At 39.0% G+C, this 144,179-nt stretch overlaps 2 protein-coding genes, 1 long non-coding RNA gene and 1 other non-coding gene across 6 annotated transcripts; 3 read left to right on the top strand and 1 right to left on the bottom strand.

Annotated features, from left to right (window-relative positions):
* The first annotated feature begins 8,004 nt into the window (after positions 1-8,004).
* On the top strand, positions 8,005-8,736 carry LOC131229447 (uncharacterized). The gene has a single exon (XM_058225408.1). The coding sequence runs from the start codon at positions 8,065-8,067 to the stop codon at positions 8,668-8,670; it is 606 nt and encodes a 201-aa protein (XP_058081391.1). The 5' UTR covers positions 8,005-8,064; the 3' UTR covers positions 8,671-8,736.
* Positions 8,737-44,665: 35,929 nt separating this feature from the next.
* On the top strand, positions 44,666-44,772 carry LOC131230075 (small nucleolar RNA R71). The gene has a single exon (XR_009163801.1). It is a non-coding gene; the product is annotated as a small nucleolar RNA R71 (small nucleolar RNA).
* Positions 44,773-73,050: 28,278 nt separating this feature from the next.
* Positions 73,051-117,819, bottom strand: LOC131228693 (transcriptional regulator STERILE APETALA). The gene is made up of 2 exons (XM_058224535.1): positions 117,533-117,819; positions 73,051-74,375 (listed from the first exon to the last, which is right to left on the bottom strand). The coding sequence occupies exons 1-2, from the start codon at positions 117,782-117,784 to the stop codon at positions 73,266-73,268; spliced, it is 1,362 nt and encodes a 453-aa protein (XP_058080518.1). The 5' UTR covers positions 117,785-117,819; the 3' UTR covers positions 73,051-73,265.
* On the top strand, positions 74,374-108,516 carry LOC131228694 (uncharacterized). 3 transcript variants are annotated; one of them, XR_009163069.1, is made up of 5 exons: positions 74,374-75,051; positions 79,439-79,543; positions 89,659-89,717; positions 105,949-106,048; positions 108,372-108,516. It is a non-coding gene; the product is annotated as an uncharacterized LOC131228694 (long non-coding RNA). The 3 variants fall into 3 exon arrangements; XR_009163068.1 differs by lacking the exon at positions 105,949-106,048 and having other exon boundaries at positions 108,372-108,502; XR_009163067.1 differs by lacking the exons at positions 105,949-106,048; positions 108,372-108,516 and adding an exon at positions 103,934-104,508.
* Positions 117,820-144,179: the final 26,360 nt, after the last annotated feature.

Raw genomic sequence — 144,179 nt, forward strand, 5'->3', positions numbered from 1 at the left:
ATGATGATGTTACTTTTGTGATTTGGGTAAACTTGTCGTTATGCTTCTTACGAGATAAATGTACGTTGCAAAATCCTCCTTGTAGGATCACAGGATCGGAACCTGGCATATGGGCACTGGGAGTCGAGAATAGGGTACTACGGAGGTTGTCGGCACCGGATTCGGTGATTGAGATTCCTGTGAATCCAATTGTGGAGTTTGGGGCGTGACACTAGACTTGAGATTTAAGTGGTCAGGTGGATTAGTTGCCTTCGTACGGTTGGTTAATCGAATTTGTGCAATCCTTTACTGGTATCACTTACGTATAGGCTCACATCGGGCATCAAGGGCTAGTAAGTGACGACGTGAGCTATATATATATATATATATATATATATATATATATATATATAGATATATATATATATATATATATATATATATATATATATTTGACACTGCTTCAGAGGTAGGATGGGCAGTTGGTCAGATCTAGTATGGATCGTACATGGACGATAGTTGGAGTCGGCGGCTCTCCTAGGGTTCCCTCATCTGGGATCCCTGGGGAAGAGGATCAAGTTGGCCCTTGCGAACAGCTTGATGCACTATCCCCCTTCAACCCTTTGAGCGAAATGTGGCAAAAGGAAGGATATATATATATATATATATATATATATTATGGACTCTTTTTTTTTTTTTACAATCCAGAATAGCAAAAATTCAGGATATTACAATGGCCATTACTAAACTACACTCAAATCAATACTTATCAAACTTTAACTGCATGCGTATAATGATTATTTGTAAAAAGTTTGGTCCACTATAACTTCTATGCAAAACATTCTTTACTCTCCAAAGTTTTGGTAGAAATATATTTGTTGTTGGATACTTGCTTCTTAAAAAAAAATTTAATATTGTGTCGTAAAAAAATAAAAGAAACTTGTGAACTACTTCAACTCGTCCAATCATTATCAGAAGGCAACCACTGATATGTACTATCACGCTCCACATAATGAGAGAATGCATCTCTGAAACCTATTACTGAATTTAACATTTCATAAATTGAATTCCAATATGTCATGACATCTAGCTTAATCATTCTTTGAGATAACAAATTTAACCATTTCACAATCTCATTTCGTGTATTTAATCGTGAAGGTGATCCCTGTGTGTACTCCACACTCTCTGTCTTATGTTATCAATCGTTAGCTCAATTGTTTTAAGCTCATCTTGTACAATCAAGTTTAGAATATGGGCACAATACCTAACATGAAATATTTTTCTATCGAAATACAAGTCATCGGTGGCCCTAAACTGGTTCCGCAAAATCGTTCATATATTATTGTTTGCAACGACATTGTCTAAAGTTATCGGGAAATTTCTTCTCAATGCCCCACTCCACAAGGCATTTGTAGATGCAGTCTGATATCATTAAACTAGTGTGAGGAAGCAGAAGATAGTGAAAGTTTATAACTCTTTTACGGAGCCTCCATTCGCCATCAACATAGTGGGCAGTTAGTGACATATACCCCCTTTGTTGATTAGATATCATTCACAAATCTGATGTAAGATTGATTCGAAAAACTGATGCCAATTGTTATTTCAACTCGACCTTCTTACTTGCATACATGTTCATACACACTCTCTTTTTTGTTGTATGGGATACATTTTCGTATATGGGGTTAAGGCATATGGTTAATTCGACAAAAGACAAACTCCCTGCCATTTGGATCAAGTCGAGTGGGTACCAAACGCGAGCCGAGCCAAGTCGAGTTAGTGGGTGATTTGACCTCGACTTGGTTTGAGTTCGGATTGAATGGTCAACTTGGTTTGGATCGACGCACCCACTTAGTTCGAGTCGAGTCAGTATGAATGAATTGAACAAGTCGAGTCTGCCGAGTCAACTCATGGGACCAGCTCTACCACTAAGGTATAAGGTTGTACATCGAGCCAAGTCGAGTTGAGGTGGGCCAAGATTGGCTTGACTCGTTCGTGCTCTCCTTGAGTTTGAGCTCTAGCTCAGCCTCGAGCTTACCATTAGAGCTTGACTTGTTTGTCAAACCTTCAAGTCGAGCTTAAGGCAAGCTAGTAGATCGAGTCGAGGCGAGCTTACCTCGAATCGAGTCGAGCTTGCTCTTAACCCGACCCAACTTGCACCCGATCAACCGAGCAACCCGACCCAACCCACACCCAATTCAACCCAGCCACTCGACCCAACCTAGCCACCCGACCTAACTCCCAAATCAAATATTCAATTAATAATATATATAATATTAGATAAAGCCATAGAGGTACCTTATTGTTGGTGCGCGCGCGCGCGCACACACACACGCACACACAGAGGAGCTCGAGCACGATGAGTTGGGTAAAGAAGGGATATGATAAAAAAAAAAAAAGGGACAGATGGGTAGGATAGAGTTTAAGTTTTTACACACACACACACACACACACATATATATATATATATATATATATATATATATATAGATATATATATATATATATATATATATATATTCGAGTTAAGCCAAGCTCGAGCTCAAGCTTTGAGCCGAGAGCTAAGTCAAGATCCACAGTGATCAAACTCAGCTCGTTTTCAAAGCAAGCTAATTTATATGAAGCTTGGCTTGCCTCGAGTTGTCGTTCAAGCCGAGTCAAGTCGAGGCGGATCAAGCCGAGTGAAGTGAGCACTTGACCTAGCTTAGCTCGTGTACATCCCTACTAAGGTAACACAATCCCCTTCCTGGATTTTGTCTTTTAGATAGTCTGCCGTACATATGTCACTTGTGTATAGTGATCCTAACAAAGTATGTGTTTTGAGGCGTAAAGTGTGCTACCGGTCTCACCACTTGTATGCCTACTATGGCCAGCCATGGGGCTGTCAACTATACATCAGATCCACGCCGTCCATTGTGTTCTCTCCCTCACGATCACCGTAGAGACAAAATCAGGCTAATGAAAAAGCTTAAGTTGGACTCAACGCAGCAAACAATTTAAAATTATGCCTCAGACCTTTTAAATTCAGATTGTGTGGACCACCTGGTTTGGGAATGGTCTTATATTTGGAGGTTCCCTTCATCCTAGGAGGGCCCATCAGATGAACGGATTAGATGGAATATATACAACAGGATAGGCCACACAGATAGCGGAGAAGGCTCCCAACTGTTCCTTGTTGTGTGGCCCACCTGAGTTTCCGTTGAGGGTGATTTTTGGCCCATGGGTTAACATCAAAGGGCTAAACATATTTGTGCCTCTGTATTGTGTACTACACACATGGCATATGTTCATATGATCTCAACCACACAACCTGAGGACCATTAACAAAAATTTTCTTTGATTAGATTATCTTAACCATTTAATAAATGGGCCTTTTTGTTGAAAATTAGTGGTTTTTGAAAAAAAAATTGAAATTTTCAAAAATTCAGGATTTTGCCGCCAAAACGCTTTTCCAAAAATTTCAAATCCAAAAAGTGCGGTATGTGCTTTGTCCCACATCGGAAATGGTTGAAATCCTTTTATGATTTATATGTGGACTTGTGAAGAGTATTCTTACTTGGAGTTTTTGGAGGAGGTGATACTCAGGTTGCGTGTTCTAGTGCGTAGCACTGGAACACAAGCACGCACGTGCACTCGCGCTCAGGCTCAGGCATGGGCAGTGAGGCAGTGTGACTGTAGTGGCGCTAGATGGCGCACTTCGCACGTGCACATCGTGTTGCAGAGTAGTCGCTCCCTCGTAACCTTATGCGAACCGGCGTGAGACGGTGCGACCTTGGTGTGATAGGTTTGGTCAGAACCTTAAGGCGGTGGATCTGAAAATCTGAAATGAGTCTGGATTTTATAGGTGACTGAGAATGGTCGGACTTTAAATCCGAAACGTCCAGCCGTTTCTAAAAACGGATAGCCACCTTGAAAGTCACAACGGTCCAAAAACGAACGGGGGAGGATGATCCAACGGTCGAATCTTCTGATCTGACGACCAGAAATGTCTGAGATTAATTGACAATGGCCAAAAACGTTTTCAAACATTCTAGACCATTGAATATCACACAGCAATGGTGCTATACCTGATGCCTATATAAACTAGACCATTCCAATCTGATTTCATCATCTCAACACACCATCTCTCCCATCAAATCAGATATGATCCAAATCTCCATTATACAATACTTTGAACATCTCTACTATCTGAGTCTGTCAGAAGAATTCTACTGTGTTAAAAATGTTCCATAGTAGACCTATCGTGATTGCTGCACGCTGGATCCAGATAAGGCTTGTCTTATCCTGGAAGCAATTCACCTGTAACCCATCAACAGTTGATAAGGGGGCGAATCATGCTTTAAGGACAGCATATTTTATACATGATTTAGATTGGTGAAATAATTTTTTCATATATTTATTTATTATATTTCCGGTGTATCCAAACATCAATTTCTAACACTTTTATCACTTAATTTTGTGTTTTAATATTCATTTGTATGCCACCAAGGACTAAAGGACTAGATCTCATTAGATACTGATTATTGGACCATAGCCTAAATACTAATCCAAGTATGAAGTGAACGGTTTCAATTTAATCTTTGCATATTCAGAATGATATGGACGCACCGCATCTGCTATTGAAAATTGTAGCATGGAAATGCAGACTCCACTTTCAATGTCTGTCCAAAGTGCGTCCTTACTCTTGGTCGGGTGGTAGACTCTTAGGAGTTTCAGCTCCCGGTCAAGGGTTCGAGTACCCATAGGTGGTGAAATTTCACTAGCGTGGGTGTGTGTGCGTGTGTAAAAAAATAAAATTTGTCTATCCAAAGTGTGGCTTGGAAATGTGGTTGGACTATAATTCCATACGTATCCGTAAACATCTATACGGGTAGGAATGCCCCTTTAGGATAAGATACATCGGGTCCATTTGGTTTCATTTGAAAAACAAAGTAAAGATAATTTAAATTCTCGGCCCATTTCTAGGATGGGTTTGCATAAAGCGAATGTATGACTTTTTCAGATTCTTATCCATTTAAAAAATCTAGATGTCATCGTCCTCCAATATTTGAACCACAATGCATTAAAACAGAGCCACAGCTAGAAACCAATTTATTTTCTTTTCCTTTTTTTCTTTTTTTTTTTTTTTAAATTTTAATTTTTTAATTTACTAGCCATCCATTTGTTTTGAACATTATGGTCCACCCGAGGAGCCAATCACCAGGGTTTAGGTTTAGGTCAGATGATCTAAACAGCATCGCTCATCTGATGGAAGGCACATACATTGTACGTGTTGCCGGATTGGCACCTGTGTTTGGGTATGGATGGGAAAGGCTCTAAATGCATATGGAGTAAGAAACTCGGCTGGTCATAGCTTCTAGCCTTCCATAGCATTGCCTGTGACTTGGTTGGACTCGTTCGATACCATGGGTTAGGCCCGCCTTATTATGTGGAGCGGGTCGTGGACACTTTCATGTCCAAGATGGACCAAAGAAGGCCTGATTGGAGGCGGAAGTGATCAGAACCATCGGAACCCTAAAACAGGCATATCTTGCAAATCGGAATGCGTTATTGGACATAATAGTATGATTTTAGGGCAGGAGAAGCTACTTTAGCCACCCAACCCGTTACGTTGGGTTGCCCATGCCGAATTTGCGAGATTCCATCATAACGATGGTTGAAAATCCTTTTAAATTTTGTTTTTACTATTTATAATAAGTTTTAGTTCGATTATAACTCTTCATCCTTTTACACCCAGATCTATAGCTCAAGTGGCAGACCGAGTGAAAGATACTTCGTTTAAACACTGCGGTCTTGGTATCGTTTCCTGGTGGGGGTGGCAAACAGTGAAGTGTGAATTGAGAGTGGGGTGTACTAACAAGCTAACAAAAAAATAACAAAAACAAAAACCTCTTCATCCTTTTGAGCCTTACGAGTTTTGTCTCGGGCTTAGAAAATTCAGGAGAATAACGTGGTTAGGCCAAAGAGGACATTTATTATTTTTGGCCAAAAACCAAGTTTAATATTTGTAGTAAGTCACGAATTTTAGGAAATTTGATTATGAAACTTCTTTTTAGATTTGGTATCACTACTCAAAGGATTGTAAATTCGTTTTTCCCATTTACCAATTAATTTTTGAATTTCTTAGAATTTATTTCTATTTTCTTATTATTTTTCTCTGGGATTGGAGGAATCTCTGTGAGGACTCCAGAGAAGTAGAGCCAGAGTAATAATCCCCTTGAGGAAGACGGTGATTGACCTCATCACGTTCATCCCTGCTCTGTCACCTTACCTCACTCTTGACTTGGGTGAGTTGCAACTCGATTCAAGACTAGGCGAGTCATTTCGAGTTGCCGAGCGGGTTGGGCCTGCCTTGTATGAAATAACATGCCAGCTTACTTTCTTCCTGAGGCCCAAGCATAAGCCCATTTATTAGCCTGCTTGTAGTTTTCATGGGCCTCCCAGGCCCGCTAATTAATTGGGCCGTGATGCATGGCCCATCAATTACTAAACCTAAAGGAAACGGTCATTGGCTATCTTCATGATTATTTTAAACATGGCATCATTGTCAATGCTAGGCCAAGAGAACGTTTAAACATGTCCCACCTGGTGTACGGAATCTCATTGGCTAAAGTTGGGACCCACACAAGAAATGGGTGGAATCCATCAATCCAAACGCACGGAATGTCTTCATGTGGTGGCTACTATTGGCTGAAGTTGTGATAAACATCATGTATGGGTGGGACCATGGTTTCTAAGTTATGATAATCCAAATGCTGTGATCTTTTGGCCTATGCTTCATTCAAGAGAGGTTCTGAGTAGGTTGTGATGGGCCTGATCATGATAAGCCCAAACCCAACTTGATTATTAATGGGGCCCACAAATAGGCTGGCATCCATCCCATCTGCTAATTGGGCCATTGATTTCAAACTCAAGCCTAACCCATCCACATCATTAATAGCCCAGCTCTTGGGCTTGGGTTGGGCCCTGGGTCCAATGCTCATTGAGACTACTGCACCCTTAGTGGTCTATCCAATAGATGGTCCGGATTTCAATATAGATTCAAGCTTGGAGGGATACTAACCATCCAAGTGCATGCTGTGCACAATGACTATCATATCATCCGTCCATATGCCCATTGATCCGGACCGTTCAGTGTAAGTTCTAAACCCTGGATATGCAACATTCCATAAATGCCATCCATACAACTCTTCCAATTGCTAAACCGATAGTTCTTTATAGACCGTTGATCATGGCTTGACGGTTAGGATCTTCTGCTGGGTAGGGTTTTGAGTTCTATCCTATCCGCGAGTTGTTCTATCACATGCACCAGATTCTCTTGAACGGCAAATACATTATACAGATGCCTCTGGTTCTTAATCCAGACCGTTGAACTGTTGCAACCAACCAAAAGTGGATTCTTCTCCAACTAATCTCCCAGATTGGAGGACCACTGTGGCCAATTTTGGAAGATTAGTGTAACCATGGTTGTATTTCTCTTCTTAACCATCCATTTGTAGACCATAAATTGAAAGGTTGGGATTATCCTAAGTGGAGAATTTTTGGGGATACTCCATCTACAGTGTGATGCAATAGACCAATGGTCTGGATTATCGAACCACAGACCCCACTTGTCAGAATTTAAAACCCACATACACCGTACAATTTTGTGCGGGATAATTTTAGTGCTGGGCCCATCCATGATGGAGCCTATTAGATTGAGGGTCCATCCACATTGTTATGGGCCAATGGACGGATGGATTTGATTACTGAAAACAGGCACCACTTGTACACTTGTACCCCTATCGGTTGCACCCCTCTCACTTGTACAGTTGTACCCCTCAACCGAAAACCAATATGAGATTTGATACTCTGTCCGAGTGTGATTGTTGATAATGATAAGCAGGCAGCAGCCCATAGCTTGGACAGTTTGGTTTGAATTAATTACATGCCACGCATGCAATTTCTAAGTGCCTGTGTATCATCCACCACATACTACCAGAGTACCAAAGTTTCCTCTTTAAAGATAAGGCAACAACCGAAACATACCACCCCTCCTAAAACCTCCCTCCCTCCCTCCCTCCCTCCCAGAAATTTAGACCTCAAAAAATGAAATTCTCCACCATGAAGTCTCATTTCAGGTGTCCATCCCAACCCAATCTCAGCATTCTACCTTCAAAACCTCCTCACCTCCTTCCAATCACCAACCCCTCATTCACAAAATACCCTCCAAAACCACCACCAAAACCTCAAGCAAAATTGAAAATCCACCCCAGAAAATTTGCAAACCACCCCACAAATCCAAGCCACCCAACTAAGCCCATAGCCCACTCAATTGACAAAACACCCCCAAATCAAAACTTTCTAGAAGACCCCTCAGATGGGTTTTCCAGGATGGTGGTCTTGGGTGCAACTTCTCTTGGGCTTGCACTTCTTCTTCTTGGAATTGATGGTGGCCCTGAGGCCTTGGCTCTTGGCCCAGGTGGGCCCATGATGGAAGATTTCTGGGACAACATCAGGAGATATGGTCTGTACATTCTCACAGTCAGCACAGGTGTGATCTACACCATATTCCAGCCTATATTGGAGTTGTTGAAGAATCCTATCTCAGCAATCCTTATAATTGCAATCTTTGGGGGCAGTATTTACATTATGACCCAAGTCCTTAGTCTCATGTTTGGCATTTCTGAGTTTGCTTATGATTACGGATATTAGATGGATTAAGTTCCTTATTTTTGTAATTTTCTATTGTTACAATGGCTATAAGATAAATGTTTTATATGGTGGTGACTCTTCAACCGTACACATGGCCTAGTCTTAGGACGATCCAGACCGTCCAAATCGTTGTCCCAACCATGGATGGAGCATATCTGACGAATTGCAATGAGAAGGTAAAATCTGACCACCTGATTTTTCTTTTGGAATTTGGACCACTCGCTAATTTTGTATTCACCATCTATTTGTAATTGGATGGTCAGGTTGTGTAATTTTAGGGGTCGTTTGGTAGCATAGGTTTTAGGCAATTTGGAATTGGAATTTAGAATTCTCCATACGAATCATGTTTGGAATCTTATAAATTCTTGGCTTTCAAATCCAATCAAGATTGAATATCCTCAAAAGGAGGAAAAGTTGTAGTGCCAAATCTTTGTTTTTTAAAATCCTCTCTAGCTGTTATAACTGCTCTCTCCTCATCTCTATAAAGTGGCCTCTTAAAGATCCTAGTTGCTAAACAAAGTTTCTGAATTCCATGAGATTGAAAACCCAAGTTGCCAAACATAACTGATAGAATGAAAATCTCAGGATTGAAAATTTTGGATTTGAATTCTTAGGCCATGCCTGGATATGAGGAATTCAAGAGAAAAATATGGAAAACCAACGATTAATTCCATTGACATTACAAAAAATGAAAAATGGATTTCATTTTTTAGTGTCCTGTTTGGATAGTAAGTGAAATCCTCAAATTTATTAGACAATGGCTACCTAGTTTCTTGTACCAGAGAATCCTAACGTTGAATCGGTGCAGTGATTACATTGTGGATTTACATTGTGAATCCATGTATCCAAACTACCTGCCTTTTAAGTGAAATTTTGTTTTCATTTTCACATGGATTCCACATTTCCAAACACTCCCTCAAGTTAAAATCACCAAACAACCCTTAGAGATATGCTTTATCAACAATACAATTTGCATGGGTGCGACATGTGAGGAGGATGAGTTGCCACCATTTTCAAGAGGGTGTTAAACTAATTCAAAAGAGTCAAACCCCATCTTAGTTTATGTAGAATTTCTTTTTTTTAAGTGGTTACCAGATGAAAGACCCTGTCTAAGTGCTCCTCGAAGTTGCCATAGTCATCTAATTAAGGGCCCATTTGGATACCACTAAATAAGTTTCTTTTTTCTACTTACAATAGTAGATGAGTAATAACATATTTGATATAACTGAGATTAGTTTATGATCAATTATAAGTAGGTTTTTATTTATTTATTTATTATTATTTAAAGTTAATTATTTCAGTTTAATAAGTAGAAATCAAGATAAGCTAGTTCAAGCATAATTAGTGTTGTGGGGAAAACTGAATTGGTCCCTCACACGAGAAGAGCGACAATTATCTACAAGTGATAAGCCTCCGAGTTGAGGAAGCCTCCCCCTCCCCCGAGTTGGGGTGATCGAAGTCCAAATAAGAAGGGCAATTGACACAGGATGAGTAGTTCCCTCAACTCAAAGATGAGCTAAGTTGACCAAGGGCAGAGCCCGATGGGAGGGGACTTGCCTTACTAGGAAGATCTACGACGCTGTTAAAGGACCTGTGGGGGAGAAGCTCGAGCGTCGAGCTCCCCAGCACCCGAGCTAACCAGACCAACAACTGCCACAGGCGGTATGAGAAACCTGGATGGGATCTTGCCCCAGACCCAGAAGAGGAGGACCCGGCCTGATCTCAGTCAAAGATTACTTCGACAGATGTGGGCTCGACGACATCTTCATAGACAACTTCCCGTCAGAACAAGGACTCTCTAGCAAGCACATTAATTCACGATGGTTTTAGAACAACCTCCAGAACCCTATATATATTACCATCCTAAGCGAGAAGGGGAGAGGAGGAAAATGTGAGATCCAAACCCTAATCCATAACTTGGAGATCATCTACAAGCTTGACTTAGGCATCGGAGGGTCCAAAATCGGCCACCGGCACTGCCTCATTGTCCATTCTTTCCTTGTCCTTTGCAAGTCCATAGGAGGGCATGGTTCTACTTTGATCTGCATCTGTTGGCCAGAATCCGACAACAACTAGTAGCTTAAGTAACTTATGATCCAAATGCCCCCTAAGTGAGAGAGAAAGCAAAATAGAAAGTCATGTCATGTGTTAGGCAGCCCATGTCCCAAAGGATTCTTTCCTTATTTTAGATTCAAGCAAATTCCAACATTCGGATGAGTTGGATAGGAGGGCTTCGGATGGTAAGGGTCCAAAGTGGATGTAACATGGTCCAAAATTCCAAAAGTTTGATGATTAAAGCCAGCCAACCAAGGGCATGCAAATTTGAACAATTCAATTAAAAATGATTCAATGATTCCAATCCCCTTTGCAGTCACTTCATCGGATAGTTGTGATAGGTTAAACCTAGGACATTGATGATTGGTGGATGGATCACTCATATTAATGGTCCACTATGATGGTAGGTGTGTCCACAAGCGAAAAATACACATCAATGAAAAATTTTCTTGGATTCAATTGCCCCCATCTAATATTTCATGATCTGTGCTACAAATGATGATGGTTTTAGGTAGTGGCTTGAGGTTTAGGACATTGATTTTGTTGGTGGTTTTGGTATGAGATGTAGTTTTTATGTGGGTTTTGGGTGACATTTTCAGATGGTTGTTGCCAAGGTCAATGGGGTGAAAGATGGTGGTTTTAGGCATGGTTTGAAAACCCGAAAACTCAACTCGACTCCATATCAAACCAGGTCTGGTTGACTGGAAGACTCAGTTTAACTCGACTCGATATTTAATAATAAACTTTAAAGACAGGGCTATCAACTGGTTGGGTCCTAGAGTATCCATACCCGCCTAATCGGATTCGATTCTTGCCAAGTCCGGGTTTGGTTCTTAAAGACCCAGGCCCGGGTCTAATTGCGTTCAGGTATCCATTGGATTTTTGTATCTTGGTTTCAAGTTGGGTTTGAGACAAATAAGACCATTTATGTCGTTGGGCCCACCCAATGAGATCAAACATACATGTGCAATTTGACACATGCATGGTGTGTAAACGGGCTATTTTATATGCGCGTGGCTTAGGAAACCTCATTTTGTTGCTAGAATCATCAACATATAATGAATACATGCAGATATGGTGTATGTTTGCACCGATTCGGCTGGAGTAGGAACCCTTTGCCCCTTATTTCCTTTTCAAATAATGAGTTGGGTCTGTTTGGTCGAGCCCAACCTGATTAAAATTAAACGGACCAGATCAGTTGGGCTTGAGCTTGATGAATTTTAGGTGGGTCTAGGTCACAATTGTGGTGGCAATGGCCCAGGCCATCCTAGGCATGAGCCAGCCCAATTAAAATTTTGGTTGGGCCCAGGCACGACCCGGCCCACCCTGAAGATTGATGAAAAAAATCCTTATTTCCCACTCGAACATTCCTAATCTATCCATCCTAATCTATCCATTGATCAAGTGCACCATACATGCTTAAAGAAATGGACACCTAGAGGAAGGAAATCAACGGTCTACATTCAAGATGTGTTGGTTCCCTAGTCAACCACTATCACATATTGCAGGATGTAAGATATACTTATAAAGTCAGGTTAGGCCATGCTTGGCTAAAATGAGTTGAACCCAAGCCCAGCCTTAAAATTTATTGGGTCATGAATGCAAGGCCGAAGCCGACTCATTGGGTAAACTAATGGTCCAAGCTTTGTCCAAAGCAGGCTCGTGCTCGTTGGGCTGGGCTTCAGCTGGCCTATTACAATCCTTAGCCACGGCATAATGGGTCAAGGGTCAAGGTCTTAGCCCATTTAGTAAATGGGTTGGGATTAGGTTGACCCAATTGGACCTGAACCTGACCCTATCCATGTGAGTGTGCATGAGACAAGTGAAATTTTGTTAAAAGAAATGAATGTCTACAAGAAGGGCTTAAGATTTCAGGGGTGGGCCACAGACCAAATGTCCACCAATCAAAAGGTTTTTGGACAGTCCTCTGATCAATCTGAACTGTTCATTAAACCTAGAAGAAATCTCATGGGCTACCGTGCCAAAAAATAGCACTGATGGAATGATCCAATCCATCCTTTGTTTTGGCCTTGTTTTCTATAGCTATCTGATTTTGCAAGCCATGGATATCATAAGCCACCGATCATGGTCCCCAACAAATAGATGGATTAAACTGTCCTATCAATAGTTTTTGTTTTTGACGGTCTTGATTGCGTCAATATTAAGGTTTTTTGATTAAACGGTTAATGTTTGCCGGATCATCGTAGTGTTTGCAAGGTAGCCTATGAAATATGAGCTGGACTTGATTAATGATTCCCAAGGGAACTACAAAAACCATTTAACTTATGGGCTCTCATTTCAATCCAAACAACTGACACAAAGCACCAAGAAAAGACAGCAAATAGCCAAAAGTAAACATGGCATGAAAGCTGAGGAGAGTAGAAAGATTCGCTAAGAATGCGTTTGGTTGCACCCGATACGATGCGGATTGCTTGCACACCCGATACAGCGCCACTGAAAATGTCCCATACGTAGGACTTACAATGAAAAGTAAAATATCTTTTATGGAATGATAATTTTTTCCGATTTTATTGTGTCCCATGCTTCCGCGCACACATATGATGTTTTTCATTGACGTTGGGTTGCGGGTGCTTGTCGGACGTAATCTGAAAGAGTAGAGGCAAAAAGAAACGAAAAATAAGATATGCTTAAAGCAGATTAACATGTCACTATTGTTAAGCAATACTTATTGTTGATGTCTTAAATATGTTAATAATAGGGTCTATTAATGCCATCGATGAACCACTCAATACCATCAAATAGATATCGATGCCATCAAAAAAATCTTAAAAATTCATATTAGTTACTGGAACGTTTTGGTGTTGCTTTTCGATGGTTTCGAAGGAATTTGATGCCATTGACAGATCCTCGATAGGGTGTCGATGCCATCAAAGGTCCCATCGAAGATGTGCATAGAATTGCGAAAGTGCGTAATTTTTTTATCCTATTCCGATTGTGATAGTATATATTGTTGGGATTTGTGCTGTGGAATCACATAGATTTGGATCTAGGATAGAAATTCAATGGTACTAAGCACATGCAAAAGAACACGCAGATTTAACGTGAAAAAGCCTTGCGGGAAAAAACCACGGCACAAAGTGATAAATCTTCATTATGAAAATAGAAATTACAAAGAGAGAGGACTTACCCGATTCAAACTACCTTAAATCTCATCATTGCTATACCCTTCGATAACCCTTGAACTCTTTTAAAAACCTTTGGAATACCTTTAGGAAGCCTTAGCATGCTTTAGAAATGCCCTAGAGACTCCTATTTATAGATGGGGAAACCCCACTTACGCACCTCTCTAAAAACCACCTCAAATTTACGTAGTCCGCGCATAAACCACGCATCGTTTATGTAGGCTTCGACTAGTCAAAGGAGGGGCTTTAACCAGTCAAAGGGACCTTCGACTAGTCGAGCCAGTCCCTCGACTGGTCGAGCAGTGCGGACAGACAGATTTAAGACATCCGTTTTTACAACAATCTCCACCATGTCATCAATCTTCAACCGTGTAGCTTTTTGATTTCTTCTCTTATCTCTGCATCACATCATATCTTCAATCAACGCTTCGCGTGCACACTCCATCATTCTTTTATGCTATCGCCAAGCCTACAGAAGTTGCACAGAACTTGAACTTCTCTACAAGAACGACTTTTGAGATCATGTCTTCCGGATTCACACTGGTGTGAATCTTCTCCAGTGTTATGCCCCCTTCCTCAAGCACTTGTCGAATAACATGGACATCTAACTAATTACTCCACCCGCTAGTACAAACGAGTAACCTGAAGCCATTTTCTTGTAATGCACACTGCGTGCATAATCTGAATCCACATACCCTTCCAACTTTGCCCCTGTCTTCTCATAAGTAAAGACGTAGTCTTCTTACCATCTCACCGCCATCCAATGTTATTTGCCGGGGTATTTACTCACAACACTGATACCCTATGAAATAACCAGTCTAATACAGATCATAGCATGCACTGCCAACCGCATTCGAATAAGGCCCATGAGACATATCATGCTTTTCTTCATCTATTTTGGGACATGTCCTGAGGAAAACTTGAGGAGAGACGCGTAGGGAACGCTCTTCGGCTTTGCCTGGTCCATCACATACTTGATCAATACCTACCCAAGGTATTCTGCTTGAGATGACCAAAACTTACTCCTCTTTCAGTCTCAATGCCGAGAACCATCTTTACAGCCCCCCGATCCTTCATCCTAAATGTCCCACTTAACCGAGTCTTCAGTACATTGATTTCAGACATGTCATAATTGGAGATCTACATGTCATCAGCATACAATTCCTGACTCACCATGAAGGAATCAAACCATTGCCTAGGCAACAGGTCGTACCACGACCTCCTGCAAACTCTTTTTCTCAGCCCCTTTAACTTCGAACCGCTCTGGTTGCTTCATGTAGATCTGATCTTCCAATTTCGCATACAAAAGTGTAGACTCCACATCCATCCTTCCAGCTCGAGATCACATTGGCCAACTAGCGCCAATCATAAATTTAATAGACACTTGTTATACCGTCGGTGCGAATATCTCTGAGAAGCTGATCCCTTCTCTATAAGTATAATCATTCGCTACTAACCTTGCTCTGTATCTATGTTGTGTCCTCCCGAAGATCCACCTGCATCCAATTGCTTCCCAACCCACTGGAAGCTCAACCAGTTCCCATGTGTCGATCTGATACAACAAGTCCATCACATTGCCCATAGTCACATTCCACTTCTCAGCACCAGGCTCACCTAGAGCCATCTGAATAGCGGATGGATCCCCTGCGATATTGGAGTCATCCATGTACCTTGCCGATATCCTGCGATTATGCCGTATGATTCTTCTCACAGGTGGCTCCTCCACCTGCTCTGTATCCATGTCCGTGCATCTCAGCCTTCCTGCCCTGCCGGCTCATGTGGCTATGCCCAGCATGCCACACACGTGTAAAAACATTATCGAGTCATTGCACTTTCATGATTACCCGTGCCCCCTTAGATACTTTAAGAGCATCATTGATACATGTGAACTTACAGCCCATTGCCTCAAGTACACCAAGAGAAATCAGATTCTTCTTCAAATCAGAAACATGCCTCACATCAATCAGGGTACGCTCTGTCTTATCAAACATGTTGATGCACACCGTATCAATAGCCATAACATTACAGGCAATGTCATTGCCCATAAACACTTGTCCACCATCGCACTCCTTGTAGCTGACGAACCAACTCCGATGAGGAGTCATGTGAAAAGATGCCCCTGTGTCTGTAATCCACTCGTCCTTACGATCATCGTAAAAGTGTCTGATTGTAAACATAGACAAACATCACCATCACATCCACTCGATCCATCTGACGTGGCAACATTGGCCTCTCTGTATGAAGCTTCAGATTCTTCTCTCTTAGATTTAGGATTTGTATAATCCTTCTTCATATGTCCTTCCATCCCACAATTCCAGCACTTTATCTTGCTTTTGCCCTTACCCCTGGATTTGGATGTAGAACTTGAAGACTATGTACCTCGTTTAGAATTTCTACTCATTGTAACACTGCATCAGAAGATATCCCCACGTCACCGTTAAGATTCCTCATAACCTTCCCTTGAAGGGCTGAGATAACGGTGTCGACACTCAGGGTTTTATTTGTGATGCACATTGTGTCCTTGAATGACACATATGACGCCGGAAGAGAATTCAGCAACATACATGCTTGTTCTTCATCTTTCATCACTTCCTCCATATCCAACAATTTGCAAACCAATTTATTAAAATTACTAACGTGAGCTTTTAGATCTCCACCCTCTACCATCTTGAAGTTATACCACTGTCGCTTCAAGTGTAGGCGATTTTCAGAGAATTTTTTTCGCATAGACATCCTTTAACTTTGCCCACAACTTGCAACAGTTTTCTCCTTCATGACATTGTAGAGAACCTCATTCGTGAGACAAACGGATTAATGATAAGACCTTCTTATCAAGAGTATTCCAATCATCATCAGTCATAATAGACTTTTACTCCTCAAGAGCACCATCTTCACATTGCTTGATTAAGGAACTGATCATCTTAATCTTCCATAACTCAAAGTTATTTTTCCCTGAGTACTTCTCAATCTCATACCTAGTGCTTACCATTATTGCTTATCCCTCAAATTCAGATCTATACCTCAATAATTGCTCTAATACCACTTGTTGGGATTTGTGCTGCGGAATCACACAAATTTAGATCTAGGATAACAATTCAATGGCACCAAGCACACGCAAGAGAACACACAGATTTAACGTGGAAAATCCTTGCTAGAAAAAACCACAACACAAAGCAACAGATCTTTACTATGAAAAGAGAAATTACAAAAAGAGAGGACTTACCCGATTCGAACAACCTCGAATCTCACCCTTGCTACACCCTTTGATGTAACGTCTTAGAAAAATCCGTATAAAGACCCGAGTACCACCTCAGGCAGAAATCTCACAGGACCAAATCCTTTAGAAATTAGGCGGGAATTAACTAGTGCTAAACTAGTTTATCTATGAAATTAGCACTAATCACTTTAAATATGATCTGTAAGACCCGAAACGTGCAGAGTCATTGACGCTAATTACCCTGAAACCTAGAATCCATCCCTAAACCCTATTGTTCTTGGGAGCGCTTTGAAACTCTGTATCGGACCTAGACCGCACGTCGAAAGTCCGATAGCCGCAAAACTATACAGCTATGACTGCATTACTGAACTTGACAACCCCTTCGGAAACCAAGTCTTAATTATGTCTAGAAATGCACAACTTAAGCCCGGGACAAGGTGTGTGAGAAACGTGAATGTCTTTAGAAATAAAATTCGAATTTAAGTAAACTGAGTCGTGTCGTTTGCAGGCCAAATATAAGGGTTCAGACCATCAGAATCTAACCTAAATACACTCTTGGATCAGGGGACATTTTTCATACATGGCAATGTACTTGTGGCCCTGATCGAGTGACGATGACCGTTGAACTGAAACTGATCCGCCACGGTCGATCTGTAAACCCGATCGGAGTGAAAACTCAGCCTGACCTAGATCCATGGTCAGGGAGCTTAAGTCCGACCGCACGTAGAAAAGGGACAACCAGAAGTGCTCTTTTGGGCTGAAACAGGCCCCCTTTGGATATAACCTAAGTATACCTTGGCCCTGGGGTCATTTCCATCAGGCCTGGGCCTATATAAAGGCCTAAACCCACTTCTCTCTCACCACATACGAATTTTCAAAGCCTAAGAAGAAAAGAGAGAGAAAGTGAGAGAGTGAGTTGGTGATTCTTCCTAGGATTCGATCCCGCTATTCCACGCATTCAACCACCATTCCTGTATCGCTATACAAGCGATTCCGATTCCGTTCTTAGGTAAGAAAACCTAACCCTAATCTGTTTTAGGGTTTCAAATAGTATAAAGCGTGAAATAGCTAACCTATTTCATGCTGTAGGTTGTCGTTGTGCCGTAGACAAAGACTCGGTATACAAACTGAGTTCGATACTTGTTTACTAGCGTAAGGTGCGGACTATAAACGTTTAGGTTATGGTTTTCAAGGCTTTCAATGTTGGTTAATGATTTATATCTGACGTGGGTGCCATTTCACATGCCAAATGCAACGTTTGTTTTGCTTTTCAGATATATATGAACTATGTTGAGTTTAGTGTATTCCATGTGTTTGATGAAGTGATTGGATTCGTATGGAATCTGGATTTGTGCTTGCCGTGATTAATTGTCGTGGATATATGATTGTTGTATATGTGACAGTTCATTGGCAAAAGGATTTGCCCTAATACATATTACGGCCAACATACGTCGTGTATGTTAGAACGTGTAGCCTAAATGATTGTGAAAATGTTCGAATGAATATGAAACTATAATTTATGCTTGCCATGATTGTTGGTTGCTAATGCATGATCATTATATGTGTGGCAACTCCTTCATGATAAGATTCGCTACTATGTGTGTTTTTAATTAAGTTATTACAGGTATGTAATATGTGTAGTCTAAGTGTTTGATAAAATGCCCGAATGTGAAAATGCTTATTTAGATGCATGTAATGAGGGTGTTGGGATAGGAATCTCAATTTCTTTAGCTATGGTTATAGTAATCTTTATATAACCTATCTTTCTACTATGCGCGGTATGGATGAAATGTCTATGTATGATACTATGTGTAGTATGTGTTTGATAAATTGCTTAAGTACGATTTATATCTGATTTCTGTTGTCACATACTGTTTTGGATTACTATATGTGAATGCTATTTTTGGAATGTGATTTGGGCTACGATGTAGTCCAGGCAATCGGTAATTGTCTACGAACGGTGGTTGAACTACTTAACCATGACAAACACACCCGATAAATCTGAGTTGTACACTGCTTATTGGCAATGGTTAGGCCACGTGGAGTGCTTGCACGCTCCATGTCGATCAGCTCAACGTACGCTCGTGCTAGTCGAGCTTGTCAAGTAATTCGATTGACCCGATATATGTTCACCATGTATGGACGCTACTGCTTGAATCTAAGGTACCAAACTCACCAGTGAAAATCCATTCAACCTTGGTACCTCGATCCGCTAAGACTCATAAGCCGGGCATGGTGGTATGAGACACCGTGGTCGAGCTGTCGGCCTATATTGGGGTGACGAGCCTCCCCGTAGTGTCCAGTGAGTAACACAAACTCGTGAGCTGAATACGGTGGTATGGAACACTGTATTCGAGCTGTCAGCCTACACTGATAAGGTGATGAGCCATTTGCAGTGACTTCGAGCATACTCTAAGACCGCGTAGAGGCGACGAGCCTTTACATAGTAACCAGAGTATATACTAAGCCTGCACTGATAAAGTGATGAGCCCTTTGCAGTGACCTAGAACCGCAACATCTTATGAGATTTACTAAGATTGACGACCCTAGAATGGATCATCGTTTGGGAATTGATATAAGGGAGGTACCTTAGCTTTCCAATCCTACTTTATGAAACGGGTCTAATAAGAAACTCGGTAATCATGTTCATGCACCGCATTACGTGTGCGTTTGGCGTAGCAGGTCAAACACTGAGGAAGGGTTGTATGCCGCGATCGTGAGATGAAGTCGCTGAGGGAGCGCAGGCGATCGCATGCATCATTATTTCATATCATTCTTGCATTAATCACAGTATTTAGGGATGTTTGCTTGTATTGCGTTATCATTACTGCTTGACTGAATTGATAACATGTTAACCTTTGCTTTATTGTTCCACTGAGTTGATTACTCACTCCCACGTTACGGGACGGTATTGTACACATCAACCAGACCCTGTTATAGGTTTAGATGATGGCGTAGTCTATGAGGCGGAGCCAGACCTTGAGGATGACGAGGAGACATTCTCATATATGCAGTATTCAGGCAGGTTTACATAGGCCGTTCTGAATCGACGGGGCTTCAGGGTTTATGCTTGTAGAGGACTACCACTCTTTTGACATTTTGTATTTTGAATCAGTACTTGTAACTATTTAACCTGGCAATGAGTTCATACTTTGGGGACTTACAATGGTATATGTATATGGTCTCCCCTTTTCACAGTCTTCCGCTTGCGAGAATTCAACTGTCCCTGGAGTATGATTCGCTGATTTAGCTTAATCTCATTCATGTTTTATCCACTAACATGGACAACATCAAATCATCATTATATTTGTTACATAAGTGATGCGTTGGAACTCGGGAGTTGGGTACCTGCTCGACCCTCGATTTTCAGGGCGTTACATTTGATAACCCTATAACCCTTTTAGAAACCTTTAGAATGCATATAGGAAGCCTTAATATGCTTTAGAAAGGCCCTAGGGACTCCAATTTATAGATGGGGAAACCCCACTTACGCACCTCCCTAGAAACTGCATCAAATTTATGCAGTCCGCGCATAAACCACGCACCGTCTGCGTAACCCTCGACTAGTCGAAGGAGGGCTTCGACCAGTCAAAGGGATCTTCGACTAGTCGAGTCAGTCCCTCAACTAGTCGAGCACCTCGCAACTCCAAATACATCGCTGCTGGACTTCGAGTCGAACGGGCATCGACCAGTTAAAGGGACCTTCGACTAGTCGAGCCAGTCCCTCAACTGGTCGAGCAGCGCGGACAAACAGATTTAAGACATTTGTTTTTACAACATATATATCAAGTGTAATCAAGATTAGGGCATGAAGGTGATGTTATAGGGCTTTTTAAATCATTCTTAAGGGTTCAAGGGCATAGTTAGGACTTGTGAAAAGATATTAGAGGCTTGTTCGAATTGGTAAGCTACTATCTCTTGCAATTTCTTCTTTCATAGTTTTATACCATGGTTTTTTCCCGCAAGGGTTTTTCCACGTAAAATTCAGATTGTTCTTGTTTGGGCTTGGTTGTGCGATTGTGTAAACTTTGCATGATTCGTCTTTGTATGCTTCCGCAGTTCCCTAACAAGTGGTATCAAAGCTAATGTTGGGAAGTAGCTCGAATCTGAAAGCAGGGTATCAATGCCATCTAACATGAAGTTCGATGTAGAAAAATATTCTGGTAAAACAATTTTAAACTCTGGAAAGTTAAGATGAACAATATCCTAGTTCAGCAAGAATTGGATGAAGCTCTCCTTGGAAATCGACTGGAATCTGTGACAGAAGAATAATGAAACAATTTAAATAAGAAAGCTATTATATCTATCTAGTTGTGTCTAATGGATGAGGTCCTCCATAATGTTATTAGAGAGAAAATTGCAATGGATACATGGGAAAAGTTAGAGAACATTTATGCGAAGAAGTCTCTTGAAAATCGTTTGTATCTGAAGATAAAATTATTTAATCTGAATATGACAAAGGGGATTGATGTCGAGGCCCACATCAGTAACTTCAATAGGCTTATTTGCAAGTTATTGGATATGGAGGAAATGATGAAAGATGAAGATCAAACATGTATACTTTTGAACTCTCTTTTAGTATTGTATGAGTCGTTCAAAGACTCTTTATGCACTGGTAGAATGATTATTAGCACTGAGATTGTTATCTCAACCCTTCAGTTGAAGGCGATGAGAAAGAAAAATGGTGACGTGGGTGCTTCTATGGATGCACTAGTTATGAGGAGGAGAAATTCTGAGCAGGATAGTGGATCTTCACGATCGAGGTCCAAATCCAAGGGTAAGGGCAGAGGAAAGTTGAAGTGCTGAAATTGTGACATTATCGGACACATGAAGAAGGATTGTCAGAATCTTAACTCAAGAAAGAAGAATTCAGAGAGTTCTTTCAGGGAGGCCAACACTACAAATCCAGTGAGGAGGTGAGTGGTAGTGACGTGCTAACTGCATCAAAATTCGAGTATTTCGACGATGAATGGATTTAAATATGGGGGTTTCGTATCACATGACCCCTCTTGGGAGTTGGTTCACCAGTTATAAAGAGTATGATGGTGGCCAAGTGTTTATGGGCAATGATATTTCCTATAATGTGGTTGGTGTTGGATTGATGTGCATTAAGATGTTTAATGGCATAGTGCATATCTTGACCAAAGATAGACACGTTTTGAAGTTGAGGAAGAGTTTGATATTTCTGGGTGCACTCAAGGCATTAAGGTGTAAATTCATCGGGTTTGATCGCCTCCTTAAAGTTTTAAAGGGGGCACTCATAATTATGAAGGCACAGAGGAATGAAAACCTTTACAGGTTGATCGGGAGTACTTCATTTGGTGGATCTGTAGTGTCTATTGCGAATTTCATGTCTGCACGTATGTGGCATGCACGCTTGTGCCACATTAACGAGTGGGGCATAAAGGTACTTTCTTGTAGTGGTTTAATTCTAGCTTTTAAAAGCATTGATTTTAGTATATGCAAGCACTGTATATATGATAAATAGTCAATGTTGTCTTTTAAGTTAAAAAACATATTTATATAGGAGTTTTAAATTATGTGTATTCTAATATATAGGGGCCAGCACCCCTAGTTTCTGGTGGAGGGTCATCATGCTTTGTCACATTCATTAACAATTATTCTAGAAAAGTGTGGGTTTATTTTATGAAAAATAAATCTGAGGTTTTTACTAACTTTAAACAGTGGAAGACGATAATGAAAAAACAGTCAGGGCGAAAGGTGAAAGTGTTGATGACAGATAATAGTGGAAAATTCACTTATAGAGAATTCAATCGGTATTGTAAGGATGAAGGGATCATGAGGCACAACACAATGCACCAAACACCAGAGCAAAACGGTGTGGTTTAGTAGATAAATCGAACTCTCTTACAGGGGGCCCGATGCATGATCAGTAATGCTGGGTTAGGCAAGGAAATGTGGACTGAAGCTGTTAACATGACTTGTTACTTGGTGAATCGGTCCCCTTCTGCAACTATTAATTGTAAAATTTCAGAAGAAGTGTGGAGTGGTCAGCAGGTAGACTGCTTAGGGTTACGAGTATTTAGTTACGATGCTTACTCTCATTTACCGTTAGTTGAGAGAGATAAACTAGACTAAAGAGCTAAAACTTTCATCTTTGTTGATTATGATAATGGTGTGAAGGAATACATGCTATATGACCAGGTCACATAGAAAATCATCCTTAATCGTGATGTAAAATTCGACGAGAGATCCTTATTCCGTAAGGATGAGCACAATGAATCGAAAAAGTCGATTGTGGACGTTCAGATAGACAGAGATGAAATACAGGCTGATACATACACGAAGACAACAGTACAGGAGCAGGTGAAGCAGTCACTTGTGAGAAGGAATCCGCCTAGGGATTGTAGGTTACCGATGAGATACATGGATGACTCGAATGTTTCATTTGCCCTCATTACGGATGAGGGGGATCTGTCTACTTTTTAGGAGGCTCTTGACGATGTAGATGCCGAAAAATAAAAAATAACAATGCATGGCGAGATTAACTCCTCGTATAAGAATAAGACGAGGGAGCTAGTGGAGCTTCCTGTCGGCTGAAAAACGATCGAGTGCAAGTGGATCTTCAAGAAAAATATGATACATACAAGGAAATGTTAATAGTGAAGGGATATGCTCAGAGAGAATGTATTGACTTCACTGAGATATTCACGTCGGTAGTAAAGTAAGTTCTATCAAATTTGTATTGGCACTAGTTGCCCAATACAATCTCGAGTTGGAAGAGCAGATTTACATGAAGCAACCAGATTGGTTTGATTGAAATAATGCATAAGTGGAGATTTTATTTCCTAATCTTGTACGAAAATATATAAAAACCCTTTTAATTGTGATTAGGATTAGAGCCCAAGTAAAACGGGTGCAAATGAGATTTTAAAGCCTAAAAATGAATACTCGAGGGTTTTGAGGGAAAAGCTAGGGTTTTTACTACAAGTTGTTTCATCTCTTGTAACCTTCCTATGATTATAATTGGATTAATCGTCGTACTATATCATTGGTTTTTTCCAATAAGGGTATAAAATTTGTGTGTTCTTTATGTTTTCTTGGATTTTTCGTTCTTATTACTTGTTTGATTCGTTCTGATGTTGCTTCTGTGCCCAACAAGTGGTATCAGAGCGCAAATTAGGGTATTAAATTGAATATGGAAACATGGCATCAAGTGGATCGAATGTGAAATTTGAGATAGGGGAGTTCACATGTAAAAACAACTTTGAACTATGGAGGTTGAAGATGAAAGCTCTCCTAGTTCAGTAAGGACTGCAACATGCACTCCTTGGGAAAAGCGTATCATCGAGAATCTATGAAGGAAGAGGATTATGATGAACTTGATCAAAGGACGATTAACACAATCCAATTGTGATTGGCTGATGACATCCTTTATAATGTCATCGATAATAAGACTACCGTAGACTTATGGACAAAGTTGAAGAGCATATACACGACGAAGATAGTCACCAATCATCTATATCTGAAGAGACAGTTTTACACTTTATGGATGATGGAATGGTCGAATCTCTCTAAGCACATTAATGTCTTCAATAATTTATTTTGCAAGTTGACAAGCGTGGAGGTGAAGATTAATAAAGAAGATAAAACCCTTATTTTGTTGACATATCTCCTAGAATCGTATGAGTATCTGGTTAATACTCTTTGTTATGGTAATGATAGCTTGGATGTCGAGACCGTTATCTCATGCCTTCAATTGAAGCGGTTTAGAAAGAAGAACGAAGGTGAAGGTACATCTACTAATGTATTGTTTGCTCGAGTAAGACCGTCTAAGCGAGAGAAGGGAAATTTGCGATAAATATCCAAGTCAAAAGCCAAAGGCAAGTTGAAGTGTTAGAATTGTCAGAGGGTGGGACATATGAAGGACTGTCAATATCTTAAAATTCAGAATGAGGAGAAATAAGATGATTCACTGAAAAAGGCCAATTAAGTAAAATCTGGTGAAGGAACGAGTGATTGTGATGTAATGTCAATGTCTAAGGTCGATCACTTTTATCATGAGTGGATTTTAGATATGGGGGCATCGTACCATATGTGTCCTCGTTGAAGTTGGTTCACCATATATAGCGAGTATAATGATGGCCTAGTTCTTATGGGCAATGATTGTACATGTAAGATGGTCAGAATTGGATCGGTTCGTATCAGGATGTTTAATAGGATGAAATATACTCTTAACCAGTGTGAGGCACATTCTGGATTTAAAGAAGAATTTGATCTATCTGGGGGCTCTAGATGCACTCAAGTGCAAGTTCGTAGGTTATGAAGGTGTCATAAGGGTTTCAAAAGAAACACTCACAGTTATAAAGACACAAAAGAGAATGAATTTTTATAGGTTGATTGGGAATACTATATCAGATGGAGCTACAACGTCCATAGTGCAGTCCATGTCAGCACATTTCTGGCATGCGCGCCTAGGTCACATGTGTAACACTCCGAGTTTTCGAAACATGAGTACATACTCATGCCTGAGAATTCTGGGTGTTAATAAAGTAACAATTGGATGCTTCAAAATCATACCTTGTTTTTTTTTTTTTCCTTTACGTCCAGTTACATTCATGAAGATTATCATCCATGAGAATACAACCAACCATACTATAAATCTTATTTCACTTAAACGTAAAATTTCAACTAATCGTTTAATACACACCCTGGTAGGATCTTATTATAAATATCTAAATTCGTAGCATGAAACATAAATGAAACTAAGTTAAGGTGAAAGAATCAGCAACATCATCCGACGTTACTCGCAATCTTCCACAGAGAGATCATGCCTCGCCCATATCTTTAACATGTGCATGACCTGCATCATCCATATGGTTAGAGAGGGTCAACGCCCTACTCATAGTGATGGTTATCCTTCAAGATTAACACAATTCAAGTAATTTCTCAAAGTAAGATAATATAAAGGTTCTGATACTTTCTATACTTCACCACTACGAAGGGTATCTCTATGCGCAACCAACTTACATGAATGCATGCTTAACATAGTATGTGTGGCTCATCATACATAGTGACCACCACATTGTGGAATACAATTCATAAAAAAACTGGCTCGCTTCGCATCCCATAACTACAAAAATTCGTTGGCATGTCCAACACTACTGTGGATTTACGTGAACGCCTCGACACGATATAACACATGGATATGATGAATTACATAACACAATTTGTTCATGTAGTGATTATTTGTGATATCCAATCCTGGAAGGTGATGTAATACATATTACAAATTAGTTAGATCAATTTGTGTACCACTAACCAAATCCATGGATTTACGCATAAACTAAGAGGGCCACTACCCACAGTGTATTACATCTATGATAAATACATATAAGTTACTAGTTGTGAGTCATTTAACACATAACTTGCATCAATAGGAAAATAAGTCGAACAAGAGAGTTTTAAAATTTCAAGACACAAGCACAAGCCACAAACTAAGGGAGGTGGCACAAGGCTAACCTAATAAAGAAAAAAGTAACAATAATCTAACTCAATAAAAGAAAAGATTAGCAATATACTAACTTAACAAAAAAGAAGAGCTAACTTAACAAAATAAGAGAGAGGAGCAAAAGGCAAGTATGATCAAATCATATCTTAACCATGAATTCATAAAATCAGCAAGGGCAATGCGTGTATCCATCACTCCACACAAATTCATAAAAATCAAATATGATCAAATCATATCTTAACCAGAATTCTCGCAGGGATAAATAATTCATAACAGTCCATCAATCAATTGCATGGAAAATCATAGTAAAATGAAAGTATGCAAAAATAAGATATATAAATCATGTATAAATTAACTCAAAATAGTGTAAGCTTAAAGAAATATCTCACCTTAGCCTTAGATGCAAACCTTATATATATCTCGATGTAGGAAAGATTCTACATGAACCGCGACATTGCTCGACCAAGAGGGAGACAACACACGTGTGGAGAATGAAGAGAAGGAATGAGCATTTAGGCTTGGACATGTCTCTCTCTCTCTCTCTCTCTCTCTCTCTCTTCCTTGGACATTTGGGAAGATGGGTTTGTGAGTGGAGAAGGGGTGCATGCCCCCTTTTGTAAGGGAGTGGGCGTGAGAGGGGGGGTGTAACATCCCACTTGAATTGGGTTTCTCAAAAAAAATTTTCTAGTAATCTTCATTTAAATATAATTCGTTCATGGTGTTAGGGTCGTCGAATAGGGTCAAGGTACGTGATTTTCCCAGTGATCCAAATTCTAGATTGACCAATCATTAAAATTCTCCTAACGGGTGCCAAAATAGACATGATCTCAATTAACGATTCACGCTTAATGATTAGGGTCCAATTTTATGAGAAATATGTAGTCAGGATAGATTGACAAATTTTGATAATCAATGATGAAAAATGCCTAAATATGAAATTTCACCGGTTGCTCCAAAATGAATGAATTAGTTTTAAGATGATCAACATTCAACGGTGTAGAATCATATATCGGAGTCTAAATTTTTTATGATCTCGTATATGTATGATATCAAAGCGTGGTCTAAATTTAAGTTACGATTGATGGTGTAAAATGGGTCAATCGAAAGGTCCATATTTAGAAAGAGTTCGTAAGCCTAAAATGGCTAACTTCACACTTAAGGAAAAGCCAACCAAGGTGGGGTTCTCACATTTCATAGTTGGTCCATATAATGGGCAATCAAAGCCATTTATATGAATCAAAATATCCTACTATTACTACTAACCACGAGCTTTCCTCACTCGATGGACACCAAAATCAATGGTTAAGGGGCTGATTTGTCAATTGGGCTACTTTTACAATGATTTATGGGCTAAAATTCGACGTGTATAGTTAACTTATCATACACAGTCATGGTATACAATTTCACATCAAACAGATCATGAGAACCATGTGATCTAGAATTCAATGGTCTAAATTAATGACATTTTTATAATTATTGTTAATCTGAGAGTTTTGGAGAATCTAATGATTTTACATGGTTATAGGTACATTTCTAAGCAGTTCTCACAAAAGAACTCGTATCTAAATCATTACAGATAAATATTCATTAACCAAATAAGTTAAAATTATCATTAATTAAGGCAAGATACATAAATCAAACAATATGATGGATGGTCATATGACATGTTAAAAATAGAAAAAACTTGATTGTTAATACTCTAATATGTAGGGGGATGTACGGTTAGTTTCATAAATGGATGAACACAAAGTGAGTTTTTGGAGTGATTAAGTAGTAAAACATGTATACCGTTAGATTCAAGTGAATTGTTCACATATGCAAGTTCTTCTAATTGTAGTTTTGATTGTAGGTTAAGCATATTCATATATGGTGAACAAGATGAACGGATCAACATCTCGATTCAATATGTGTACAAGCTAATGTAGAAATCAGATAGTTAGTTTATTATGATCGGGTGGTCCAAACTCAAAGTGGAATGTAAGATATCTTTACTTAACAATGAATAGTTAATTGAATGATTGGTTATGATGTATAAGTGAGAATACTTGGATTTATGATGATCCTGTCTTAAAAAATCAACGGTTGGATGACTTGATTTATGGATGAAGATTATTCCCAACGGTCATATTTAGGTTAGAGAATGAATGTAAGGTTAAGATAAGCTAAATTGGTGAAATACACATGTATATATTAAATTAAATTTCATGGTAACACTCGAGAACTTTCAATACTCAAGTATTAAAAAGTTCGGGGCATTACAACATGAGTGAGTGAGGTATGAAGGTACTTATTGATCGTCGTTTGATTCCTAGTCTTAAAAGTTTTGATTTAGATATATGTGAGTATTGTATATATAGGAAGCAATCAATATTAATTTTTAAAATCAAGAAGCATGTTAGTAAATGTCAACTAGATTATGTGCATTCCGATGTGTGGGGGCCGTCGCCTATTGTTTCTGAATGAAGATCATTACTCTTTGTTACATTTAGTGACGAGTTCTCTAAGAAGGTTTGAGTTTATTTTATGAAATACAAATCTAATGTGTTTACCACTTTTAAGATATGAAAATCGATGGTTGAAAAACAGACAGGGTGAAAAGTGAAAATTCTGAGGACAGATAACGGTGGAGAATTTACTTACATGGAATTTAACTAATACTGTACGAGGGAGGTGATAGTAAGGCACAACACAATGAGGCATATACTAGAGCAAAATGGTGTGGTTGAATATATGAATCAGACTCTTCTGGAAAGGGCCCGTAATATATTTAGTAATTCTAGGTTAGGTAAGAAAATATGGGCTAAACCCATCTCTATGGCTTGTTATTTAGTAAACTAATCTCCATTTACATCTATTAATTATAAAATTCTAGAAGAAGTATAGAGTGATCAAGTGTTATGAACAAAATATTGTTTAAAGGAATGAAATATATGTGCTCTAAAATAACATAGAAAATTCAAATTAAAGAATATTTCTCATAAATTATTTTTATTAATATGAGTTCTTATTATATTCCTTACATCGCCATTGATTCTAAAACAAGACACAATTAACTATGCAATATCCAATTACAATTGAAAAGAATAATTTTGGCAGCATTTTGGTCCATATGGATTGTCTGTTGAAATGACAGAAGAGTTGTGCAGGTTTAGAACTCCTTTATGCTTTAAAACATGATTGGATCATCTTGGGCTGGAAACATAGCCAACACTTGAAACAACATAGCTGGGAAGCAGTTGCGAGATCGTACAACACTGCTAAGTTGCGCGGCCGCGTAACCCATCAGAGCTTCAGTCTTCTCCTTCCCTCCCGTGATGCAACTGACTTTGATCGATGCATAACTCTTGGGAAGGACTTGTAATGCAGGTTTGAAACCCTTCTTGCAAGCATCATAGTAGGAATAAAATCATCCAAAAATTCATAGACACAACAAGCTTCTTAGACAATTTTTATTGCAGAGTAGTTGCATGGCTGCGCAAGACTGTTGAGTTACGCGCGCAACTCATCAAGAATCCACTTTTACTTCACTTCTTCTCTAGTTTCTTCTAGTCCTGAGATTCACCGTCTACGGCTAGTGAATTATTCCCGAGGACTAGTTGCGCGGGTCTTCCTTGGTACCTTCCGCTGGTTCAAACAGGATCTCTAAGGAGGCTCTAAAATCTCAAAAGCACCCACATAAGAGGCTGAGGCGTATTTATAGGTATTCACACATGTGAAACCCTTGTTTCCACACAACCCATTAATGTTGTGCGGTCGTGCAATTTTGTTGTGCAACCATATTCATAGTCCGAACTCTAGCCTATTGTGCAGTTGCGTAATAATTCCCAATGCTTTCTGAACTTTTGTTTGGTCATACAATTGTGCATTAATATTCCTGACTCTTGCCTATTGCATGGTCGTGCAAAACCCCAAGTGTTATCCTAACCATCTTACTTGTGTGTAGTTGTAGAAAATCTCCTAGTTGCGTGATCACACAACATATTTTATGCCTCAACAGATGCCCCCTTGATTCCCTTTTAATTGATTTTGGAAGATAAATTAAAAGGTGGATCGAATCTTCCCATGCACAAAATTTGTATTTTTCCTGATATTTTACTCATCCGTACAAGCTATGCTTATTGCGCGATTGGGTTCACGTAGCACCCAGTCGGGTCCTGGTTAGATTTGTTTGAAGATTTTCTTTGTAGATTTTCTTTGTAAGAGACTATTTGTCAAAGCAAACCCATGAATACTTTTAAAGGATGGGAAGCATATGACACTCCCATATATGAGAGAAGATCAGAAGAAGTGTCGGCTACTAAGACAACTCTTAGTCCACAAGGAGAGGACAATGCACCGAATTTGCATACCAAAGCTAAAAGTGCCCAGGTTTATCAATTAGTGCAAGTGTTGAGTCAGCAAGACAAAGGATCCCCATAGGAAGATTGTTCAAGCGTTGCCTCAATAGGATGTGTGCCCGAACTCGCCAAAGGTAAACCTCAGCCTCACATCCTATGTCCTAAAACACCAGGTATATAAAACCCTTAAAATTGGATAGAACATCCTAGGGTTTTAGGCGAGAAAATTAATTTGCAAAATCAGGAAAATCTTTAAGTTTTCTGTCCTTGTCGATTTATCGACACGTTGTTCGATGAAATCGAACCCTGTTATCGTTGTCCTCGAAACTCACTTGATAATATCGAATTGAGGACTTCTGATGTCCAGCAACTACAAAGAACTCTGGACTGAATTATTGATGAATCGATGGACTGTTCGATATCGTCGGATTTTGAAACTTGAGTCCATCGAGATGTCTTGATAAAATCGACATCTGTTCAGTTGTGTCCAAAATACTACTAAGGCAAATCATGTGATTTTCGATATATCGAAGAGAGCCTCGATATCCTCGAAATTTAAATCTCGATGATATTGATAGACCTTCGATGATATCGGATTGAGACACTAAACTACCCAGCAAGTTTTCACATAAATATTTCACATATCGAGGATCACTCGATAGAATCGATATTCAAATATTGATCATATCGATACGAGGTCGATGTCATCGAAACTGGACAAAAATCGTCCAACAGGCTTATAGGAAAATTTCTTAAAATTTTCGATGAATCGACATCGTCATCGATACCATCGATATTCAAATTCCGATGATATGAAAGGATCCTCGATCATATCATATACCTGATAAGTTTCAAAAGCATCTGCTCTCTCATTTTCAAATGTGGAGGAATCGAACCTCGTTTCGATGAAATTGGAGTTCAAAATCTGATGACATCGAAGCTTGTTCGATCCCCTCGACCAGTTGGCAAAAAGGTTCAAAAGCATTAGACAGTTTGAGTTCGTATCATCGAGCAACCATTCGATGTTATCGAGAGTATACGCTCGATGATATCAAACCCGGCTCGATGATATCGTACTCTGTCAAAAATATGATTGTTTTATATCCATTGGAACTTTTTGCCTATTGAATAAAAGCTTGCCTTTGGTTGTTGGTGGGGAAAATAGAGAGTGCTTTTGAGTGTTTAAACTCAGATCATATACCCTAAGACTTTTCTCTTATGAAAGTTCATTCTCCAATCCACCCTCATCATTGATATTTAATAGAGTTGATTGAGGAATGAACTTCCGCATTCAAGGATCCTACAACTACCATCTTAATGGCAAATCATTAAGCTGGGATACCTTGAATGCATAGATGATTGGAATCGCTCTGTCTCCTTTATAGAAAAACATCTAATAGAGTAGGATTCCATCATAACTTTGACCCAACCCGTTTCCTTACATTAGAACATCATCTGAGTTACGGTCCAAGAGAGCTGAAGATTCTTCGTCATCAAATGAGGATATCTTCATTAGCGTGCTTAATGAGGCTCATCTACTTATCTGTAAGTCATTAGAGTCTAGAGAACCCTTGTGATCATTCCTTTTGTAGGATTGGGTCAAAGGTGCTTCTCACCCCTTTCAAGTCCTCATAGGAGGCCTCTGACAGGAGTGTACGTGGGGGTGCTTTGTGTTGACCCTCGCTCTATGGAGAGCATAAACTTAGGTCCTTATGTAGGTCCTTGACCTGTGTGGTCTAAAACCTGAGTGATGTGTGTTGACCCTTGCTCATGGGAGCATAAACTGTCAGGTTCCGTGTATAAATCATTGGCCTGTGTGGCCTAAAAGTTGGGTGCTATGTGTTGACCCTTGCTCCTATGTGGGGCATAAACTTGTGCTGTGGAGACATATTAGAGTCAGCCTAGAGTAGGTTGTACTAGTTTGAGGTGAACCTGATTTGAAACCTCCGTTAGTGAGATCCGATACACTCAAGGGTTGAGTGCGTCTGCCAGAAGTGGAGTAGACAAGTAGTCGAACCACTATAAAAACAATTGTGTTTGAGATTGCTATTTACTTCTACTGCTTGTGTGATTTCTCTGAATGTTCTCATATCCCATGTGTACATGATTATTTGGAACTAAGTAAAATCACATCTCACACACGGTCACATCCATTATAAACTATATTATGCATCTTGTTTATTTTTTGAATAGTTTTGTGATTGGATGTTCTATTTGGCTTGGAAGCCATTAGAGTTATTTTGAAGAAATCCTGATACTTGCTTATTTATTCAAGATAGGGTTGATAGGTTTTAAATTATTATAAAATACTAAAAAGTCCTATTCACCCCCCTCTAGGACATCTTGGCATATTCCCACTTCGACTAAAGCAGTCATTACTGCAATTTCAATTGGTATCAAAGCGGGTCTCTCTTAAGGGCTTCACCGCCTAGAGAGTGATCTTGACTGAAGTTGGTAATATGGCCAAGGGAGAGGGCTCATCGGTAACTAGACCTCCAGTATTTGATAGATCAAATTATACATACTGGAAGGCTAGGATGCATTACTTTCTGAGATCTTTGGATCATGATGTTTGAGATATTGTTGAAAGAGGATATGTTCCACCAACCGAACAAATAGTACTTGAAAATGGCACAACTATCACTAAACCAAAATCTAAAGAAATGTGGACAGCATTTGATAAAGAAAAACAAACCTCTGAAGCTAAAGCAATGAATGTTATCTACTATGCTGTGTCCCAAGAAGTCTTCAATCAAATCAGTATGTGTGGAACAACTAAAGAAGCATGGGACTTGTTGGAAACAACCCATGAGGGAACCAACACAGTGAAAAGATCCAAACTATAGCTCTTAACATTTGAAAGTCAAAATGGAAGAGCATGAGACCTTCATGGAGTTTTTCACAAAGATGAACATCATTTCCAACTCCATGGGTAGATTAGGAGAAAAAGTTCTAGTTTCAAAATTCTATAGGAAAATTCTAAGATCATTACTGGAACGATTTAATTCAAAAGTCACAACTATCGAAGAATGTAGAAACATGGATGAGATGAAAGTAGAAGAACTTGTAGGATCCCTACAAACATTTGAACTACACTTCAAGCAAACTCCTAAACCCAAAAATACTGTCTTCAAAACTTCAAAGAATACTATAAATGAGGAGGATGCAAGTGAAAGAGAGAATGAAGATGATGAAGTGGCTTCGTTGGCTCAACGGTTCAGAAAATTCTTTCATAAAAATCGTGGCCGACCATTTAAAGGAAGACAGTTGGACAACAAACATTTTATAGGTAAATCCGATAAAAAGTCCAAGGAACCACAATGCTATACCTGTCGAAAGTTTGGACAACTGTCCACTAAATGCCCAAATAGGAAAACCAAAGGAAAGGTAATGACAGCCACATGCAATGATACTGAAGAGTCAAATTCAAAAGGTAGTGGTTCAGAGAGTGATGGAGACCGAAAATCCCTGAAAATTCTTATGGTCGCTACTGCCTCCATCATTTCCATCGAAACTGAGAACATCAAAGAACCTCAGGCCACTGAATCATTTCCATCAGATAATGAGGAAACAGAGAAAGAAGAAGAAGAAAATGATAAACTGCAGGATGCCTATAATCAACTCTATATCCATAGCATCAATATCCTTAAAAGACTTGGAATAACTGAAAACAAAAATAAATTACTACAAAAAGATCTAGACAAAACATTGGAAATCAATACACACTTGATTAATGATCTACAGTAATACCACTCAGAAAATAATAGGCTCAAAAGAATCAATACTTTTCTCAAATCTGAGTCTGAAAAACTGAACAAACAGATTGAACTATTAAAAGATAAAAACATGCATCTTCAGAATGAAAATCACCCACTCAAGTTTGATATAGAAAAATCTAGAAAATCTATTGAACTAAATTATAAATTTTCCCAGAGTAGTAAAAAATTAGAAAAACTCTCAGGGATGGGAAGACCTAGGAAAGACAAGAGTGGTTTGGGATATGACAAGTTCAAAACAAAATCAGGATATGTAGCACCAATGTTTGAAAAATTTGTTGCATCAGGAAGTAAAAACAAAGACTACTCCTGTTTGTCATTCATGTTGAGATTCTGGCCGTTATAAATTTGAATGCATGTCTCCTAGGAGGACTCAACTCAATTCTAATCAAAATCATACTGGGAAATACAGACCAACCAGAAGAACAATGGAAAATGTCAGGAGTCCACCTAGGAATATGGCTAGAAGTAAACACATTCATCACCACCCAGAATGACTGAAAGAATGAAAGAGCTATTGAATCAGGTGGCTGAATTAAATAAAAAAACTAATGAATTTGTAAAACAAGGAAACATGATTCAATTACCCAACCTAATTAATGAAACACAAACTACTAAAGTGAAAAATCTTGTCACAAAATGGGTAGTGAAAGAAAAGAAAAATTGACTTGTTACTCACTCAAATCATATAATAGGCAATGATGCTAAGTGGTACCTGGATAGCGGATGCTCAAGACATGTCACAGGTGACAAATCTCTTCTTTCAAACTATTCAGATCTTAATGATGGGATAGTCACTTATGGAGATGGAAGCACTGCTAAGGTAATAGGACAGAGAACTATCAAAAGAATGAATATGCTAAAAAATGAGTGCCTTTTGCATAAAAGGATTGACACATAATTTTCTAAGCATTTTTCAAATATGTGACAATGAGCATGTGGTTACATGCAACAAGCAAGAATGCGAGATCCTAGACCTATCAGGTAAACTAGTAATGAAGGGTCGTCGCACAAGTAACCACTGCTATGTCATTAAAGGCAATGGAAAGGTTGGTCCATATGCCTAGTAACATTTGAGCATGGAAAACATGTCCAGGTCAGGCACCTAGATCTGGATGGTTGTTGAAATGATGCAATTTTGATGAATTTTCATGATATATCTGAGGTCTCTCACCTTAATTTTTTTGTGTATAAACATTCTGATGTTTATAATTTTGGATGGTACAACTTTTGTACAAATTTCGATGTGCATACAGACTAATATGAAAGTATACTGGGTTATACATATATGGAAGATTATCGAAAACTAGAGATAACATGTCCCATCTTTCTCCTCGATAAGTGAATCATTGAATCGGATGATTCGTCGATCTCATCGGAAAAGAATCGATCCCATCGACGAGCTCTTGAGAATCTGAAAAGTGGGGTCGATTGGTCTGCCATTGAACTCATCATCGATAACATCGTTTAGGGTATATCGATATCATTGAAACCATGTTCGAGGATATTGAAGTTTACCGCCCAATAAAAGGCGGACGAGTGGGAAAATTTTCATTTCATTTCTCAAAGCTTGTTTTCTCTCTGCTGGCCATCTTCCTCAGCCATTATACATGAATCTTCATCTGTGAGTCCTAGAAGATCATTAAAATCTGGTAATACCTCGTCTATTTGCTTAATCCTCACGATTACATCTTGTGTCTTTTGGTATTTCTAGATTATTGAGAGAAGTTCTGTCTATAAGATCATCAATTCATCAAATCTCTCTTAGTGGTTACCATTCAATGGGAAAGGACAAGGGAAAAACGTCTGGTCCTGGAGAATCCTCAAGATCCTTAAGACACAAAGTCCTTGCTCCAAGGGAAAGGGCAAGGGCATCTGATCAAGGGACCCCAACACGCCAGCGAACAGACAAATGACGCGTGCTGGGTCTTGTTCACTCCCCAAGTATAGGGTTGTGATGTACTAATAAACTCGGTGAGACCGAGGTCGAATCCTAAGGGACTGAAACCTGTACATAATCTGAAACTCACTAGAACTAGAACTAGATTAAGATGAAATCTAAATCGAATGATTTTGAGGAATAATAGTGAAATACTAATCTAAAACTTAAGGAATTCAGAGGAAGGAAACTAAGGATTCAGAGGATCCACTTGTAGAGATCAGGGAGATCTACGGTCGATTCATGAACTCAACCGGACTTTGAGTCCCATCTTCATCCAGTTGGAAGATATAACTTAAAAATCAATTCTGAACTTCATTTAATCTAGTTTTCTAGAGATCAGACAGGTGTAAATTAGAATGGATTCCATTACAAAACCATGCCCATGAGATGAAGCAAACAACAGAATTAAACCAATTCACGGTCAATCTGAGTGATGTATGAACGGTAGGAAGGGTGCTATCATCTAACCATGCCCAGGAGACGATAGTAAACAATAGAACTTCCTGACTTCATAATCACAAAGAGGAAAAAGGAAATACTCAAGCCATTGCAGATCTATTGTAATTTCAGTCACAACAAACCATTAACAACGAAAGGCATTCCTTAATAATCAAACCAGAATCAAATCAGTTCATAACATGAATCAAACCAGTAGAACACTACCCATCACGCCACAAGCTTCACCTCTTAGCCCTAGCTAAGAAGTTTAGCCTAGCATGGTCATGCTAAAACCAAGGAAAAACATAAAAGGAAAGAAATAAACAAAAAGAAAAAGAAAAAGGAAGAAAAGAACTCCTGGAAATCGGCTTCAAAATTCGCTTCCACGGCTGCACTCCACGTCCCAGATGCTCCCCTTCTCCCTCTTTCTTTTCTCTCTTATATCATGTACTGACAGTGGCTGGGTCGGTGGAGTGCGTAACAAGCAACTCTGTTCTTACGTAATTCCTTCTTGTGTGATGATTGGTGAGCCCACAATCAATGTTGGCAAGAAAATCCACTCCATCAAGTGGTTTCACGTCAGAATTTCTATCAGATATGGATTGATTCGGCTCAGATTTGGTGTGGCCCACATAACGTTTCATGTAACATAGTTCTGCCGTCCATTCATTTTTCACCTTCTGTCCGTCATGTTTCAAACTTAGATCAATTAGATCTTCATATAAATCCTCTTATAATTCGAATGGATGGTTCTGATTAACTATATGGACGATGAGTGGGGCCCACAGCGATCACCCGCAGCCTCTGTTGCGAACAGAGCTTCCGCGTCAGCGCTGTGATGTTTGGTGGACCCCACAGTGATGTTTTTGATAAAATCCACCCCGTCCATTGAATTCCTGGCCAAAAACCAGTTAGGAATGGATGGTTTTGGATTGTTGTTGACGTGTTCCACTGACGTTTTTCTTCCACCATCCATCTTACGTTCTCACTTGAATGGTGTCAAAAGGAGAGCTAGGTGAGAGTTAAACCCCCCCTCTGGACACAATGGACGGTCCAGATCCTTTAAATGACTGATGTGTGGGGCCCACTAACTTCCGCAAGACGAACAGAGTCCGTCCGTTACACGGACGCTGGAAAAGGAAACTGATGTTTCCGTTTTTGTGAAGAAGACTCGGTCAAAACGAGTTTGACCGGCTTGAGCGGTCCGGTGCACATCCGGTATACATGTGCTCGTGTACACACTACCCAAGGTGGGGTCCACAGTGATGTAGTGTGAGATATCTGCACCATCCATCTCCTTACTCATCTGATTTAAGGGGTTGAGACCAAAATTGAAGCATATCCAGATATCAGGTGGGCCCCAGATCAGATATTTATGGGCTGATCTGTCCACTGGGCTACTTCCACAAGGATCCAATGACTGAAATTCGACGTGTACGGTTAATTTGGGTTCCTCAGGCCAGATATAAAGTTTTGAGCCAAACGGATGGTGGGAATCCTGTGATCTTGCATTCTAGACCAATTTCGGGCCACTTGAGCTTTAGTTTCTTGATTTTCTCGGATCTCTGGCGTGTAAATCCGTTGATCTTGCTCCCCTGGGGTCCATCCCTTGCCTTGGTGATTCTGGAGCGTCAAATCCATGCATTTAGCACCCTTTTTCAGTCGAAGCTCGTAAATACACCTTGCATCACAAACACGATTAAATTGAGCCGTTAAACAGTACCATGTTCGTAAATCCATGTAATAAATGGGGTCTAATATGCAATATTTGACCCTCAACACAACCCCCAACCAGCATCTTGCTAGTCCCGAGCAAAGTATGCGAAAAGTAAGTTGAGAATTACAAAACAATTTCTATAAACTCTAGTGATTTTTGTAAAATAATCTAGATACGAGAATTCTAAGATTCATGAATGTTAGGTATTACTTTCTCCTAGACTTAAGCGCACGGTAAACTTCATAATCAAGTTCAAAGTATTAATCCATCAATTAGAAAAATTCTAAACATTGAGTTCCATGAGTGTATAGTGTAATCTCGGCTTATCATCATTAAAATTCATTTCGCTATTTTATGATACCATTGGTAAGTAACAAGAGCATTCAAAACACCTAAAAACTAAACGTACCACACAGATCATTCTTTCGTCTTTCGAGTCTTTTTGTTTTTTAATAACGTCGAGGGGAATCAGATCTTCACCTATAGGGAGCAAACTTATGGTGAAGACTGTACACCCAGCCCTTTTTTACATATCATCCATGGAGAATCGAATCCTCACTTATAGGGAACAAACCTATGGTGAAGATCGTACACCCAATCCATTCAATTTTCTCAGGTTGGTTCCTTTCATGTTTAGTGATTACCAAATTAATCCTTCAATATCGACTGAAACCTTAATGTGTAAGAGAGATGTGATATGTAAAATTATGATTCAATCAATGTTTAAAATTTCTAATCATGGATTGATAAGTCACTCTCAACTGTGAAATCTATCAAACAACTAAATCCAAGAGACATAAATCACCAACATCATGTATCTTGTAAGTCTAAATCCAAAATGGTCGTCAAAATCACTTCGAATTCATACGAAATTCCAGAAAAATTTAAAAATTTTCACAATTTCTGCTCAAGACTAAGAAAACACTGATTAGATAGCCTAATCTCCCACCCCCAACTAAAAATCAACATTGTCCTCAATGTAAAAGATATGCTCGCAATATACATGAGATAATGAAAGTAAATGAGAAGTGATGGGAAGATTGTACCTGGACAAGGGATTCAAGAAGCTTTTACACAAAGATCTCAGCATGAAAGCAAGTCAGCACAAGAGAGAAACCAATAAAAGAAAACTATCCTAAAACAATGTAGAAAGCAAATTAACCTAGAACAACATAAAGCAAACTACCCTAGTCCTATGAAAACAGGAAACCTACCTATACCTCTATTAGACTTCAGACTAGGAGATTAATCCTGGTAAACAGGATCAGTCAGAGGTATGGACATGTCCTCTGAATCAAATTTCTCGACAAATGACTTTAAGCAATGTCCATTTACTTTAAACTCCTTGCCATTATCAGGATCTCTTATTTCAACGGCCCCATGAGGATACGCAGTGACTACAATGTAAGGGCCAGTCCAACGAGATCGAAGCTTACTTGGAAAGAGATGTAATCGAGAATTATACAAAAGGACTTTCTGACTAGGTGTGAATGATTTTCGTAGAATACGTTGGTCATGAAACGCCTTCATTCTGTCCTTATAAATTCTTGAGTTCTCGTATGCATTGTTCTGGATTTCTTCGAGTTCATTCAACTGAAGTTTGCGTAGCGAGCCAGCGTTGTCCAGATTGAAATTCAATTTTTTGATTGCCCAGTAGGTTCTATGTTCCAACTCCACAGGCAAGTGGCAAGCCTTCCCATAGACAAGTCTAAAGGGAGACATTCCAATAGGGGTTTTAAACGCAGTACGGTAAGCCCATAAGGCATCAGTCAATCAGATTGACCAATCCTTACGGTCAAGGTTAACCGTTTTCTCCAAAATGTGTTTGAACTACCTATTGGAAATCTCAACTTGCCCACTTGTCTGTGGGTGATATGGGGTGCTCACCTTATGAGAGATATCGTATTTCTTCATTAAACTCTCGAATGGTCTATTACAAAAGTGTGAGCCCCCATCACTAATGATAGCTCGAGGCGTTCCGAATCGGGAAAGGATGTTCTCTTTTAGGAATTTAATGACCGTGCGATGGTTATTATTCCGACACGGAATCACTTCAACCCATTTAGTGACCTAGTCTACAGCGAGCAAAATATATAGATTTCCAAAAGATTGGGGGAATGGTCCCATGAAATCAATGCCCCAGCAATTAAGTACCTCGATGATAAGAATGAGATTCAAGGGCATCATATTTCGACGGGACAACGCTCACAAGCTTTGCAAAACTCATGAGTGTCCCTGAACATAGTGGGCCAGTAAAAGCCACACTACAAAATCTTGGCTGTGGTCTTTTTGGCAGAAAAGTGACCACCACAGGCTTATGAATGATAGAAAGAGATGACACTCTGATGTTCAATGTCTGGCACACATCTCCTTAAGATTTGTTCTGGGTAATATTTAAATAAATATGGATCATCCTAGAAAAAGTTGCGCACCTCGGTGAAAAATTTCTTCTTATCTTGCGCAGTCCAATGTATCGGTATGGAACCTGTGGTAAAATAATTAGCAATATCAGTGAACGGAGACTCTGAACAATTATTCATCAGGGAACATGTCATTGATATGTGTCGTTTCAAGGGAATCAGAGGCATTAAGGCGAGAAAGATGGTCAGCCACTACGTTCTCTTCTCCCTTTTTATCTTTTATTTCTAATTCAAATTCCTGGAGTAGGAGGATCCATCGTATCAGGCGGGGCTTAGCATCATTCTTAGATAGAAGATACTTGAGCGCCGCGTGATTAATGTAAATAATGATCTTGGATTCAATCAAGTAGGATCGAAATTTGTCCAAAGCGAACACTACGGCCAAGAGTTCCTTTTCCGTAGTCAAGTAGTTCACTTGGGTAGGATTTAGAGTCTTACTTGCATAATGAATAACGTAGGGTTTCTTATCTTTTCGTTGGCTTAGAACCGCCCCAAGAGCATAATCAGACGCGTCGCACATAAGTTCAAAAGGAATGCCCCAGTCGGGTGGTTGTATGATGGGTGCACTAATCAACATGCCCTTAAGCTTAGTGAAAGCTTCCTGACATGTGTCAGTCCACTCGTATGGTGCATCCTTTTGAAGTAGATTACATAAAGGACGAGAGATGTTACTAAAGTCCTTTATGAATCTTCTGTAAAACCCAGCGTGTTCTAAGAAGGATCGCACGTCCTGTATGTTCTTGGGTGGAGGTAGGTTAGAGATAAGATCAATTTTTGCCTTATCCACCTCGATTCCTTTGGATGAGATAATATGTCCAAGAACAATTTCCTTATGAACCATGAAATGACACTTCTCCCAATTAAGTACCAAGTTCTTTTCTTCACATCTTTTCAGCACACATTTAAGACTCTCTAAGCATTCGCTGAAAGATGAACCGAAAACAAAGAAATCGTCCATGAAGACCTCTAGATATTTCCCCACCATGTCAAAAAAGATACTCATCATACATCACTGAAAGGTGGCAGGGGCATTACATAATTCGAATGGCATCCTTCTATAGGCAAATGTGTCGTAGGGACATGTAAATGTGGTCTTTTCCTGGTCCTCAGGGGCAATTTCAATCTGATTGTAGCCCGAATACCCGTCAAGGAAACAGTAATAGGAATGACCAGCTAGCCTTTACAAGATTTGATCAATGAAGGGCAAAGGAAAGTGGTCCTTCCTCGTGACGATATTCAGCTTCCTGTAGTCAATGCACATTCTCCAACCAGTAGTAACTCTAGTTGGCACGAGTTCATTATTGCATTGGCTACGATGGTGATCCCGGACTTCTTAGGAACCACCTAAGTTGGACTCACCCATTGACTATCGGATATGGGGTATATGATACCCACATCCAATAGTTTAAGAACCTCGGCCTTAACCACTTCCCTCATGTTTGGATTTAGTCTACGTTGTGATTGCCGAGCGGTCTTCGCATTATCCTCAAGATATATGCGGTGAGTACAAATCGAGGGGTTGCTTCCCTTGAGGTCTGTTATCGTCCATCCAAGGGCTCCCTTATGCTCAATGAGAGTAGATATGAGCATACTCTCCTGTTCTTTTTCTAGATGGGTAGAGATCACCACCGGGTATGTCTCATCTTGACCTAAATATGTATATTTCAAATCAGAGGGCAAATGTTTTAGGTCAAGCTTCGGTGGCTTGAGGTTAGATGGTAGAGACACTACATCGGTTTGTGGCAATTCTTCAAATTATGGCCTCCACCAGTTAACTTCAAGTACCGGTGCAGTATCAAGCAAGGCACACATCTTCCTAATCATGTCATCATCAAAATCATGGGAGTGGGCTAGGCACATCTCTAGAGGGTCAGAGGATAAGGTCAGAGGTGTCGTATCTTCTACTAAAGAGTCAATCATGTTAATGTCGTGAAAATCGTCATCATCCTCTAAGTTTCTGCCATTATTAAAAAAGATGTTTGACTCCAATGTCATATTCCCAAAAAACATAGTCATGACACCATTCCTGCAATTGATAATTGCATTTGAAGTGGCAAGGAATGGGCGACCAAGAATGACGGGAATCTGAGTGCTCATGTTATTAATGGGTTCGGTGTCCAGGATGATAAAATCTACAGGGTAGTAAAATCTATTAACTTGGACCAACACATCCTCAATTATCTCTCTTGGTACACGAACAGAGCGATCAACAAGTTATAGTGTGGTTAGGGTGGGTTTTAATTCCCCCAAACCTAACTGTCTGTATACCGAGTAGGAATCAGATTGATGCTCGCTCCTAAGTCAAGAAGTGTATGATCAATTCGATGGTCCCCGATTACACATGATATGGTTGGGCTACCGGGATCTTTGAATTTCTGTGGCCCGTCTTGCTTTAAGATGGCACTCACTTTCTCGGTCAAAAGATCTTCTTTTAAATACTCTGCCGTCGTTTGGTTGTGCATAAGTCTTTCAGGAATTTGACATATGAAGGTATCTGTTTTACGACATTAAGTAGAGGAATGTTGACTTTCACTTGTTTCAACACCTCTAGGATATCCTGAGAGTTAGAGAGAGGTTTTGGTGTGATCAACCGTTGGGAAAATGGAGCGATTGGCTTTTCTAGAAGTTCCGGTTCTAATTTTTGTGGGGCATCACTAGATCCATCATTGTTGTCCTCTTCTAGTTCTTGAGGCTTTTCGGGCCTAACCAGAAGGATTTTATCAATGATCTTTCCACTCCTAAGAGTGGTGATGGATTTAACGTACTCCATTTGATTTGAAGAGCTGGGATTACTTATCTCATATTGCGGTTTAGGATTGGGGAGCGGTTGTATAGGAAGCATCCCCTTTTCTATAACCATCATACGTGAATCCATCTTTTGCATAAAATCTCACATTGCCTGGGTCAGCTCTTGCATGGAATTTTGAACTGGTTCTTCTTGAGGTTTCCCTTGATTTGGATTTTGATTGAAGAAACCTTAAGGGGTAGCAGTTTGTTCATTTCTCCAACTAAAGTTTGGATGATTTTTCCAACCAAGATTGTACGTATTAGAGGTCGATCCATTGAAAGGTCTTTGATAAGTATTTACGGCATTGGATTGTTCATTCAACATTTCTCGAAAGGCGGGTATTATAGGACAATTTTTAGTTGTATGAATGTTGCAATCACAGATGCCGCAAACGCTTTCATTAACCTTATCCTTCTTTCCTTCCATGGCCTCAAATTTTCTTATGAGTGTAGTCACTTTATACTTGAGATTATCCTCTTCTTTCAAGAGATACAATCCACCTTTCTCCTTAGATTGAGTCGGCCTAGACGTGGTGTTTGATTTTGGGTAATAGTCCCATGATTGTGTTTTTTCAGCAAGACCTCGTCAACATTTTTATTAATGAATTCTCCATTACACATTATCTCGACCATTTGGCGCATGGAAGATGTCAGTCTATCGTAGAAAAAATTTGTAATGCGCTACGTTTCAAAGCCGTGTTGTGGGTATGAACTGACCAAATCCTTAAACCTTTCCCAACATTGGTAAAATGTTTCATCCTCCTTTTGGGTGAAGTTCATGATTGCTTTTCTAAGGGTAATCATTTTATGATGTGGAAAAAATTTCTTTATAAATTCCCTCTGCATATCATTCCATGTGCCAATAGATTTAGGATGTAGTGAATGTAACCACGTCTTAGCCTTCTCCTTCAAGGAAAAAGGAAAGAGTTTCAGCTTGACTGTGTCCTCAGACACATTTTGAAAATATAAAGTGGATATGATCTCATCAAACTCTTTCAAATGTAAATATGGTTCTTCAGATTCAAGCCCATGGAACTTAGGAAGGAGTGGGATAACCCCTGGCTTGATGTCCATATGTCCTGTATTTTCAGGAAAAATCATGCATGAGGGCGTACTCACCCCCGCTGGTTGTAAATAATCTCGTAAAATATGAGGCAGGGGTGCTTGATGCACCTCATTCTCATCCTGAATGTTCTCCACCCTAGTTGGGGAAGAAGAGGTTGGTTTTCAGCCATCACTTCAATTAACTTAGGGGATTTCGAGTGGTGTCTAGTCCTGCGATGGATGGTCAACCCCTTAACTAATCCTCCTTCAGTCAAGAGACGTCGAGTGTTGTCACGAGCCCACTTGGGCATGAAACACTCGCAGCCCTCAATCAAATTCGAAACCTAATCCTAAGAAAGGAAATAAAAATCTAGAAAAAGAAGGTTAGAAAGAATATACCAAATTGGAGTCCCTAAGTTAAAAACCTGCAAAACAAAACAAAATAAGTTAGATTCCAAAAAGAGAAGGACTAAAATTAGAAAATCCTTAAAAAGAAAGATAGAAGTAAACTAGTTTTTAAAAGAAGAAATTCCTAAAAGAAAGTGAAAATTTCTAAAATAAATTAGGAAAGTCCTAAACTAGAAAGTAAATTACTAAAAGAGACCTGAAAAATAGAAAGTAGAGAAAAAGCTTACCGAATTAGAAATTTCTATCTTAAAAGCCTACAAAATAGGAAGGTTAGTTTCTAAACAAAAAGTCTACAAGTAGAAAATTTCTAAAAATAAATTAACAAACAAAGTAAGATTCTAAAAGAGTTAGAATTAGAAACTTGCTAAAAAAAGAAAACAAATCCTAATCTAGAAATAGCAAGGAAGAAATTAAGAAAAAAATTACCAATTTAGAAACCTATCTCAGAATCCTACAAAACGGGAAAGTTGGGTTAGTTTCTAAAATTAGAAAGAATTTCTAAAAAGGGAAATAACTAACTTAGTATCCAAAAACAAAAGAGGAAAGTTTCTAAAAATAAACTAGTTCTTAAAAATAGAAAAATACTAGAATTAGAAAATTTTTAAAAGGAGAAAATAAAACCTAAAATTAGAGAGTTTCTAAAAATAAGTAGGAAAGTTCTAAACCTAAAGTTATAAAATTCTAAAAAAAACATAATCCTAAAACTAGTTAATTTCAGAAAACGAAACCGTCAATCCCTGGCAACGGCACCAAAAACTTGTTCACTCCCCAAGTATAGGGTTGTGATGTACTAATAAACTCGGTGAGACCGAGGTCGAATCCCAAGGGACTGAAACCTATACATAATCTGAAACTCACTAGAATTAGAACTAGATTAAGATGAAATCTAAATCGAATGATTTTGAGGAATAATAGTGAAATACTAATCTAAAACTTAAGGAATTCAGAGGAAGGAAACTAGGGATTCAGAGTATCCACTTGTAGAGATCAGGGAGATTTACGGTCGATTCATGAACTCAACCGGACTTTGAGTCCCATCTTCATCCAGTTGGAAGATATATAACCTGAAAATCAATTCCGAACTTCATTTAATCTAGTTTTCTAGAGATCAGATAGGTGTAAATTAGAATGGATTCCATCACAAAAGCATGCCCATGAGACAAAGCAAACAACAGAATTAAACCAATTCACGGTCAATCTGAGTGATGTATGAACGGTAGGAAGGGTGTCATCATCTAACCATGCCCAGGAGACGATAGTAAACAACAGAGCTTCCTGACTTCATAATCACAAAGAGGAAAAAGGAAATACTCAAGCCATCGCAGATCTATTGTAATTTCAGTCACAACAAACCATTAACAACGAAAGGCATTCCTTAATAATCAAACCAGAATCAAATCAGTTCATAACATGAATCAAACTAGTAAAACACTACCCATCATGCCACAAGCTTCACCTCTTAGCCCTAGCGAAGAGGTTTAGCCTAGCATAGTCATGCTAAAACCAATGAAAAACATGAAAGGAAAGAAATAAACAAAAAGAAAAAGAAAAAGGAAGAAAAGAACTCATGGAAACCAGCTTCAAAATTCGCTTCCACGTTTGCACTCCACGTCCCAGATGCTCCCCTTCTCCCTCTTTCTTTTCTCTCTTATATCATGTACTGACGGTGGCTAGGTCGGTAGAGTGCGTAACAAGCAACTCTGTTCTTACGTAATTCCTTCTTGTGTGATGATTGGTGAGCCCACAATCAATGCTAGCAAGAAAATCCACTCCATCCAGTAGTTTCACGTCAGAATTTCTATCAGATATGGATTGATTCGGCTCAGATTTGGTGTGGCCCACATAACGTTTCATGTAACATAGTTCTGTCATCCATTCATTTTTCACCTTCTGTCCATCATGTTTTAAACTTAGATCAATTAGATCTTCATATAAATCCTCTTATAATTCAAATGGATGGTTCTGATTAACTATATGGACGATGAGTAGGGCCCACAGCGATCACCCGCAGCCTCTGTTGCGAACAGAGCTTCCGCGTCGGCGCTGTGATGTTTGGTGGACCCCACAGTGATGTTTTTGATAAAATCCACCCCGTCCATTGAATTCCTGGCCAAAAACCAGTTAGGAATGGATGGTTTTGGATTGTTGTTGACGTGTTCCACTGACGTTTTTCTTCCACCATCCATCTTACGTTCGAACGCTAATCTACCTGTCTGTACATGCATGAGACCAAAAGGAGAGCTAGGTGAGAGTTAAACCCCCCCTCTGGACACAATGGACGGTCCAGATCCTTTAAATGACTGATGTGTGGGGCCCACTAACTTCCGCAACATGAACAGAGTTCGTCCGTTACACGAACGCTGGAAAAGGAAACTGATGTTTCCATTTTTGTGAAGAAGACTCGGTCAAAACGAGTTTGACCGGCTTGAGCGGTCCGGTGCACATCCGGTATACATGTGCTCGTGTACACACTATCCGAGGTGGGGTCCACAGTGATGTAGTGTGAGATATCTACACCGTCCATCTCCTTACTCATCTGATTTAAGGGGTTGAGACCAAAATTGAAGCATATCCAGATATCAGGTGGGCCCCAGATCAGATATTTATGGGCTGATCTATCCATTGGGCCACTTCCACAAGGATCCAATGACTGAAATTCGACGTGTACAATTAATTTGGGTTCCTCAGGTCAGATATAAAGTTTTGAGCCAAATGGATGGTGGGAATCCTGTGATCTTGCATTCTGGACCAATTTCGGGCCACTTGAGCTTCAGTTTCTCGATTTTCTCGGATCTCTGGCGTGTAAATCCGTTGATCTTGCTCCCCTGAGGTCCATCCCTTGTCTTGGTGATTCTGGAGCATCAAATCCATGCATTTAGCACCCTTTTTCAGTCGAAGCTCGTAAATACACCTTGCATTACAAGCACGATTAAATTGAGCCATTAAACAGTACCATATTCGTAAATCCATGTAATAAATGGGGTCTAATATGCAATATTTGACCCTCAACAGGTCTCAACATGATGCACCTATCCCTCCTCCTGCTAGGGTAGATCCTGTTCTGAGTAAATATACTGGAAGGAAGTTGGTCCATGAATTGAAAATTGACAGGGAGTGCCTAAAATCGTACAATCTGGAACCTCTGCTAGCTGCAATTGATTGGTTGCCTCTTCTCAACTTTGGCGACCCATGTCATGCTGAAAGAACCTATAGCTTCTTTGCTTCCAGCCATTCTCCAGTCGCAGAACCTCCATCTATCACTGTGTCTGTTGGGGATATCGACGTAGAAATTACCCCTGAATCCATTGTAAGCATCTTTGGTCTCACTTTGTCTTCAGTTGGTCTCTCTGATTTGGACCTTGAAAATGCTGACACTCGATCTAAGGTCACGAGATTTCTTTGTCATGGTAGGGATATTCCTTGGTACCAAGGTAATGCGTTAAAAGCAAAATTTATGGAACATAAGTATCGAGTTCTGCATGGCATCTTTGCCACAAACGTGTACCCTAGGGGTACAAATCGTGCTGACCTTACAGGATTCATGGCCATAGTTGTGTATTGTGTAGCAAGTGGATCAAGATATGTCTCCCCACTCTGATTGTTCACCAGTTGGTATATGCCATTCACACCTCTAGGGACGTCCATCTACCCTTCCCTCAGATTATTCACGTGTTATGTGATATGATCGGTCTTCCATTGACAAATGATCGGAAACTTCCTCTCCAACATTTCAACAAAATCAACATTAAAAAGATGGATTTGAAGTTTCATCGATATCCTGAAGATCACCCCGAGGAAGGGATTCATGAGGAAGGTGAAATGGGTGAAGGGTCTGCACAAGCCGAAGGAGCAGGAATGGCCGAAGGAGACCCACTCCATCGTAGCAAGCTCCGACTCCATCCGACCCTGTGCAGGTAAAAAGATTCAAACTACATCAAGATCGGATTGGAACAACATTGCGAGAAGTCACTCAGTTGAAGGAGACGATGAATGCAAGGTTCACTGTCCTAGAACGATTAGTGGCTGGGGTGTAGCAATCGGTGTAGCAATTGGTTAATTTGATAACATGCCGACGAGACAATACAGCATCATCTTCATCCACCCCTCCACCATAGTATCGACAGTCTTCGTGCTATCACATACAGCCAATATTCATCTCAGCGTATTAAATGCCCTGCGATCGTATGAGTGTATGTGATGGATGCCTAACTTGGAAAGTCTAACAAGTTTTTTTTTTTGTGAAGTTTGGAATTCCTCTGCGTGAGGAAAATACTTGTCTTTTGTATGCCAATGGATGGGTTAGATATTTGTTTTTTATTGGTTTAGGACAAATGATGAAATACTGCCATGCTTGGGCGGTTCTTATTTTGGATATTTCTGTTAATGGCTGGTTATAATTCATATATCCTTGCTGCCATGTTTATCTGGTTTGCTTCGAATGATGTTTATCCCTGTTTATCTGGTTTGGATATTTCTGTTAATATCATGTTTATCTAGTTTCATTCATATATCAACTGTGAATGCCTCCTCCTGCATATTCCTTGATTGGTTTGTGATGTTTGATCTTTATATCCATACTATTATTGTCCGTTAAAATCACAGCTCTCCCTTGACCTGGTCTGCATAAGTGTTTTCTATAAGAGAAGTCATTATCTGTCTTATCTCTATCTCTTCTGATTCTGAATTTTATTTTGAGATCCTATCTAGGTCTTGGTTCTGATCCCATATGTCTATACTTCAACTTCAGTCAACATATATTGCTATATGGCCCTTTCCCAATGATTGACAAAAAAGGGGGAGAACAAAACCCACCCCAGAGGCAAATTGTGTGCATCTGTTTGTTAATGGTGGTACGAGTGTTAGGGGGAGCAGCTGCAAGAAGACAGGGGGAGCAGCTGCAACTGAATGATACAGTTGTGTATGTGTGTGAACTCACTAGCTTTGTAAAACTGTGTAAAGTGCATGCACACACAATTTAAGGTGTTGGTCTAGAAGTTGTTATAGGATGTTTTGTCACGTAATTGACAAAGGGAGAGATTGAAAGTGCCCTGGTTTGTCGATTAGTGTGAGTGTTGAGTCAGTAAGACAAAGGAACCCCATAGGAAGATTGTTCAACTGTCTGCCTCAACAGGATATTTGCCCGAACTTGCCGAAGGTAAACCTCAGCCTCACATCCCATGTCCCAAAACTCCAAGTATATAAAACCCTTAAAATTGGATAGAACATCCTCGGGTTTTAGGCGAGAAAACTAATTTGCAAAATTAGGAAAATCTTTAAGTTTTCTGCCTTTGTCGATTTATCGACACGTGGTTCGATGAAATCGAACCCTGTTATCTTTGTCCTCGAAACTCACTTGATAATATCGAATTGAGGACTTCTGATGTCCAACAACTACAAAGAACTCTGGACTGAATTATTGATGAATCGATGGACTGTTCGATATCGTCAAATTTTGAATCTTGAGTCCATCGAGACGTCTCGATAAAATCGACATCCGGTCAGTTGTGTCCAAAATACTACTAAGGCAAATCATATAATTATCGATATATCGAAGAGAGCCTCGATATCCTCAAAATTCAAATCTCGGTGATATCGATAGACCTTCGATGATATCGGATTGGGACATTAAACTACCCGGCAAGTTTTCACGTAAAATATTTCATGTATCGAGGATCACTCGATAAAATCAATATTCAAATATCGATCATATCAATATGAGGTCGATGTCATTGAAACTGGACAAAAATTGTCCAGCAAGCTTATAGGAAAATTTCTTGAAATTTTTGATGAATTGACACCGTCATCAATACCGTCGATATTCAAATTCCAATGATATCGAAGGATCCTTGATCATATCATATACCTTAAAAGTTTCAAAGGCATTTGCTCTCTCATTTTCAAATGTCGAGGAATCGAACCTCGTTTCGATGAAATCAGAGTTCAAAATCCGATGACATCGAAGCTTGTTCGATCCCCTCGACCAATTGGCAAAAAGGTTCAAAAGCGTTTGATAGTTTGAGTTCGTATCATCAAGCGGCCATTTGATGTATCGAGAGTATATGCTCGATGATATCGAACTCTTAAAAAATATAACTGTTTTATATCCTTTGGAACTTTTTGCTTATTTAATGAGAGCTTGCCTTTGGTTGTTGGTAGAGAAAATAGAGAGTGCTTTTGAGTGTTTAAACCCAGATCATATACCCTAAGCCTTTTCTCTCATGGAAGTTCATCCTCCAATCCACCCTCATCATTGATATTCAATAGAGTGGATTGGGGAATGAACTTCCACATTCAAGGATCTTGCAGCTACTATCTTAATGGCAAATCATTAAGCTGGGATACCTTGAATGCATAGATGATTGGAATCGATTTGTCTCCTTTATAGGAAAACATCTAATAGAGTAGGATTCCATCATAACCTTGATCCAACCCGTTGCCTTACATTGGAACATCATCTGAGTTTCGGTCCAAGAGAGCTGAAGATTCTTCGTCATCAAAGGAGGAGATCTTCATCAACGTGCTTAATGGGGCTCATCTACTTATCTATAAATCATTAGAGTCCAGAGAACCATTGTTATCATTCCTTTTGTAGGATTGGGTCAAAGGTGCTTCTCACCCCTTTCAAGTCCTCATACGAGGCCCCCGACGGGAGTGTACGTGGGGGTGCTTTGTGTTGACCCTTGCTCTATGGAGAGCATAAACTTAGGTCCTTGTATAAGTTTTTGACCTGTGTGGTCTAAAATCTGAGTGATGTGTGTTGACCCTTGCTCATGGGAGCATAAACTGTTAGGCTCCGTGTATGGATCCTTGGCCTGTGTGGCCTAAAAGTTGGGTGCTGTGTTTTGACCCTTGCTCCTGTGTGGGGCATAAACTTGTGTCGTGGTGACACGTTAGAGTCAGCCTAGAGTAGGTTGTACTGGTTTGAGGTGAACCTGATTTGAAACCTCCGTTTGTGAGATCCGATACACTCAGGGGTTGAGTGCGTCCGTCGGAAGTGGAGTAAATAAGTAGTCGAACCACTATAAAAACAACTGTATTTAAGATTGTTATTTACTTCTACTGCTTGTGTGATTTCTCTGAATGTTCTCATATCCTATGCGTACATGATTATTTAGAACTAAGTAGAATCACATCTCACACACAGTCACATCTATTATAAACTATATTGTGCATCTTGTTTATTTTTTGAATAGTTTTGTGATTGGATCCTCTATTTGGCTTGAAAGACATTAGAGTTATTTTAAAGAAATCCTGATACTTGCTTATTTATTCAGGATATGGTTGATAAGTTTTATATTATCATAAAATACTAAAAAGTCCTATTCGCCCCCCTCTAGGACATCTTGGCATATTCCCACTTCAACTAAAGCGGTCATTACCGCAATTTTAAAAGCAATTGCACACTATACACCAAGTAGGGAGGCTTCCACTGAGCAAGTGATAGCTAAGCTAGAGTCATCGATCATCTCTCCGGCTATGTGGTCTTTAAGGTAGAGTTTCTCACGATCTGCCACACATTCTCAAGTGTTCATTTCTTCTCCTTCTATCAGACAAGCAAGATAAAGTGCTTCCCTAGCTTTTGTAGAATTAAGAACACATAACAATGGGGTGTGTTCATCTAGTAAAGGAAAGAAAATCATGGTGGAAAAGCTTGTACAAGAAAAAACTTATGAATAAGACGAAGATTCAACCAAAAGCAGCAGCTCTTAATGAAGAAGGCAGTTCCACAGAAGATATGACAAAGAAGGAGAAGACACAAATGTTAATATTGATGAAGACAACAATGGTGATGGAGATGTTGGAGTTGTTGAAGAAAACCCTCTTGAAAAACCAACTCCCATTGGCAGCTCTGATGCTCCGATGGATATGGAAGATGAGCCGCTAGATTATGGAGAATTTAGCTATTCGCTGGCGACAAATATTACTATGACTTTTAGTGTCAATTATTCTCCATTGTCCCAGAACATACAAACAATTTCTCCGATCACCATTCCTTTGGTTGCTTTTAAATGCTTCCAATGGTTATGGAAGTCTCTTCATCATCAAGGAAAGCATAGCTCTCTATGTCAGCGTCAAGCGTAATAGAGGAGCTAATATTTTTGAATAGGCCTCTTTTTACTCCAAGAAGTATGGAAGTTGATCAAAACGTAGAAGCCATTCTTGTATTAGAGCTAGCTATTGCAAGAACTCCTATGACGGTAGATTCAAGCACTGTGGCTGTAGAACTGACTTTCAATATAGCTCCTTAAGCAACAATTCCTGCATTTACTACTGCTTCCGTTGTCATCGGACCTTCAGCTGTAGTTATTCCTTCATCAACAGTCATAGAATTCTAGTTTTCTTACTTATACTAAGATCATTCTGTTCTCACTTGTCTTATATTATATTTTCTTCTTTTATCGCAATCGCACAAGTCCCAAGCTTTTCTGTGGGTTCAAATTATATGGTAACATCTAATGCTTTTTCTTTGGAGAACGTTTCTCCGTATAAGCTCATCTTAGTTAAGAATGCACTCTCGGCAATTGCCTGTATGTTCAAGGATTCAGAACAATGGCCTCTGCTTGGTGATGCCTTGGCAATCAAGGATAATACTGCAAAACTTACTAAGATTACTGTTTCACGACTTCATGACTCTTTATCATAGTTTTGCGCTTCTCTCCAACAGTTAGAATCTGCTCAAAGTATATAGATTGCACCAGAAATATTGCTTCAGTAAGAGGAATTATCAGTCCTTTATGACGATATATCCAGGCGATCTTCAATCATTTCCGAATACAAGAAAGAATGTTGTTCCCTTCATGAGCAAGAAAATGCTTTTGAATGAAAATTTGCTTTAATTAATGAGTAATTTGCCAATTTTCAAAGAAGAAAACTGATGTTGTTTAATTGGAGCAGGAGCTTGTGGGGATTCCCAATCGGTCCAAGCTTATTGTTGAAGCTAAACTTAATGTCGTTGCAACTCAAATTCAATTTAACCAAGATTTACAAGGGTATATGTTGGCTATAGGCCTTTTAGAATGATTATGAATATGTAATTCATATGTGATTCAGAACAATCGTATGATTTAAATGACGTAAACAATTTTGTTCAATTGCTATTCTAGTTTCTAATCATATGATTATGAATGATTCTTAACTTTATGAATCATGTTGCCAATTCGCATATGTATTTCTTTTCTCAATCAAAACTATGTTTTGCTGTGATTATTTATTCGTTTTGACTTTTGTGCATTACCATACTTTACGTTGTGTTCTCTTTAATGGGTGGAGGTACCCTGGAGTTCTGTTAGTAGAACTAAGGTGCCAACCACAATTTAGGCTCTTGAGTATTCGAAGCATCCACAGTCCAGGCTCTTGAGTATTTGGAGCATCCATAGTTTCGGCTCTTGGGTATTTGGAGCATTTGGACTTATGCTAGTTGGTTTCAACAAATCTCTTGAGTTCACAAGACTTCAGCCGTTGTTGGAGAGTTTACACACTGCAATCCATCAAAGGGGCCCATTAAAGCTATCGAGTAGTGAACTCGATAGGATATATGCATATGGTTGGCCTACATATGAATCTACATATGAATAAACCACAACTCACACTGCAACCTTCTTTTTCTTCGCCTTCATGACTGGGTCCATTCACAAGGAGGTATTTTCTTTCACCATTCCCTATAACACTACTAAGAGTGATAAATACGGCATAAGTCTTACATGTGGTTGGCTTTCGCGGGCTTTTGCCATTGGCTCTCATTGCTACATGTATAATGTTTGGAAAATCGGCGATAACTTTTGTCATTCATAGGGGACATTTTCTTTCATCCATCATATGATATTATGTAGGTCTTACAAGTGGTTGGCATATAGCACACATTGCGGCTTGTAAAAGTGTCACTAAGACTTACGCATGGTTGTCTTATAGCGCACATCGTGGCCTGCTGTAAGGATTTTACATGGTCGACAATAGTCTTTGATAATTGATGATAACCTTGAAGTCATGTAGGACTTGTGCATAATTCAATGCCTTAAGATTAGCAATGACCAATAGTAATTTTAGAGAACCGACCTGTCATCATTCTGAAGGATTATTAACAATTATCGACAGAAGACCGACGATTACCATCCTTGAAATTGGAGAATTGGAGGTCATATTTTTTTGACTTTTCTTTTATTAATCATTCTTCAATCCTGCTTTATTGGAGATTAGTCTCGTTGATACATGGCATTTCTTTTGTTGTTGCTTTATATTGTACAGTATCCTTACTTTTTTTCAAAGTGTACTCTTTTTGCCCGCTTTTGAGTGGGTAGATTCTTCATAAATAATCTTCATAATAAAAAATTCATCTTCTTTAAGGATAGTATCTTTTTATAAAATAACCTTTGACGAGTATTCCCATTTCTTGCCCATTCTTATTCATGACTTGACGGGCCCCATTTGAGTAAACTTCTTATATAATGTATGGGTCATCCCATTCGGGATCAAATTTACACCTGGTTCTATGGGTAACCATAATGGGCCTTTTAAGCATCAATATTATTTCTCCTTTCTTGAAGGATCGGTGTTTAACCATATTATCGAAGGTGAGCGTTATTTATGCTTGATATAGCTCTAAACGTTGTTGCACTGCTAGCTATTTTTCATCTAGAGTATCTAACTCCATTAGCCTTATCCTAACATTTTCATCTTCTATGATTGACTCATGTATCGCCACCCTTAATGAGTGATTTGCATTTCAACTGGTAGAACAACTTTAACTCCATAAACTAATGAATAAGGAGTGGCTTTATTGCCGTTCGATGAGTCATTCAATAAGCCCATAAGGCTTCTTATAGCCTTTCATCCTAGTTTTACTCATTTTTTTATGATAATTTTCTTTAGAATTATGACAATTATCTTGTTAAAAGCTTTTGCCAATTCATTTGCTGACAAGTAATAAGGCGTTGAGAAGAAATGCTTAATCCCAAATTTCCGACACAACTTCTCCATGTTCTTGTTTTTGAACAAAGTAACATTATCGGTAATAATTTTCCGCAGGACCCCATGCCAATATATGATTGTACAATGAATAAAATTTGTCACGTCTTTTTCTTTAACGTTGAGCAGTACAACAACTTCTATCCACTTAGAAAAATAATCTATCGCTGCTAGAATGTATTGGCGCCCTTGTGAAGATGGCAGATTAATGAAGGACAATAATGTCCAATCTCTAGGCCGCAAAGGGCCACGAAGCCACCAACTGATGCAAGTCGTTATGAGGTATATGTATAATGTTAGCATGTATTTGAAATTCATAACATCGTTTAGCAAATGCTATCGCATTTTTGAACATAGAGGGCCAATCATACCCCGTATGGTGTATACGGTGAAACAAATTTCGACTGGCTTGATGAGCTTCACATTTTCCTAAATGGGCTTCCTCTAGAACATAATCGACTTCTTTTGTATCTAGGCATCGTAGCAATATTTCATTATAAGACTTTCTGTATAACACCCATTGTGTATATCACAAAATTCTCCGACCTTTGGTTGATATGTAATTTCAATTACAGTTCTTCTGACGAGATTCTATACTTTAGGTAACTTATAAATGACTGTAGCTAGTCATCGATCGTAACTTTTAAGCAAGACATCGGTTGTGATTTTACAGTCTCAATTATAAACTCGGGCAGTGGCAAGAACCTTCGTTCTTCTATCGTCACTCGAAGAGGACTCCTGAAAGGGCAAGAAAATGTCGCGGCCAGACTAGCCAATGCATCTATATTTGCATTCTTATGCTTGGGTACATGTTTAACATCAACGTCAAGAAAAACCTGCAGCAATTGTACCGCTCGATGGAAATAGGGCAACAACTCCGGTTTTTATATTTCAAATTAAGTAATTAGTTGATTCATCACCAGCTTGGAGTCTCTAACATTTTGTATAGCTCATATTTTCATCTCTTAGGCTGTTTGCAACCCGATGATAAGGGCGCGCTATAATCAACTTCATTGTTCGTGCATGCAATGCCCACCATGAAAAATTAGGGCAATAAATCACTACGAGGATTAATGAAAATCACCTCAACACTTGCACCTTATGCCCAAGCAGCACCATCAAAGTACATTTGCCAAGGCTTGGTTGGCTCAACTAGCAAAACTTGTTTGTCTGACAATTGATATAAAATTTCTTCACAACCAGGAACTATGTGTGCTGCTAAAAAATCTTTAGGACAACATCGGGTGTGTCATGAAATGGCCAAGCTATTAAGTCCTTGGGGGGGGGGGTTGAATAGGACTATACCAAATTAAAAATTAACAACGGAATTTAATCAAAATATAAATAATGATAGCAATAAACAATCTCACAATGCTGAAAATAAATACTACCTCAAATGTACAAGTATTGAGAGATTGATACAGATGTTGTTCTAAGGACAACCTTACACCAAAAACCAAAGGTTTATGGTAGGACAACCTGATTCCTAGAAATGCCTGTATATCAAAAACTCAAATTGATACAGAGGAATAAAGAAATAAATAACAAGGAATGAAACTAAGCTATTACAACATTCTCACACTTGTATAAAAGAAATTACAACATTCTCCATAAATGCAAAAAGAGAAATTACAACCATCCACAAAAAGAAATAAACAATCAAACCATAAGACCAGAAATTATAGTGGTTCGCTTGTGTGTACACCAACTGTTTAGAAAAACAGCCACACAACTACATCCCCGCACTTGCATAAAAGAAATTACAGCATTCTCCACAAATGCAAAAGGGGAAATTACAATCATCCATAAAAAGAAATAAACGACCAAATCAAAAGACCAAAAATTATAGTGGTTCGCTTGTGTGTACACCAACTGTTTAGAAAAACAACCACACAACTACTCCACTCCTAATATCCTCACACAGTGGATATTAGCGTTCACTATTAAAATAGGTTTTTCCAGGTTCACCTAAAACCCTCACAATTGTGTCTTTCAAGTGGGCTTACACAATTTAAAAAATCCCACACTCTGAGTTTTCTGGATCACCTCAGACAAACCAAAACAAAGAGATTTTTCTGGCACAATCTCAATGAAACCAAAAGTAAAGAATTTACAAAAACTGTAAGATACCTGGATATTCTCTTTTTGATGCAGCCTGGAAGAACCAAATCGGAGTAGAAGTTCAACATAGAAGTTCAATGTCCACACTCACTTATGAAATGGTTCTAAGTTCTAAATTGATTTTAAATTAAATCAAGTTGGGCTAGCTCTATTTGATTTTGATTCCAAGAAAAGGGCAAGTCTCAATCCCTTCTTCAAATATGATTGGAATAAAGAATACAAAGTCAAATATAACAAAGCTAAATTAAGAGAATATTAAGTAAGCACAATATAACTTTAAAAAAATGATTAATTTATCTCTCAGAGTGGCGTATTGATTTAGCTTGGATTGAATATGAAACTCTGAAATTCATGCTCTATTTATAGTTACAGAAATCGCATTCTCGACTGGTCCTGAGGTCGGCACGACTGGTCGTAGGACCAACAGATTTTTGAAATTTTGAACGCGATAGGATAAACCCGTCCAACGACTGGTCGTAGGCTCTGCTCGATCGATCAAGTGACCTCCACGACTGGTCGAGTCCTGTCCACGACTGGTCGTGTGGAACCCGATTTAGTTGCTGGACTTTGAGTCGAGGCTGAAGGACTGGTCGAACACGGGTCGAGCACTGTTCACATGATCGGTCGAGCAGTCTTTAGGACTGGTCGAGGCTTTAACAAAAATTCCTGAAAATCAGTAACAACCTTAGGACTGGTCGAGCCAGTGCTGGGACTAGTCGAACAAAGTCCAAGACTAGTTGAGAAATAATTTATGCATTTATAAAGTGATCCAATTAAATTATGTATTCAAAATGACCTACCCTATAGTCAATCTAGGGTCATTCATACCTTATACATGATGTATGAACATTGAAACTTCTTTTCCTTCTGTTGAAAGTTAATCTTTGAAGTTCACGAAGTTTGAGATCTTTACACATGATGAAGCTTGATCTTAAGACCTTTTGAGGCTTCAACTTGAAGTATATTGAAACTTGAATTTGTAACCTTTGAACTTAAAACATCTTGAAACTTGAACTTGAGGTTCAAAGTAAAGAACTTTGTCTTGACTTGAAGCTTGACCTTGAATTCACACTTGATGTTGTATTCGAACATGACCAAGTAAACTTACATTTCTTGAAGTAAAAATATTTGTTCTTGAGAGATACATTGTCTTGAATTTGTAGATGCGCTACATAAGACACAGATTCAAAAAAGTTTTGGCACTACAAAATTTGACAATTATAGGAGTTAGAAACCATAACACTTACAATCTCTCCCTTTGTCAAATTTGTGACAAAACATACTTCATAATAAGATAAACATTATATGCACAAAAAATCATGCATCAGTTATTAAAAGAAACCAGTGACAATCTGGTTAAAGAATCATGCACCAGTTATCAAAAGAAACCAGTTATAAACAGGTCGCATTAATTAATTCGCATCAATGCCTCCAACAATACTACTCCCCCTTACTTACTCCTCCACCTTACACAAAGAAGGCTACATGTCCATAAATCACATGCCATATATCACAAACACCATATATCAAGCATGACAAAATTCTCCCCCTTTTCGTCACAATATGACAAAAGAAAAAATCAATACATGAAACAGGACATAAAACACAAGGAAGAATAAGTCGAGCAATGAGGAATAATGGATCAAGATAGCTAAGATATTAACTTTATAAGCAAGTAATGTTCAAGCATAATCTACCAACGTCAATAGAGTTCAACCAAAGTCAATCCCACAAACTGAACGAAAAATAAGAAAATACTAATCAGATCTCGAAGAAGGAGCAGGTATGGTAGGATCAAGTTTATGAAGTCCCTTGTTCAAGCGCCTAAGATATTTACGCATATATTTGAACTGCAAATCATGGACACATTCATATTCTCTACCTTCTCCTCAAGTGAGCGCAACCGCGTATCAAAATCAGATGACTGATAGTCAGGATCATTTGCCAAATCAGACTCGATTTCATCAAAAATATCATCCATGTTTATGTCATCTGGAGGTAAATCACCTTCTTCTTCATTCACTGCAGCAGCTCCTCTAACACCTACATTGACTTGGCCTGCGGCCAACCTCAGATTCATTTTGTTTATATTAGAGTTGTTGAATATTAAGTGTTGAACGAGAGCCTCTCCAACAGGCATAACCACTAATAAATGAGTGGCTAACACAGTCATCGGATAAGAAAAAGGGATATCACTGTGTCCAGGATGGAGACGGAATTGAATGATGCAATGACAGATTAAAGGAAGACATAAATTGGTTCTAGAAACAATGACATGAAGAATCCGAACCATGAAAGTAGTGAGTTCAGGTTTGTTACCAGAACGAGGATAGACATTGAAAATGAGTATCCTATGTAGGACTCTGTATCTGGGTAACAAATACTTTGAAGCAAGAGCATTTCCATTAGTACTCCATTGCGCATCTATATTGCACACTTCTCTAGTAAGCATACGTTTTTCTGATTCAGATGGTTTACCTACTAAACTGCTAATGGGAATACCTTTGTCATTAACAGGTATGTCCATTAGACCAGAGATCAAATGTCGGTCTATTTCAACTAGACCTTCTCTAGTAGCAATAATAAAAGTTAGATTTTCAGTTGAAAAACCAAAAATACATGCATACATAGCTTGCACAATAGACCGATATGCCGGTCCACCCCAATGTAAAATGTTATCACATCCTACAGATTGGAGAAGAGGAATGATTTCAAATGGAGCTAGATGTTCAACATGAACAAATTTAACTTTTACATTGCGCAACCTTACATCCCGCATATAGAAGGGATCATCTTCGGGTGACCGAAGGTGGCGCTTTGTAATAGGTGTCAATCTAGACATTGAAGGACCACGAGAACTTTTCTTTTTCCCTCTACCTTCCATTTGCAACTAGGAAATCAAGGAACCAAGTGGTTGCAAAAGAAGTAGAGTGGATTTTCTCAAGATTAGATTTTAGAGAAGAAAACTCCAAAAACCTCAAAGAAACAAGAAATAAATCACTCTAAAGATGAAAAAGAAGTTATATAAACTTGAATCTACAAGGAAAATGGAAATAAAGCAGTAACCTTAAAGAACAAGGATCGGGTTCGACTGGTCGACCTAGGACCCGTTGGAGAAGAAGCCCAAAATGAAGAAAAAAAGATTTTTACCCTAAATAAAGGTCAAACCCGCGCTACACGATTGGTCGAGTACATGCTCGACCGGTCGTGCCACGACTGGTTGAGTATGTACTTGACTGGTCGTGCACTGCCAAAAATGTGTAATTTTCATATAATTTGAAATTTTAAACATAAACTAACAAATATATATATACATTATGATACAGAAATGCATGAATAATCAATTCAAATAGCACATACCAAGATCAAATTTCAATTTAGAAAACCTACTTTTGTCGAGCGGTTTTGTGAAAATGTTAGCAAGTTGAGTCTCGGTCGGAATGTATTCTAAAGAAATTGTCTTTTCTTCCACTAATTTACAAATGTAGTAATATCTAATGTCAATGTGCTTGGTTCGTGAATGCTGGATTGAATTTTTAGATATATTAATTGCACTGGAATTATCACAACATAAAACCATATAGAGTCCTGTGCAATTCTGTAATCAATTAACATTGTTTTCATCCATACAAGCTGAGTACATGCATTCCCTGCTACAATATATTCAGCCTCAGCAGTTAAGAGCGATACGAAACTTTGTTTCTTACTTTGTCAAAAAACTAAACAGTTCCCAACATAGAAACAACCACCACTAGTTGATTTCCTATCATCAATGTTACCAGCCCAATCAGCGTCAGTGTAACCAACTAATTGAGCATTAGTATCATATGGATACCAAAGACCCAGATTTGCAGAGTTTGCGACATATCACATAATCCGCTTAACAACAGTTAAATGTGACTCTTTAGGGTCAGATTGATATCTAGCGCAAATTCCTATGTTAAATGCAATATCAGGTCTACTTGCAGTTAAATAAAGCAAGCTTCCAATCATACTTCGATATAGTTTAGGATCCACACTTTTACATGTAGTCCTTTGAAAGTTTCAAAGTAGTACTCATAGGAGTATCAAAATTTTTCTCATTCTCAAATCCGAACTTTTTAACTAAGTTCAGAGCATATTTGGTTTGAAAAATAAAGAAACCATCAGGTTGCTGTTTAACTTGCAACCCTATAAAATAACTCAATTCCCCAACCACACTCATTTCGAACTTAGATTTCATGAGATCTACAAACTCAACAGTTATGTTAGCACAGGTAGATCCATAAATTACATCATCAACATAAATTTGCACTATTAAAATGTGATCATTATGTTTATTAACAAATAAAGTTTTATCAACACTTCCCATTAGAAAATTATGACTTAGTAAAAACTTAGTCAACTTTTCGTACCATACTTTGGGAGCTTGTTTCAAACCGTAAAGAGTCTTTTTAGGCGATAAACATGATCAGCATTCTTAGGGTCTTCAAAACCCATTGGTTATTCAACATACACTTCTTCATGTAAATCGTTATTTAAGAAAGCACTCTTTACATCTATTTGGTATATTTTGAACTTTCTAAAGCATGCAATGGATATAAATAGTCTGATTGATTCAAGATGAGCTACTGGGGCAAAGGTTTCATCATAATCGATGCCTTCAATTTGAGTGTACCCTCATACAACTAGCATAGCCTTGTTTCTAATGATATTACCAAGTTCATCAGACTTGTTTTTAAAAATCCATTTAGTTCCGATAATGTGTTTATCTTTAGGTCTTGGAACTAAATACCAAACATCATTTCTAATAAATTGATTAAGCTCTTCTTGCATCGCAACAATCCAGTTTTCGTCAGTAAGAGCTTCTTTTACATTAACCGGTTCTATCTGAGATGTAAAGCACACGTAATTACACATATCTTCTAGTTGTCTATGAGTGTGCACACCAATGAGAGGGTTTCTAAGAATCTGATTAGTTGGATGATCTTTAACAGTCCTCAGTTCAGAGTTATTTTGACTTGATGAATTAGAAGTATTTCATCATTTTCTGAACTTGAAACAGGTGTATTTAAGTGATCGTCAATAACCACATTAATAGACTCTTGAATAACATCGGTCCTCTTATTAAGAACCCGATACGTCGACTATTTAGAGCATTCCCTAAAAATATTCCTTCATCACTTTTGGTGTTAAACTTACCTAGATTTTCTTGGTCACGTAAAATGTATCACTTACTGCCAAAAACTCGAAAGTATTTGATAATAGGCTTCTTATTAAACCACATTTCATAAGCAGTTTTACAATTTGATTTTCTAGTATAAACACGGTTAATTATATAACACGCAGTATTTACAGCTTCGGCCCAAAGATTTTTAGGGAGCTTCATACTGTTTAACATTACATTTGCCATTTCTTTAAGCACTCTATTTTTTCTTTCTACTATACCATTTTGTTGTGGAGTTTTGGGCACAGAGAATTCATGTGATATTCCCTGATCACTGCAAAACTTCTCAAAACCGCTATTCTCAAATTCTGATCCATGAACGCTACAGATCTTACAGACTTAAGACTCTTTTTCAGTTTGGATACGTCTAAGTACTCTTTTTACTTCATCGAGAGTTTCTGATTTGTCTTTTAAGAAGACTACCCAAGTTTATCTGGTAAAGTCATCAATAATTACCAGTATGTACTTCTTGCCACCTTGACTCTCCGTTCTAGTTGGTCCAACAAGATCCATGTGGAGGAGTTCGAGCGGTTTAGATGTGGCATTAGAGTCCAACTTTTTGTGAGAGCTCCTAGTTTGCTTGCCAATCTGACATTCACCACATATTTTATCTATTTTCTGTATTTTCGGTAAGCCTCTTACTAACTCTCTTTTGCTCAATCTATATAAGTTGCGGTAGGCGTTTATGCCATAACTCGGTCTCATCGTTATGGACCATGTATCATGATAGATTAGATGAGCTAGAATCACTTACTATGTAGCAGTTTTCAGAAGTTTTGCAACCAGTTAATATTACAGAACCATTTTTATTTAAAATTTCGTACCCTAGGTTGGTAAATTTTACGCGATGATTCTTATCGCATATTTGAGAAATGGTTAATAAGTTGTGTTTTAACCCTTCTACATATAAAACATTCTCAAATAAAGAGAGGTTAAAAAATTGGACCATACCTTGGCCAACAATCCTGCAATTGTTACCATCACCGAATGTGATTGAACCATTAGTCATGTCTTTATGATTGGTGAACAGACCTTTGTCACCTGTCATATGTCTGGAGCAACCACTGTCTAAGTATCACTTTGAATGGCTTAAAGATTTGAAAGCGGTGTGGGCAACCAAGCGGGTAACCTTAGGAACCCATTTCATGACAGTCTTCGGTTTAGGAGTATAGTTGGTCTTCTTATTTTTGTAGTTGATATAAGACTGACCCACTAAGTTAGATTTTAACAGCTCTTTAAGTAAATCAACAATTTTCTCAGCTAAAGGATTACGATTCTGATTTTTATAGTTGATATGGTTGCTTTTAGGTTTTAAGGATTGAAAAGTTTTATCATTTTTAGAATAATTTTGATTTAGACTTTTCCCTTTTGAGTTTGAAGACTCTCCTTTCACAAACTTAGGAGGAGTATTCTTATGTTTGGGAGGAATACTTTTGTCATAACCCAATCCAGATCGGTCGTCACTTTTTTTGGATCCAAATAATAGTTTTTCTAACTTAGGATCACCTTGGCCATACTTCCATGTGTCCTTTAAACTTAAAGGTGAAGAGATTTCAAGTTTTAGCTTTTCATTTTCAGATTTTAATTTTTCAACTTAGGAGTTTTTGAAATTTAAGTCACACTTAGTTTTTTCAAAACAATTTGAAATGTGAGATTTTTCTAAAACAAGAGAATCAAAATTTTCTTTAAGTTTTGAAAACTTTTCTTTCTGAAGTTTAAGTTTAACAGCAATTTTACAACTCTCCTTGTAAAAGGCATTATAAGCATCTTGAATATTTTCTTCATTTTCATGATCATTATTCAAATTTTCTTTACTAGTTGAATCATCATGATCTGAAAAAGTGAACTTGGCTAGAGTCATAAGGGATTAGACTTCATTACCCGACTCGGTTTTAAAATCTTCTGATTCAGAAGAGGCTTCAAAGACAGAAGATTCATCACAAGTAGCCAACATACCTTTCTTTTTAGGTTTGTCCTTTTTAGGACACTTGTTTGCTAGATGCTCATATTCATGGCAGTTGTAACATTGAATATCTTTTAAAGATTTTCAGGTTTTAGATTTCGATCTTTTCTTTTCATTAGGTTTTTGAAAATCAACCATCTTTTTACTTTTGAAAATCTTATAAAACTTTTTAGCTAAAAGGACCATATTATCTTCAGAGTTTTCTAAATCAAAATTACTATTTTCTTGAGAAATACATTTAGAAGATTTAAGGGCGATAGAATTACCTTTAGGAGCTTTACAAGTTAACTCATAGGTTTGTAAAGAACCAACTAATTCTTCTACCCTCATATTATCCGTAGTACGAAGTTCTTGGATCGCGGTCACCTTTGAATTGAACCATTCAGGGAGTGAGCATAGTATCTTTGCACAGACTTTACTTTCTGGGATTTTATCACCAAGATCCCACATAGAGTTGACAATGTCATTCGATCTAGTATAAAAGTCCATGAAAGTTTCACTTTCCTCCATACGTATTTCTTCAAATTTGGTTGTGAGGATTTGGACTTTAGATTTCTTGACGATTGTTGTTCCCTCATGTGTCATTTCTAAAATATTTCAGGCTTGCTTTGCAACATCACAAGATATAATTCTCTTGAATTTATCCGATGATAGTGCGCAAGTTATAACATTTAAAGCCTTTGTATTGGTACTACTCTCATTTTTCTGAAGAGTGGTCCAAGAAAAATAAGGTGTGACTTTCATAGATTTTGATCCATCGATACCAGTTACTTTAGTAGTAGGAGGGATCCATTCAGTCATTGTGGCTTGTCACACGCTCTCATCCATGGATTTTAAGAAAATCCTCATTCTGGCTTTCCAATAGGCATAATTGTAGCCATCAAGTGGTGGAGGCGTAGTGACTGAAAGGCTATCAAAATTTGACATCTCAAATAGCTCAGATCGATTAGCTTAGGAAATAAATCCAAAAAATTAATTAAAAACGAGGGGGGGGGGGCAGCTGAATTTAATCAAAATATAAATAATGATAGCAATAAATAATTTCACAATGCTGAAAATAAATACTACCTCAAATGTATGAGTATTGAGAGATTGATACAGATGTTGTTCTAAGGACAACCTTACACCAAAAACCAAAGGTTTATGGTAGGACAACTTGATTCCTAGAAATGCCTGTATATCAAAAACTCAAACTGATACAGAGGAATAAAGAAATAAATAGCAAGGAATGAAATCTAAGCTATTACAACATTCTCACACTTGCATAAAAGAAATTACAACATTCTTCACAAATGCAAAAAGGGAAATTACAACCATCCACAAAAAGAAATAAACAATCAAACCACAAGACCAGAAATTATAATGGTTCGCTTGTGTGTACACCAACTGTTTAGAAAAACAACTACACAACTACTCCACTCATAATATCCTCACATAGTGGATATTAGTGTTCACTATTAAAATAGGTTTTTCCGGGTTTACCTAAAACCGTTACAATTGTGTCTTTCAAGTGGGCTTACACAATTCAGAAAACCCCACACTCTGAGTTTTCTGGATAACCTCAGGAGGCAAACCAAAACAAAGAGATTTTTCTGGCACAATCTCAATGAAACCAAAAATAAAGAATTTACAAAAATTGTAAGATACTTGGATATTCTCTTTTTGATGCAGCCCAGAAGAACCAAATCGGAGTAGAAGTTCAATGTCCACACTCACTTATGAAATGGTTCTAAATTGATTTAAATTAAATCAAGTTGGGCTAATTCTATTTGATTTTGATTCCAAGAAAAGGGCAAGTCTCAATCCCTTCTTCAAATATGATTGGAATAAAGAATACAAAATCAAATATAACAAAGCTAAATTAAGAGAATATTAAATGAGCACAATATAGCTTAAAAAAATGACTAACTTATCTCTCAGAGTAGCGTATTGATTTAGCTTGAATTGAATACAAAACTCTGAAATTCGTGCTATATTTATAGTTGCAGAAATCGCATTCTTGACTGGTCCTGAGGTCAGCACGACTGGTCGTAGGACCAACTGATTTTTGAAAATTTGAGCGTGATAAGATAAAGCCGTTCCACGACTGGTCGTAGGCTCTGCTCGACCGGTCGAGTGACCTCTACGACTGATCAAGTCATATCCATGACTGGTTGTGTGGAACCCGATTTAGTTGTTGGACTTTGAGTTGAGGCTGAATGACTGGTCGAGCACTGTTCACACGACCGGTCGAGTAGTCTCCAGGACTGGTCGAGGCTTTAATAAAAATTCTCGAAAATCAGTAACAACCTTAGGACTGGTCGAGCCAGTGCTAGGACTAGTCGAACAAAGTCCAAGACTAGTCGAGAAACAGTTTATGTACTTATAAAGTGATCTAATTAAATTATGTATTCAAAATGACCTACCCTATGGTCAATCTAGGGTCATTCATACCTTATACATGATGTATGAACATTGAAACTTTTTTTCCTTCTGTTGAAAGTTGATCTTTGAAGTTCACGAAGTTTGAGATCTTTACACATGATGAAGCTTGATCTTGAGACCTTTTGAGGCTTCAACTTGAAGTATATTGAAACTTGAATTTGTAACCTTTGAACTTAAAACATCTTGAAACTTGAGCTCGAGGTTCAAAGTAAAGAACTTTGTCTTGACTTGAAGCTTGACCTTAAATTCACACTTGATGTTGTATTCGAACATGACCAAGTAAACTTTCATTTCTTGAAGTAAAAATCTTTGTTCTTGAGAAATGCATTGTCTTGAATATGTAGATGCGCTATACAAGACACAAATTCAAAAAGGTTTTGGCAATACAAAATTTGACAATTACAAGAGCTAGAAACCATAACACTTACATGTCATCAGATATTTTATCGAATTGGCTTGCAATATTAGCGTTATATCATGAGACAAGCAGTAATGTCGCAACTTTTGTACTGTAAAAATCATGGCTAGGCATACTTTCTCGGTGGGAGAATAATTATGCTCTGCCCCCATTAATGTTATGCTTAGATAATAGAGAGCACTTTCTTTTCCTAATTCATTCTACTCGGCCGATAAGGCTTCCATGGAAACTTTGCATGCTGCAATATACAAGATTAATAGATTACCTTTTATAGGCGTCACTAATATAAAGGGCTACTTCAACAAATTTTTAATGGAATCAAATGCATTTTGAAATGCTTCGTCCCACACAAGCTCTACCCCTTTCTTCATGAGGCAAGCGAATGGTTGGCATTTTCCTGCCATATTTGATATAAAGTGTCAAATGTAAGTAAATTTTCCTTGCAAGTTTTTTAATTCATAGACCGTTTTTTGCGGCAGCATCTCCTAGATCGCCATGATTATTCCCGGGTCAATCTCTATTCCTCGATGCTTAACAATGAACCCAAAGAATTTACTAGAAGATTAACAACAAGTGCTCTCCATGTTCCACATGGCTGTAGGATTGCACCACTAAATCATCAACGTAATATTCAACATATTTATGCACCATATTGTGAAAGATGTTTTGCATTGCTCTCTAATATATCACCCCAACATTCTTGAGCCCAAATTTCATGATCTTATAACAACATATTCACAAGGTCATTCGGAATGTCATGGCCTACTCATCTTTCAACACCATACGTATTCATTATGCCCGAAATATCTATCCATGAAGGACATGACTGCATATTTCACTGTAGATCTGTAATTTTGTGATAGGTAGTGAAAAGTCGTCTTTTGGACATGCTTCATTAAGATCCCTAAAATTGACATATACTCTTATATGCCCACTTTTTTCATTGACGGTCACTATATTATAGATCCACTTGAGATACTTCACTTTTCTAATAAAGCTCACTTTAATCAATTTGTTTACTTCTTCCTCAATTTGTGGAACCAAATTCGGGTGGAAGCGCTATTGTGCTTTCTTAAGTGGCATTTTCTCCTTGGCCGTGATGTAAGACAAGATTGACTCTCTGTATAACAATGAGATATGAGAGCTAGTGGAGCTTCCCATTAGGTGTAAAGCGATAATGTCAAAGTAAATTTATAAAAAAAAACACGATAGGTACAAGGCAAGATTGGTTGTGAAAGACAATGCACAGAAGAAGGGCATTGACTTCAACAAACTTTTTGAGCTTGTGGCCAAGCAAATATCTATTAGGTTTGTGTTAGCACTGGTTGCCCAATACAATATTGAACTGGGACAGATAGATGTTAAGATTGCTTTCTTACATGGGGAATTGGAAGAACAGATATACATGAAGCAACTAGAGGGGTTCGAAATACGAAGGGCAAAGAATAAAGTTTGTAGGTTGAGGAGGTCGTTGTACGACCTTAAACAGTCGCCTAAGCATTGGTATAATAAGTTTAATACTTTCATCGTGAGGCAACAGTTTACTAGGAGAGAATATGATCACCGTGTCTACTTCAAGATATTAAGTGATGGAGGATTCATTCTATCAGTATTATATGTTGATGATATGCTTATCGCCAGTCAAAGTATACCTGAGATGAATATATTGAAGACTCAGCTATCAATGACATTTGAAATGAAAGATATAGGGGTTACAAAGAATATTCTCTATATAAACATACACATAGATAGAGAGATGAGCAGATTACAATTATCTCAGGTGGAGTACCTTGAGAAGGTATTAGTGAAGTTTGGAATAGACAAGGCTAAGCCAATTAACACACCCCATGCTACTCACTTTAGGCTTTCTTTAAAGTAATATCCTATTATAAATGGAAAAAAGAAAAAAACAAGTTATGTGTCATGTACCCTATTCGAGCGCGGTTAGCAGTTTAATATATATCATGACCTTTACAAGACCGAATGTTTTACATGCAGTCGATGTCGTTAACAGATATATGTCAAACACCGACAAGCAACATTAGTAGGCAATGAATTGACTACTTTGTTATCTACGACATATAGCGGACTACGTCTTGACATTTCAGAAATCAGAGGGAAAGTTAATATGTTATGTGGATTTAGATTATGTAGTGAATGTGAACAACATAAGGTTGACTTCTGGCTACTCATTTGTATCAGCGGGTTGAGCGATCAATTGGATGTCGAAACTTTAGTCAATGGTTGCTATTTCCACAACTAAAGCTAAGTATATGGCGGTGACATAAGCTTTCAAGGAAGGTGTTTGATTGAGAGGAATGATGAACAAACTTGGGCATCAATAGGAGGCCGTGCCGATTAATTATGACAATGAAAACACGATCAATTTGGTGAAGAATTAAATTTACTATTTTAGAACTAAAGATACTAATATTTGTCATCATTTTATCCGATAGGTGCTTAAGAAAGGATGTGTGACTCTTGAGAATATCCATACAAGCGTGAATTCGGTGTATATGCTTAAAAATGTAGTTCTAACAGAGAAGTTTCAATTTTGTTCATATTCTCTAGGTCTAGCAAACGTTTGATGAAGATGAAGTGTGCACAAGAAGCGATAACGATGATGAAGCTATGATAGAGGCAATTAGAGAAGGAACTTGGAGCAATGGTTTATAATGATTGAAGCCATGGTAGTGATTGTTGTCAAATGTCTTCAATCTGACTGGAATAGGGTCTGTCGATGCCATTGACAGACCACTCGATCATATTAAGAAAATCACGAATTTTAGCTTTTGTACGTTGGACAATTTTTGGAGCATTCTTTGATCCCATTGACATGCCTCGATGGTTGTTGATCCTATCAAAGGTCCTATCGACTTTGTGCGCGGTTCTGCGTAAGTGCGCAATTTGTTTCCTATTCTAGGTGTGACACTATACACGTGTAAACAGGATTAGGGGGAATTCTAATCAAGGGATAAACGTTTCTACGGTTTGGGTTGGTAAAAAGGAAGATTTTCCGAGCATTATAAGTGATTTTATCTCTCGTACTTTTGTTTTCATAGTGATTCCCTGTCGCTTTGTGCCATGATTTTTTTTCGCAAATATTTTTCCATATAAAGTTCATGTGCTTGTGATTTCTTTGTTTACGTTTACTTAATCTCATGTGATCTGAATTCATATTTTGCTTTCACGAATTCCTAACAATAATATGGGCTCGTTAGGAGACTTAAGCATGTAGGAAATTAGGTGACTGCTATAAAAAGAATATAAGATTTCCACTTCATATCCAAACAATACTCCTAAATATAGAATTCATGTTTTAATAGTACTCTTAAATTAATCATCTGATGATTATTATATATTATTATTATTATTTTTTCTTTTCCATGTTTTCAATCAATTCCCAATGAATAAGCAAAGAAACATATCTAATTTAAGCTCTATGATTCACCGAAATGAATGGAAAAATATCTTTTGAACTACAAGTTCCCGACCATTCAATCTTCAGGGTTTTTTTTTTTTTTGGTTTCAAGTTCTAATTGGAGTATTGAAGTACTCTCATTAGTCATCCATGTGTAAGTAACCGAAAGATTAGGATTGTCCCAATGAAAAGATTTCCTACAATGGTTTGTCCCGCCTCATTTGTTATATCTAAGATTTGATTGGTTAAAGCTACATCATTAGATGCGGTTTGATTGATTAAAGCTAAATCATTAGATGCTGCATAATGGAAGCGGTTTGATTGGTTAAAGCTACATCATTAGATGCTACCTAATGCAAGCGGAAGCTACACGGTGGATATCCATATGAGAAGTGATCCATGGATTTGTATCTTGATTATCAAATATGAATATGAATATAAATGATGCCTATCTAAATTAAGTCAGTTCATTGATATAGCAGCAAGGTTTCAAGTGTCGGCCGAAACCGGTACATACCTATATCACCCATGAATAATACAGCTACATCAGCCCATATCAGCAGGAAAGTCCAATAAAAGAGCAATATGGGGCCATGTTAATGTTGAATGATACAATATCTGATACACTGATTTAAAATCTTGTTTGGTGAGGGGTTCATCATCTTCTCATTTCTCTGATGCAATGCTTAAGATGATTTTATTTTCATTACATTTGTTTTTGTTAGCGTGGTTTGCACAAATGTCCATGATTCAAATGATCCAAACTGTTGATGTCATGGCCCGTTATGGTGCGGAAATGTGAATAGATAGGATACTCAAATTACGGTACGATCATCCAAATCTAGGAGACTTCAGGATCATGGACAACTAAACATGGCCCACAAGACCAACTCGAGAAAAAAAACAAACCGTAAATCGCATTATCGTGGTTGAAGCAAATACTCCTTTTTTCCTTTAATGCATAACAATAAAAATCATACAGGACACAGGCAACACACTCTACCAGCGCGTGTTAGCCAACCCTATCTATACCCTTTTCTATCACGTGCACCTCACGTGCCTTCCCCTTTTCCCACTACATCTCTGTTAACGTAGCCAAAGCCATTGCGTAACAAGAATGAGCTTTTGGCCAAAAAAAAAATTTCCATTCTTACAACACCCCTGTGACACACCCATCCCAAACCAGTTAAGAACCCAAAATCGGGTGCGCACAATACCCACATGCGTATGTTAAAGGTCAGCAACTATACCGGTCTCACACCCTTGCCCCCACTTATGCACAACCCCCACATAAAGCCGGCGCACTTTAGCGCCGGCCCCTTCATCAGACTGCGGAGAAGCGCCATAGATGTATCCCTGTGTCGCTGGAGCACCCAGCAACGTGCTCCTCATCGGCAACCAGATCGACCGCATCGCCGATCCGCTCCCTCAGTCTGTACAGCAGCTGGCCCCTCTCGATGTCCCACGCCCTGATCGTGCCCCCGGCGTACACGAACGCATATCCACCGTTCATACACCCAAGGACACGCCCGGCGCCCCTGATCCCGAACTGGCACACCTGCTCGAAGGTGCGCACCTGGCGTACCCTAGCCTGGCCCGTGTTATCGATGACCAGGAACAGATTGTTGCTAACGTCAACCGAGTCGACAATGACCCCCTGCTCGAATTCCTCCTCCCCCAGCACAAGCCCTTGATTCCTAAGGTCGAAGACCATGACCCTGCGCCCGGTGCAGGCCACGCCAGTGTCCCGACTCGAGACCCTGACTCGGCCAACTGACTCGGTCATCTCAGTGAGTAGGTGCCAGCCCTGCACTGCGTCGGGATCGGTCAGCGACCCCCCCACGAAGACCAGCTCCTCCGTGCGGCTGTCCCACACGTGGAAGGCGCGGCCAGGGACGCCCGCGTACAGCCCGACCCACCACCGGCTACAGCCGGTGAAGTTAACTAGGGCACCGTCGTTGACCACGTCGCCGAAGTGGGCCCGGCGCGGGGCGGGGTCGCGGATGTTCGCCACGTGGACGTCGCCGTCGAGGGAGGCGAAGACGACGCGGGGGCCATGAAGGACGATCCCGGACACGGCGCGGGAGAATCGCCCGAGCTGGTCGCGTATCTGGGGGCGGAGGGTGCTGACGTGGCGGGTGGTGCGGAGGTCGAAGAGGCGGACGGAACCATCGAGGAAGCCGCACGCCACGTGGCGGTCGGAGAGGGCGAGGCAGCGGCAGGAGAGGGAGTCGGCGGGATCGGACGGGGAGGCGTCGAAGACGAGCGGCGTGTGGACGACGCGGCGGAAGCGGAAGTTTTGGGCGGTGCGGTGGCGGTGGACGTACTCCTCGCGCCACGTGGCGCGCAGGGGGCGGTCGCGGGCCCAGATCCGACGGGTGAGGTTCTGCCACAAGAGCTCTGAGCGAGAAACAGCGCGCCACGTAGAACAGACCTGCTTGGCAGAAAAGACGCAAAAGGAGGAAGTTATTGAGTGGGATGGCGTAATCAGGAAAAGCGGTTCCACTGTCAGTGCGTTTGCCACATGTTAAGATGAGCGGGCCAACTACATTCGCAACACACGTGACATGGTTTCTCACGCGAAAACAGGCCGTCCGATTGCTTGGCCCCAACGTGGATGAAACCCTGCCGAAACCATTCGGATGGATTGAGCATATTATCTTGACCGTCCATCATAGTGGGCAACACCTATTTGATGGGCCGACTTGCATAATTTCACGCCAACACCCGCCGACTGATTCCATGGGTCCATGGAGGATTTGGTACAGAGCTGAAAATCATGATTTATCTTAATGATCCTAATTACCAACATCTAGCTTGCGGGATCTGACGGTCAATATTTTCTGGAGAGTCCACCAATTTGATGGGTGAAGCGGATGGACATTGATTGGCGTAACTGCATAAGCTGCACTTAACGCACATTGTAGCCTTAGGCAAATATAAAAAGATCAAGAGGAAAAAGTAGCGTTCTACCATTCTCCTCTTGGAGAAGAAGAGAAGAACTGGGGGAAAAACATCATCATCACAAGCATTTTTATATCATAGAAGTGCATGTGGTTTGAAGAACTAGAAGACTTGTAGCATTTAACTTCCATGCCCCTTTCTTGAAGGTAAAAGAAAAAGACTTTTGAATTTATCATTGCATGCATGCAACACCTTGATAAGATGGGACACACCACCAAAAACACTTGATGGAAAGAATCCCAGCGGTTGAATGGAAACTACTGCTGCAGGGCTGTTTTTCTTTTTTTTGGGTCCTTAACATTGCTTTGTTGGCCATGGCCTACTATTGACTGATCTGGGGTTTTATTATTCCATCTGGGAGATTTTTGGTGTATGGGCAAATCACACTCCACTCACACAAGATGAACCATTTCGATTGGGGCAAAGTCCTGATCATTGCATAACACCTAGAATCCATCGCATGCGGCCATCTTCCCCCACATGTGGAGGATATTAGAGCCTTGAGAAAGATGGGCCACACCATGATGATCATCTGGTCCACCTATCACGCAACAGTTGCCTAGAAATCCTCCAAATGAGTGGATCAGGCTGGTTTTCATGCGAGGTGATCTTCATCGAGTCCCGCCTTCTGCGCCGATCAGATTTCCTAAGAATGTGAGAGGCTGGCAGGAAAGGCGCAGTGCTACATACAAAAGTTCATATACAGTGCCGACATGTGATCGGTTTCATGATGATGTTGTGATGATGGAGTGCTTACAAACCACATGGTTGAAAATGAACACACCCTTTGTATTTTGTAATACAATCATGTTTCAAATTATCCGGTATCGTATCCCAATACAGATACGCACTGCTACATGATTCGATATGTGCATTGCAGTCGTATTGGTGACCATACACCCAATTTATCAGCATGCAGGTTGGAAATTTTTTTCATGAGCATAAGAAAAAAATTGAAAACAATCATACATCGTTGTATGTTTTTTTTTTTTTTTTTTTCTGTACAATGTCCTGATTTGTCTTAGAAATGAATATTGATTTATAGTACTAGTGGGCAATACATGACACGAATCAGCCCAAACGTTTTTTAATCATAGGATAATTTAAACCATGAATCCAAGAGTATGAAGAAGTACCATTTACCATAGCGGGCTTGTTCGGTATGAATTGGATTCCAAATCACAATTACCATGGCCATGATGTGAATTGGAATTGAATCCTCATTTGTATTTGGCAGCCTATAATTGGAATGCATTGAAAGTGGGTAATATATTCACAGGAACTCCAATTTGAATCAATCAATCAATCAACTTCAATACCCCAAATTAGTGACATTGGCAGAATGATTGTGACACACGCAGATAGTATAGTATAGTGTGTGTGTGTGTGTGTGTGTGTGTGTGTGTGTGTGTGTGTGTGTAGAGAGAGAGAGGGTCTCAAGTCCAACTAGTTGGACCACAACTTACAGTCCACCCAAAGGATACTTCCAACCTTGCACGTAGGTGCAACATCTAATCCATCCTATGAGTTGGGCCCACTGAGGATGCCCTAGTGCAAAAATCAGCCCCATCCACTCATTGAATGGACCACACTTGTATTTTTCTATTTATCAATAGATAGATAATGTTTTTCTTTGATGTCGCCCATCTAAGGAGTAGATGTAACTGTTTTTTGTACCACATGATCCTAGTGGTGGGCCCAAACGGTTGAACTTGAGATAAATATCGACGATATCGGTTGATATATCCCACACTATATCTTGTATCCCACCTATGCGATATGAAATGCACAGGTAGTGCTGATATATCCAACATGTTCAATCCAGTGAGCATCTTCAATTGTCAATCTCTTTTTTTTTTTGAAATTATGTTAAATCAGTGTCAAATGGTTACAAATCCATTGGTTCTTCATGTTTGCATGAAAAATCATGAACTCGGAGCTTTGATTTCGAAATTCATTGGTTCTTCATATTCTCCATTCTTTTTTTTTTTCTTTTTGAAAATTTCCTTCAACCAATTGCCAATTGAGAATAATTTCAAAGTATTTAGGAGTATTTGATGAAATGATCATCACATACAACCTAATTTTGAAAATTGAGAGTAGGGGGTCCAATTTGGGTAAAATTGGGAAAATTCAAAAATTTTCTAATTTCTCCCAAATTGCTTGCAATTTTGCACTCCAAACATGAAATTAAGCATGTATGAGGGCTGATCTACTTATTTGTTGAGTCCTTGTCAATTTTTGAAAAATAAAAATCATTTTAAATTAAAAATAATTTTTTTTTCCAAAATTTCCCCTCAACCAACTGGCAATTGAGACTAATTTTGAAGTATTTAGGAGTATTTGATGAAATGATCATCATATACACTCTAAATGTTATGCATTCAATTTTAATATGATTGCATTAGTTTAGTCAAACAGCACATAGCTTAGGACTCTATACAAAGGAAACCTATTATGTGCACTTCTTTTTTGAGATATTATGATTTAAAAGTGTGTATTAAGGTATTTTTTAACAATCCTTGAAGTTTTATTAAAAAATTCAACCATTTTTCCAATGTTTCCTAAAATATGCAATAAATTACCTGATACAAATGATATATCCCGTGCGATAACCGATACGTATCTGTATCCCAAGAATGCGATAGGTATCACGATATCGATATTTCAAACATTGTGTGTGTGTGTGTGTGTGTGTGTGTTTATAATAGCAAAAAACAAGGAAATCCAAAGCCTCAGGTGGGCCACAAATATAAGGATCCCAAACGACGCAACTTGCAAATAGTTTTTAGCAGTCCATTGGATGGCCAAAGTTTGGATAGTACTATTGGTGTGATTTTATTGATATGGCTAATAATTGGATTGTTTAGGAGTATTATTGGCGTGTCACATACATCAAATTAGTAGCCTAGCGACACCACATACGTCAAGGTATTCAATACTGGTAATAGTGGTTATAACGGCCATTGTCATTACTGTTATGATGTTTGCCATTACGGCCTATAATACACGCACGTGTGCACGCGCGCGCGCGCACACACAATAACAGGCCGTTATGGGCCATTTTTCCCCATAACGGTTGTTACAACCCCGTAACATATATTGGTCCCTACCCTTACCATTACGTAGCCGTTTTTTAATACCTTGGATTAAGTCAGTTTGGGAATAATCATAGGCATTTTGGTCAGGTCAGGTCGGGTCATATAGGTTGTGTATGGAGAAATTCAATATAGACACCTCAAGTTAGAACTCTAGTCAGATCGGGATGCGTGTTGGGTCGAGCTTGGGTTGACCCTTAACCTGACCCAATCTGCCCGTGTTGCACCCTATCAATACATTGTCAAAGCATCATCTACATCCTATTTTTTATGGGGCACAAAATATACAATGGGATCATCTCCCAATATCAACAACCTAATGGCAGCAACACTAGATGTAGGGAAACTGTTGTTGCTTGATGCAGCAAGACATTGAAAGGCTTAATGCTAAGTGGAGGTGTACTACGCTTACCATAATTGAGGGGACATGATTCAAAAGTATCCAACACTGGCATGATCTCTTTATCGCCTGAGGGTTGCCGGATGAAAGTCTGGATCATCTTATGGTAGGCCCTAGCCAGGTACATTTAGGAAGAAAATGGAAGGAATGATTGAAGACACTGCAACTACAACATGTGGGAGTAGAGCCATTGGAAAACCCACTTGATACATACCACAACGTGCTGTATTACAAGGTCCAGGCTATTCACCAGGTGGTTAACGGCGTTGTGAAACTATGAATAAGCAAGTCCAATAATTAGGTAGGCCACACGTTTAGCTTAAGCCCACAGATGAGGTTTGCAAACCCAACACAGCCCTCCACATGCATCCTATAAGGTGGGACCCAGGGCATAGATGATATCTCCAAAATGTATGCCACATAAGTACAGAGGCAACAAACGGTTAGTCTATCCACAATGGGACAACAGACCAATAGTTTGGTCTCCCAAAACCTCCCCCACATAGAGGGGTCCACCAGATGATAAACCCAGACATTTGCATGTGTGGTGTAGGGTTTGAATGACTACTCCATATCTCAGCATTGCAGTTCCTGATGAGGGCAATGATTCAGTTCCCACACAATGCATCTTTTGCCATACATGACATGTGCAATGACCATACATGACATGTGCAATGACTGATTGGTACATCCATCTAGTGGGCCCTCCAGCATATGGTCCTCAGTTCAAAAAATTAAACCACAAAATCCAGACAATCATGATCGATGACCTAACATGGAAGGTAAATAACAAAAACAAAAAAGAAAGGAAAAGACGGAAAAAAAAAAAAAGAAAAAGAAAAAGGAAGAAGAAAGAAAGGATGATGTTTCAGCAGGAAAAGTTACTGCTATTATAGTATTGGTGCAGTTTCTAACTGTGGGCCACGGTTGCACGCGATTTCACCGAATCAAGTCAAGAGCAAAGAAAGATTTTTTTTGTGCTCTCACATTAATAAAGCATAATACTTTATAGTGATTATAGTGGTCGTGTGGCAGGAAAGGGGAGCATGTTTGAAGATCTGGATTCAATCTAGACTTATGTGGGTCACGGCAATAGCAAACGGACCCAAGCTACATCAAGTCAAAGCAACTAATGGTGAGGTGAGACATATCCATGACTCTCTTTTTTTTTTTTTGAGATGTGTTTATGATGCCCTAACACTATTTTCATGTGTGATCGCATATGCACGTGAAATCACGTATGTCACCATGATTTCCACATGCATATGAGTTGCATGATATGCATTGCATGTGATCGCATACAACATATGTGATCACATATTTGCCAATAGTCAGAAATCTAACCATTGGTGCTTTAATTAATTAATTAATTGTTATTTTCAAAATCTATACTTTTTGCCAATAAAAAGGTACTCAAATCAATCCCCCCCATATGCGTTGTATGGAATCACGTACAACATATGTGATCACATATTCGCCAACGGTCAGAAATCTAACCGTTGGCACTTTAATTAACTAACTTATTCATTATTTTATTTTTCAAAATCTTTACTTTTTTTCCAATATAAAGGTACTCATATCAAGTGTGTTTTTGTTTAACTCATGCGTACAAGTCAAAGTGTACAAACCAAACGTCTACAACTACAAGTGTAGCCTATAAGCTACAAGTTATAACTACAAGATTCAAGAATCTACAAGTGTAGGCTTAAAGAAACAAGACTCAAGATAAGAATTTAGATTCGAACTTCTCTCTCTCTCTCTCCCTAGTCTACAACAAGTGTGTAACTACCTCCATCTCTCTCTACTTTCTAGTCCACAACTAAAAGTGTATAACTCTCTCCCTCTCTCTTTAAAATTTTCCCTTATTTTTCATTTTTTTTAAAGAGTATATGTGGGGTCACATATTCGATCGAGCATGATCGCATATTTGATTTGACAACATTGTGTCCTAACATGTGAGGAACATCATCAACTATAAAACACTAGCAGTGATAATCAACTATAGGCGAATTTATCACTGTCTAGTTGAGACCAAATATGATGGGAAGTTGGACTACATCCAACAACGCTTTTAACATAAGGTTGGGAAATGATCTAGTGGAACAACAAATGAACTGCTATTGCCAAAATCTATCTCAAAATAAAATATGATACAAGTGGACCCACTTACAAATCTCTATACCGGAATTTATCACCATATCAGCTGAAATCCAATATAATGGAAGTCTGACCCACACTTATGAACTGCGATTGCTGAATTTATCACTGCCTAGTTGAAATCAAATATTGATGGAAAACAGACCACTTAAGAACCGCTACTGCTGAATTCATCATTTATCAGTCGTTAATCGAAATCAAATATGATGGCAGTGGGTCCCACTTTATCCCTCTACACCTAAATGCCCCACTTCATGCTGACATTAATCAATATGAGTTTTATTATCTTGCACTTCACATGTTCCTTGCACCAGTGTTATCAAAGTTGTACGATTCACAATTCATATCGTATCATATGGTTGTGCAACTTGAATCATACACCCAAATCTCAAATCTTAAATAATCAAAATTGAATCGTACGCTAATTGTAGACCGTATAAATGCGCCCAAAAATTACTTAAAATTCAATTTTTCTTCTTTTTACCCTTAAAAAAGGGTACTCCCCTATTAAAATTATCGAGAGAGAGAGAGAGAGAGAGAGAGAGAGAGAGAGAGAGAGTTTTGATATTCAAAAAACCAAAACAAAGAAAATTTAAAAAAAAATAAAAAATCAAGGTATCTTTTTATTCACTCAATGGAATTGAATGCCATTTTTTATAACATGATCCTACATTCAAGGAAAGCACAAAAGAACAAAATTATTGAACAACTCTTGTATGCTTTTAAGGTAAATTTTTTGATAGACAGCGGAAAAAAAAAAAAAAAAAAGCAAGAAAAAGATGAGAATCCTTTTACTATCATGATATGCATACCATATAAACTTTCTCAACTGATAATATCATGATATGTATTACTTTTTTGGTACATGTTGATGGGAAATGAATAATTGATGATTTTTTTAATCTTTTTTATTTACTTAGATTTTTTTAGATGTTTTTCATATTTTATTTAAAAAATCAGACAAAATCTTAAGATTTATGTATTGATTTGCGATTTGATATGATTCAACCCCTATTACGATTTGTAGTAGGATAACGATTTTGACAAAATTGCCTAGCACTCATGTGACTGCCTCAGACTAAGTGGTTGCCGCAACTCAAAGCTGAATAACTGACTGAAGAGGATGCACATGAAGAAAATAAGTATAATCATGTGGGCATATTTGAAATTTGTACTTCGAAAAAAAAAAAAAAACTTCTCACTTGATTAGATAGAATCGACTACAACTACAACTAATGATGATTATAGTAGTAGTAATAGTAGATGGGCCGGTGTCTCAAGCAAATGCATTTCATTTATTTTGGTTTGTTTGGTATGGAAGCATGGTTGATTTTGGTGACACCTATTGTAATGTTTTTCTTATTTAAATCCCTTCTGATTAGAGTATGGTCCAAGTAATAAAAGCTGAATGAGGCCAAGAACAAGAATTACTCAACATCTTTTATCCGTTTCACATCAAAAGGTTCTATTAAAAAATGAAATAACCTCAAGTGTTTCTCTAGAAGGGAGATTCTTGAAAAACTGCTCAATTGAGGCTCCTTGAGAAACAAACTCTGGAACATCCATGTAGACCTTCTATGTCCACCGCATAAAAGAATCACTTATATAGTCCCTTGATTCACTTATATGTCCATCAAAATCACTGCTAGCTTAAAGATGTCACAAAGGTCTCATGTAAACATGTGACTCATCACAAATGATCTCCACATTTATAGCACACAATATTGCAACCGCTTTTTTTTTTTTTACAAAAATATTATAGAAATATAACCAATCACTAATAATTATGGGTGTAATGACATGGGCAGGACTCCTATGCTAGCTCATGGCAAATTAGAAAATGGTGCTGACTCATCCTAGTCAAATATGGAACTCATGTATGGATATCTAGACAAGCAAGCCATCCAATTGGCGGCTATAATCTTGATGGTTAAAAGAAAAATAGTGAGTGGTCGAAATTCCAATTGAAAAAACAGATGGTTACTACATCTTATAGTAAGTTTTTGGTTATGCTCCATCCATAACTGGGTAAGCAATTTGGAACAGTCTGGATTGTTGTGCAACTACGACATGAGTATGGTTGGGGAATCACCACATGGAAGTCTAGCAGATAATGGTATTCATCCCTTCAAAGAGGACTAGAATCTCCTCTTTGTTTGTTAGGAGATATAAGGTCAGTGGAGGATGATTCAAGCTGTAGGCTATAAAGGGCAAGGGAAAATGCCCAAAATGACATGGGGTGAGATGGTAAGAAAATACTTGATGACCTATGGGTTTAATTGAGGATATGGTCCATGATAGGGTAGAATGGCGGAACAGGATTCATGTAGCCGACCCCATGTAGTTGGGATAAGGTTTAGATGATGAGGATGATGAGGGAGAGGAGGAAGATGACAATCGTTGGTGGATACTTATGCACTTGGAAGTATGGTTATAGATATGTGAAGTGCAAATAAAAGGATCTCTTGAAGCAATGGACGGCTGAGCAGTGCCATAAAAATAAAGCAAGAAATTTGGTGTTGAATCTTTTAGATGTTTAATGGGGAAGAGAAGTGATTGAACTGTCAGATTTGCTCAATGACCCTCAATCGAGTGGTCCTTTTCTTATATAGAAATCATTTTCCCTAATTACAATATATCCCTTAATTACAGTATCCCCTAATTATAGCATAATATCTCCTAATTACAGCAGCATCTGTATCCCCTAATTACAACACTATCTCCTAATTACAACATCTATATCCCCTAATTACAGCAGCATCTGTATCCCCTAATTACAGCATAATATCACCTAATTACAACATCTGTATCCCCTAATTACAGGGGCATCTATATCCCCTAATTACAGGATAATATCACCTAATTACAGCATCTATATCGCCTAATTCAGGAAAGATATTTACAGATCTATTTCCTAAATAATTGTACAATTTATTTATGGTAAGTATGTTATCAATCCTACTAACATCTCCTCTCAAATTGATGTTGGTCGATCAAGTAGCATCAATTTGCCAACAAGAAACTGATGACGTAGTCGTGTCATAGTTTTGGTGAAGACGTCCGCTATCTGATGGTCGCTTGAGACATGTGGAAGAGAGATGATCCAAGTATCAACAGCTTCCTGAATAGAATGTCAGTCCACCTCGATATGTTTGGTACGCTCGTGATAGACAGGATTGGTAGCAATCTGAATAGCACTTGTATTATCAACATGAAGAGGAGTGAGAGTAGACTGAGGAAAACCTATTTCAGCAAGTAAGCCACGGAGCCACATAATCTCCGAGCAGGCTGCCGACATGGCACGGTACTCGGACTCTGTCGAAGATTTGGAAACACGATCCTGTTTCTTACTTTTTCAAGAGATAAGTGAATCACCAAGAAATATACACCACTCGGTGATAGACTGACAAGTATCAGGACATCCTGCCCAATCAGCATCACTAAAAGCCACAAGGCGAAGAGGAGTACCAGTAGAGAAGAACAAGCCACAGTGAGAGGAACCCCGGAGATATTGAATAATTCGGCGGACCGTGGCAAGATGAAGGTGGCGAGGAGACTGCATAAAATGACTGACTTGCTGGACAGCAAAGGAGATGTTAGGCCGTGTAATAGTGAGATAATTGAGACTACCAACTAACTGTCGGAACACCATGGGATCAGGAAGGAGATCCCCCTCCTCACGTCGATACTTGACATTCACTTCCAAAGGGGTATCCACGGAAGAGGAGTCCTGCAAACCAGACAAGGAAATCAAGTCCTCCGTGTATTTATGTTGATGCAGGAAAACCCCAGAGGAATCGGACTGAACTTTCAAACCGAGGAAATACCGGAGAGGACCAAGATCCTTCATATGAAATGAATCATGAAGATGTTGCTTGAGTTGATCAATGATGGCAGAATCAGTCCCAGTGATGACAATGTCGTCGACATAAACCAGAAGAAGAACGATACCAACAGAAGTTGTACGAAGAAACAACGAAGAATCATACTGGCTTTGGATGAAAGAAAATCGAAGTAAGGTAACCCGAAACTTATCAAACCAGGCCCGGAGAGCCTGTTTCAAACCATATAGGGAGCGCTTCAGCTTACACACATTCGACGTCGACGACGAGCAGAGGCCAAGAGGTGTCATGTAAACATCTTCCTGTAAATCACCATGAAGAAATGCGTTCTTCACATCCATCTGGTAAAGGGATCTTCCCCGAGAGGCTGCAATGGCAATAATAGTATGCACAGTTGTCATTTTAGTGACAGGAGCAAAGGTCTCCTCATAGTCAACCCCATACTCCTGGCGGTTACCAAGGGCAACCAAACAAGCCTTATAACGGTCCACAGACCCATCGGGCCGAAGTTTCATAGAAAAAACCCACTTACACCCAATTAGCTTGACATGAGAAGGACAAGGGACCATGTCCTAAGTCTGATTTTCTTGAAGAGATTGAAGTTCTTCCTGTATAGCCTTTCTCCAACACTCATGTTTATTAGCTTGTAAGTAGGAATTAGGAATCGACATAGTTGATAAGGTAGCCATGAAGGAAGTATGAGGGAAACCATACCTATCCGGTTGATGAGAAGTACGGCCAGATCGTCGAGGAGGGTGCAAACGGGATCAGGTGGCAGATCAGACTCAAGAAGGTGTAGAGTTGGTCGACGACATTCATACACAAAACCAGGCTTAAAGCGTTCAAGAGGGCACATCAAATCATCAAAGTGAGGAAGAACAGAAACTACAGGAGATGATGTAATAGAACTAGGAAAGAAATATTGATGCTCAAAGAAAACGACATTACAAGATATATGAAATTTATTGAAAGAAGCATCATAGCACATCCTTTTAGAGATAAGTTATATCCCATAAAGACACATTTCACGGATTGCGCAGAGAGTTTGTGACGTCGATGCGGAGGTAGATGCACAAAATAGACATAGCCAAAAGTGTGTAAGTCAAGAAAGCTAGGGTGCTGTTTATGCGGATAGAATGGAGAGTCGAAATTTAGCACTTTAGAAGGCAACCTATTAATCAAGTATACTGCTGCACCATTTCTGGTATAAGGGCAGGTGTAGCAGCAGTGGAAGATGACACTGGAGCGAGATTTTGAGTGCTGGTTACCCCATCCGAAGTGTGGCCAGTAGCAGTAGCATGATAAGCATTCACGGGTCGGTTTTCAGGACATGTTGGGCATTCTTTGATGATGTGTCCCTTCTGTTTACAGTAGTTGTAGAACTTCTTAGGACAATGGGCAGCAATATACCCAGTCTTTGCAACTATAGCACTAAACTGTACGCATGTCTCGAACCCTCCCTTTGCCTCGAGCAGCGTATGCGACAACATTCTCTTGCGGAAGCGAAGATTGAGTAAGAAGACGTTGTTCCTCTCGAAGAAGTGCTCCAAAACGCACGTCAAGAGATGGTGAAGGATCCCTGTGCATCAGGTTGGAGCGAATAGACTCGAATTCTGACCTTAATTTCATTAAAAACTAGTCTCTTTTGCTAACTTCATGGATTGCTTGAACAGCAAAGAGGGACTCGGCCGACACGTCGGCATACACAATATCGGAAAACTCATCCCAAAGATTCTAAAAACCACAGAAATATTCCTGAACAGAGAGTGTACCTTGGGAATAGGCAGCAAGATCAGTTTCCAACTGAAATCGCTGGGCGGAATGATCGTGATGATAGACCTTTTTCAAGTACTCCCACATCGATTTAGCCATCTTGTGCGGCCTTAAATTGAATATAAGCAGTGGATCAATAGACCCAAGAATCCAAGTCATCACGTGAGCATCTTTCACCTTCCATTGAACCAACGTCGTAGGATCGGTAGGTGTTGGATCACTCCCATCAACATGACCCCACAACTCTTTTCCCATGACAAAAAGTTGAAACTGAAACTCCCAGGCAATATAATTCTTCCCTGTAAACCGAGTTTGAAAGACTTCTGAGTTGGAGTTGTTAGCCATAACTAAAATCTCTCGAAATGCACCAAAAAAACTGCAAACCAAAACCCGCACCCAAGAAACCAGAAAACCAGAGCCTAGAACCACGAAAATTGGACAAAAGACAAGGTTGCAGAGAGTAGCTCTGATACCATGTCAGATTTGCTCAATGACCCTCAATCGAGTGGTCCTTTTCTTATATAGAAATCATTTTCCCTAATTACAATATATCCCTTAATTACAGTATCTCCTAATTACAGCAGCATCTATATCCCGTAATTACAACATAATATTTCCTAATTACAGCATCTATATCCCCTAATTACAGCATAGTATCACTTAATTATAACATCTATATCCCCTAATTACAGCAATATCTATATCCCCTAATTACAACATAATATCACCTAATTACAGCATCTATATCCCCTAATTATAGCAGCATCTATATCTCCTAATTACAGCATAATATCACCTAATTACAGCATCTATATCGCCTAATTCAAGAAAGATATTTACAGATTTGTTTCCTAAATAACTGTACAATTTATTTATGGTAAGTATGTTATCAATCCTACTAACATGAACTACAGCCAATCTATAAATACACGAACAAAGCAGATTGACTTGTACACAAGGAGAAGTAATGGTTAGTTGCCTAACAGCATCTGCAACACCACCTAATCTGAAACTTGGAACTACGAGGAACCTTATGGTCCATGACAATGAAAACCATTTAAGACTATCTCTCTTAATAGCTACTCCAAATAGATGGCTTACTTAGAGTTGTATTTTGAATGAAAGGTTATACAAACAAGCTTATAGGACATTTGACTATTGTTGCAAGCATGTAACAGGGTTGTATCTATTAAAAGCCAATTGATTCAAGGAATGATATGTAAGATCTCTGTGAGTAAATGCTATCGTAGATTAAAGCATCAGGTACATGTGAAACGGAGTTTGATATGACTAATCCACATATATCCTAATGTATTGCTATTAATGTCCTATGGTTTAACTGAGGATGTGGACCTTAATAGAGTGGAATGGCGATGGCCCTAACCTTTGATGTGGGATACCCAAAAATAATAATAACTCTTACATTGGAATATTTAGACCCTTGGCATTTAACTCATTTCCTTTCAATATGAATGTACCTTACTCCAATAGGTTGTCGGAATGTATTCTAGCAAACCTCAACATGGGATTGTGTACTATTCTTCTTCTTTCATATTGGGAAGGATATCATTGGAAAGTCCACATCCAAGAAAAGGCAAAAGCAATTGTCTGGCAGAGCTGTGTATCTCATCAAGATCATGGACTTGCAAGATTTTGATTTTGACATCATCACAGCAGTTAAGAGTATCTGAGAGACCAATAACTAGTGTATGCATCACCCTATTTGTATTCATTGACTAGGTTCTCAAGTGATGATATGGCAAACTAACTAGATGCTATCTCCAACATGCTTATTGGTGGTGCCTTGTGATCTTGAAGGAAATGAATGACGGTGCCTTCTGGAAATAGGGTTCTGATATTATTTTGAGGATGGATGTGGGTTATTGATGCTGAGTTAATTATTCACCATGTTAGAGAATATGTTTGTTTTTCATAACATAGATCAACTTGGTAGGTCAAACATAACATCTTTTAAAGGTACATAAAAAACACAGCTCAATCAAAATCTCATCAAGTTAGTAGCATAGTTCAAAAACTTAAGAATTCGACTGGACTTTTTGCCCAGCCAGATCAGACTCAATACATGACTCCACTTGATATTTAGTAATTACTAAATGGAATCCCAGTCATGGTAATAAAACTTTTAATTAAGTACAATAGATAAATTATGATAACTTAACATCCAAAACAAATCGGGTGCACTGGTGAAAGGCACGTCTTCTCTCAAAAAAGGTGACTGCTCAGGAAAAGAAAAAGAAAAAAGAAAAGGTCACGGCTTGAATCTCACCAATGCCCTTCTTGAGTTTCTTTAAAAAAAGGTATGGATGGGCGAGTGACTGTGCTTGAGTCATCATGAGTTGGGATTGAGATAGTGAACTCGATGAGTCTATCAAATTTGGGAGACACATTGAAGGATGAGTTTCTCGCGGACTCATCACAAGATCTCACTAAGACAAGTCGATATTCTGAGTTTTGAGTTGAGTCCGCTAGTTTAGAACCATGGTTGGCAGATGGTAGGCATGAAGTTGGTAGATAACATGCACGCATGCATGCACACGCACGCCCTCTTGTATGGTCGATTGAATCACATTGCTATTAAGTGCAAGGTGTTCTATAACGGTAATGATGGCCGTAACGGCCACCACTGTTACCTTTACGATACAGGTCGTAACGGCCGTTAGAGTCTCCTTTTTTATTGATTTTTTTTATTTCTGAAAAACCTATATTTGCCCTGTAATGTTAATTAAAAAGTATGGAAAACATGTATATGCCTCATAACAGACAATTACTGGGTTGTTATGGCATTTATAGGGGACGTAATGTGCCGTTAACGGCAATTACGAGTCATTTTTTCCATAATGGCTATTAACGACACCGTAACGTGTAACAGTTGCTACTGTTACCTTTACGAAACGGCCTTTAGGGCCACGTAACGGCCTTTACGGCACACCACGATCAAGTGTCATTTTATCAAGTTGGTAGATCAAAACACTCCAAATTCCAAGTATCATTTCAGGTTGGTAGATGAGTAGTAGGTATCAAGCATCATTTTGTCAAGAGATTGGTCTCCATAGGCAAAATCGAGTTAAAGAGTCGAGGGGACTGGGACCCAAAAATAGATTAACATGGTGCTGGTGGAGTGGTGACTCATCTCCATCAAAAAGAGGTGGTCAGTGCAGCCTTGTGAAACTCTTTATAAGGCTTTATAGTACTGATTTAGATTGTTTTAGGGTGTTTCGTAATTTTAAATTAAGATTATATTTTATTTTTTTTTGAGAGAATTTTGAAGTAAGATATGTTCGAAGTGTTTTAGTTATTTTCATGTGCTTTTCTGATATTGCATAACTGTATTAGTTATCTTTGATTGTTTGGCAAGCTTTGATAATCTTTTCACTCTCTCCATTCTTGTGTAATGTATTTTTGACATTAGACACATGGACCACTCCTTGGTTTTGGTTACATTCTAACTTTTGTTTGGTTTAGGCAACAAGGTGCAATTTAAGGAAAATCGGCAAGAATTCGGAGAATAGCCAAATAGCCAGGTAATGCTTTCAATGAAACGGGGGAGGAAACTCTTTTTTTAAAAAATAAAAATAAAAAATTCTATTTAAACCAATGAAAATAATTTCATAATAAACAATACATGAATTTTTAGTAAAAGAAAAGGAATAAGAGAATTTTGTAAAACTACACAAACAGGAACACACTGTTGGTGCTTACATAGAAAAGTAGAAATGAAAAGATACTCTCAATAAACCTCCTCCTCTCAAGTTTCGACTAGCTGAATTCCAAAAAACCTCTAACATGTGACCTCTTTATGGGAAAAGAAAGCCTCTTTTTTTTTTTTCTTTTTTTTTTTTCTCAAAATCACCACATTTAAAAATAGGTGAAAGGGGGCTATTTTACACTTACTACCTCAAAGAACTTAATTTGGCTACTCATTCTTGTTTTGGGGCCTCAAATAACAAGCACTCGACCCCCTAGCCCAATGGGAGACATACATTCAACATTGAGGTCTCAGGTTTGAATCACAACATACCTATAAAACAAGGCAGGCTGTAGTATTTAATATTAAAAGTTGGAAATATATTATCACCTTGGCAAGCAAAGTGGAGATTTTTTCAGTTTTTTTTTTTTTTTTTTTATTACTTGAAAATTTTCTCCCCCTTAACAACACACGGTGAGCCTGGACTTAACCAAAACCAAATTAGAGTTTTTCTTCTTCTCCTTTTTCAGTTTGTTCATTTTTTATTTTAAATTTCTTGCTTGTAGTTCATGTTTGATATTGATAAAACAAGAGCTTTGCTAATACCACATGCTGCTACAAGTCAGATATAGCACACGCCACTGTATCGGTGGGGATTGTGTGGAAGCAAACCCAAATTCAATCTAACATGACGAAATAAAACATAAACCAAACACGTAGAGAAAACACAATTTTTACATGAAAAAACCCTCACAGAAAAAACCACGGCACAAAGCGATAAACAATCCACTACGAAATAATATTACAAGAGATGATGCACTTACAATGATGAGAATCCCCTTCTGTTCTCCCAAAACCCTAACTTTTCTTCTCTAAAACTCTTAGAAATTACCTTAATCCCGATTACACATGATATAAATATCATCACAAGCAAAATAGGAAACAGACCGCGCACTTACATAGTTCTACACACATCATCGATATAAGTGTCGATCAATCGACACTGATCGTGTACCCTTCGATCGATTGAGCATACCAAAGCTCAGCGATTGAACTAGTCCAAAACTACCCAGAGAGTAAAAATGATTTATTTGAATTACTGTCGATCGATCAACCCGAAAGTTCGATCAATCGAGCATGGACAGAAGCTGTCTAGCGAGCAATCTGTCTAATTCCGGAGAGGTTTGATCGATCGACATCGATCGAAGTCCCCTTATTCTACATAGATTGAAAACATCCATTCAATAATCTCTACCATGGATTCAATCTTCATGCTCCATTGCTCCACAACCATCACTATCTCTAATTGCCTTCCATTATAGCTTCATCGTCGCTTCTCGTGCACACTCTGTCTTCGTTAAGCCTATGCCAAGCCCAGAGAAGTCACACAGAAGAAACCACAGTTGTAAGCATGTCGGTCGGGTTAACGCTTTTATGGATCTTCTCTAGAGTCATGCTGCCTTTCTCAAGCACCTTTCGGATATAATGATGATGAACATCAATATATTTAGTATGTGAATAGTAAACCAAGTTTTTAGCTAAATCAATCATGCTTACATTGTCACAATTAACTGGCATGGCCTTTTACTGAAGCCCAAGCTGATTTATCGTTCCTCTCAACCAAACACCCTCTTTGCACGCCTCTATCACCGCCATATACTCAGCTTCAGTTGTGGAAAGAGCCACCAAAGACAGAAGCTTCAACATCCAATTGATCACACCACCCACAAGAACAAACAATTAACCAGAAGTCGACTTGCTATTATCCATATTACCCGCGTAATCGGCATCCACATACCCTATCAACTTGTCATTTGACTTTTCAAATGTTAAGACGTAGTCCACTGTAGCTCGTATATATCGAAATAACTATTTCACTTCCTCCCAGTATTGCTTGCCAGAGTTAGCCATGTATCTACTCACAACACACACTGCATATGAAATATCAAGTCTCGTTGAGACCAAGACATATATCAAACTGCCAACGACACTCGAATAGGGCACACGAGACATCACTTGCTTTTCTTCATATATAGTAAGACATTGTTCTGAAGAAAGCCTAAGTGAGCAGCATGGGGTGTGATAACTGTAGCTTGCTCCTTTGTTTGTCTATGTGAATATATATACCAAGAATCTTCTTTGCAACCCCTAAATCTTTCATTTCAAATGTCCCTGACAACTGAATCTTCAAAGTATCGATCTCAGACATGTTATGGTTGACGATAAGCATGTCATCTACTTACAATACTAGTACAATGAACTATCCATCATCTAGTGTCTTTGTAATAAACATAATGATCATACTCACTCTTGTTAAATCATTGACCAATCATGAAATTAACAAACCTTTTGTACCACTCCCTATGCGACTATTTCAGTCCGTACAATGACCTCCTTAACCCGCTAACTTTATTCTCGGTCCCTTATACTTCAAACTATTCTAGTTACTTCATGTAAATCTGCTCTCCTAACTCCCCATATAAGAAAGAAATCTTCACATCCATCTGTTCCAATACAAATCTGATGGACAACTACTTAACCATGGGTACAAAAATCATGCTGAAGTTGACACCCTCCTTCCATGCATATCCTTTTACGACCAATCTCGCCTTATATCTATACCGCTTCAAATAAATCTACTTACAACTGATCGATTAACGCAAGGTCCATTAGCTCCCATCTCTCATTCTTATGCAGAGAGTCCATCTCGTCATGCATGGCCATCATCCACTTATCAGCATCAGTATCATCTAATGATTCTTGGAAGGTACACAGATCCCCCTCATCTGTAATGAGGGCAAATGCAACATTTGAATCATCTCTGTATCTAATTAGTAATCTGCGATCTCTCGACGGATTTCTTCTGAGAGGCGGTTGCTCCACCTGCTCCTGCACCTCAGCTTCAAAGTGTCTCACCCTTACAATTTTAATGCCAATCATTGTTGATTTTCCAGTTCATTTCTTTCATCACGATAGAACAAAGAATCCTCATCAAACTTAGCGTCACGACTCAAAAGTGATTTTTCGAGTGAGCCAATCATACTGCATGTACCCATCCACGCCATCACCATAGCGCACAAAGGTGAGTTTCTTTGCTCTTTGGTCTAGGTTATCTCTCAACTAACAGGACATGAGAGAAAGCGTTACAACCAAATACATGCAACCCTGAATAGTCAACATCATGACCACTCTACACCTTCAGGAATTTTACAGTCTATCGGCGTAGACGGGGACCTTTTCACCAAATAACAAGTCGTATTCACAGCCTTAGTCCATAACTCTTTGCCCAATCCAACATTACTCAACATCAAGGTGTTCCATAACGGTAACGGTGGCCATAACAGTTACCACCGTTACCTTTACGATACGGGGCATAACGGCTATTACCGCCCTATAACGACCGTTACAGTCTCTCTTTTTAATTTTTTATGTATTGAAAAAATTCCTGAAAAACTTGTATCTACCCCGTAATGTTGATTAAAAAGTATGAAAAACCTATATATGTCCTGTAATAGACCATTACGGGCTATTGTGGCCTTTGTAGGGAATGTAACGTGTCGTTAACGGCAATTATGGGTCATTTTTTTCCATAATGACTGTTATGGCCGATACGACCCCATAACGTGTAACGGTTGCCTCCGTTACCTTTACGTAACGGCCTTTACGGCACAACATGCTTAACATGCTTCGAGCTTTGTCCAAGAGAGTCTGATTCATATATTCTGCCACACATTCTTGTTCGGGTATATGCCTCATTGTATTGTGCCTTATAATCCCATTATCTTTACAAAACTGGTTGAATTCTATTGAAGTGAATTCACCTCAATTGTCCGTCTTTAGAACCTTCAGCTCCTGTCATGCTTTCTTCTCAATTATTGCCTTTCACACATTGAATGTAGCGATTACATCAAATTTATTTTTCAAAAAATAAACCCACACTTTCCTTGAGTAGTAATTTATAAATGAGACAAAAACAATGACACTACAAATGAAACAAGCGGTGGGCCCCATACATCTGAATGTATATACACAAGCTGTCCTTGACATACATGTTTTCCAATCTTAAAAGTTACTTGTGTTTGTTTATCATATATATACAATGCTCACGCATGAAAATCATCGCTTTTAAAAACAGAAATGGAGCTAATATCAGAGAGTACTTTCATACTACGCTCGTTCATATGGCCTACACACGCATGCTACAAATTTACCGATGTGGACTCCACTACAAACGTCACAGCTCCACCCAATATGGTATTCCCAATCAACTTGTAAAGATTGTTATTCCGTTGCGCTATCATCACTACGAGTCTCCCTTTAGAAACTTTTAAGGGCCCGATCAAAACTAGTAAACTTCACTCAAGTGCATTTAATGCCCAAGAGAGAGAAGATTATTCCTGAGCTCAGGAACATGTCTCACATTCGTCAGGATACGCTCCACCCCATCGAGCATCCTGATGTGCACTGAACCAGTTCCAACAATCTTACAGACATTGTTATTGCCCACAAACACTTGTCCACCATCGCACTCGTTGTAACTGGTGACCCAATCTCACTGGAAGAACATTATCATCATCTACTTCCTCATTTGATTCCACTGTGTTGGTTTCCTTATGTGAATCATTAGATTTTTTTTTTTATCCCTTTAGAGCTTTATGATTCGAACAATCATTTTTCATGTGTCTTGTCATGCCACAACTTTAGCATTTCAATCATTTTTCATGTGTCTTGTCATGCCACAACATTAGCATTTCATTTTGCCATTCCCTTTTGATTTGGGTCTAGAATTCTTCTTCTCCCATTCAAAATTCCTTCCCCTAGCAACCAATGCATCTGTAGATGTACCCTCGTCACTGTCTTTTCTTCTCAAATGCTTCTCATGAAGGGTTGAGATGACAATTTCAACATCGATGATATTCCTACCATGGATCAGAGTGTCTACGAGATTCTCGTAAGACGGTAAGCGAATTCAACATAATTAAGGCTTGATTTTCCATTTCGATCTTAACCTATGCATTCGTCAATTTATAGAGCAATTCGTTGAACGCGCTTATGTGTTCTTTGATATTAGATCCCCCTATCATCTTAAAATTGTAGAACTATTTCTTAAGATAGAGATGCCCAACCAGGGATTTCTTCATATACAAATTATCAAGTTTCGTCCATACCCTTGCGACAGTCTTTTACTACAGGACATTGTGGAGAACAATATCTGTTAGCCATAATTGGATTGAGGTTGTAGCCCTCTCATCAAGTTCATCCCACTCTTCATCACTTATAGATCCAAGACGCATAGCCTTACCAAGGGGAGCGTGTTGCAATCCTTGTTGAACTAAAATGCCACTCATTTTCACCTTCCATAGTTCAAAATTATTTCTATAGGTAAACTTCTTTGTTTTGTACTTCACGTTAGATCCTTTCATCGACATGTTTCACATTAGAACTCTAAACCTTGATGTTAGCGCTGATACTTGTAGGAGATCGCATGGATGTTAGCGCTGATACTTGTAAGAGATCGCACGGAAGCAAACCCGAATTCAATCAAATAAGACGAAATAAAACGTAAACCAAACACGCAGAGAACACACGAGTTTTATGTGGAAAAACCCTCGCGGGAAAAACCCACATCACAAAGAGACAAACAATCCACTATGAAACAATATTAGAAGAAATGATGCACTTACAATCATGGGAATCCCTTTCAAATCTCCTAAAACCATAGTTTTTCTTCTCTAGAACCTTTATTACCTTAATCTCAGTTACACCTTATATAAATATATATATAGCCGAATGCTCAATTGCGCACCAGTTCGCACAAAACTCTTGCGAACTTTCTAAGAACTCATCATAAGTGATGTGAGTCCAAAATCTGAATGGTCCACGTGATGCAGCACGCCATGAAACCCCCGGTGCCCAATTTTTTACTTTGATCTAAAACTTTGGTGGGCCACAAAGAAAAAAAAATAGTTTCCTCCCTTGATTTCCATCTCTCTTTGTTATGGCCCACCAAAGTTTTAGATCAGGGTGAAAATTAGCCCCTTGGGGTTTCATGGGATTTTGCATCACATGGACCGTTCAGATTAAACACCCATGACACGTGTGCAAAGGTGCGCACGTGCGCATGCTTCTCTCTCTCTCTCTCTCTCTCTCTCTCTCTCTCTCTCTCTCTCCACACGCAGTTCCGCACGCGCCGTTGACACTGATCAAGCACCCTTCGATCAATCGAGCATACCAAAGCTCGAACGATCGAACTAGTCCAAAACTGTCTAGAAAGTAAAAAAGATTTATTCGAATTATAGTCGATCATTCGATCGATGTCCCCTGATTATGTATAGATTGAAGACATCCATTCAACACGTTTATCCAGCTAGGGAAAAAAAAAGCCTTTTTTTTTTCAAAATCAAACATACCACTCTTTTAAAAAGGCGAAAGGGGGCTATTTTACACTTACTACCATAAAAAAGTTAATTTGACTACTCTTTCTTATTTTTGGGCCTCAAACAACAAGCACTTGAGCCCATAGGCCAATGGGAGACATGAATTCAACATTAAGGTCTCGGGTTGGAATCACAACATACCTATAAAACAAGGCAGGTCGTAGTATTTAAAATTAAAATATAGAAATATATTATCACCTTGGCATGCAAAGTGGAGCTTTTTCCAGCTTTTTTTCTTTCTTTTTTCAAGTTTCTCCCCTTGACAACCCACAATGAGCCTAGACTTTCTTCTTCTTCTTCTTTAGTTTTGTTTGTTTGTTCTTTTTTTTTTGTTAATTCCTTCCTCGTAGTTCTGTTTGATATTGATAAAAACAAGAGATTTGCTAAGACCACACGATGGTACAAATCAGTAAATGCACACGCCACCGTATAACCAGCCACTACATATTCAGCGTGGTGGATACGTGAAACATCCAACCCATCCATCAGTATGGTAGCACGAATTAGATTTGTATACCAAAGAATCAGGTCAGTCTGCTAGTCGTGTGGGCCAGTCAACAAATATGCGGTGATGAAAAAGTCAGCTGAAGTTTTCTGACCCGTCAACTTATTCTAATTGGGCTATAACAACCATGTGGTGAGTCCCACGTGATGTATAGTTTGGATATTTCACCTCTCTGCTAAGCTAGCAATATGCAGTGGCATGTGCATTTACTAACGAATGCACATGCATGGTCTTAGCAAAGATCCATAGAGCATAACTTTGGTTTTCAGGAAAGTACGTCTTGGTTTTTGCCCCCCTTGGAACGAACTTGGAAGAGACGGTAACATCAAGTATTTGCCTGGGATTAGGCCTTCCATCCATTTTAGATATGTATGGCCTACCAAGTCAAGCGACCGTGATTTGAGTCATGGCCAAATCTTTTGCTTTTGTGCACATGCGCTTATGTCTTGCTTGAATCCAACTGAACTTATTCTAGTTTTCAAATATAGCTTTACACTAGCTACAACCATCAACTTCATGCTAATCATGATCTGAAGTTGTGACCGCAGTTTTAAAAACTCACCGACTCAACCCAAAACTCAGCTGAGTCAACTCAACTTGGTGAGTTTTCGAGCTGAGTCAGAACCAATGCAGCACTAAAGCTATGGCTGCATATTTTTGCTACTTCATTCTATTTAAATCTAAAGCAGATTTATGACTACTCTTAATATCTAAATTTAATTATGAAGTATCGAGTCTAGTCATGTAAAGACTTGATTGATCAAGTCTTTGAGTCAACCCAATCTGGCTGGACATCAAATCGAGTTGAGTTTTCAGCTATTTGAACTATGATTGTAACCCTTTCGTAGCTCCACATGACCTTTAGGGCCCATTTGGATGCACCCTCTGAAGGGCATTCCAGGCTATGCTGTTTGGAAACTCCCTCTAAAGGGGCAGTTGAGGCTGGGATGCATTTTGCACGCCCTCATCTCATCTCCTGCTCAGCAAATAGGTGTTAAAATTCCAACTTATGATTGGTTGTTGCTGATTGGACCGAAAAATCAAGCGTGAAACCTCCTTTGTCGTGACCTCCCTTTGAGTAGTCATCCTCCTTTTGAGTAGTCATCCAGATGGGCCCTTCTACGGTAGAAATGTCAACCTGGGAAGCATTTCTACCTGGGAAGCGTGTGGGATAGTGCCTCAGGTGGACCTTGCACAAGGATATGGTCTACTTTTTTGATGAGGTGCACGTGCAATATTTAGCTTTTCCTATTTTCTGTATAGGGGCAGCTGGCCTAATCAGTAAACCAGCCTTTTGACTGCAATCATTCATACGATGGGGCCACTTTATGTGCCAGTCATACATTTCCCATCCGCCTATTAGGGGGTGTTTGGCGCATGGTATTGGGAAGGATTTGGTGGGATGGGATTCAAAAAATGTAATTATTACATATGAGAGGGATTGTCTCCTATTACCATGGGATTAGCCTAATTCCATGCTATGTTTGTAATACCATGGGATTCACTCTTTGGTTTGTTGTACATTGAATAGATATACCTACCATCATTTGAAACTATTGAGAATAACACCTATGCATTATATCCAAACCATTTATCTGTTTTGTCACCTCATTTTATGGCATGGGCCTAAAAATGAAGTAGATCCAAACCTTATGTGGCCCCAAAGAAGTTTTCAAGGGTAGGTGTTCAATCCCCACTGCTTTCTGTGGTGGAGTCCATTTGACCTTTAGATCTACCTGATTTTTTGGCCCATGCTCTAAAATGATCTTGAAAAATGGGTGGACGGTGTGGATATAGCCCACACATCATGGTGGGACCTACACAACTTGCTAACATTGAGTGGAATTGGCACGTTCCAAGCTTTTCCATTCTTCCCAAACATTGAGTGGAATTGGCACGGGACCAAATGCAATTCCATCCCACCTAATCCCATCTAAGGAGGCCTATAACCCGTGGTTATAGGAATCCCCTACAACCTTGAAGTAGCATAATGAAAAAGCCCGCCGTGCATAGGAATTCCCCTGTAACCTGAAGTAGCCTAATGAAAAACTCCGGTCCGCATAGGAATCCCACGCAACCCTAAAGTAGCCTAATCCCCCCTTAACCCCAAAGTAGCTTAAGGCCTTGTTTGGCACCGTGGATTCGGAATACTTGGATTGGAATCTGCTGGATTTGACATACGTTGTATTCAAAATTCTCCAATTGTGTTTGGAACCTTAAATTTGGAATCCCTCATAATCCAAAAGTAGCTATGTACTTAAATTATGTAGCATATTTACAAGAGTTTGAATTTAATTACTAAAATTAACTTTAATATCCCTAATTAGTGTACCTATGTGATGTTTGACACAATGATTGTAACAAGCCCATTGAAATATACATGTTGGCTGAAAATGATGAAATTCCAAGCCTCGGATGGGCCACAAGCATAGGATCACAATCGAGCTACTAACCACTGATTTTTAACCGTTAATTTACATGGACAATGTTTGGACTACTCAGATCATTCTATTGAAGCGATTTTAGTGATGTAGTTGATAATTTGATTATTGATTGCTGGGATATCATCAGTAGGTCATGTGCACAATAAATTAATAGCCTAGTGACACATGTTACACCCGTGACTCTTGTGCCTTTAAAAATGAGCAAAAGAAGGAGAGAATTGGAAATCCATGTAAAAGCCGGGGATTGCAAAACTCACCAAAAGTTAGGATTTGGAATCCCGTGGATTTGGAATACCCTCAAATTCCCTCAAATCCATGATGCCAAACGACCCCTAATGAAAAAGCCGATGTGGCCCTCTAGTTAGAAGTGAAGTATCCCTTGGGTGAAATGACTATCCTGCCCTATTCACTCTTCAGCCCACGTTTGGCATGTGGACGTTTAGGGGATTCCCATAACCATCCTTGGTTACGAGCAATTCACTTCCCAGGCTAGGTTTGGAAGTATGATGTTACAGTACATGTTATTTCTAAGTCGCAATGTAACTAATCAGAAAAGTTCTGAGCATAATCAACCACTCAGGTGAATTGGAGACTTGGACAAGTCAATTCATGACTCAGGTTGACACATAATAATTAAATTATTAATCATATTCATATAGAAATAACGTCTAGAATAATCAAGAATCAATAAGAAAGATAAATAGCTCCAACTGTCACATGCACAACTAGTGGGGCACTGGTTATGCGCTCACTTCTACCTCGGAGGCCTAGATTAAAAAATTACATCCTTTACTAAGGCTGGCAATGGTTATGTGGACCTATGGATGCCTAACATTCCATACTTAATTTTAACATGTGAGGTGAGGGTTTGTTCATGGCTCATATTTGACACGTGCACATGACTTTTAATATATAGTATCTTGCGCTCTTTCAAAGAGCCATTTATGTTTCCTAAGGTGTGAGAATTTGTGCACTGCTAAGAAAATTCTAGGCGTAGTTCAAAAGGTTGTGCACATGTTAGGGTTATGATTTCTCATTTCTCTGTAATTGATCAGAAAATATCAGATCAGAGCCTAGTTCGGAAACCTAATAACTTGACTCAAATCAGTGACTAGCTCTGGGTCAACTCAACGACTGACAAATCTATTATTGACTCAGCTCAACACATAACAATTAAATTATTATTCAGACAAATAATGTTTACAACAATCAGGAATCAGTAAGATGTATAAATGGATGCAATCGTTAAAAACATAACTAGAAGGGCGCTTGTTACTTGTGCTGAAGAGGTCATGATTGCACACTGTGTTCTTTACAAGGGCTATCAATGGATACCTGGACCTGTGGGCATCAAATGGATCCGGGTCCAACTTGGATCCGTTGAGGAATCAGGTCAGGTTTGGTTTCACTACATTGGCTGGCTGGGTCCTCCACCTTTCATCCAGTTAATTTAGGTCGGGTCAAGTTAGGTTCATTTAGTTCTAGTATTAATAATATTATACACAAAGCTCACACGCAACTAGTTGTACATCCAACTAGTTGGTGTGTGGAGCAACCATGGTGCTTGTATGACATCTTGCTCGCATCTAACAAGGCTGTCTCATCATGAAAATGAAATTCTCCAATAATCAGGTCGATCCAACCATGAAAAGGAATGGCCCACATGAGTGTGGAGATTTTTGAGTGGTTATTCATGGTTTTCTATGATGTTTCTCACCTGATAGTTGGATCAACTTAATCTTGTGAGGGATCTCATGAAAATGAGACAACTTTCTCGAACGGGTACCGTGGTGGACCTCACATGCCAACTACTTAGTGAGCATCTCTCTCTCTCTCTCTCTCTCTCTCTCTCTCTCTCTCTCTTTGATATATATATATATATATATATATATATATATATATATATATATATATATATATATATATATAATTGTAGTTCCATGTCCTTTGTAGTCTATTTTATCATTCACAATAAAATTAAATGGACCCAACACAATCTCAATTCGGTCCCAGGCATCCAAGGCGAAATTGCCTCCACCCTTGCCCATTATGAGTTGTGTCCCTCCACCCTCGCCTAATATGTTCTCGTGCAAAGCTGACAACTCATGAATTGGGAAATCAAGCCCGTGTTTATGGTGTCTCTCCACCCTTGCCTAAAATATTCTCGTGAAATCCCTCAATATACATTGATTCACCATCTTCTGATGGCTTGAGCTTCTTAGGGGGTTAGGAAAATCAAGTTTGGGCTATGGGTGGGGAAATTAGGCCCATGTTTATGGTGTGACCGTCCCTCCACCCTTGTGATGTAGAGCGTGTCACATACACTTTTATGGCAAAGATGGCTCAAAGAAGGCTCGATTGGAAGCGGAAATGATCTGGACCATTAGAACCTTTAATCAATCACATCTTGCAAACTGGGATGAGTTTTTTAACATATTATATATGATTTTGGGGCAGGAGAACAAACTTAAGCCAACCAACAGGTCAAAACTTACATATATAATACGTAAGTGTCCAATTACATATTATATATGCCGGATTTGCAAGATTCCATAAGATCAACAGTCAAAAGTTCTGTTTAGTTTTGTTTTTATTATAAATAGTAAGTTTCAGTTCGAATATAACTTTTGATCCTTTGAGTTGCAGAAGTCGTGCCCAACATAAAAAAGGCTTAGAAAAGTAATTGGACACTTATTATTTTTGGCTGAAAACCATGAAATTTGGTAGGAATAGAGGTAGCCTATAAATAGTAAGTTTACTATTATAGTAAGTCACGTTTTTAAGGTGTTTGAGTCATAGTTTAAGTCTAAAACTCCGTCCTAAGTTTGATGATCTTATTTAAAGAGTTGTAATTTTGTTTTTTTTTTTATCACCAATCAAATTATTTCAAATTTATTGTGAATTATTTATGCTTCTATCCCTCGTGGATTCGAGAAAGTTTTGTGAGCCTAGAGAGATCCGTGGATTCGAAATAATTATCCCATGAGGAAGACCATGATGGACCTCACCACGTCATCGACCTCACCACGTCCCTCCTGTGCACTGCCTTACTCTATGTTCCGCTGCGCCACCTTAATACTTGCACAATAAGCTCCACACGTGTGGGAGTGTTGAAGTCACTCAATCTACATACATTAATATGTTCGGTGCACAGTTCCACTCCACACGTGTGGAAGAGTGTTGAAGTCACTCATTCTACGTTACTATGCTCTACATTAATACGTTCCGGTGCATAGTTCCACTCCACACGTGTGGGAAGAGTGTTGAAGTCACTCATTCTACGTTACTATGCTCTACATTAATACGTTCCGGTGCAGAGTTCCACTCCACACGTGTGGGAGTGTTGAAGTCACTCAATCTACATTGATTCACCATTATCTGACTGCTCTGACGGCTCAACCTTTTCAGAGCAACTGGTTGTTTGAATATTGAGCATGGGTGGAGGATGGGTGGGAATATAGAGCATGCGCTAAGGTGGCATGCATGTGCATCAATCCACTTTGTCCGGAGAGTGGGCGCCACTGCAGATGTGAAATGGCCAAGAAACTGACATCGTTGACCTGATGAAATGGTTTCGGCAGTCACATTTTGGTTGATAAATTCCTAAGTTGAACAGTTTTGGAACTCCGGGTGCCCACCAATTGTCAGGTGGGCCAAATCTCCAGCAGGGTCCTACATTTCTACGGCTTGGATAGTTACACGACGGAACACGGACCGAGACAACTTAGACCGCTGGATCAGTCTCCTACTTGGGCCCACTAATTTATAATTTTTAGGATCTAGCAGGCTAGCGCGCCTACTAGACCTATCTACACCGTCCACAGGTTCCACTAGACTCAGCAATCCAACGGTCCTTATTAAGGTACTAATTATGGGCGAACGGACCTATCTTCGCCTCCCATCTTCTACAAAGATCTTGTCTATCCATCTACATGCCACTATCTGATTGGCTTAAACCATACTGTTGTCCATCCATCCGTCCATCCGGTTTAGATAGGAGAAGCGGATGCCAACGACTCCAATGCAACCAGGTTCATGGGAAGGTTTCCGTATTTAAAGAACCTACTAGCTTTCCTGCGTACGTGAGACACACTCTGCCATCGCTGCAACGTGGAGTACCTGACCCGATTTGTCCTGGAGTACCCACATCCCATCAGTAGAAAAAGGGCGTCGAAGGAAGGCGACAAAAGACTTCGATTCCGGTGCGGTGGGATTTAATATATGAGAAATTCCTTGTTACTCTTGCAGAGTGCAATGGATGATACGCGGGCACTTTCGAATTTACTTATAAATTGCACGAGTGGTATATAATTAGTCAACGAAACCATCCATATTATGATAACAACTGTGTGTGTCATGAATCGATAATTAAGATCATCCGATCATTTGAATATCGGATAGGTAGAGATTGGACAGTTATTATTATTATTATTTTTTTAAATCCAATGGTAATATTTCCACCAACAAGCGTCCACTAGTCAGAAATTAGGATTGTTCAAGCAAATCTGATGTTAAGATTGCGACTTGGAGAGGGTGATCTGCACATCTATTCGCTTTATTTGAGTTAATATATGCCACGTGTACAAGTCCTGCGTGCCTACGCATCGAGTGTCATGCGGAGCCTGAGTAGCAAATAATTCCTCTTTATTTCTGTATTATATTACAGGTAAAGGGACGGCTTTGATGTACGGATGTACAAATCTTGTTACATTCAAGGAACTGAAGATGGCTTTTTTGAAAAAAAGAAGACAATCAAAAGAAGAGAAAAAGAGCCCCCGCCCTTTTTTAATAAGTAAAAATAACGGCATGGAATGAGAATCGAAGGGTCTGGTGGTCCCCACCGGCAGTTGTACACGCACATTCGGCCGTGGAATGAGGTGATCTCATCAGGCTGACCACATGTCCATCTTCCAAGTGGGGGCCACCTTATGAACCGCTCAGATTTGTCCCACGCAATTGCAAGAATGTTTCCACGTGATGCGTGTAAAGGTCAGTGTGGGACTGGAAAATCTACACGCACACCTCCCTTCGCAGGACAAGATATAAGAGATGGTGCGCATGGTGGGCCCTACGTAAATGGACCATGTTCAAGCCTCTAGTCAGTCAGATCATTAGGCCGGCGCCTTTCTGGACGGTCTGAAGCAAGATTTGCCTGTTTCACATCCAACATGCATGGCCCATCTGATGAACGGATAAGAATATTTATTGGCGTGGTTACTTTCATGATGATGCGGTTATTTTCATGATGGTGCCCATCATTCCGAGAGAGAGAGAGAGAGAGACTTTGAATGGCTTGATGCAAGACTTGCCTGCTCCACATGCAGCGTGTGGTGCATCCGATCACTGGGACAAGACCATTTATTGGCAATGGTTATCTTCATGATTGTGACCATCATTCTATGAGAGAGAGAGAGTCGTTGGACGGTTTAACAAGATTTGCTTACTCAACGTGCAACATGTGTGGCACGTCTAATCAATGGATAAGACTTTATTGGCATGGCTATTTTGACTGTGGTGGCTATCATTACGCAATAGAGAGAGAGAGAGAGAGAGAGAGAGAGAAGGAATCCATGTGGGCGCCTCTATCTACAGTTTTAACAAGATTTGCCTACTCCAGATGCAACATGTATCTTCGGACAAGACCTATTGGCATGGCTATCTTCATGATGGTGGCCATCATTCCATTGGGGAAAGAGAGAGTACTGAGCGCCTCTCTCTCCGAACAGTTTGAAACAAGATTATCCTACACATGCAATATGTGTGACCCATCTGATCGATGGACAAGGCTTTATTGGCAAGGTTCTCTTCATGATGGTGACCCTCATTCCAAGAGAGAGAGGGGGAGAGGGAATCGTGGTGGGTGCCTCCCAATGGACATGGTTTGACACCAGATTTGCGGTCATCTGTTCTGTTGACTGATCACCCAGGGCTGAATCTAATCCGCTCAAGAGAGAGGTATGAAAAAAGATCATTGAGAGAGAGAGAGAGAGAGTAGGAAAGCTGCCATGGAAGCTTTGCTTTAGTAGGGTCTCTGTCTCCCCCTTTCATTTCCAATGAGAGAATAAAGAAGCGTTGGTCCTAGCGAAGTGTCCCTCTCTGCATTTGTTTTAAGAGTGTATACACTTAAAAGGACTCTGTAAACATCTCTATCATCCGATTTGAAATCGACATGCCCATCTACGGGGGGTTGTCCAATCACTCAGTTTGGGTGACTCCGCCCATTTTGCTTGGCCCCTGCTGACCTGATCTGATGGTTGATTGACCAACGGTTGAGATGATCATTGCAATGTCCCGGTTATTTGACCTGGACACATTATACAGTAGGGATTGTTGGATGATGTCCATCAACTGGTATCATCTCAATTGATGAGAAGGTGGAGGGAAATGGACGCAACTGATACAATTGGAAGGACGGGATGATTCTAAACGTTTTAGAACAATGACCCATCTGATGTCCATTGGATCAATCAACCTATGTGCTCGTTATTTCCATTGGATGACTATTTCATCTATGCATGGATCAGACACTTGGGATTGATCGAGAGATCTGTATTTTGAGCTATTTACTGATCAACATCGAAGATTTGACTGATCTCAACTGGATAGATCAGACGGTGAATATGGTTTATACGTCATGTTAACACTGATATTAGACTGACCTTACTCGATCCGCATGTGCAGATCAGACGGACGGTGCACTGATCTCGATCAATCAGACAGTGAGTGGACAGATTTCAATCAATCCAAGCGGACAGGACGATGAATATCGTTGATGCATCAGGTAACACTTAATATTGGACCGATCCCAATTGATCCAAGATCAGACTGATTGTGGACTCAAATCAACCCGAGTAGCCGGTGAGTATAGCCCATGTAGCATGGAATCAATGATATGGACAGCTTATATCAGAATCTAAAATGTAATTTGATGTGAAAAACCCACCCAGTACGAAAGCTATATGGTACATGGGCCACCCCACACTATCAAAACCAAGGTGTTACACAGGGATGAACGTGATGAGGTCGATCACCATCTTCCTCAACGATAACTAATATGATTGACCTCCTCAAGGATAACTACTCTAAATTCATGAAACTTCTCTAGACTTCTTAAATCCACGAGTAAAAGAAATAGAAATAATTTTAAAATATATGAAAGAAACTTGTTGAATATTGATAGATGAAATAAATGGTCTACAACCCTTTTAAATAGGGATACCAAGACTTAGAATAAGTTTAGTAATTAAACTATAACTAAAACTGCTTAAAATTCGTAACTTACTATAAAAAAGTGTCCTATGTGGCTTAATCACGTTATTCTCTTAATTTTTATAAACACTTTTCATATTGGACACAACTCCTAAAGCCCAATGGATGAAGAGTTATAATCAAACTAAAACTTACTAAAAATAGTAAAACAGAAATAAACATGGAATTTGACCATCGATACGATGGAATCCCGCAAATTCGGCGTGGGCAACTCGGCATAGCCAGGTTGGTTAGCTAAAGTACCTCGTCCTAACCCAGAATCATATATGGTATGTCAAGTAACTCATTCTGGTTTGCGAGATATATCTGTTTTAAGGTTCTGATGGTCTTGATGACTTCTGCCTTCGATCGGGCCTTCTCTAATCCATCTTGGACATGAAAGTGTCTACGAACCGTTCTACATCACATTACATTACAGCTATAAAGGCTGATATGTATAGGTAACGGCCATGACCATTACGCGATATGGGGACGAAAAAGTACAACTGATTTTCCAAGACTTTATCGGCTGTTACGTGGGCCGTATAGGCTATTCCAGGGCATAACACCATTACCTGTAACGGAAAAATGGCCATATGTTTTCTTCCATTTAAATTCAATTTTCTCTTCATTATTCCACTTTTCTTGTTCCGAAAACTTTCTTAAACTATTCTATAATATACTTCAACTACTTTTACTATATTTTTTTAGAATTAAAACCGTAGATTAAAGCGATTTGGGTGAATATAAACTTCAATAGCCTTTTTTTTTTAAAGTGGTATTTATGTTTTTTCCGATTTCTAGTTCTAATGCTCGATTGTGATGTGTAAATATTAGAGACGTATAACCATATTCACAAATTCACAAGACAATCAGATACGACATTTTCACTAAAGGGTGGACCGTTACACTACCGTGAACATGTTTTTTTAAAAAATCAATATAAATTTAGAATATTGATATTATTCTAGATTTTCTAAATATTTTTTCAAAACTTTTTGGGCAATTTTTTTTTTTCAACCGTTACAGGGGTCATTAAGATCGTTATGCCACCGTATTGGCTGATACCCGTATCGGCAATGGTGGTGACCATTACATCCACCATTATGGATACGGAACACCTTTAATTAAAACCCATTCCAATCGATCCTGCTTGTCTTATCATCTCCCTGTGTAAGAGGACCCAAATCCTCTGCAACACTTGTTTCATGTAGTGCACAACACCCAAGCTTTCTAAGCCCAACCTATTGTATATGTAAAATCCACTCAGTCCATTAGGGTTCTATCCTCATTGAACCTAGGACAAAAAAATGAAGGAGATCCACAACTCAAGCGGCCACAACACATGGAACAATGCGGGTGCGATTCTAACCATAGGTTTTTGTATGGGAACACTATGGTGTGTATCTTTCATCAAAATTATTGATTGGGTGTAACTGACAAGGATAAAAAATTAGTGTGATCCAAATTTAGGTTTTAGGAGACTTCTACATTGGTTCCCATAAGTGTGGGCTGTGGAAATTCATGTAATAGTGTTTGTGCGTGGGTCAAGAGAACATACACAACATAAGTTGCCCTATTCTCTCTCTCGCTCTCTTTCTCTACCCTTTCTTTTCCACTCCTATAAATTTCTTCTACAATCATCTTCTACTTGGTAGAAGGGCAATTTGTGGACCCATCGTTAGCCTAAAATAGTGTGGCCCACTGAATTATAAAATATGAAAGACAATGATTTTAGAAGAATATTTTTGTTTTTTCTGTAATTTTTGTGTAAGTTTTTTGTCGTGTTTCAGTGAAAATAGAGAAAAGTTGAAAAGTCCGTGTTTTAGTTTTCTTACTATGTTGTTTTTCCAAAGGTTTTTGAGGCACATTTTCTACATGAAGCATGTGCGGTTGATCATGTACAATCACCAGAAACAATAATCGTGAAGTTTCATTGAGATTGGGGTGTGCTATGATTTTTTATTTTAATTTTTTGTGAAAAATTAGTGTCGACGGCTCTTGTTTTTGAAAAATTATTTACTACCCACAAACTGTTTGACATGATGTTTGACCCAACTTGACATGGAAGATTTCTACTAGTTCCGCTTTCCTTTTTCGTTCATCATTTCTTCCTTCATTAAACAGTTGTTGTTGGTTGTGGGTGTAATTCACACACATAATGTTGCACATGTACCTTCATATGTCATTGCACATGTATCCTTTCAAGTGTTGTGAGTGTTTACCACTCATTTGTTGTGCAAGGTTGCACATTTTGTGAGAGGGATTAACATGTGAATAATGGTTTAATGACTCGATGGTTGTCGAGTTTGGTTATGGCTTCCCATCTGAAGAGAAGATTCCACAAACGAAGAAAGTTCAAGCTACATTATACAGATAATCATCACTCAAGATCTTCTATCTTGCCACGTTGTGTTTGAAGAGGAGCAATGGTCCATGTTGATCATCATTATATTCTATGTATGTGGTCAAAGCTGGGCATGATCAATACACATGCTCCAACTTGAGGGGAAGTGTGGAAATATATGTAATAATGTTTGTGTGTATGCGTGTGTATTTGTATGTTTCTCTTAAGTTAATATATGTGGATTTCGCCTACAATCAACTTCTACTTCACCCACCAAAGCTTTTATTAAGCCGATTTTTTGTGTACAAATAAAACAATAGTTCTCACCTAATGGATGGAGTGGATTTACAAATAAAGCATGGTGGGCCCACACAATTCAAGCTGGTGTTGTAGATGATTTCGATTCATCATAAGAGGTTATACAAGGGTGCAAACTAGAATACACACACAATGGCCCACTATTGAAAACAATGGACAACCATCCAAAAACCTCAAATTTGTGTCTCGTATGATTGTTCATGTTGGTTGGATCGGCCTTATTTTTGGGGCATTCAAATTTCATAGAGGAGCAACCTTGATGGAAAGGTTGGATCCTCCTATTCACACACCCAGGTGGGCCCCACACAATACTTGTACAAAGTCCACAATGACTAATAGAAGATTGGGACTTGTAGAATACTATTATAGGAATAAATAAAAATATTAACATTCCTTCTCAAGCAATGGGGGTAGATAGGACTAATTAGCAAATTTAGAGGTAGGGCTGGCGTGAAGAGGTGAGAACTCAGGGAAGTAATACTGAGGGAGTGTTTGGTAACTTAGTAAAGAAGCTGGAAACACAGTCTGCCCATTTTACAAATATGAGGAAATGAGGGCAGGTTTAGACACGTGAACAGGCATGTGGGTTGCACCTTAATTAACTAGCATTTCCAAATGCAACGAGTACTATAAAACAATGGGCTGATACCATAACGAAAAGATCGATGCAAAAATACACGTTAAAAAGAGAGGTATTATTTTGAAAAATGATCTACTGGGATCAGTGGGTCAGTGTATGTAAACTTTCCAACGTACCTAGTTGCATTTCGAGTCAATGACATTTGCATCGCCTATCTAGACCATCCATTAGGTTCAGTCCACAATTCATCTACTACCTTGCAAAATTCACACCAATCCAATGGCCCTAAACATTGGTGACTGCACATATCTTCTTAAAGAAATCTTGTCCATCCATTTTTTGCATTCTATTGACTTTACAGTTTTGAAGCATTTGATCAATTATCTTCATAGGCTCCTTTTCAAAGGAGCCTATGAAGAATGGACTGGATCTAAGGGATGGTTCAGATGGGTGATTTCAACACCGACATGACCAAATGCAACAAGGTGCATGGAAAGGTAACGATACACTTACCCCTCGACATCATTTCTCTATTATTTCAATAGGAACGTACAATGTACCAAACCTGATAACTGCTTTTTGTTTTTATGGGTGTCTACCCAAATTGTCATTAGACCGACATGATGCTTTAAATTATCTTAGTTTTGTATGTTTTTTCTTTTCTTTTCCTGTTTCTTGGTAGGGCAATCAAATGTGCCAAAAACCCTGTTTGGCGATTTGGGAGAGAACCAGTTCTAATTGCAAAGCCAATTGCAAGGTCGACTACCTACAAAACAGGGTGGAAATCACTAAGGATCTTGTTTTATGAATTTTGGTTTGAGATCAACATTTTTATCAGATGATAACACTGCACCATCTTTGGTTTTGTATGTTTTGTTTTCCCTGGTGATCCACTGCCAATTGTGGACCTGGTCATGGAGCAGATCGCAATGCAGATGCTGCTATAGAGGCGGTACGGAGATGGGTGACCATGATTTCAATTCCTGCAAGTTGGGCTTCATATTTCATGTACGTTATTGAAAACATGTCTAAAGCATTAGGTTTTTTTGATGTTATTGTATTCAAATGTGGCTTAGTCTCTTCTTAGTTATAACAATATACAAACCTGTGAAGGCTGCTCAGCAGCAGCACCACCTGTGAACTGCATGGCTATATCTGGGCTGTCCATCAAGCAGGCCCCACATTATATATATCCGTGTGCACCACAATGATGGACAGTTAGAAAACTACTCAGCAGTCCCCACAACTGGATAAATGTGACCTGCCCGCCTTTGCAGCCATATCACATGCAAGATCAGGCCTTGCCAAATGAACCCTGGACTTTCTCACGAATCTGGATTCCATGGATCCTATCATTACACTTTTGCTATATCCCTTCCATGAATCCTATCCTGACACCATTATACTGTATACAACTATGTCTGCTTCAAAACGGCAGGCAGCGAGAATCCGGAACGGAAGATATTCATGTTTTGGTCAAAAGTTCAGTAAAAAAGCAAAAACACTAAAAATTCAGAGTGAAAAGTTTGGGTTTTAATGCCATTTGGACTCGCAAAAATAGTGGAAAAAACAGCTATCTAGATGTGTGTAGATATTATATATAAATATGATTAAAATTGAAAACTTTAACTGAATAAGTAAAATGTCTGCATGCATGAGCTATAATGTATCCTTCCTTTTCAAGTAATCCTCTATTTTAAAATTTGCTCTAGAAGTTTTTCTATTTTGAATCAAACATGTTTTAATGAAAAAAAAAGGGTTTAATTCAGTTTTCTTGAAAAAAAAAAAAAAACTTATTTTTTTAATGTCTTCAGAAATATAATGTTTTAAACATTTGATCAATTATAAAGCTTGTTTTTTTTTTTTTTTTTTCCTAATAATGGAATTTTGCTAATAAGGGTCTGGTCCACAACGACATGATCCAAGATTTGTTAAGTACTTAGCTTTTCCATGCAAGCTTTATTTTTTTTGTATTTTCATCCTGAGCTTATACTCAGGCCCTTTTTATTTTTGGTGCAGTGAACCTAAAGAAGAGACTGATGTGCCACGACCCCAACAGATCATGTCATGAGAACCACTATATTGGGATGTGCTTTATAGGATCATGATGACTGGGCCACATTGGATGTAGCCCATTTGATATGGCAATGCTTTTTGCAGGGTAGCTAGCTATGTGCGTAGGCATTTGCATCTCTCACATCCGGACAATACAAATTAGAAGTAGAAGACTGGAAGTTTCTCCCTGAGCTAGGATCATTCAGAAAAAAAGGTAAACACAACGGAAAAATAGCTTGTTTCTTCCTCTAAGGTAGGAAGATAATGTAAGATCCTATAATATCATCTCATCATCATCAAAAATAGGCTGTGAGATTCAGAAAAGTGGGACTCTGATGAATCTTATCATCACCCTGATCTCACTGTCTCCCAAAGGAGGAAAAGAAAGAAAAATAGTATACCCAATTGTTATTTGAGGAGCTATTTTAGAGAAGAAAGAAAAATAGCATTCCCAAATGCTATTTGAGGAGCTATTTTGAGTAGGAAAAGAGGGAAAAATAGCAAACCCAAATGTTATTTGAGGAACTATTTTAAAGAAAGCCTTGGAGAGGAAAATAGTTTTCTACTAGTTATTATTGCACTTGGCGGAAAGGATCACATCTATGGAAATTGTTTTCTTTTTCACAAGCAAGGGATCACATATCCTTATCATGAATCCTATCTTGAAAGGACGATATGGTCCAAGAATCGATAACACTTGGCTTTTCCCTACAAGCTTTAGAGCCCATTTGTAAGCACTTCCTCAAAAGGAGGTTTCCAGAAAGGGCATTGTCAAGCCTGCTTTTCTGGTCAACTCGACATATAAGTCGGGTGTTTTAGTGCTTATTTTGTCGAGCGGGAGATGAGACAAGCATTTGCTAAGTGCATCCAAATGCATAACATCAACTACTGTTTGGATCAAGAAGGCGTTTAGCCTCAAAAACCCCTTCGGATGGTGTGTCCAAACAAGCCTTTTTTGAAAATGCATTTTCATGGTGTGCTGATATTGTTGCCCCTTTACTTTTGGTGCGTTGAACCTAACAAAGAAACTGATGGGCCACAGCTCTAGAAGACCATGTAATGGAACCACCGGGGTATTGGGATACTTTAAAGGAGTATGATGAATGGACTATATAGGATCTAGCCCATGTGATACTGGCAATGCTTTTCATAGCTAGCTAGCCATGTGTGAGCTTGCATTATTTTACATTAAAAATAGACGATTGGAAGCTTCTCTGTGCTTGGAATATCATCCGACCATCAAAAAAGGCAAACATGGAGAAAAAGGTGGCTTGTTTCCCCATCTAGAGGTGGAAGAAAAAGAAAGCGGGAGATGCAATATCATCCCACCACGTTCCTAAATGGGTTACAAGATACGGAAACAATGGAATGTGATGAATCTTATCATCATCCTAAATGGTGCAAGATAGAGAAAGATGGCCAGTATTGTTATCTCACCATTTCCCCAGGGATAAGAAGTAGCAAAAAATAGCACACCCAAATGTTATTTGAGGATCTTCATGATAGACTGATAATATTTTATGTGGAATCGTAGCTGCAACTTAGGTTAAATTCAAACTCGACTGACCCAACCTGATTTTGGGTCAAGTTGGAGGGTTTGACAAGGTCCCCAGGTCGGGTTAGGGTTAGAAAAGTCTTAACGATTTGAAATTGGGTCAGACTTAAGGTGGGCAAATCTAGGTTGGGTTAGGTAGGATTGGGAATAATCATATGTATTTAGATCGGATCGAGTCAGTTTAGGGTTCTGACTATAAAGGAATTCAGGTTGGCCTACTCGTGTTGGAATTCAGGTCAGGTTGGATTGCGGGTTGGGTCCTCTCAAGGTGGGGTCAAGCTCAGGTTGACCCGTCTGAGTTGCACCCCTAATGTGCATGCAAACCGTGTACATGTGGCATGCACATACCTTGATCTAGACCATGCAAAGAAAGGATCTCATTGGAGATTGATCATCACTACATGTACGTATCAAGTACATGTACGGTTGGTCAGAATGTCTTGGATAACAGTACACGCATTTGCTTGTAATATCATCTAAATCATCAATTTCTAGGGGCAAAAAAAAAAAAATAATAAATAACAAAGAAAGGACGTCTCCTGATGTTATCCCATCAAACCAAAAGATGAAAAATATGCAGAAAAGAGGGTTCAAAATATCATCTGAAAATCATTATAAAACCAAAAAGAACGACAATAATAACAACAAAGAAATCAGACCTAGTTATTGTTAGTCCATTGAGTGCTTAGAATCCAACTAGTCAGATGGCAATGTAAAAGTCCAACTTGCTCATCAGTATCAACATGTCATGTGTGTGCAGCACGAAACCGTCCAAAAGATGGGCCCCAGATGAGCGTTGCTCCGAGAGAAAATAGATTTTGTACTTCAGATAGCATTCGTGGTCCCTTGTTTTCTACAGCTTGACCTACAGCTTGGCCCATCATGATGAGCAGATGGCCTGACTTTTTGTGCCAGGTCATATTCATGGTGGGGTCCAGCATGTGTTGTAAGATAAGTTAGCTAACTAACCACTGGATGGGCCATACCGTTGAAAACAATGGATGGCAAAGAATCTATCCAAGTAGAGTCTCGGTCCGCCCTATGATCAGGCCACTGATTTTCGCACCAGGCAGCATCCAAGGTGGATCCAACATCTTGGATGGGTTAGATGTTACTAATCACAAAGGGAACATATCTCAGCCATCCAACTTGTTGCAATTGAGCATTCATTGTAATAATCATAGAACCAATCAACACATAAATGCATTTATATATATTTATAGTGGTAAGTAAAAATAGCAAAACACAAGACCTTTCACGTTTGCTACGTACTAACATTCATCTCACCATCCATAAAAAGCCGTTAAACATGGAAAGAGATAGCTTCTAACATCATTTCACCAACCAAACAATAGAAAAGGGACAGATACCATTCTGAAAATCATCAGTCCAATCCCATCCATCCATCCATCCATCCATCCGCTCGTCCAAACAGGTAAAAGGGATGGAGAGAGATGGCTTGGAAAAGTCATATCACCACCCCAAAAGGGTAAAAGGGGAAATAAACGAAAAAAAAAAACAAAAACAAAAACGATAACTTATAATATCATCTCATCATCATCAAAAGGTAAAAGAATAGGAACCCAAGTGCATTTCACAAGTGTGCGCATTGTAGCAAATGAGGAAATGGGAAAGAGACATGTGATTAAAGATAGCCGTCTTTGTTGGGCATTTCATCTGTACATTGTTTCTTAAATCTTTTGTTTTTTCTGTTTTCTTTTTTCGTCGTGGGATTGGGAGAGCGCGTAAGATAGCACATAGATAGATATCCGGAAAGGAAATTTTCGGGAGATTGAAAAAGGCCAAGTCAAAAGGACCAAGGAAAATTGAAGAGCTGAGGAGAGAAAGGGACGTTAGAAAAGAGTAGAAAACATCACGCCTGTTGTCAGGACGCAAGAAAGCAACGAATGGAGAGAAAGAGGAAAGAGATACTCTGGCAGAGTGATGGATGGTACACAGACAGGCATATAGAAATTACTTAGAAATTGCAAAAGTTGCATACCACTAGTCAAATCAAAACCGTCCAGATTATGGTATACAGGTAGATGTATCACGAATCCAAAATTAAGCTCATTTAATCCAAATTTGGTGGACATTTATTGGATGGCTAGAAATGAAAAATATCCAACGGTCCTATTCTCCACAAACGAATGTCCAGGAATCAGAGTTGCGGATTGTTCAATCAATATGAACTTGGGTTTGTAAGTCCGAGACGGCGGGCTGGACAATCTAGTCCGTCTTATTTTATTATGATACGTGTACGATTTCTAAATGCCTGTGTATCAAGCGTCATGCGTAGGCTGAGTATCATATTCATATATCACCTCAAGGGAGAAAAAATAGGGAAGAGCTCTAAAAAGGCCCGGAGACAGGGAAAGAAACAACGGTTCAAGGGAGGGAATGATCTGACAGAGCTGTCCCTATCCAAATCCGGACCCACATCCACCGTCCATGTGGAGGCGCGGACTGTGGATCAGGACCGCCCATCTAATGGGATCTGACTTGGATGGCTTTTCGCTTGAAAAGAATAACAAAACACACCGGAAGGGGCCCACCAGATGGACTCGTTCCGAACTGCAATGGATCACTCGTGGAACACATCCTTTTCGGGTGAGATCTTAACCATGAGCCATCCACGGTGGGGCCCACTACGTGTACGGTTCTGATCCGGCGCATCCTTACACGAGGGAGCTAGGACGGGAGAATGTCATGATATGATGGAAAAGCCCCTGTACCACCATTTAAGGAAAACCGGCGATGTACCCGGACATGGCTACCCCAGAAGCTATGCTGGGCCCTTGTCCGCCGTCCACGTGGCATTCAACATTGATGCCTCCACGGGGGCTACTCGTACCCGCATCAGACGGACCAATGGAATGAAGAGACAGCCGATGATTTAAAAAAAAAAAACTGGAACAAAGATCTAATGGTTGCGATCGTCTGATAGAAGTGATAGGGCATCCACGGATGTCCCCACCGGTGGCGGGGCCCACTTACGTAAAAGTAGAAAGAAGAAAAGGCCAGAAAAAATGATCTAAGGGTTGCGATCGTCTGATATGACTATCAACAGGGAGGACATCTAACTGACAGAAAGGGAAGAGCATCTGACATGTGAACGGCCTGATGATTTGGTGAGGGGCCAAATCAGGTGGGGCCCACTACGTGAAGCCCGTGGATGGGAGTAGAATGAACAACAGACAAATAAGAAAAAAGCAAAAGGGACAGCAACCAAAAACATCCCATAAATGGAAAATTTTTTCTGAGGTTTTGCAGCCACAAATCCAAAAACATATTCCGGAAAAATAGATCCAAAAAAAAAACAAGAAAATTCTGAATAAAAAATCGAAAAAATCGAAGAAAAGAACGTACAAGAAAAAAAAAAAAACACAGAACTCTGAATCAAATCTCGTTTCCTTTTTTTTTTCTTTTTTCTTTTTTGAAATAAGCTCTGGATTCCAAGAAACGCGCCAAAAGAGGAATCCAAGAAATTTCAATCCGATATTTGAAAGTAGCCAGAAAAGAATCTCGAATTCGCGCCAAAAAAAAGGGAGAGAAACAAGTACTCGAAATCGAGAAACGATGAAAAACCTCTTTTCACACTTCCAAAGACGTACGGAAAATCAAAAAAAAAAAAAGAGTAGAAATCAAAAGAAATTATCCAAATTCCTTTTTTTAGGAGCTGAAATGGAACATTTCTGTGCAATTTCATGGAAAAACAAATCGATCTTGCAAAGATACAATACTTTCTCGTTTCTTGAACAATTTGGGGAAAAAGAATGGAAAGCAAAATAAAAAATTTTAAAAACGGGCCCAGCACCGTCCATGGGGCGGTGAGCGGGATTCCCGACTCGCATTCACGATACCAGGATCGCAATCCGGTAGCGAACTGCGCTGGAGTTCCCGCCGCCGCCGGTCGAGAAAGGAGGAGAAGTAAAAGAAAGAAGTGAATTTCGACTGCGAATTCATTAGCAGTAGAAATAAGCAAAACGCGATTTCTCGAAATCCGAAAACAGTGCGAAAATACGAGTACTGGCACAACCACATCGACCACAACAACAACCACACTCAGATAGAGAGAGAGTATCGAAAGAGTACCACATCAGCAGCAGCAGCTGAAAGAGAAGCAAAAAAGCTATGGAGAATTTCAAGAGAGAGATCTGACCTGGAAGACGGAGACGAGCGCCGGGCCGGCGGCGAGTCTCCCGTTCGTGGCGGTGGCGTCGATCGCGACCTGAGTCGCCAGAGCTTCGACGAAAGGCTCCGGCCAGACGGCGTTGCTGGATCTCATCCGTGAAGATGACGGTTCCCCGATCCGGCCAATGACAGCCGTCGGATCTCTGACCCCACCATCGCCACCTCCTTCCTCTTCTTCTTCTTCCGAAGAAGCAGAGCGAGATGAAGAAGACGACGACATGAGAGAGAGAGAGAGAGAAGGGGGGGGGGGGGGGGGGGGGGGGGGTAGGGTGGGGAGGGATTCGTGTTTTATGTTGCTATGTCGCGAGGGAGTTTTATAAAACCGTCCAAACGGTGGGTCCCACACACGTATGCCCAAAGCAGGCGGACCGGTAATCGCATCCCACGCAGCTGCTGTGCAAGTCGCCATGCACGTATTTCAATCCCAGCCATTGAACTAACTGGCGCCAGTTGTTTGTTCCTCAGAACACAAAACACACTGCTTAGGATGTACGATCCAGATGTCTCTCTTTCACAGATCGACGGCTCAAGTTTTTAATATCGTAGGTATGGGATTGAAAAGAGAGCTTCCCACTGATATGATTTTAAAAATCGCTCGATCGATATCATGTTATACATGATGAATTGAAGGAGTGGGCCTCCATGGCTTGAACGGTTCAGATTGAGGTGAAAGTGTTCGACATATGCGGTATCGTTTCACATGCGTATGGACACTAGTCCTCTTGCAGAGTACCGATGTTTCTATGCATGATACGATCGCGCCGTCTCCGTCATAAGCTGATAGAGCGACCTTCCACCGTACACGGGGCGGTTAGATCGGAACCGTCCATGTAGGATGCATTGCATTAGGTGGCCCATATTGCTAAAACTGCGCTAGCAAGACAATCACATCCATTACTTTATAGGGCGTATATCGTCCAAATCCCAACAATTAAAATTTTGAGATCTGCCGTCCAATTAGTGTCTACTAGATGGATATTTAATCTCATCCATCCATCCATATTGGACATTACTATTTATACCGTCCTGATCCACTCTTCATGCTGTGACGCCAATGACGGAAGGACGTGATCTACTGGACTACGATAGAGACGGCTCTACCGTATCATTTGTCTATTTTTTTCTGAGAAATGGTTTTTTATTGCTTTTTTTTCCCGCGCCTGCAACGACGGCGGAGCACGTTCATCGCGTTATCGGGGCCTCGCCAAAATACCGGCCGGTTTTTTCAATTTACCGCGGGATTTTGGGAGGGAACTCAGAACAGTCCGTTGGATATTTCAGACGTTCCTTTCATCTTCTCGGTAATTTCTCGATAAGAGATCTTGAAAGCATGTGAAGGTCTTGGAAAAAATGGGAATGTCAGTTACGATATCTTCACCTACCTGATTGATTTACTTGGTTTGGTAGCCCCCGCACGTGCCACTCCGGCATGTGTAAGCTCAATCCCAACCGTGCATTAGGTGGATACCATGTTGCGACGATCTTGGGAAGAAACCAGGCTGGTAGGATCATGGTGTTGGTACACGTGGGTAAAACAAATGGACGGTCTAGAGAGACTTTCTAATGTCCCTTCATCCGACGTACATGGATAGTGGACCTACGGCTCATTTTTGCTTTCAATCTTCTCTATAGAGTGTGGACAAGATTACGTAAGCCTCAGATGTACGTCGCACGTGTCCGCGTGTAGAGTTGCGTGATCTCGCTGCGTTTGGCATTTCTGTCATTAACATCGCCTATTTGATCTGTCCATTGGATCCGGTCCACCATTCTCCCGCTACTATATCGAAATCACATTGATTGGATGTTTCTAAACTTCCATGACTGTGTTTCTCTTCAATAAACGATGTCATCCATTCATTTTTGGATGCTGATGAGTGATCAGTAGGGATCATCCGATGAGAATGGTTTTTATTTTTGAAGAGTGGACTGGACCTAAATGGACTGTCCAGATAGGCGACTTGGATGCCAATGAGCCCAAATGCAACGATGCACATGGGAAGGTTCCCATGCACTTATTCCACTGGATCGTTATTCCCTGCAGGCTATAGCCACTGGGGCTAAAAGTCGGGTGGGTTGCGGCAAGTTAGTGCTCAACCCTAGCCAACCAACCCAACCTTTGGTCAGGAATTCTTAAGTCCAACGCAAGCAAGCTCCGTTGGGTGGATACATGCTAATATTTTCAATATTACAATGGTCTATTATATTTTAATGGACAACTAATTTTTTGTATATATGATTTTATTAATTATATAATTATATATATAGTTATTTATCATAAAAAACTTTATTTTTTCTAAGCAAACTTAGAATATAGGACAACTACTCATTTAATTGTCACATTGTATAGCATGCAATCTATTTGGGAGAGAAATCCAACTTATCTTGTTAACTGGAGGCATCGAAAATGATGTGGACCAACGAGACCGGATGGCACTAGAATTTCATATGCCTTCAATATAGACTATCCATACTTAATTATAATTTGTAAGAAACTTTTATATCGGTTGGGTTCTGATTGGGTCGGGGCAACCCGAGCCTTACCTAAGTTTCATCGAGTTGGTATTTGTATGGCTTAAACCCAAGACCTAACTGGATAAATCCTGCCTGAGCCCAACCCAATATCAGGTTGATCACGGGTCGGTCGGGTTGAACCCGCCCAACTTTCACTCCTAATAGCCACCGATAAATGTCTATTTTTAACTTATGGTTAGGAATGGGTCGGACCTAAATATATGTGGGGCCCATTATGATACATGTGGTTTATCGATGCCGTCCATCGATTTTGCGGATTGATTTGCATGATGATTTTAGGACATTAATCCAAAATTGAGGTAGATCTAACGCTAAGTGGACCAAACCAAAAAAAGAAAAAACAAACAGTGGGTTGAATACTTATTATTAAAAACTTTTTATGGCCACAATTTCTCAGGGCTTATGCCACTTGAGCTTTGGATCTACTTTATTATTGTGTTTGGTGGATATGTCACATACACATCAGTGGACTGTACGAATTTAAATCAGTCTCTTCTAAAAGAGTTTTTAGGTGGAAATATACTCCGGCTTTCAAAGGGAGGTTAATAATAATAATGAACTGTTAACAATTATTTATTAATATTTACCCTCAAATTGCAAAAATCAAACAATCCTTATTGTAATTGGGTCGAGAAAAAACGACCACCAAACCGGCACTACGTACAGAGGATTCTACAGCGAGTATCACACTCCAATGTATTCAATTATTCTCATTTTTGTGGCCCACCTGAGTTTGGAAGAAAGCTATATTTTGGAATCTAGGCCTAACGTAGAGGGTTTCATCTAATGAACGGGTTGGATCTTAGATGACCACTCAAGCTAGGCCCCACAAAACTCTATCCTACAGTATAACCTACGTTCTGACGTATGTGATTCACCTATTGCCTTATCGCATACTTTGGGTTCGCTGGCTTGGTGCTCTGCTAGAGTAGGACGCTTAATACACAGTCATTAAAAATTATACACGTGGCTGGCATTAAGCCAAACTAAACTCTGGAACCCATTGTCTCTAACGCACTGTTTCAAAGTCAGTATTTTTGAAAAGTTATAACCTCTAATTTGTAGACACGTGTTGGTTAAAAGAGAGCCATGGAATATATTTTTCATTTTAAGCGTCCAATGGATGTCCACCAATTCAAAAGTTACGTAATCTAATGACATAAGTTTTAGTTCGAGATACATATAAACTGGGACCCATAATGTATTATTCGAAGCCGCGGATGCAATTTCTAAGTTTATGGCGTGGCGAAGGCCCAAGAGGCCTTGAGGATCCGATATTCCAGGATTCGGATGATTTGGAGTCCTCTCCATTCTTGAATTCGTATTGGCTCTGTCATGACTAAGGATTTACTGATTCTCGTCACTCCTTGGGCCCACATGCTGAGATGTTCCGATTATTTGGAAGAGCTTCTGTGTACCTCTTTTTTTGGGGTTATTAGACTGTCATATTAGAAAAGTACACGTGTCATTGCGTGAAAATATGTAGTGTGCGAAGTAGAGTGCAAAAGACAGAGATATTTGAAGCACTTTGTATGAATAGAGCATAAAAGAATGGCTACAGGGATATGAAGAGGCGGAAAGATTTGAAAAGTAAGTGACAATAACTTAACTGGCATAATCATTAAAATAAAGGAGAGGAACGCTTGATAATAAGCTACAATATAAATTTATAAATAACAAGAAGTTCAATGAAACATACCGTGTCGTACCAATTCAATAAATCAATCAATTTATTTTATCAAATATATCTTCCTTTATTATTGTTAAGATCTATCTTAAAGGTAGTGGTAATATTTAGTTGTAATTCAAGTATATGCCTTTTTGCTGGACTATTTTCAAAAAGGCATTTTATACTTGTTCATTATAATCGACCGTAAGTATTTTAATTTTGTTTAAGTGTTTGCGCTTATAAAAGTCCTTTTACACGGAAGGCAAAGTACAACCTATCTTTGAAAGAATAATTCCACCTGCGATAATCACTTGATTTTCTTAATAACTATTTTGTGAGTAACTGAATAGACAATCGATCTTCTTAGGTAAGGTCTCGGTCATATATGATTGCACTCAACACATCTGCCTATCTTGGTGCTTGAGGTCGAGTTGTTCGATTTGAATCAGGTCGCACAATTACTTTTAGCATGCTTGTACACACCACATGTGATAAAAACAAACTAAGAGCCAACACTTCCATCCTTAAATCATACTTCAGTAATGTTCTTGACCGTTGATCTTTAAAGTTGAATATAAGCCATTGAAATTTTAAATTCATCTATGGAGGGTGATGATCATGTCAATCATAATTTTATTGAGGTGGTCGGCAGTAGAATACTTGTCAGAATTCTGAGGCCCCTGTGGTATACATGTTAGAGATATTAGCCATTTATTAAGTGGGGTCTATTGTAACTGTCCATGTACTAAAATAATGTGGATCCACTGATAAGGCAGGTCAAGAGCTTTGCTATTAGACATGCCACTGTGGCATAGAGGTGCAATACCACCCATCAAAAGGGCACCACTATGTAGATTCGTATCCCATGAATCAAGTGGCTCCATTGATCAGGTGGGGCTAATTCACAGAACAAATGTACGGTTGTGAAAAAAATTGGCTGGAGATTTCCAAGCCGTTTACTTATTTCTAATATCAAAGTAAATCTATAGAGTGGACCACCTGTATCTTTAACCAATAAGGTTTCTCGATGAGGTCGATATGATGGGTGGCTTAGATATTTCATCTGTGTGCCACTCTGGCATATGTGTTACCATGTGGATTAGCTAACTTGCACACTGTTAACACTTCGGTTTGCTTTTTATCATGTGTAATGTTCAGATGCGTGCTAGAATCGATATAGTGACTTGATCCAAACTGATTAACTTTGACCTCAAGCACCGAAATAAGCAGATATTGGAAATATGACTAGATTCTGAGAAGATTAGTCGCTTACTCAACCACTCGCAGAATTTGATCAGGCGGTAATCGAAGGGTGGGGTTCTTCCTCCGAAGATGAGTTACTATATGTCTTCCACAAGAAAAAACTTTCAGAAAAATACCAATGCAATAAAATAAAAGGAAAAACTTGCAGTCAGTCACTAGAAGCATCTGCAAGAATGCGTCTCTTAAAAAAACTGCGTGACATAAGATAAAGAACAAATCCAATATATGAGCATAGATTTGGATTACAACTAAAGATTATAACTAAGAATTACTGATACCAGATTATCGTTGCTCCTAGGATAAGCTGAGATAAAAGATAAATTGATAGATTTGGTTTGAATAGTTATTATGTTGGATTGGTTGGGGTTTTCCCAGTTGGATTCTTCTGATATTTATAGAGTTTTGTTGCAACTTGTTCTTGCGTATCTTTCTTTCATTACTGCAACAATATGGTAGTCAAAAAGTCTTTCTAAATCTCTCTTATCTAGATCCTTCTTTTATTACATTTCTTTTCACAACGGTTCCTCTCCTGTTGGCCAAGACTTTGTTCCTTTCAGTCACCTTTTGTATCTTGAACAGTTCGACCATATTTCTCTCTTCGCTTATAACTTGACCACAACATTCCGTTGACCATCTTCTGATGTGTAAAATTCAATTTATGACAGCTATAATCCTACAAAAAGCACTCCAAGTATCTTGAAGATCTTTTCATCCACTTTATATTCCTTATGTGATGCCACATGTCACCCTGCTATTGGCTTTACCAAAATGGCCAGCAATAATATTGCCCCCCATGCTGCTTTACGTTTGGGAAAAAGGTGAAAGCAATGTTGTTCTATTGCCTGATCCAATAAATGCAATCATCCATTGATCCACATGTTATTTCCTTAGTGATTCTATCCGACCAAGGTCGTATTGAGAAATATCATGTATCTCGCTCTTTTAGGTTGTCCATATAACACATCGCATAGAATTATATCGTACGAGTAATGATTATTATTTCATTAATGTGCACATATCACGACCGATACATAGATGACTCTAAGTTAGTGCTCCTCTTCTTTCACTCTTTATTGTTTCTCTATTGTACAAACCATTTTTCCCAATTTCTTGCTTTCACTTCGTCATGGTTGCATCTTCTTCTTCTTTCGTTCCAGCTTTCCATTTGGAATCATTCATCACAGACCTGGATGTCATGTCATCAGAAGTTATTAATGATCTTCTATTCAACATTCCGATCAAACCAGACATTGCATTGTTGACGCTTAGTCCAACCTTTCACTCTGTAGTCACCTACGAAAAACTTCATGAAATTGAACCCAGTTTTTCAAAGTGCCTTGATGAAGTTCTGCTTATCCAACTAACAATCTCCCAAACCCTTCCAATGTATTTAAGTCTCCACGAGCATGGCCAAAACCAATAAATGGTTGGGCTAAATGGTTCACTCATGTTAAAGCACATCCTGGTGACACATGGAAGAGAGCAATAATCTATAAATTCATCAAACTCTCCCTGCATGAATATCCAACCAATTTCTTCCTCCTTATAGCAACGTCAGCTTTTTGTAGTTGGTTGACTAATACATTTTATTTTTAATATGGCCCCATGGGTCTAACAATCATGGATATATGTGCATTCACCCACCTTCGACCATTTAGGAGCCTGTCTATCCGGGCTTTGCTTTGAAACATCAACATCCCTTCACCCTACTGGACAAGACTAGCAAGGCATATATCCACCTTCATAGCTTTATATATAATGCAAATCTTGGGATGAGATTGATGAACAAGAACACACAGCTTTTCTTCTGATGTGGATTTGTTGATTCCTGTTATGCGTGAGTACATTGCAAATCACTAAGGAATATATCCATCTGGGGGAGGCGCTTGCTCAAGGACATCGACTTGCCCTTGCCCCTTTTATGCATGACCACCTTTATCGTAGCATATATAAAGCAACTACAAAGGGATTTTATCTCTCTGGTGCGCCTATCTAGCTTGTCCATATGTGGTTTTATGAGTATTTTAGAACAAAGTTTGTTAAATCAATTCGATCAGGGGTAGTTTTACTTCCTTCGACCACTGCAACATCTTCTGCCTCAAGATCAATTATTCTTCTTTTGAGTATGAACTTCTTTCTTTCTTTTACTCTTGATAAGTCCATTCATTCTCTTTGATTCCTCAAAGATAAAGAATTCAACCCGACATGGTTCACTAAAGACTACGAGTTGACCGACATCGAGAGGCAAGCCTCAGAGATGCAGCTTGAAAAATATATCTGATATGTAAAGACATACCATATGGCAGCACTATAGATATAAGTGTTAATGCCAATGCTGACTTTGAACAACACTGCTCCAATCTTCTTACTCATCAATTTGGTTTTGCTCAAGGTATCATTTTCATTTCATTCACCGAACTTGCAACTAACCTCTAACCCATTGACCAGCTGCAGACTTGATCATCACCTTTTAAACTCTGCACAGAGGGTTTGATTCCATAAGCTCTTCTTTCACACTCCCTCTCTTCACCAACTATCCGCAACAACTGGAATCATTCCACTACTGGTGGAAAAACTACTATGGGATCCTAATAAACAAGTATTATGAATTGATTATCGATGGGCTTTCTTCTCCATCAAATGTAGAGAAACCTATGGTCGAGAAAAATAAAATAAATAAAGAAAGCACTAAGAAATCGACTACTCCTCAGTCGGCGTGTCTCCTATTCAGATGAAGACACGAGTAAGGAAAATGACATTGGCAATATCTAACGTCCTAGATCCAACACCAATAAAAACTCTCGAACCTTCATTATCATCAATAAAAACAATTAAGCTAGCTCAACCTGAAATAAAGCGTTAGAAGACCACGGTGGCAGGTCCAACTAAGATAGTTTTAGCTACTACTTCAATCCTAATGCCGACAACTCCTTCAACTAGTTTGAAGATTTATGAACTTGGAGCTCTCATAGATTCTCGCCATGCTATATATGCTTGCAACATTTAGTCGATTTGCTTTAGGTGTTTCCTCTTCGGCCAAAGCTATCACAAACTTTAAAAAATATTACAAAACCAAATTTTGGTCGGGCATCCCATATTCAAAATATTCTTGGGATATGGAAGAGGCGTATAAGAGACATAAAAATGCTCACTTCAATACGGGCCTTTAATAAATGGTTGTAGACACTCCACCCAGGCTAACAACTTGATGAAGCACGGATGATCCTTAGGATCCAAACCTAAACCCTAAACCCTAACTAAAACTCTAGCCATTTTTAAGCTTAAGACAAGCCCTAATTGAACCCAAGTCATTATCTAAGCTGAGCCATTACCTAAGCCGAGTCATACCCAAGCTAATACTTAAGTCAAGCCATATAAAAGTCGTTTCCAAGCCAAAACCTTAAACCCAAGCCTTAAGCTGCTCTCTAGACATAAATGAGTCAGCTGGCTAAATTGTAGGGATGAACAATAAACAGAGGTAATCTGATTACCACCTCCCCTCGAAATATGTGCCTCAAGCTACAACCATTGCTCTCTTAAAGAGACAACTGTAGTGGAACCCTTATTACCCCAGAATTCTTACTATTTACCATTTTACCAAGTCCTTTAACCCATAAGAAAGTGTCATGTGGCATCTCCTTTCTTCCACCAATCTTTGGTAGCCACATCATCCTTTGCCCTCCATAATCCCTAGCATTACCAAAGAACCATCCAAGTGGGTTATAAATACCTCTTCCTCTCTTCATTTACACCAAGCAATCTCACTAAGAGAAGGAGAGTGAAAGAGAGAGAAGGTGAGTGAGAGTGAGAGAGAGTGCTTGAGTTCTCAAGCTCTCATCTTCTTCAGCCCCCTTTAGCCTCCGCTAACTCTCTCTTAGCCTTCTAAACCTACTTAGGTCAACCCTTCCAGACCATAGTGCACATACATTATCCAAGTCACATCGAAGTGTAAGCCAAAGATTGTTGCATCATTACTAGAATTCATACTTTGTCAATTGCATCATTACTTCCCTTCTTAACCCCTTTGCTTCTTTAGGTTTTCATTGAATGTATGCTCTATATCTTACCAGAACTCTGGATCCTGTCGTATTAGAAAATCATGGTAGCCTACTCGTCTTAAATAAATTCTAGCATAATCACATATATTCTTAAACCCCTTTCTAGACATTCTCTACTATATGCTTTGTGGCTTGTTGGAATTTCGGACACTGCCACATCATAAATATGAGTCAACCTAGTCCTATTTTTATACTTCACATCTTATAATCTTCGCTCCCAAAATTATCTTACCACACGAAGTAGAGAGCGTATACCCATATAGGCAGAGAGGGTGCCTAACACATTTCCTCTCTACAATCAAGGTCATTTACTCGAAATCTTAGGTCGAAAATGTATCATCTCGAATTTTTCATGACCAAAGTTTATACTTGTGCCCGAGAAAATCAGGTGTTAATAATTGAATGAATTGAATGCTTTAAAAATCGCGCAATTTTCTTTCATTTATATCTCATCCAGTCACATTCATGAAGGTAACTATTTGTGAGAATAAAACCAACTGTGATTATTATTAAGAGAATTCAATAAAATATCAAATGCCCTCTCAATGGGAGCTTATTACATTATCGAGTTCGCAGCGGAAATATAAATCTAAATCATGAAGCTATCTTCTTATTCATCTAGTATAATCTTTCATAGGGAGATGGTCATCTAGGTCTTCAATCTGTACATCACCTGCATCATCTGTACGGTTGGAGAGGGTTAACACTCTACTCATAGTGATGGTTATCCTTTAAGATTAACAATAATTCAAGAGATTCATAAAAGTAATGTAAGGGTTTTGATACATCCCGTACTCCACAACTACGAGAGGTATCAATATGCACAAGCAGCCTACATGAGATGCATGCTTAACAAAGTATATATTGTTCATCACACTTAGTAATCACCATAATGTAAAAAATGATTTAGAATTATCTGACTCGCCCCCCATCCCATTCTACGGAGATTCGCTGGCGTGTCCCACGTTTAACATAGATTTATGCGGTTATCCCAAGACGACAACAACACATGACTTGGATGAATTACGTGACATGATTTATTTATGGAGCGACTATTTGTTACATCTAATCTTAGAAGTGATGTAACACATATTGTGAATTACTTACATCGATTTGTGCACCACTACCCAAAATTCATGAAACTACGTGTTGACCCAAGTCCGCTACCGAAATTACATTACTTCCACGATATTTATTTGATCGCTAGAGGTGGGATTTTCAATATAATACTTGTACCAAAGTGGAAAATTCATTAAATCATGAGAGCTTTAGAATTTCAAGACACATGCCCAAGCCATAAAGGTAAATAGCACAAGGCTAATATAATAAGGAGATGAGTCGCAATGGCTAACTCAATAAAGAGGAGAGTGGCAATGGCCAACTCAACAAAGAGAAGAGTAGCAATGGCTAACTCAACAAAGAGTAGAGTGACAATGGCCAACTCAATAATAAGGAGAGTGGCAATTGCCAACTCAATAAAGAGAAGAGTAGTAAGGGCTAACTCAATAAATTGGTAAAGGTAATGGCAAGGCTTGTATCCATCACCTCACATAAATTCATACAGATCACGCATAATTAAAGTTATACCATAATTTCCAATGGGTAAATAATTGATGGTGGTAAATCAAACAATTTCAAGAAGAATTCACAATAACATGAAAGCATGTAAAAGGCAAAATAAGTCATATCAACTCAAATTAATGTAAGCTTAAAGGAATCTCTCACCTCTGATGTCAGATTGCCCTTAAGTGTTGTTATAGCTCTGTGTATACACCATTTGATTGAATTCTAACATTATTTTAAACAATTCATGGGATTAGATCGCCACATTAGATGACTCTATTAGGTAAGATCAAGGGCTAGGATTTTGCCAAAGATCTAAGTTTAGGCTTAGAGTGGTGATGATTTTAGACATGAACCTAGTATAGGGTTATTAGCAAATGAGTGATTTACCCTAACCTTAGTCATTAAAACTCAAAATTAAGCAAAATTCACCTGTTAAGTCAACCCAAATCAGCCGGTCAACTCGCTAAGTCACCTTAGTTCGACTCTCCCTCTTTTCTTTCTTCTTCTTTTCCCTTCTTTCTTCTCTTATTTTTGCTCCAGAATATGTCCAGTGGGGGATTGGAACTCAACACAACCCGGTTTGACTCAGTGGGTTACACCATCCTCTCAACTTTCCTCTCTCTCTCTCTCTCTCTCTCTCTCTCTCTTTTCTTTCTTTCTGGTTTCTTTCTCTCTTTCTCTCTCCTTTCTTCCTAGTGTAAAGTCTAATGGTCCCTTTTTCTTTTCTTAGCATCAAGTTTTATAGCCTTCAACCCTTGCGCAAGGCAATTTTTGGATTAGACGGAAACCCTTCTTTGGACTCTGTTTACGCACAACGTTTCGCTATTGTTTGCGTGTGGGTCTGGACTACACTTCTGCTCCTGCATTAGATCTGATTGATCAGTTGGGACAGGTTTCTCTAATGGAGGGTCATTAGGTGAATGTCCTCGATCTTATTCTTGATCATTTGTTCTTGTTTTTATCGCCTTGCGCTTGATCGAGCAGGTGGACAAGGTTTTAACAGCAGATTGATCCACAGTTTCTCTTGATTTGAATATTTCTTTTTCGTACGGTCTTTAGTGGCCTTCCGACGACCCCTGGCCCACCGATTCTCGGTCTGATTGCATTATTATCTTGCGAACGCAATGTTTCAAAGTTTTCGGAGTTACAGTTCATGCGAGGGAAAAATGGCGAAATGTTGTATTCAACTCCTCCTAGCGTTCCCTTTGGACGGCTTGGGTGTAGAGGTGTACACGAACTGAGCTAGCTTAGTTAGCTCGCTCGACTCGACTCGAAAAAGCTTGATTCGACTCGGTTCGAAGTTCAGTTCGAGCCGAGTCGAGCTGATTTTTTTAGCTCGAAAATGAGTTCGAGTTAGCCCCAGCTTGACTCGACTCAGATTGAACCCAACTCGAATCGAACTCGGATCGAACTAGTTCGGTGACTCAGTTACCTTGATATTGATGTTGCTCACCAAGTGTTTGATGAAATGACTCAAAGAAGTGCGACTAGTGGCAAGGAAGGTATGTATATGAAACCAACACCCTTTTTTTCTTAATTTTTATGCTGCTTAAAAGATGTTTGATAAAATACCTATAAAACCATTGTTGTTGTCTCAAATACAGTGAGATTTTGAAGGTGTAGTCCAGGTGTTTGTGAAAATACTATAATGGCGAACTCGGCTCGATCTTGGCTCGAACTGGCCCGAGCTGCTGACTCAAGGACTGAGTTGAGTCGAGTTCGAGATGAGGTCAGCTAGTGTTCGAGCCAAGTTGGGTGGAATCGGAATCCCACTCTCCAGGGTTTAGACGGTCCAGTTCAGTGGGACTGTCGATGTAAAAACCATGGAAGGGGCTCTGTTTTAGGTCATTGGCTTGTGTGGCATTTGTTCAGACAGATTGACGCATCCCATACAGCCTCTCTGCATCGAGGGTCATCTAGCTCTCTGGTTGTGGGAGAGAGTTGAGTCTAGTAGATGGCTCATATCTGATCACAAAGTTGTGATGGTGGGTCCCATTCGTTTCTGCGGACCATTACTTAATAGTAGTTTGGAGGCCGTCGCATGGAGTGCGGGAGGGAAATTTCTTTTTTTTTTTCTAGGAGAGTCCGGACCGGTCTCTTTGTTTGGGTACGTCGTGAGTGCACTTGGTTTGTCTGCATTCCATCCTATTTTCGGGTTCCTACAGGTTATCCTTACTGAATCCATTCCGTTCATCTGGTTATTTGACGTGTGTGGGTCTTCGAGTTCTCGAATGGGGCTGGTTTGAGGTTCACATGGTCCTATTTCATTATTCTTGGGTTTTAACTACGAATTTTTCTGGTAATTTGAGAGTCGTGTCTCTTCTAAGTCTGATCGTTCACGTAATTAACAATTCGCAGTTTGTTTTAAGGTGGTTTTGGGATTATTTGCTTCCATTTGCGTTGGAAGGATAAATCATTATGGATAAAGAGTTATTCGTCAATTCATTTAAGGGAAGGTACATATGTCAAGTCATATGATGGATGGTCTTGTCTTAAAATCAACGATCAAATGACTTGATCTATGAATGGAGACTATTCTTAACGGTCAAATTCGCGTTGGAGAATAGATGTAAGGTTAGGTTATGTAGATTGGTACCGTACACATGTACATAATAAGTTAAATTCTATGGTAACACTTGAGAACTTTCAATACTTAGGTATTGAAAAGTTCAGGGTGTTACAATCTACCCCCCTTAAACAAAATTTCACCCCAAAAATTTAATTACTTTTTCCATTTATATTAATTCATTGTGTTTAAGTTTTTACTATATTCTTCACACGATAGATATATATGTCTAGGCATGCCTTTAATTAGCTACTAAAAATCGGGACGTTACAATGTACCCCTCTTAAATAAAATTTTGTCCCCGAAATTTATTTATTTATTCTATTTACACAAATATATTATGTCTAATATTTCACTATAATCCTCAAGAGGTAAATGTATATGTTTAGGTGTGCGTGTAATTGGTTACATGGAAATCGGGACACTACAATATACCTCCCTTAAATAAAAATCTCAACCTTGAGATTTGGAAATTGGGTTAAACCGCTTATGCTTTACTAGAATATGGTTCTGATCATTCATTAATTCACAAATCGATCTCTATCAAGCTCAGTCGTGCGAGAGAAACGAACAAAAGAGAGAGGTTGAGCACAAGCCGATGTCATCGGTCGTCGCATCATCTAAGTCCTGCACTTTCTCGACCGAGTTCTAGAAAGCGGAGAATTTTGGAAGGCTCAAAGGTAAACAGTTGAACTCATAAGAGAATGTGCTGAAAGAATTTGATGAGATGAAGGCTATTTATGCCCGATTCACACTCTGGTGGAGCCTTTACTTTTCCTCTCTTTTTTTTTCTCTTTTTTTTTTTAAAAAAAGAAGAAGATGTAATCAGCATGTTTTTTGTATTTTGTTAGCCTCAGCCTTATAATACAATACTTATATTCCGGCTTACTTCTGTTTTTCGATCAATTTCAGTCTTTATTTGTCATTTGTCATTTGTTGGGTTTTTTTTTTCTATATTTTTATCAATGTCATGAAGGATGTAATCTCCTCCCTAGAAAACTTTTACCCGTGTATATGGTTTATCTCATGTAGGTGACCACTACAAAATTCAGCATCTTTAGTCCTGAGAGGCAATATCACTTTTCAAACTATATCGCCGAAAGCTTCTTTTTTTTTGTATGCTCAAGAAACTCTAATCTAATTTGTCATAATATAATTCAAAGCCTTCAGGTGAACTTCATCTAAGTTCTCGAGTTCAACTAGCATAGCTTCTGTGAACTCGGTTGGGGTTAAGTTAGTCTGATATGCTACCTATAATGATGGTACAGTCACTCCTAATGATAATACAACATCATGCCTATATACCAATTTAAATGGACTCATCCATGTGCTTATTTAAAATGAGTTGCGATAAGCCAAAAGCGATTCCAACAACTTAACATGCCACTGTTTAGGATTCCCATCAATCATTTTCCTTAAAATATTCTTGATGACCTTATTATTAGCCTAAGCCTGGCCATTGGTCTGAGAATAATAAGGTGATGAATGCATCAATTCGATCTTATACTGATCACTAATTGCCCTGACCTGTTTGTATGAAAATTCTTCTTAATGTTCCATAGTGATTGATTTAGGAATTCCAAATCGATGAATTCTATAAATTTGAATGAACTTGATAATTTCCTAGTGATCTATTTCCAACATCAACTTTGCTTCTACCTATTTGATGAAGTAATCGGCCACTACAATAATAAAAATGTGTCCGTTAGTTGACGAAGGGTAAATTTTTCTTATCAAATCAATTACTTATTCTTGAAATGGCCAAGGTTTGATAATCAGATACACTTTGGTCGTGGGCATATGTTGTATCGGCCCATATTTTTGACATGCTTTACACCATTTAGCATATTGGTTACAATCAAGAAATATGCTTAGCTAAAAATATCCACAACATCAAAGGATGTGACTAATTTTCCTTATGACCTAGTGTACTCTACAAATTTCCTCATGCACTTCACCCATGGCTAGCATAGACTCTTTTTTACTCAAACATCGCAATAGTATGTCATCGCCCCCTTTTCGATACAACTTCTTATTGATCAACACATATTTTACAACCGTCCTCCTAATGTCTTAACCGGCCTTCGTCTATGAAGACTGAAGATATTTTACAAATGGAGCTCTCAAATCGTCATCGCTTACCTTGACCTGACAAATGTCGTTGGTCGATTCTTTTTGGAAAACTACGGGTAATGACTTCCTTTGAATAGTCACCACTCTCTCTTCAAATTCTTAGGCAATTTGAAGTCATGGTGTTAACTATGCCATTTCATTTGTATCAATATTATTTTCTCACGATATATATTTTAGCTCGACCTCATCAAATCTACTTAGCAACTGTTTCACCAACAGATGATATGACTGCAAGGCTATACTTGTACAATTAAACAAATCAATGAGTTGGTTTATCACTAATAAAGAATCGCCCATAACCAACACCTCTTTTGCTCTTAAATCAGTCAACAACTGTAGATCACTTATCAAGGCTACTTATTCAACCTAATTATTTGTACAATTGAACTCAATTTTTTTTTACCAGCTAGAAAGATCAGAACAATCCAAGGTCCCACCTATTTATCGGTCCTTAAACCATCAAATATCAGTATCTAGAGTGACCGATAAACCACATACAAGTCTAAGGCCTATAAAGGAATTTGACTCTATATATCTGAAGGATGTTTGTCTAGAAAATCCGTTATTACCTGTCATTTTACAACCCTTTGTAGCACATAGACTAAGTCAAACTTAGACGACGTGTGAATCCATTTGCCAATTCGGTCATTCAGAATCGGATGATTTAACATACACTTTATTAAATCAGTTATTGTAATTACATTGACTATTTCAGCCAACAAATATTGTCATAATTTTATAGTCATGATGCAAATAATAAATATAACCTTTTCATAGCAGAATACAGTCTCTTGGGATCTAACATCGTTCAACTAAAATAAAAAACCTCACAGTCTTTTCAATCATCATCAGCTTATGCTAGTAAAGCTTCAACTGATTTCACAGAAGTTACAATATACAACCTGAGCAGTCGACCCTTTACTGGTGGTATCAACACTGGCAGCTTGGACAAATACTCTTTAATACTGTCAAAAGCCATCTATGGTTCTACCTCCCATATGAACTGGTCTCCTTGTTTGAGCTTCAATAAAGGAGAAAACACTTTAATTTATTCAACATAGTTAGAAATAAATTACCACATAAAGTTAACCTTGCTAAGAAAACTTTGTAACTGAGTTTTAATTTTTGGCGACCGAGCTTCTATTATTGCTCGTGCCTTATGCTGCTCGATCTCGATTCCTCTCTAGTGTACTATAAAATTCAGAAAATTTTCAACCAATACACCAAAAAATGCAATTAAGAGGGTTTATTTTTAATTTGTGAATCATCATTCTCTCGAATAATTTTCGTAAGTGATCAAGATGTTATCTCAGCCAATTTGACCACTACATCATCGATATATTTTTCATGAATTGGCCAATCATATCATGAAAAATGGCATTCATGGTTCTTTAATAACTAGCTCCTACATTTTAAAGCTCGAACAACATTACAACCCAACAAAACATACCTAAAGGACCAAGACATCTGAAGGTTGTTTTTAGTACATCTTCAATTGCAATGTTTATTTGATTATATCTTAAATGGCTATCCATAAAGGATACCATTTGATATCCAATAGCCTAATTAATCAGTTGATCGACCATAAACATATGATACTCATCCTTTAGTGCGGCTCGAATTAAAATTTGAAAATTAATACACACTCTGACCTTACCATTCTTTATACACATACACACACACACACACACACACACACACATGGACCATTCAAAATCCACTTGACATATTTAATGGGTTTAATGAAACCTACTTTCAAAAATTACTTTTTTTCCTTATTGATCTTTTGCATTACTTTGTTCGTCATCTACTTAGGTGGTTGTTTATATGGCCGATATCCTTCCTTCATTAGTAACTTATGTTTAACTAGATGTCAATCTAATCCGAGCAACTCATGATAATCCGAAGAAAAGTAATAGAAAAACTCTTTAAGTTAATGAGTTTGACCTGTGTCTGGGATTTCAATAATCCACTAATGAAAATAGGCTTGTGATATTGCTCGGTCCCCAAATTTGCCTCTACCAGTGGATCTTTAATATGAGCTTGAGAATCTTCCAATTTCTCTAGAGATGGTTTCAAATAATTTATTCAATACCATTTTCAGTTTCCTGACTGGTCGGTACGACTATGTCGATCATATCAGCAAAACATCCATTATCGTGATTTCGTAAACTTTCCTCGAGTTAATGTACTCTGGCTGTGAACTCATCCTTGACTGACAATCAGACCATCATGAGATTTCTTCAATCATACACATTGTAGTGGCATGAAAGAAAATTATAGTATTTGGCAACTCTTCGCTTAATTGAGTCATGGTAGAAATATCCTGAACGAAATTATCAGGGTTGAGCCTGACATTAATTCTAGTTGGTTTACTATTCTTGTCTTGCCCTATAAATCATATCGGTCCAACTATATCTCCATAGAAATAAGCCTCGGTTTCATTATACATGGATAAAAATGGTTTATTGTCAGACAAAATCAATTCTACTTTGTCTTGATTTCAAAAAATCATGAATTAGTGTAGTGATGATGGAATGCACAAAAATAAATGAATCCAACTCGATTAAGCAAAGCATTATAATTTGATGAAATATCGACCACAAAGAAAGAGGTTAACACACTTTTGGTTCCCACCATTAATTTGATTGGTAAAACTCCTCACGTTTGCATTATTCATCCAGCGAAATTATCCATTGTGACATTGGTTGGGATAAGTTCATCTTGAGTCTTTCCTAGTTTGGCCATTATTCTGGTTGGGAGAATATAAACAGTCACTCCATTATCGACCATAATCCGAGTGGTTGGACACCCTTTCAGGTTAACAGAAATATACAATGGCTTTAAGTGTTGGGTCATTGTGAGAGTCGACCTTTCAATAATTATTTTCACGAAAGGGGACCTTGGTTCGATCGTCATGATCAACACCTTTTTGACTTCCTTCTTGAAATCAAAGTATCCATATTCTATGATTATAGAAGGGTCTAACTCTTCCACATCTCCTTCTATCGTGCTTGGTTGAGATAGTTTAACCTAGAAACTTAATGGTAGTATTAACATATTACAATCCAATGTAATGGGTAGAAATGAGCTAAATTGTATGATCGAATTCAGACATTGCCTCACAGGTATTTCCGAATTTGGTTGATTATCCATTTCATGTGCAACATCATTGGTGGCTCTTCCATCCTGCTTAGAAGATGATGATTCTAATGCTTTTGCTTTAGTAGGCAATTCTTCAATCAGAAAATCATCTCATAACTTATCATCACTTAAATATTTGGTCAATCCTTCCATGTTCATTCTTGCCTCATCGTAATCACAATTTTCGACTAAGTCATTCCCCACATACAGTTCGATCGATTCTTCCATATCCATTCCTGCCTTATCACAATTCTGATTTTTTTAATTAATCATGGCCCACAAGCAGTTCAGTCATATTGGCTGATATCTGCTTTTCTCCTTCTGACTTTTGCATACTAGCCCCGGTTGGGTTGGTAGGTACATCTGAGGTTGATCCTAAACAATGACTAACTGTCTTTTCTTTACTGCATGTTGTCTTTGCAAATATCTCTTTTGATTACAAGTCATCCCCTCTGGTATCGTTGAGAATTTCAGATGACTCAGCCTTTCCAAAACACCTTCTCGACTAGGCCGAGGTTTAACTATCCTTGGCCTATGAACAGACCTAGGGTGATCGCTGATGTGTTTTCCTTTCTGTTGATAAAAAGACATTTTCTTTCTCATAGTTCTGAATTCTGATTGACCGATCAATCATTTTTCTTAATATTTTAGTCGATAGAATCTCCCATTTGATCGAGCCGGCCTAACGCATTTCTCATAAAGGTGCTGATAATTTAAAATTATTGCCCACGAGCATGCTTCAGTCTAGTCAACTGCGGGCTTTGGCCTCACACTCCCCTTGCCATTTTGCTCCTTTGGTTGACCCATCTGCATTCCGAGATTAATCTTTTGTCGCGGCCGAACCAACTATTGAGGATTAATGGTGGCCATATTGATCTCCATATTAGATAGAAACAAATCAAGATCAATCAACATTGCTTCTGTTTCTTTCTCAGAAAACTTCAGCAACCCTTTATCGATGTTATCCTAAATAACATTCCTGAAAAAAACACACTTATTAGTGGAATACGACCGAGTCCCATGCCATTTGTAGTAATTAATTTTCTTTAACTCTTTGTCTGTCGAAATCTTATGATTAACCAAAAATTTCACAAATTTCCTGGCTAACATAATGTCAAAGATCTTGTTAGTATGAGAAATATCAAAGGTATATATTCATTGAACTTTCTGATTAGAGGATGTCACTGCTTCTGTTTTAACTAGGGCAAAACATGTAAATGGTTGTTTAGTCACTACTTCAGTCATTCTAATATCATAATTATGGTAATAATAATATATTTTTGATGACGAATTCTTTGTCTCATTGACTCTTGAAGTAGGGCCTCATATCGAGACACCTTCCTAGTCAAGTCATAAAGATCTATAACTTATATCCCGATAAATTCTTTTAAAGTTTGAATTCTAGTCCATCTTGAGCTAATCGCACAAATTCTGCTTTGGATGTGGCTACCTTGCATTGGATTTTTACTCTCTTAAACTTACAATATAATTTTAACCGATTCTCCTGACAACTTCCGAAAATAAGTAAGATCAGCTATGAAAATTTATTTATCCTTTTAAAAGAATTGAACATGAAAATTTTCTTCCATTTCTTGTCAATTTTGTATGAAATTTTGCAGCAAATTGGAATACCAAGTAGGAGCTACCCCCAGTGAGTGAGTTTCCAAATAGTTGTAATTTATAATACTCATTATTAACCAATTCTCCACACTGTATAGTAAATTGACATATGTGTTTTACGACCGATTAACCTGTTTCACTTGTAAACAACGTAAAGTCAGGTCGATAGTTCCTCGGCAATGAATATTGTTGATCAATCCAATCAGGATATGACTTATAATAAACAAGAGTAGTAGTTCGACTGAGAACTTGGCCTGCTACTTCCTCAACTAGTTGAACAACTTGGTTACACTCCAAGTATTGCGGTGCAACCACTGAAGATACGTTTAGACCATCTTAATATTGTTCTTCATTATAAGTTATTTGTAAGCAAAGGTTGTCCACAGGCATCCTTGATTCTTAACTTCATGAATTACATTCATATTCTCACGTTCAGGATGCCTGAAATCCACTGGTAGTGGTGAATTTCACATATCCTATATAAAAATATGTTTAGGACGTTTGAAATCTATAGGTATAGGTGAATTTCACACATTCGGAATTGGACTAGGGATATAAATATGTGGTGTATTTTACTGCAAAGGAAGCATCTGTGGCACGGTTGGACTGGTGGTATAGGTGCCTGATTCATACCATAGCTTGCATTGGCCTACTGCTAAAGTGCAACAGGTACTCTTTTAGTGAACAAAGCCACCAACCGATTCATACTCTTGGTGTGGTCAACCATCCACCTATTAAAGGCCTCGGCATAGACTCATGAGTGTTTAGCTTGAACTTGTGACGACTCTGTAATGTGTTGAATCCTCCTTTGCATATCAACCATCTCGGTTGACATAATCTGAAGGGGTTTAACCCGATATGTTAATGGTCTTTATGGATTTGGTGGAATAGTCATTGGACTAGGCAATGTATTTCCATGTTCATAAACTTATTAAACTTGCAACTCCTTGTGAGAAGAGGGTTCATTACTTGTAACAACGGCTGTTGACATATTATGACCACCTCTTCGACTCATGATTCCGAGAAATTACTGCACTAGCAAGTATACTAGTGTCAATAATGTTCTTTTTTGCACAATCGGCATAAAAAGAATATTGATGACGGCCAAATATTTTATCTTGTCCAACCGGGCATGCAAAAAATGTTTACACTTCGGTTTGCTTTTTGTCACATGTAGTGTGCGCGAGTGTGCTATAATCAATATAGCGGTTCATTCCAAACCGATCAACTTCGACCCCAAGCGCTAAAATAAGCAGACATGTCTAATATTAACGTATATGACCAAATTATGAGAAGATCGTAAAATTACACATGGTTAGCCCACGAGTTATACGTGCCGAAGTTTGACGGAGCTAATGAATGATAACTATGTACCAAAGGGAGATGGTAGGGTAATTTGGACCAACTAAAAATTATGCCTTTTAAAACATTATTGCCTAACTAAACTAATATAAAAATTAAAATAAAGTAATTAACTCTAAGGCCCTTAAGCCTGGTCTAATCGCATAGACTACAAATGATGTGACAATTAAGCAACTAGTGTATAAACAAGATAGTGTACATGTGTGTGTGGAATGTGCTAACTATCAACACCTAGCATTCATCTAATCATACATACATATAATCAAACATTTAACACACAAGCATAATTAAATAAGTATTCAAATACAATCCCAAACACAAACATGTATAGTGGTTTGGTTTCTCTATTCCACTCTTGGCAGATGCAGTCAACCCATGAGTATACTGGATTTCACTATCGGAGGTTTTAAATCAGGTTTACCTCTAACCTTTATAATCCTACATAAGGAACGGCTCCCGCAAGAGACATTACGTGATTTTCTATAGTCTTGCCACTAACTTCTGTTCTATACAAGAACCTACTGACATACACTCCCGTCGGAAGCTCCCACAAGAGACTTTATTTGATTTTTTATATGCTAACTAACAACCACATTCTTAATCTAAGGACCTACGTTTACTCCCATTGGAGGTTCCCTCAGAGATTAACACGTACGCACCTGTGTCCAGTGGCCTACACAAAGACTTTGATTTATGCCCTACATAAGATTCAATGTCCTACATAAGAACCTAGTTGAGTTTGAAAATTTAAACTCTTATACTCAATCTTACACAAGGAATGAGTAGATGGACTCTTAGACATGACGACTTACTTGTCAGATTAAGCCCCTTTCGTAACACCTTCTCGGGTTGCTTGATCGATGCTCTCTTGTGCTTCAATCAGCTTCCCTTTGCTCCCTTGATCATGATGTCGATACTTTGTCAAGACTTCAACTCTAAGATCAAACACCTTGTATATGATGCTCCGATGCGATGACCAAGGCGATGTGAGGTTGGGTGAATCTCCAATAACTAATGGAATGTTGTAAAGCGTAAGAGATTCCACTTGATAGACACTCTAGAGGTTGATAGACACTTGGGTTTTCCAAGAGAAATTGTATCTAAACTCTAGTAAGGGCTTGAGATCATGCTCTTTTTGTATAGGAGCTTAGAATGCTCATTAGAATGAAGAATCACTAAGAAGAGAGCATGTATCTCATTAGGATAGAGACTAGGAGGTTTGGTAGAGCTTGGGATGCACTAAGGTCTCTGAAGCGCCAAAATACATCGTCTCCGCAAAGATTTGGTTACTACATTTATAAGAAAAATGATCCAACGGATCTATAACGGCTAATCTTTGGTCGCACCGAGTGGAGCTTCAGTCACACCGAGTTATATTCGGTTACATCGAATTTGAAGTTCAGTTGCATGGAATTAGACAAGATAGTCTTGGAGAGAATTTAACACTTTCGATCGCACTGAAGTGATCTTCAGTGGAATCGAAGGTTATACTCGGTTGCAACCGAATTACCCGAAATTCTGCCATAGTTTGTAGTCCTGTTTTAGCCGTTTTCAGTCGAACTGCAGGTGAGATCAATGGGATCGAAGGTTGATGGATCTGTACAGTTTTTCCAGCAACTTAGGACCTTTAAAGTCAACCCAAGGATGGTCAATTTAGACTCTTATGCCTTAGGAGATGATCAATAAAGGTTTTACCTATTGGGTTTACGATCATGTAGAGGTTTATATTATTTTGGGTCAAGGGTTAAAGTCTCAAAGGGACCATGTTTTACTTGTTCTTTGCTCCATAATGCTTCACCTTCACTTGTGTCTTTGGTCTTCAGCTTTCAAGGGCTCAACCGACTATATGACACAAGAATCATGTGATTGAAAAATAGGGTGCATAAATCAGTGCACTAACAGATCGGTCACTTACTTAGCCACTTGCGGAATTTGATAATGATCAAGCGATAATCGAAGGGTAAGGTTTTTCCTCCGTGGATAAGTTACTTTTATGTCTTCCATAAAAAGAGACTTTCAGAATACCAGTGCAATCAAACAAAAGGAAAAACTCGTAATCAGTTACTAGGAGCAACTGCAAGAATGCGTCTCTTAAAAGAACCACATGATATAGGATAAAGAACAAATCCAACATATGAGCATAGATTTGGATTATAACTAAAGATTATGGCTAAGAATTACCGCTTCTGGATTATCGCTACTCTTAAGATAGACTTTGATAAAAGATAAATTGATGGATTTAGTTTGATTGATTGTTGTGTTTGATTGGTTGGGGTTTTCTCCATTGGATTCCTTTGCTATTTACAGAGTTCTGTTGTAGGTTGTTCTTCCAAATCATTCTTTCATTACTATAATAGTTACGATAGTTGAAAAGTCTTTCTAGATCATTCTCTTATCTAAATCATTCTTTTATTACGTTTCTTTCTATGACAGTTCCTCTCCTGTCGACTAAGACTTTATTCTTCTCAGTCACCATTTGTATCTTGAATAGCTCAACCACATTTATCTCTTCACTCATAGCTTGATCACAACACTCCACTGACCATAACTTTAATGTATAAAACACTCCAAATATTTGCAAAAAGCACTCCTAATCTTATTCTTGGTGCGATGCAACATGTCACCTCCTTATTCGTTATCGACTTTCCTTAGGGCCTGTTTGGATTCGTGTTTTAGGGTGTATTGTATGGTATTAAAGGGCTTGATGTGAAATGTACAGTGTTTGGTTTGAAGTTGAAGACCGTGGAAAACCATGCACGCGAATACAACGTGGAACCAAAAAAATGCAGCCATTGTGATGTATCGTTAGACGCCTCGACTGCCATCTGTACAGCCTATTCAATGCGTTGTATTCGCATGCGAGTGAGTTTCAAAACCTTGTAGAGAGTTATCTCCATGAGGAGAATGGTCAGGTTTCTACACCAGCACTTCCTTAGATGATAGACGGGTAGGATTAATCACAAACATGACACTGGGCCCCGCCTAAGATACAATGTATGAGAGCTTAAAAATTGCGACACTAGTACACAGACTATCAATATTTATACGTATATACAATATGTGGCCCTTAACATCGTTTCTAAACATTGATCTATACAAGAAACTGCATATTTGCTCAAACAATATCTCCTATCCAAACATTGGTTAATGGCGTATTGAGTTGGAAGTATTTTGAAAATCATCAAACATATAGATGAACAATATCCGGATACAATACAATACCACCTAATACACGAATCCAAACAGGCCCTTAGTGGTTACAAACATAAGTCCAATCCAATTCATTTCGGACATGGGGCTCACTCCACGAGTTTACTACCTTGGTGTAGGACCCGGGTTGCAAACTCACCGGCAACGACGTCCCTATTGGTATGTGATCTGTGGCCCCACCACGATGTATGTGTTTTAGCCACGCAGTCCGTCAATTTTTAGAGCTCATTTTAGCACATGAACCCGAAAATGAGCCGCATCCAAACCTCAAGTGGACCACACCCGAGGAAATCAGTGGTGAGTGAACGCCTACCATTAAAAACTTCCTGGGGCCCACTGTAATGTTTATTTGCCATCTAACCTGTTGATTAGGTCACACGGACCTTGACGAAGGGCAAACACAAATATCAGCTCGATCCAAAACTGTTGTGGCCCCAGGAAGTTTTTAACGGTGAGCATTCAATCACCACTGTTTTTTTTTTTTTTTTTGTGGTGTGGTCCACCTGAGATACGTACATACCTCATTTTTGGGCTCAGGCCCTAAAATGAGCTGGAAAATGGATGGACGGCATGGATAAAACACATACATCATGGTGGGGCCTACAGAGCACCGACGAGTAGCTACGTGTATAGCATATTTACAACGTGCACTATCTAATGAATGGCTTGGATACTAGACATGTATGCCGTACACCCAGATCTCTAACACCATTCCTCCCCTGTTGTGAAGAGTCTTCGCTGTATCACAGCTCAAATACTAATTCACGCAGTGGGGCCCACCTAACGGTGTCCCTTGGAACCGAGCTGCATCAAGGTGCACCACGACATAGCGTCCCCATTCCCACCATTCCTATTTCCTAGTGTTGCGGCCCACCTGAGTTTCAAAAACCTGACCAATGGAGTGGATTTCACAGGGATTAATGTCTGGAAACATAGAATTCGTATTTTTGTTGGGTTTAAGGGCCCCACTGTCTGGATTAAACCAGAACCCGACTCATTTAAGTAAACAGGCTAAAATCAAGGCCCAAGCCCACCCACAACAGGACTGACTTAACCTGAAGCTGGCTTAGAAGTGGATCAGACCACTTGACCCGTGGGTCGACCCAGCCCATTGAAACCCCTACTTATGGTATTGACACAGTACAACCAAAAGTGGAAATTAGGTGGGTGTATCTATAAATGAGGGTGAGAGTCCACAGTGATGATGAGAACTGATCATTCTGCAGCCCACTGTATTCTAACTCAACATTTTACCCACGTGCCCATCTTTTACGTGTGTAGGACATATGAACCCTCGATAAGGTGGGCCCCATCAGAAGGATCAGCCAGATTCACTTATCTGGCTAGCCGTATGATGAGTCCGACCGTCCATCAGCCATAAATTTATTTGAACGATGGAGCTGGCTATTTTTTTTTTCCTTTAGCTTGTTACTACGCCACACTGTCAGTTTACACTTCACTTCACTGTTAGCCAACCCCAACTAGGGATTGC

This window comes from Magnolia sinica, chromosome 16 (assembly GCF_029962835.1).
Source record: "Magnolia sinica isolate HGM2019 chromosome 16, MsV1, whole genome shotgun sequence".
Classification (NCBI taxonomy): domain Eukaryota; kingdom Viridiplantae; phylum Streptophyta; class Magnoliopsida; order Magnoliales; family Magnoliaceae; genus Magnolia; species Magnolia sinica.

Bases quoted from the DNA above. Each gene is read 5' to 3' on its own strand.
- LOC131229447 (XM_058225408.1), top strand. From the start codon at position 8,065: ATGAAATTCTCCACCATGAAGTCTCATTTCAGGTGTCCATCCCAACCC.
- LOC131228693 (XM_058224535.1), bottom strand. From the start codon at position 117,784: ATGTCGTCGTCTTCTTCATCTCGCTCTGCTTCTTCGGAAGAAGAAGAA. The intron at 74,376-117,532 runs GTCAGATCTCTC...TCTGCCAAGCAG, and splicing joins CGCTCGTCTCCGTCTTCCAG to GTCTGTTCTACGTGGCGCGC.